The sequence below is a fragment of the Danio aesculapii genome, chromosome 23 (genome assembly GCF_903798145.1).
Source record: "Danio aesculapii chromosome 23, fDanAes4.1, whole genome shotgun sequence".
Classification (NCBI taxonomy): Eukaryota; Metazoa; Chordata; class Actinopteri; order Cypriniformes; family Danionidae; genus Danio; species Danio aesculapii.
Genome location: NC_079457.1, coordinates 14,686,545 through 14,830,723, shown reverse-complemented (window position 1 = coordinate 14,830,723; position 144,179 = coordinate 14,686,545). Strand labels below are relative to the sequence as shown.

Genomic DNA, 144,179 nt, shown 5'->3' with positions numbered 1-144,179 from the left:
AGCCAGAGAACACCAGAAGATCTGGAAGTTATTTACGAAGAACTTCTGCACGTTAAAGCTGTGGCCCACTTGTCTACATCTGTGAGTCGACACACGCTAAAGCACGTCATGTTTGTTTGTGCCACCAATTTTAATTTGCCCCTTATTTGTTTGAATTTTTTTCACTCCTTTTTGTAGGTTCGTAAAGAGCTGGCAGCAGTGCTGGTATTTGAAAGCCATGCCAAGGCGGGAACAGTCTGTGAGTGTGAAAGCAATGATGACATTTCATTTAGCGGTGGGCGTAAAGAAGGAACAGTGCTAATATTGAATTGGTGGTTAGCCAGAGAAAAAACAAAAAACAAACGAGCACCAAATTCCTGTTTAGACACCACAGAATGTGAATGAGATGATTAAATCTTTTTATTGTGTAACTTCTTGGTTGTTTGATGAATTGAATGATTAACATTTTAATGTCAGTCAGCTGAGAGACAATGAAAAGAAATAACTTAAAAACGTCTGGTTTCAAAGCAGCAGTCATTCATGCACTGTGAATAAAACAAGGAAGCAAGCAGATGATTATCTAATTGAGCAGTTTAGTCACTGTTAACATCTGTCAAGATTCAAAGGCTCTTATTAGTGTAGTTTTGTTTATTTAAATATTTTTTTTTATTCTAGGGCCTATTTCATTCTGATATTAAAATGTAATGACTTTTTTAATGGATCAAGCATAGATTAATATCTTCAGTTATTCTCAGCAGACACAGGACATCAACATGACGTCAGACTAACAATGTACCCCAACATCGTGGGGACATTGCATTTTGTTTGGCAATGAAAATCGGGATGACGTCAGAACCCAATGTCAGGCCGACGTCAATGTCCAACCTAAAATCTACCAAATATCTATGTCTTATGATGTTACAGCTTGACGTTGTGTGGAAGTTCCCAATATGACGTCTATTGGATGGATTTTGGTTGCCATACCTGATGAATAAATGTCTGTATTTGACGACAATACGAAATTGGTTTAAGCTGTTGGCTCGACATTGGATTTTGGTCACTTTCCAACACAACCTAAAATCAACCAAATATCAACATCTAATGATGTTACAGCTTGACATTGTGTGGACGTTACCACTATGGCGTTTATCAGACCATGTTGCCATACCTAATGAATAAATGTCAGTATTTGATGTCTTTCCAACGCCTACCTAAAATCAACGTCATTGGACGTCCTTATTGGACTTCAAAATAACATTGCCCTTAGACGCTGACTAGACATCGAATTTTGGTCACTTGATGTCAAGACCTAAATCTAACCTAATATTAACGTCTTATGACTTTGTGTGGCTGCTGGGTTAGTAATTTAGCATTTTTGGTTAATACGCCAACAATAAACTCATTTTTCTTTACAATGCAAGATACTGCAGAGTGCAAATGGAAATTTAACAAGCAAAATACTGTGTGTAGTGTCAGTCTTTGGGAAAGAGGGATTAAAATAACATTAATAATGTATATCATATACAGTAGTCAACATTTAAAGTGACAAAATGTTTTTTTAAATTGTCCTAGGACAAGAATGGGTGTTGTTCAATAGTTTTAGGACAACTTTGATGAAAGGTGATGATCTATTTTTAAATGTTGACTACTAGATTTCATATAGGAGTAATATATAGATTAGAAGGGGGTTCAAATGTAAAAGTCCATATTTATATAGTTTTTAATATTTTAATCATTACTTTAAAAATGTAAATCCTCTTTTTTATGAAACATCTGTACACTCTTAGAAATTAAGGTACGCAAGCTGTCACTGGGGTGGTACCTTTTTCAAAAGGTACACATTTGTACTTGAAGAGTACATATTGGTACCTCAAAAGTATATACTAGTACCTAAAAATTAAGAGGAACACTTTTGTACTTTTTAGGTACTAATATGTACCCTTGAGGTATTAATATTGACCTTTTAGGCACAAATTCGTACCTTTCAAAAGGTACCATCCCAGTGACAGCTCGTGTACCTTTATTTTCGAGAGTGTAGGGTAAAAAAACAACATCTATGTCTGAAAATAGATCAGCCCAGTTTTAGTTGCAATTCTGGCTTTTGGTGCCAAAAATAGTATGTACATGAAGTCTCTAGGCACAAGTTTGTGTTTATTATAAGAATACAATGTGTAATCTGTTTTTATTTATGTCAGTGTTCAGTCAGGGGGACAAAGGGACTTCCTGGTACATCATCTGGAGAGGCTCTGTAAATGTCATCACACACGGCAAGGTAAAGCCATTTACCTTCAGCTGAGTGACCTCGAGTTTAAATATAGATAACTTTCATTGTTGGAAGGTAATTCATAATGTGTGCAATCTATAAAGATAAGATCATCTTGTGTATCTGCATGATAAATGACTGTAAAAGGTGTTAAAAATATCAGTGAGCATATGTTTTTATGGAATTTTGTACTTTTCTGTTTAGAGTCAGGAAAATGATTGCAAAATCTCAACACACTGATGTATTATTTTTGACACTTATACCATTTTTGTTTGGTTTGTGATGTTTGTGAGTCACTTTGACCTGCATAATTTAATTAAGACAACTGTACTGACCCAAATTATTAAATATTATTAGCACAACAATAATAACTATACTATAAAGCTAAAATATAACAGCAAAAATTATTTTGTCATCCTCGGATGGTAAAAATAAGCAATCTATTTCTTGTCTATCTGAAACACTACTAACCCCACGATTCATTGAGTTAAAATACAAATTACATTGTTGGATAATAACTCATATTGTGTGCTTCATCTTAAGTGAAGGTGATCTTGTGTATGTGCGTTGCAGGGCTTGGTGACCACCCTTCATGAAGGAGATGATTTTGGGCAGTTGGCATTGGTGAACGACGCTCCTCGAGCCGCCACCATTATCCTAAGAGAGGACAATTGCCACTTTCTGCGGGTGGACAAGCTGGATTTTATACGCATTCTTAAGGTAGGTTTGTGTTTGGATAGCTTAGCATGAATTTGAATGTGTGTCCATGGTGATCTATAACCTGGATTTAACTGCAGGACGTCGAGGCAAACACTGTCCGTCTGGAAGAGCATGGTAAAGTCGTTCTGGTTCTTGAGAAGAGCACGGCACAGGAATCCCCAAGCTGCAACAAGTAAATCATTTTGTCAGCTTTTACACTATAATTTACTTCTCAATGATTTGAGCTAAAATATGTCATTAACACTGACATAACCTGAAAGAATATTAAGAACTGTGTTTATGAATTAAATTTTTGTACTGTATTTTTAAGCATTTTTAGCAATTAGATACTTCATCTTTAATTTTTATTGGAAATCAGCAAAAGACTTCATTTCTTTAAGCCCAAGCCAATAGAGTGGAGGAACTATGATGTCAATTTGTGCAAAAACCTGGAAGCGAGTTAGCATTTTAGCAGTTCCTGTTCCCTCGTCCAAAAGTCAGTAGTTTTTTTTTTGAATGGGATTTCGGTTAAATCGCTTAAATAAGATTCGTGGTTAACACAAACTCAAGATACTCTCGGGTTTTATTCTACAACATAAAACACATCAGTTACATCGCACTCTTGATTTTTTAAAATTGGATACGCTTCTTAAAAAAGACGGTTGCTATCAAGTTGCTAAATTAGACTACAGGCAGTGTCGGAGACAATATATGTCATCAGGCTGAACTGGTCTGGAATGCAGCTCGCTTGCGTTGGACATTTGGATTTGTCTGTTATTTAAGTATTTTCATAAATATTAGTTTATTATTTGTAGTAGTTTTCTAATTGTGAAATTCATATTGTGTGTAGATAATGCCTTTACTTTTAAAGGCCACCATGACAGATTAATTTGTTGTCCTTTATTTTAATTAAATGATATTATGAAGCTACTGCTTGCCAGTGCAGCCTGTCTCTTACCTGCTCTCAGTAATGCAAATATGTTAATAATAATAAATAATAAATACGTAAAAAAACGTAATAATAAATACGTTAAAAAATACATAAATATTAACTGTCATTTTAACGCGATCAATTGATTTTTCATAGTTTTTTTTTTTCTTTATTTGAACATATTTAACTGTATGTCATAACTGCATTATTTACACTCCTCAAAATTTATAGCATATGTGACTGTATGGGCTGCTTTTCGCTGTACTTTGTGACAAAAAAGAATATTAAATGTTGTTCTGTGTCCATGATGGAACTTGCAGGCATTTGATAGACCTATTAATCACATCTCATCAAGGTAAGCGGGCTGTATGCGAAACACTTATTTAAATATGTCTTATGATAATACTATGTAGGCACATTTATAAAACATACAGTACGTGTTTTAAAACTTTTAGAACAACCGTAAGCAAAACATATGTATTTCCAATGGAAAAAAACTATCCAAAAGCACGTAAGTCTATATAGAGATGTCTTTTTTACGTATTTGTATTTGTCTGTAATATATATGGCGTGGATTAAAATATATAATAAACTGAGAGAGTAAATCTTTGTCATGGACCATTTTTCTAAAAATAAGCTTGAAAAGTTGTCGTTAGCAGGGTGGTGCTGACGTCACAGGCAAGCGCCCCAAAGGCACTGTAGTCCCTTTATTTCCTAATGTTAGCTTTTCAGGTCTTGCGCTTGCATTTAAGATCCCAAAGTGATAAGTTATAGTTTCGTGTGAGGATTATCCGGTTGGACAAAACATGTAAGTGTAATGAACAGTGTTTGAACAGAGAGCTTATTATTTGCAATCTTCAAAAAGCCTATGGGAAAATCATATAGGGATGTTATCGAGTGAACCAGTTTTATGCTAGCAGCCGACTGGCCTACAAGGTGATGTCAGAGTTCCTCCACTCTATACATGTCAACTTAATCATGTTAGATTAAAGTTTCTTATTTAGTGTTGTAGGTCTCATACAATAGGTTTACATGCTCTCAAGGTCAAAAATGTAGCGTTGCAAAGATTTTTTTCAGCCGCCGAAATTTAATAGGCATTTTCAATTTTTGGCCAAAAGAGAAAAAAATATGAGACAAAATAAAAGCTATTTCACCACACTGCCCATCCGTGTTCAGCACAGAGGTTCCACTCTCCATGTCTGAAGTGGTTCACACTAGACACAGAATGTGTTGTGCTATGAAACCCATTCATTTCAATGGCTTGCACCAAGCAAGAGTGGTTATTTGCTTCACCAACCAAAACACAAGAGCAGCCGAGCACACTTTTGACTAGCTTGCACATGCACTGGTCAAAGTTCAAAATAACTCAATATTACCTTTGTTAATATTCTGTTCATGTACCCATATATACATATGCTGGGACATTTATGTAGTATATTTGTTCCTCATGCTTGCAATAATGCTACTGTGTTGTCGTCACAACAATTGTAAAGACAACTTTGGATTCATACACTGTCTAATCCATATAATGTAAGTTTATTCCAAAACTATTAATATAATAATTATATAAATTATTACAATTCTAAAAATATATTATAACCAATAAATAATTATTACAAAGCTTAGGTTTTCGGCCAAGTGCATCCATAATTTCCGATACCGCTACATACCTAAATAAATATACACTATAATTTTCTTATAATATACATTTCGTAGTATCTTATTTCTCAAAGAGTGAATTAAATTGAGCAGAATATTTTTTTATTTTAGACAATAATAATCAAATCACACTTGATCATCCAAAATGAGCAATGATACATTGCTCCAGACCGATATTCTCCATATGACATACTATAACTTAAAGGGGACTCTACTATCTATATTAAGGCAAACTTGCAATAAGGATCTACACACTACAAATGTGTCTTAGTCCAGCTCAACAATCCACATTCACAAGTTTACAACCTCACATTTAATGTATAAACACTAGGAAGGTTATGTATCATGTATTGAAATGGCAAGCAGCATTCCTTTAATAAAAAGATTGCATTTGCTTGTATACACAATGTCTCCTCCTCACAAACACTGGGTCCATTTTAGCATTCCTGTGTGTAAATCAAATCATCCAGCATCTTCATAAACCATTTATATAACATCAGCAAGTGAAACGAACCCTGAATAATGAATATCGAGCATAGATAAAACTGTTCGCATTTAAGAATGTCCGCAGTGAAAGTGCAACCACTAATTCATTCAAGTACTTTACCAACATATGAGTGCTGTTGTACAATGAAATGCAAGCTCAGTCCTTATTAGTCATGTCTATTATTTGATTTCAAGTGCTTTAAGTCAATGATGAAAAACAGAAATGGAGGACGTCTAATTATAGGTATGAATTATCCAGGTACACGGTAATGTCAGGAACGCCGGAGAAGATCCTGGAGCACATGCTGGAGGCCATAAAACTGGAAACCAACGGCGCTGACTTCATAGGTAAGGCAGATGCATGGTTTGTGAGTGACTTGTTTCACAACTTGTTGTTATTTTCAAAAAACGATGAGTTGTGTATCCCAGGAGTCAGAGTGAGGGAGTGACCAAAACATTCCAGCTCATTTAGTGTTGTTTATACAGCCATTCAAAAGCAGCAGTCAGATGATTGAGGTTGTTCTGGGTTTCCCCACACAGCTCAGTGAAAAAAACAAGTCCCTGTTGATGAAGTTTAAGAGCTTGTTTTGTGCTTCTTTAGATCCCTGTGTGACTGACTTCCTCCTAACACATCCCGTCTTCATGCCCTGCAGTCAACTGTGCGCTGCCCTCCAGCATCAATATCCTTACACTATATTAGTCACTTATATTCTGCTTCATATTGATATTTCTCTATCTGTACATTTACATGGACCACAACATTCTCTATTAAGATAATTCTCTCATTACTGGGATAGTTTACCAAAAAAAGACAATTTTGTAATCAATTGCTCACCCTTGACTTGTTCCAAACTTGTTTTTTTTTCTGTTGAAAACAAAAGATATTTTGGAGAATGTTGGGAAATAGTAACCACTGAGATTCAGAGTTGGAAAAGCAAACACTATGGAAGTCAGTGGTTAGTGGTGAACATACCTGCCAACACCCATCTCCCACCACACTCCCATTTTATTTCTCCCAGAAAACTCCCGCAATTCAACCCCCGAGTTCTCATCTTTTTTGATACAGTCTCCAACACCCCCATCCAGAACCAGAAAACTGGTCCATGGTACAGTTACTAACATCACATACACCCCGCCCCCCGTTCCTCACCTTTGTTACTCAGACCCACCACCCCCCCTTCACCCTGGTCTTCCAGAATTTCAGAGACAAATGTTGCCAGAGTATGCTGGGGAACTATTCCTTTAAGAATTAAAGGAACACCCTTAACTACCTGACAAAAGTCGATCCCAGTTGTAAGAGCAACAAATAATAACTTGCCTTCTAGTTGATTATTTGGAAAAGTGGCAGAAGGTGTGTATCACGTAAGATTTTTGATTGATCCAAATTATATAGAGAGTAAACACAAACTGAATGATGTAAAATAAATGAAAAAAAAAAAAGAAAGGCGTATTTCTGGTTTATTATTGACGCGCAGTATACCGGTTTGATCTCATAGGGAAACGCAATTATTTTTTACATTTTGTCAGATCAGGCTAATTCATACGAGTTTAGTCATATGAAAATGTATGATTTTTTAAAAGAAGTGTGTGATACCAAACCCCACGTCTAAACCGAACCATCATTGGGGAATAAGCAAATCGTACTAAACTGTATCTAAATCAAAGTTACTGCAGTGAGATAGCGTTGAGTATACACATGCACACATAAATAACAGTATAACTGTTAAAATTTCAACACCGTCATCAGTTTGACATTAAACAAAACAGTTTTTTGGCTTTGAGCAAGAATATACTGAAAATTGAGTATAACATGACTGATAATAAACTGCATTTGAAGCTTTCATAAAAAAAAAAAATAATAAAAAAAATCAAAATAACACCCAAAACTGTATAAGGTACCCTAATGAAGACAAAAAAATTCTACAAAACCCCCCACCCAGTCAACAACGTGGTATATTATTCGATTGCTGCCACTGCCTGAAAAACAGTCCATGGTACAGTTATTAACATCACATACAACGTATAACATGACCGATAATAAACTGCATTTGAAGCTTTCGGGGAAAAAAAAATTCTAAATAACACCCAAAACTGTATAAGGTCCCATAATGAAGACAAAGAAATGCATGTTGATGCATGTTGGATGGGATCCTGTGCCATTAATTGATCCATGTACTACAACAAATAAAATTGAAACATACAGTTAAAAACTCATATAAACAGTGAGTATATTTACATGGACACCAAAAATGTGATTTTAATACGATTAAGACAATACTCTGATTAACAGCGATTTATGATATTGATGATAAGGTATTGATGATACCTTAGTTTGACTAAAGTCATAATCAAGCTAAACAGAAATCGGATTAAGACATTTTAGTCACATTATTGTACAGACATGTAAACACCTTAATCTAACTATTACCTTCATGTGGGATTTTCTCCACATTTTGTGACAGGATATTCCATACACACACCCCTGTTTGAAACTATTCTCTGCACCTACCGAGTCAGTGAAGGTCTACAGACACCTGCCTCGTGAAATGCAGAGGTTTTTTTCCCTATACGGTGTGCAGTGTCACATTCCATTAAAACTACACTCTTCCAGCAGTTCATACTCGCATACGATATCGCATTTGTCACAGGGGGCTTGCACGAAATATTCCCAAAAGAAAGTGAAAGTGCCAAACTGCAGTTAAAGTCGACAAATTAAAAATGAAAGACCCGAAATTACATGAAACTCTGGAGGAAATGTGGATAGCGTGGTGATGTGATGACATTAATCGAACTATGTGTTATAACATGTTAACACCTTAATCATGTTATTGTCTTATTTGGATTAATGCAATAATTCGATTACTGATGTCCATGTAAACAGGGTCAAGATTGTATTATTCAGACTGGGCTAAATAAGTAGATTACTCATGTTCATGCAAATGTGCCTTGTATGTTTTTTTGCGGTGTTAGCAGTTTTACTTTAGGCCTAAAAGCTCAGAGCTGTTTGTAAGTGTTTTGATGTTCCTTAACTTGCTCTTGCACTTACCAAGCGGAGCCATCTGAAGGCTCAGATCTGGAGAAGGCAGCGTACGCTCTCAACACCAAGCAGAAGGTGGTGAAGCTGGTGTGTCACTGGGTGGCTCTGTTTGCTCTGCTGCTCAGGGACGATCCTGTGGCCTCTGAATTCCTAGAGGTAAAAATGGGTTAAATGATGTAGACCTTGTTTTCTGAAGCACAGAACTCAGAAATGGGGGTGGTACACTATAAGCAAAAATTAGCTAACGGTTACCATTAATAATAAATATGACTGTGCATGAATTAATCCATATATTAATTTTTTTTATAAAAAAATAAACATTTATTTAAAATATAAACTTCAATTCAAAGAATAAAAAAAATTAAAATGACGGTGAAATAAATAATTATAACAACAACAACAGTAATACTACTACTACAACTACTACTATTATTATTATTATTATTATTATATTACATAACGTTTTCTTTTCTAATAATATAATATAATATAATATATTATAGGCATCTGTGGGGCCGTAGGTAGTGCTGTCGCCTCACAGCAAGGTCGCTGGTTTGAGCCTCGGCTGGGTCAGTTGGCATTTCTGTATGGAGTTTGCATGTTCTCCCTGCGTTTGCATGGGTTTCCTCCGGGTGCTCCCGTTTCCCCCACAGTCCAAAGACATGCGGTACAGATGAATTGGCTAGGCTAAATTGTCCGTAGTGTATGAGTGTGAATGAGTGTGTATGGATGTTTCCCAGAGATGGGTTGCAGCTGGAAGGGCATCCGCTGCGTGGAACATGTGCTGGATGGGCTGGTGGTTCATTGCGCTGTGACGACCCCGGATTAATAAAGGGACTTAGTCGAAAAGAAAATGAATGAATGAATGAATAATATAATACAATACATTTTTACAAGGACAATAGTGTTAGAAATTAATACTAATGTAAATAATATAAATATAATAATAATAATAATAATAATAACAATATTACCATATACCAACCATGTTTAATCCAAAAATCAGGTAGATATTTTGCTGAAAATAATCTTTTAAAAACAATGTTAGTTTAAAAGATTTTATAAATGTTTTAATACTTCTTCTATCGTTTAATTCAAAAGAATAAAAAAAAATTGTAAAATAACCAATATTAATATAACCCACTGTTTAATGTAAAATATGTTACTAAAAAGGTTGAAAGGTATGTCAAAAAAAGAGAAAAAGCAATATTATCATAATGTTTAATCCAACCCGATCTTAATCAATAAAGTGCCAGCCTCAATCATTTTTATTTTTATTTTAATAACATTTGTATTTGTCACAAGCTAATCACACAGTCAGTGCTGCTTTAAGTGTAAATATATTTTAATTATTTAACTATAATTTTTGTGATAGAAATTCAGGGAAGGAGTGATGGCTGACTCAAGACTTTCTAGCATGCTTAGAGAACAGCTGAGAGACAGGAGGAAGACAAAAATGTAAGTAATACACACATACAAACACCTGCACTTATATAGTTTCTCAATATATTTGTCCTATAATCCAATCTGTGACAGATGAACATACTGCAAGGGATTCAAAGTGTTCAATGTGTACCTTATATAATTCACACTTTGAAGGATCGTTTAGAGCAAAAAATGATATATAATCAGATATGATGTCATAAAGTAATAACATAAAAAGCTTAATTAATCTTTATCTGACCTGCTATTAAAAAGTCCACAGCTTTACTCTAGAGTTTGCTAAACATGTCATAAAATCTCATTACATAATCCCACATTTAAACCCTATTTATTGCATACTTTACAGAATGGAGAATGGATGTCACACTCTGACAAAGGTAAGAAGCAATGGTTTCTTGGTCTAATAGGAAACTGGCAGCGATAAGAAAGCAGCCAATAAATCCTACTTTACAACACTGAATGATAAACAGACTCTCCGGTGGAAAAGTCAACATCTCTGTGGCCGGAGATCTTTAGACAAATACAGAGAACAAAACAAAAAGTAAATCCCGTAATACACGTACACTACAAAAACATTGAAATGAAAACTAAAAGTAGGTCAGAATCATCCACGGTCACATGAAACCCAGTAATATTATGTAGATATTTACAGTATGATTCAGAACAAATGTTTAAACTATAAGTACATACACTACCTGACAAAAGTCTTGTCGTCGATCTCAGATGTAAGAGCAACAAATAATAACTTGCCTTCTAGTTGATCATTTGTCAGAAGAATTTATCCGATGAATCATCTGTTGAACTGCATCCCAATCATTACAAATACTGCAGAAGACCTGGAACCCGCATGGACCCAAGATTCTCACAGAAATCAGTCAAGTGTGGTGAAGAAAAAAATCATGGTTTGGGGTTATGTTCAGTATGGGGGTGTGCGAGAGATCTGCAGAATGGATAGCAACATCAACAGCCTGAGGTATCAAGACATTTGTGCTGATTACATTACAAACCACAAGAGAGGGCAAATTCTTCAGCAGGATAGCGCTCCTTCTCATACTTCAGCCTCCACATCAAAGTTCCTGAAAGCAAAGAATGTCAAGGTGCTCAAGGATTGACCAGCCCAGTCACCAGATATGAACATTTTTAAGCATGTCTGGGGTAAGATGAAGGAGGAGGCATTAAAGATGAATCCAAAGAATCTTGTTGAACTCTGGGAGTCCTGCAAGAACGCTTTCTTTGCCATTCCTGATGACTTCATTAATGTTGAGTCATTGCAGAGCTAATGAGCAACTAGAAGTCATTATTTGTTGTTCCTAAAACTTGGATAGGCGATAAGACTTTTGTCAGGTAGTGTATACACAATATGATGCATGGATTTAAGGAAAGCCTATATGATGTGAAATAATGACAATAATAATATTTCTCTTTGAGTTGCTGCGCACTGTGGTTTCCATACAATTCCTTTATGTTGTCCCAACACAAATCGATTAAGTTAAAGAAATTTGAGTGGATTGAACATAAAACGAAAAGAATCGAAAAGAACTTTGAGTGGATTGAACATAAAACAATAAGGTTGCCTTAAAAAGAAAAAAAACTAAGAATTGTATTGATTCAGCTTAACAAGCAACAAAAAGTGTGTAAACATTCAACTCATCCTTCATAAGGGATTCAACAATACACAGTGCTAAAGATGTATTTTAATTGACTTTGTACATAGTAAATCCTTAGTAAATCTAGTTCAGTAAAGTGAAAACATTTTTGAATTTATGAATTATTGTCTAAATGACAATATGCTTTTAAAATGTTCATTTTAAATTTAATTTAAATAAGTTATTTTTATGAATTTAATGAATTAATCCTTGTTTTTTAATGAATCAGTTTAATTATTAAAACATCTGCTGCCACCTACTGGTGTAATGTAAACTTCGTAAAACTGTACAAGCTAGCAGCCAAATATATGGGTCAAAGACAATTCGGTGTTTAGTTTTTTGTTTGTTTGGCATACAAAAGTTCCGATAAATGTACAAAAGTGAAAACATTAAATGCAAGCAAACTGTCTAATGTTTCATTGTTATTGAATTTTTTGCAAAATATGGGTTAAATAATGATCCATCTTAAGTAACCATAACGTTATATTAATGCAAAAATGAAACAACATACACTCGTACATGTACCTAATAAGAAATGTAAAAGATTAAGGGAAAATCGTTAAAATTACAATTAATTAGCATATTTGCTCTGCACTGTAATACGATTTTTTAATATGTAATGAAATACCTGACAAGATTAAATTACATTTTAGTGTTTACTTCCTGTAAATAATGATACAAATTTATAATATTCTTTAAAAACATTCTAATGCATAAAAAAACCTAAACTGGAATAAAAATGATTTCTGTAAAATTGTTGCAAACAATTTGTATGGTTGAATTTAAACAAACAAAATTAAATTTAGTAACGCTCAGCTTAATTTGTTTGTTTTTATTCAGCCCAAATAAATAGTTTACAAGCACTTAACCTGAAAAAACATCCAACGAACATATGACTCACATATTCACTGAGTATAATAATGTAGTGCCATAAACCTAAAACACACTGGTAGAAACCTTTTCAGCTATTTTCTAACAGAAAAATCATCCTAACAAATGGTTTTTAAAATGCCATATTGTCCATCCTTCACGGACACCTGATTTTCTCTCAGATTCCTTACATTCTTGGAATTAGACTGAGAAAATCCATCACACCCGAATTCATCAATACGGTCTATTTATTTTTACTCGGTCTGTCTCCACATGTTGAAAACTGCCTTTTAAATCCCTGCAAGCTCTGATATCCAATATACTCATCTATTTGTTTCAGCTGAACCAAAAGTTTGATTGGTTTTCAGCTTACGAAGAGCCGGTGGGGAAACTGAGGTCGATTAAAGCCCAAGATAAAGGTTTGTGTTTTTACTTCTGTAAGACTTCTATACCAATCCGTAACACAAAGACATTAAAGAAAGTCCAGGTAAAACAATGATAAACCTGTGAAATTGCTGTGATTAATCAAAATAGACTAGGTGGAATTTACCTTTATTTAAAAGAGTTCAATTGTTTGTTTTCAGTCTTGTATGAGATCTTTAAACCGGATCACAAGGCTGTCACTGTGATGCTGCCAGTTGATGCGTCAGTGAGCGACATCTTGACTACATTAGTGGATCCTGACAGAAACTACGTGCTGGTCAAGATGAATTCCTCAGGAGGTAAACTAGGAGATTCAGAGGATTTGGGTTCAGAGATAAATATTCTGTCATCATTTGCCCACCCTTGTTCCAAACCTTTATGAATTTTGATAAACACAAAAAAAGATTTTTTGAAAAATGTTGGAAACCTATAACCATTGACTTGTTTTCCTACTATGGAAGTAAATGGTTACAGGTTTTTAGCTTTCTTCAAAATATAAACTATAAGATTGATATGATTTGGGTTCAGAGTTAAAACTTCTGACATCATTTTCCACCCTTTTTCTAAACCTTTATGAATTTCTTTCATCTGTTCAACACAAAATAGGATAATGTGAAAAATGTTGGAAATATGTAACCACTGACTTCCACAGTATTTGTTTTCACTACTATAAAATCAAATGGTTACATGTTTTCATCTTTCTTCAAAATATAAACTGTGAGATTCATATGACATGTGTTCAGAGTTGAAAATTCTGTTATCATTTTACTTGTTCCAAACCCTTATGAATTTCCTTCTTCTGTTGAACACAAAAGAAGATATTTTGAAAAATGTTGGAAACCTGTAACCACTGACTTCCACAGTATTCGTTTTTCCTTTACTTACTCCAAACCCATACAAGTTTCCTTCTTCTCTTAAACACAAAAGAATAATTTTGAAAAATGTTGGAAATCTGTAACTAATGACTTCCACAGTATTTGTTTTCACTACTACAAAAGTAAATGGTTACAGGTTTTCAGCTTTCTTCAAAATACAAACTATGAGATTCATATGATTCGGGTTAAGAGATGAAAATTCTGTCATAATTTGCCAACCTTTTACATGTTCCAACCTTTTATGAGTTTTGTTCTTCTGTTAAACACAAAAGAAGATATTTTTAAAAATGTTGGAAACCTGTAACCATTAACTTCCACAGTATTAGTTTTCCCTACTAAATGGTTACAGGTGTTTAGCATTCTTCAAAATATCTTATAGAAAAAAAGAAACTCAAAGATATGTAACTAGTTGAGGCTGATCTAATATATATTTTTTATTTTTTGGGTAACTATCATTTAGTGTTGACCTAATCAGATGTTTCATGTTATCAAAGTCTGATCTGCTTTGTATGTTACAGACAGAGTCCAGTTGAAGTTGGAGACGACAGCAGTGTCTGCCTGTTTAGGAGTGAATGAAAAGCTTTTTCTCTGCACTTCCAGCCAAGTTGAACAACTGGTGAGAGATGCTAACAGAACTACTGCAGTTTTATAGTAAAAACACTCTAGAAATGAGCTGTAATATGCTTAACTCTGACAAATCTGTTTTACTATGCACAAAAAAACAGCATTAGTAATAAATTGGTTAGGCAAGAGATTGAAGACTAATCAAGAAACAATTAAACTTTTGGGTCATCAAAAAAAAAGGAAAGAAAAAAAGATGACTATATTGGATATGAGTCTCATGACTTGAAGAAATTTGAATAGAATTATTTCATCCAGAAGTAAAAAAAAAAAAATACCTTTTTAATTCTATTGAATACAAAAGAAACATTTTTGTTTTAAGATTTTTTTATACAGTTACATTTAATGGGGACTAATACTTTAAAGGGCACCTATGATGAAAATCATCTTTTGGAAGCTGTTTGGACAGAGCTGTGTGAAGGTATAGCATGTAAACAGTGATACTGGAGTGATATAGAAAAACAAAACTTTTTTTAATTTCCTGGCATTAAAATAGGATCCAAATCCCTCCCATTTTGAGGCCCACCGCAACGTGACATAGGAGTGCGCTTTCCCCACCCACCGAATTGATTGACGGCTACAAATTAACATATCTCCGTAGTAACGTGTATAATCATATCAACAAGACAGGACATGCGAAGAAACTGGGATTAAAAGATCTGTTCGGCTCTCTGTGATCATCAATCATCATCAAATATGATCAAGAATGAGTTTTACAAGTTTAAAACGTTTTTAAAACAGTGCATGCTTGTAATGAATTACAGTGTAAATTACAGTGATTTTACCATCTTTATCACCACAGCCGCATATCAGTACAATTATAAAAGAAGACGCTTCAATCCTGGTTTGTAGACGTTAAATCATGTTAATTTTGTACATTAATATAACGGATATCCATACAGCAGTGGATTAAATGCAGAAAAAGTTAGACGCACATGATGAACTTTGTAATGACACTGTGTGTGACTCATCGAAAGGCTTGAATTAACTCCACAAAATAGATCAAACAAAACCATTGGGAAAGTTCTTACTGTAGTATTTCTCACAAACATTATGTGAGATCTGCTTCTTTCATGTCTGTCCCTGTGCTGTTTATCTGATGCAGCCGGAGACTGAGGCACATTCTGAAAGGCACAAGCAACAAAAACAGCTACATAGTGTTTGGAGCCTGCTAAAGTGATTTATAACAATATGACGTCTAAAGATCCTTGTAACTAATTATTTTGCAATAATTATGCAATACCTTCAAACAATCTCAATTTGTCTGCTTTTCTAAGCAATAATTGGTTTGTTTTTTTTATTTTATTTATTTAATCTGATTAATCAATATATATATACACACACATGTAATTATGGAACCAGACAAAATGACAAATATTAGTCTGTGTGGCTCTCTATCAACTAGCATAGAAGAGTCTAGATGCACCAGCAACCACTCAGAAACCATCCAAAACAAGACATTGACATACTAAACATCCTAGAAACTATCCAGATTGCCATAGCACCTTAATAAAACCCAAGCAACTGCAAAACAATATTTCAGACACCAATCGGATTACCTGAGCAACACAGAAGGCCCTAGAAATCCCACAGCAACCTTGAAGTCTCTAGCAAATCCATTACAATATCCTAGCAATTGCCCAGATTAATTTAGTAACCCCATAGCAACCACGCAGAACACCCTAGCAAATGCATAGCAACAACCTACCTGCCAAATAATACTGAATGCTTATTGTCAGGGAAAGAAGGTTATAGTAGATTATGGACAATACAGCAGACTGTTAACACAGGGTCATCATAAAACCCAATGTGTGTGTGGTTTACCTCTGACAGACACCTGTGAAAGAGCAGCTGGGGCCGGAGAAGAGCACCATGGACACTCTGGAGCAGATTTGCTCCAAGGACATGGCCAGTCAACACACCAGCTACGACTGGGAACTCTTCATGGCCATGCATGAGGTAACAGACGAACCAAAACACACATTTGTCACTGTCATATAACTGTTTCTTTAGACCTGGAATGACGGTTTCCATTTAAGAAGGAACGTGAAGTGTTCAGATGCAAAAAGTGCCATCTGAAATGGTTTTGTTTTTCTCAGAAATTCAGTAATTTCACTTTTATGGGAACAAATAGGTTATTTTCATTGTCCTTAATTTACATTAACTGAAAATAAACATAGGAGACAGAGAAAATATGCTAATTTTAGATGAAAATTAAGTCCTTAAGTGCTCCATTGAGATATTTTAAAATGTTGTTTTTAAAGTCTCTAAAAATTGATTTACGCCATGCAAGATCAAAAAAACAGTTCAATCTTCTCATGTACATCGCAGCACAGTATCTGAAATGGTTTGTTCAGTGATTCAGTCTCTCTGAACTCCTTGTTTTTAGACCATATCTGCTGTGATTTTTCAGATGACCAATTATGTTGTGATTAGTCGACGGCCAGTAGCCCATTACACTGCAAGAAAATGCTTTTCTTACTTAAGTTTTTGTCCTGTTTCTAGTCCAAATATCAAACGATTCTTAAATCAAGAAGCATTTTTAGACAAGCAAAAAATATTTTGTTTTTAGAAATAATAAGTCAAAATTAAGTGACGTTTTTGTCTTGTTTCTAGTCCAAATATCTACAAAATTCTTAAATCAAGATGCATTTTCTAGACAAGCAAAAAATATTGTCTTGTTTTCTGAATGAAGTGAGTTTTTCCTTAAAAATAGCTAAATAATCTGCCAATGGGGCAAGTAATCTTGTTTTCGCTTTGAAATAAGATTATTTTGCTTACATATTCGATTCAATTCAGTTCATCTTTATTTGTATAGTGCTTTTACAATGTAGACTGTGTCAAAGCAGCTTCACATAGAAGATTATATTGAATTGAAATATTCAGTTTAGTTCAGTTCAGTTTTCAGAGTGTAGGTTCAGGTCAGTTCAGTGTGTTTTAATATTCACTGCTGAGAGTCCAAACACTGAAGAGTAATCCATAGATGCGCAGCTCCACAAGTCCCAAACTATGCAAGCCAGTAGCGACAGCGACGAGGAAAAAACTTCACCAATTGGCCAAAGTGAAGGATAAAAACCGAGAGAGAAAGCAGGCTCAGTTGGGCACAAGCATTTCTCGACCATATTTGTCGTTATTTCTGAAAACAAGACAATATTTTTCGCTTGTTTCTTGATTTAAGAATTTTTAGACATTTGGACTAGAAATAAGACAAAATGTCTAAGTAAGAAAATTATTTTTGCAGTGCAATGGGCCAAACTCAGCTGATTAGTCTTCCTCAACACATGAAAACATTAATATAAACAGTGAAAATGGCGTTGATTTTACTGTATCAATTCAAGCCCTTTGTATCCTTTAGAAGTGCATGCAAAGTGGATTTAATATTGCAAAAAAAAAAAAAAAAAAAAACATTTCCTTGACATGAGTACAAGACAAACCAAAATCTGCCATGCCTCAACAACTACAGTGTTCATGGGAAGCAAATGAAAAATATACAATGCAAATATGTTACAAACCCACATAGGTTTGTTTAGAAAGACTGGAATTACTGATAACTTATTTCAGGCAGTTCTCTTTTCTTTTCGGAGACATTTATCATGACCTCTGATCATTTAAAGTTTGCAGATCGTTTACATGCACATTACAGACTGCATGAAAGGTAATATGTGCAAAAGCAACAGACATAATCATTCTTTCATTTTCCTTCAGCTTAGTCCCTTATTTATCAAGGGTCACCACATTGGAATAAACCACCAACTACTCCAGCATATGTTTCACACAGCGGATACCCTTCCAGCTCCAACACAGTACTGGGAAACATCCATACAAGCTTATACACTTCAGCCAATTTGGTTCACCCAATTCATTTATAGTGCATGACTTTGGACTGTGGGGGAAACCCACACGAACACGGAGAGAACATACAAACTCCACACAGAAATGCCAACTGGCCCAGCTGGGACTCAAATCAGAGACCTTCTTGCTGTGAGGTGACAGTGCTAACAACTGAGCCATTTTAATGGAGACGTTTTAATACTAAAATCTAATCATCAGCATAACGATCACAATTAGAGCAGCGTGGCATTATATATATCAGGCTCTGCATCTAAATAGAAATGGTGTCACATGTTCAGGCACACAAATGTCCCACTGATGTGATCAGTCATGTGTACGGTGTATCGGTTCAAGAATCAAACATGACAGAGAGAGTGAGTCACTGAAATAATTTACAGCCGAGCTGTCTGAATCGCACGCCTGGCTCACACCTACTGAGTAAACACTTGAAATATGTGACGTCTGCCGTGCCGCCAGCTCACAAATACACACATATAAGGGCCTATCAGATGTAGGAAGTAACGTGGACACGTGTGTCATTTGGACTACTTGTCCGACAGAACAATTAGATACTTCCAAAGTTCACCCAAAACACATAAAGAGAAGCTCTTATCTTGTAGAAATATACTAGTATAGTATGTTCTTAAAAAAAAAAACATGAACAAATATATTTATTTAGATTTGTTTTAACACTTGAGTATTCATACAAGAAATTACACAAAATATTAAAATATTATAATAAAAAAGTTGGGGTTTTAAGGCTTACAACACCTACATTTATATAGAAAATACACTGTAAACATTAATATTGTGTGTAATATTGTGCAAACTTTTTTCTTTTGTTTAAAAAGAACTTGAATCATTTTAATGAGATTTTTTGTTAGTGAAACTATTCACGTACCTTGAATCAATTGTTTTAAATCTTTTTAATATGAAGTATTTTTTTAAACTTGTATTTGCTGTACTACAGGTGGAGCTTGTCTACTATGTTTTCGGACGGGAAAAGTTCCCTGGATCCACCACAGCGAACCTTGAGCGGTTTGTTCGTCGCTTCAATGAGGTTCAGTACTGGGTTGTGACTGAACTGTGTCTCTGTGAAGACCTGGGCAAGAGAGCCATACTGCTGAAGAAGTTCATCAAGATGGCTGTTGTGTGAGTATTACATCAACTTACAACACTGTTAGTGGCCATATACTTTATACATACAGTAGTAGAGGTTATTCAAAATCTGTCAGTGGTTTAATCATTAATGCTATCATTGAACTAGATTTCTTTTACGTCACATGATTGCATGAGTTCACCTTCACAACTTGGCTCACCGTATATTTACCCAACCCACTAATTCACATAATCTTTAAACAAACTTTGTGCTCAGTTTGTGTCATTGCAACTGTACAGCTGGAGTACATACACACTGGATAATGGAGAATACCACAATAAATGTTAGGAATACATGCTAAAAATGTTTTTGTGTATTTGCATCATATATTACATGGTTGGTTGTGGTTTTTTGTGTATGTTTTTTGTGGAGGGCAGGGTTTTTTTTTGGGGGGGGGGGGGGTGAAAGCAATATAAAAGCTAATGATTTACACATGGAAATACACTAAGATTCCCAAATATCTAGCAGTGACTATTATGCCAAAAGAAAGATTTGTGATATCTTCAAAACTTTTTGCCATGCAATGTTGGTAGAAAAAAAAGTGGTTCCTTTTTAACTCATACTACCAAGTACTGACATACGTCAATCCATTTTATTTTAAAAATTTTATTGTCATTTTAATCCCCTCTACAAAATATGGATATTCATCAATGTTATTTTGGTTTTGACCCATTTTTAGTTTAGCATTTATAAAATGGCCCGGCCTGTATTGTTTTCAAAAATAACACTTTCAATAAATTTAAATATAAATGCCTATATTTTTTATGTTTAAAAAACAAAATACATTTATAAATAAATAAATAGAAATAAAAAAACAAAAATAAATAGATATTTTAAAAAAATCTTCAGCTATTTGCCAAAGATATTTCTCATTTTAATGTACACAAATAGCTAAAACTAAAAATGTAGCATAACTGTCATGAATACACATAAAATGTAAAAGAAAAACCCAAAAATATTATAATATAAAAGAAAATAAAACAAAGAAAAAATTATATAAAAGAAAATATGTTATAAAAACTGTCATTAAATATTTGATATTTCAATAATATTAACATAACTGTTGGTAAATGATTTTATAGATCATATTATTCGTGACCACTAGAGGAAGCCAAATTTTACTTTTTTTACCTCTGTTTATATGTCTTGATCATGAATTATGATTTCTCATGTATGATATATAACAACTACTACCAATTATTTACAACGAAACAAACACATATGACTTGTTTGTATTAGGCAGTATGAGCTCATGGGTGTCTATTCTGATCTGTTTCAGTTTGAAAGAGCAGAAGAACCTCAACTCTTTTTTCGCAGTGATGTTTGGCCTCAGTAACAGTGCAGTGCAGAGGCTCAATAAAACATGGGAGGTAAGGACAAATGCACTTTCTTAGGCTATGTAAATTAGTCTGCTGCTTTATTTTGGTGTACAGGAGCATGAAAATAATGTATTTTTTCTCTCAGAATAATCTCTGCATACATACATACATACATACATACATACATACATAGTACTTGCATAGGGCAATGTATACTCTACCAAATCTCATACTTGATTGTTTGTATCATAAAATGTAAACTACACTTCTCCATTTACATTTAGCAGACACTTTTATTAAAAGCGACTTACGAATTAGGACATTCCCCAGTTTTAATTTGCTAAATGTAATAAGTAAAACTATAAACATTACCTTCATATATTTCTTTTCTGAAACAGCTGTTATTGAAAAAGTGCAATGCAAATTCATTTGACTTTATTAAAAATTACATATATTTTCATGTCATTGAACAGAGACTTCCCAATAAAACCAAGAGGATCTACTGTGCATATGAAAGACTGATGGTAAATGATTTTCCAATATATGTGAATGCTTATATATATATATATATATATATATATATATATATATATATATATATATATATATATATATATATATAAATTTATAATCTGTTTTAGGATCCGTCCCGTAACCACAGGGCCTACAGACTGACTATTGCCAAACTCAGCCCTCCATACATTCCCTTCATGCCACTGCTTCTAAAAGGTACAGTTCACTAGTGAATCTACAGTTTATGTTATGTGTACAGTATATAGTGGATTACAATTTAATCAGCTAAATGCATCACTTATCTACACAGACATGACATTTATTCATGAGGGAAACAAGAACTACACTGATAAACTGGTCAACTGTGAGAAAATGGTGAGTTTGTGGTCGGAGTACTGCACTTAATTAACATTTAGACTCTTTAACTTGGACAAAAACATTTAATGTGTGCCTTTTTTACCTTATTTTTAGCGCATGATTGCCAGAACAGTGAAGACAGTTCGGGATTGTCGAAGCCAACCTTACGGTACGGCTCCCTCCAGTGGTGTGGTTCACAGGACGCCAGTGTTTAAAGAGATAGTTCACTCAAAAATGAAAACTGCCTCATTTACTCTCCCTCGTGTGATTTTAAAGAGCCCCTATTATGCATTAAAAAAGGTCATATTTTGGTTTTGAGGGTTCCAACACCAGGCTGATATGCATGCAAGATCAAAAAACACTTTCATTGTCATATAACATACATTTATTTTTTATCTAATTATCCCAACGACTCACATATGATTTGTTCAGCAATTTTTTTCCCTAACCTCTTTTTTGCGTGAGGCTAATATGCGCTGATTGGTCAGATGACCCAGTCTGTTGTGATCGGTCAACTGGGTTCGGCGCGAAACAGAGAGAAACGCCCACCATGGCTATGAAGTAGCAGAGAGTATGTGAGAGCCCAATGATGCAGGAATGCATTTAAGCAATGCAGTTAAACACCAGCATATACTCTATTCTTAACCACAACCCCAAGTAATAACATCGACACACATTCAGTATTAATCCACACAGTAAAAAGTTGAACAATTTTGAAAATTGACCGTGTGTATGAAGAGCCGATGGTGGCGAAGATATATGGCAGAGGATCGTGAGTTCAAAAACGCATTTAAATTGTTAAAGGAAGAAGCACGCATCGCATTTTCATAGTGGTTTTGGACACGATATGTGAACAGCCCCATAAAGATTTAGCCTGAGAGATACAGTACAAGCACTGATCTATAATAGATAAGTGATTACAAGCCGCGCAGAGCGATTACAACTTACAACTCACAAATAAATACATATTTTGCAACTAAAGAAAATGAGGCAACAATTTGAATTACACTTGTTATGATGCTGGTTCATATGAACTGTAAAAGTTACTGACAAAGTCCCTGTCAAAGTCTGACAAAGTCCCATACATAATAGTTTCTGCTGCTCCTTCAGTAGCAAATGGCCGGCGACTCCCGCTCTCCAGCGTAGGTTATTGTATCAATCATCAGAAAAATGACCGGAACAAACACAGCACAGGGTTGGCTATACTGTACTACTGGTGTTGTTGTGAAAATGAACTTTAATCCTTTACTGATCGTCATCTTTGCATCATGATCAGTCCCGTGATCCCCTGTGCTCAGGCAGTACATATTTGGTGATGTACCGTGTCAACGTCAATGTGTTCAGGCAAAAGAACCCAACACGATTCTGAGTCGAATATTTCGTTAAAGAATCAATAGTTTTAAACACGGTGCACTTTCAGATTTAAACCTCAGCTGGATGTTTTCCTTCACTTAGTGATATGCTAAAACACTGCATGGAAGGTCAGTTTTAAAAACCCAAAATAGAGGCTTTTTAAACCTTTAGGAGTTTCGTTTTTCTGTCGAACACAAAAGATGATGTTTTGGAGAAGGCTGGTTGCTGAGACCCATCAGACAAAAATGACTAGGGAAGTCAATGTGTCCCAGCAACTAGCAATTCTTAAAATATCTTATTTTGTGTTTAACTGAAGAAAGAAATTTAAATAGGTATTTAACAAGTGAAGGGTGAGTAAATGGCAGAATTTTCATTATTGGGTAAACTATCCTTTTAACACTGTTCCATTTAAAGTTGCCTTACAATGAAAGCTGATAGCATTCAATGGCTGTGTTTACACTGCAAGTCTTGAAGTTATAAAATGGAAAATCTAAATCTAAAGTAGTAGTATAATAGTATATAGTAGTATATTATACTAGTATAGTATAATCCATAATAGTATAAATCATATTTTGTTCAAATACTGTAAACTGACAACAAATACTGTGCAAAAACTTCAAAGTTTATAAAATATAATACATTTATATGTGAAAATGGATTTCATGACCCCTAAGATCTTTTTGTCATTTAATATTACACACACATGCAAGTCAGATATGAATATGTGGCTCAGAACAGATTAAAAAAAAGACATGTACATGTGTTTACACAGATGCAACATGTTAATCTCTCTGATGAGAGTAAAAAAACAGATTGTTTTAATGGGAGTGTACACGCAGCCAATTAGAAAAGAAAAAATAGAGATGGACTTGATTTTGTTGTTTGAAAATTGATGGAATGGTTGTGGTTTGCTGTCATTTTGATTTCAGTTGAGTGACGGTGTGTCATGTGCTTGCTCCTGTAAACGTGTCATCTGAGAAGAGATAGAAATTGATGAAGGAGGGAATAAATAGGCTACTTAAGTGCATGCATGCATGGATTAATGATTTATTAGAAATGGTGTCAATTCATTTTTAAAAAAAAAAGACATCAAATTTCATTTCATGGTGACTTTCATTTTTATCTCACTCATTCGTATCTAAATTCAGAGTTATTCTGTGCTTTTGCAGTGCCTTCATCTCCGCAGAAAGGCTTGACGGAGAGAATGTTCTTGGATGCTCAAGCTATCCGAATATCAACATGTACGTCATTTCTTTCTCCTCAGTCCTGATGTAAGGAATGCGGTTTCCAGGTCCAAGCCTCTCACAATAGATGACCAACCCTTTACTTTAAAAAACTACAGTCTCACAGTGTCCTGGTAATATTTCAGTGATTCACAAAAGATGAATCAGTGCCTGGCCATATGAGATGCCAGTATGGATCCAGTAGCATGATTTTACAGCACACAGTGAGCGTTATATCCATTTTTGGTTTTTAAATTTGGTAGATTGCTTGGATCTGGAAACATGACGTCAGACTAAAACCCCTTTTTAACTCTGCATGTAGCATCCCAGACAACAATTACTTTTTCCACCTCCCTACTACTTAAAGTTTGCATGCATCAACAAGAAGTTCCTAAAGACTTCAGTATTGTGACATGTTTTCAGAATGGATAGAGGACAGGGGTTTATTTTTAGCTCATCTTACTTGCAGCAAACTAATTGTTAAAGTAAGTTGGTTAAGTATATTCCACCTCAAGTAGTCAAAATGATTAAATAAGAACTACAGTAGTAGATTGGTCTACTATAAGAATTGTTTATCAACTACTGTATATGACACTAGGTTAACACATTTTACTTGTTAAATAGCTTGTGCAGCTATCTATGTAGAACTGCATCCTATTATATTCGACACCCATGTGTAACCGACAGCTTTAGGCTGGTTTAAGCTGTTTTTCAGCAGGGGTGCTTGTCAAAATAAGGGTTAATCTTTGATTTAGGCACAATTGGCAGGACATGAAGTGTTGTTGTTTAGCGACATCTTGTGGTGAGATTAGTTATAACTAGAGGAAGGCACATTTAGATGTTGTAGCCTACATTTCAACTCAGATTTTCCACTCGGTAACCGATATAAACATTACTTTCATCGTTTGAAGTAAAATGTCAAGGGACAGGTAACGCTTCATTTAAAGTGAAGTAACATTTCATTGTTTCACTCTTACCTTACTGCTCGAAAAGTCCATTCAGGGGAGAAAAACCTGACAGCAGTTTGGGCTTAACGACTATGCACAGCTGATGTGACACGCTCCGTTTTTCCAATCAAAATCAGCAAGCAATCAAACGTTGACAAGTAATGTGAAACGCGTTTTAATCCTGAATAGCATTAGACTTCTTCCGAAATTGCAAACAAAATACGCCATTTAACCCCGAAAAAGCTTAACCCCGACAGCTTCCGAAATCACAAACTAAAAATGTTAGTGGCAAAATATCAAAATTTTAAACGTCAAAAATACTAAAATGACAATATGGCGAGTGTATCAGGGTTACACTGAAATTACACACATTGCCAATGAATTAACCAATAAGCAGGGTGCGAATTACAGGGGGGGTTGATTGAGGTAAAGTTGGTTTTATATTAGCACATTTAGACTTTCACTATGGAAGCCCGTTCCCGCCACTTGATATAAAAAAAATAATTGGAAAAATATATATATAATAATAATAAAATAATAATAATAATAAATTATTGTAAGTCAGAATTCTGAGTTATAAAGTCGCAATTCAGAGATTAAGTCAGAATTCTGAGTTACTAAATTTCCTGAGTTTCCTGTTATGCCGACTGGCCATAAATAGAGTTTTAAAGACGCATGCACATATTAGCTCATAGCCCCAACATAAAGCCTATATGTGACTTTTTAATGTTTATCACGCTTTCAAAAATGAAATATATAGTTGAACTAGGCTGTCTATTTATTCGTATGGATTTGTTCTTTGTTAATTATTACCATTTGGTCTAAATAGCAATTATAAAGCATTTAACAGAGCGCCTGAAACTAGCTATAGGTTGTGGGATTCCTCCAAAAGTCTAAAATTAGGCTTTCTATATTATTTATCTATTATATGTGTAACAATTATATGATTTACATTTTGTCGCAGCTGTTATTTGTTTCATATTGAAAGAGTGCCCTCGTGTGGTGTACTTGGGAGCTGCAGACACATCGTACATTATAAAGGGCTAAAACTAAAAGGGTTAGTTTACATTTCAGTTCAGTAAACGTGTAAACCAAATACTGTGTATTCCTGACCTTTATTGGTAAACTGGGCTGCGAATCTATACCACATCACAAGCAGAGAACCTAAAGAAAGAGTCTTTAACACTTCATTTATGGCCAATCGTCATAACAGGAAACTCCTTTAAAACTCACAATTCTGAATTGCGACTTTATAACTCAGAATTGGGACTTTATAACTCACAATTCTGACTTAATAACTCTCAATTCTGACTTAACTCAGAATTCTGACTTAAATTGTATTTTTTTTAATTATATATATATATATATATATATATATATATATATATATATATATATATATATATATATATATATATATATATATATATATATATATTTACATTTAGTCATTTAGCAGACGCTTTTATCCAAAGCGACTTACAAATGAGGACAAGGAAGCAATTTACACAACTATAAGAGCAGCAGTGAACAAGCGCTATAGACAAGTTTCAGGTGTGTAAAAGTCTAAGAAGCAAAACATTAGTAGAAATTTTTTATTTTTTTTTGAGATATATATATAAATATATATATATATATATATATATATATATATATATATATATATATATATATATATATATATATATATATATATATATAAATTTTGTTTTAAATTTTGTTTTGTTTTTACATTTTTTTTATTCAGTGGCAGGAACGGGCTTCCATAGATCAGAGCACCGATAGACAACCTAAGTGTTCACAAGACACTGTTCTTGTAAAATAGCTATTTGTTTCTTCATTTAGCCTAAAAGTAGTCATATTAGATGCATAGTCTTTATAGTTTGACCTATAATAAACTCTAGAACCGCTAATCAGAGGATACTGTAGGTCTGAATATGCTAAATGTTGCACAAAACACTAAAACTTAAATAGGTTAATTAATAAATCAGATTAATTAAATTCTTTTAAATAAAGACATACACTGTAAAACCCAACAGTCAACTTTATCAAATGAAATGACTGTAGTTAACTCAAAATTGACTGAAAGTTAATTCTACTTATTTGAAAAGAGTTTTGAAGGTAATGAGTTAATTAAATACCTCATTAAATGGAGTAAGTTCACAGTAATCATATAGATTTGTTTTTTTTAACTCAAATGGTTTGTAGCAATCGGTTTCCTCAAACGGTTTGAGTTGCCTTAACTTACTGGGTTTTGCAATTCTCAGTTGGTTTGAATTCTCTTTATTTATCGGGTTTTACTGTGCTCAAATTGCTTTGTTTACTCAAAATAGGCTACAGTGGAAGTCACCGCATGGTTACAGGTTTAGCTTTCTTCAATATCTCTTCCTTTCTGTTCAAAAGAATAAAAAACAAACTGGATCAAGTAAAGGGTGAATAAATAATAATCGAATGTTCATTTTTGGGTGAATTTTCCTTTTGAGATGCAATTTTGGGTGCTGCCTTGGGTTTAATTCAGGGGTGTCAAACTACGCTCCTATGGACAGCTGCCCTGTACAGTTTAGTTCCAACTCTACTTCAACACACTTATCTGCAGGTTTCAAATAAGCCTGAATGACACAGTTAGTTTGATCAAGAGTGTTTACAGCAACTAGGGTTAAAGCTAAACTGTGCAGAGCTGTAGCCCCCCAGGAACTGAGTTTGACACGTGCTTTAAATTGTGTGTTTAACTAGTATGACAATTTCTAAAAAAAAAAAAAAATGATGTGGTTAGTGATATTAAAAAAACAGAGCCGAAACAAACCAGGCTGTCTTTCTAATTCTCACTTTCTCATTTTGTAGATTCAGACCAGTCTCTGAACCTCCGCAGTGCCACTAGTATCAGACAGTACATCCAGAACCTGAAAGTGATCGACAATCAGAAGAAACTAACTCAGCTTTCCAGAGCCTTAGAGCGCTGAGGTCCCGCAAAACTGCTATCTTCAGCCCGTTCCTGCTCCATATTGGAGAAAAGAAAAACTGAACTGATGGAAGCCATGACCACCCTATGTGTGGTTAATTGGTGTAAATTCTCACAATTGTCCACCAGTGCTGCATGAACTGCAAAAAGTTGAGCGCTGGATGACAAATGCTGACAATGGACAATTTTCCTTCTTTTTATTGCCTTATCGGAAGTGTTCTGATGTTTGGGTCTTATCTGACATACCAGCCTACACCGTGAGCAAACAATTCACTTCAGTGCTGCTGGCATTAACTGTTATTTCTAAAAGATTTATATCATGACGATGTTGATTACAGTTCTTTATCCACTCGCCACAGCTTTTCCAACCAGCAATTGATGAATGAAGTTGTTGTTTAGGAGGCAAAACGATATAAAATGTTTAACTTTAACATTATATATTTGGTAGCTATGGTGTAAATGGCATAACAGAGAATGGATTGTTTAATTATTGAAAATTAGTGTACATAAATGCATTGATTTTCAATAGTCATGGTCTCTCTGCACTTTTTATTCAGCAGTGTTCTAGTTCTGTTCTCTTAGGAATATTAATCTTTTAATTTCATTGTTAGCAAGCACTGGAGAACAACTGACAATGCAGATTATTATAAGCTGCTGTATATAAAAGCCAAATACCACTAAGTTAAACAATTTATAGATTATATATATGAAAGTATCTTATGCATTTTTTTCTAATAGAGTGTTTATTTTTTATAAATAAATTATTGAACATTTGTGACGCCGTTTCCTTTGTTACTGAACATATTTTGTGCATTGTCAACATCAAAAGCAGTGTTAAATACAGTGCATCCAGGAAGTATTCATAGCGCTTCACTCTTTCCACAAATTTTTATGTTACAGCTTTATTCCAAAATGGATTATATTCATTTATTTTCTCAAAATTCTACACACAATACCCCATTATGACAATGTGAAAAAAGATTTGTTGATATTGTTGCAAATTCATTATAAATAAAAAACCTGAAAAATTACATGTACATAAGTATTCACAGCCTTTGCGGTGAAGCTCTAAATTGAGCTCAGGTACATTGTTTCTGCAGCTTAATTGGAGTTCACCTGTGGTAAATTCAGTTGATTGGACATGATTTGAAAAGGCATACACCTGTCTATATAAGGTCCCAGGGTTGACAGTGCATGTCAGAGCACAAACCAAGCATGAAGACAAAGGAATTGTCTGTAGACCTCAAAGACAGGATTGTCTCAAGGCACAAGACTGGGGAAGGTTACAGAAAAATTTCTGCTGCTCTGAAAGTTCCAATGAGCATAGTGGCCTCCATCATTCATAAGTGGAAGATGTTTGGAACAACAAGGACTCAGTCAGGGATGTGATCAATAATCCTGTGGTCACTCTGTCTGAGCTCCAGCGTTCTTCTGTGGAGAGAGGAGAACCTAACAGAAGGACAACCATCTGTGCAGCAATTCACCAATCAGGCCTGTATGGTAGTGTGGCCAGGCGAAAGCCACTCTCAGACCATAAGAAACAAAATTCTCTGGTCTGATGAGACTAAAATTAAACTCTTTGGAGTGAGTGCCGTTTGAAGAAAACCAGGCACCGCTCATCACCAGGCTAATACCATCCCTACAGTGAAGCATGGTGGAGGGGCAGCATCATGCTTTGGGGATGTTTATCAGCAGCAGGAACTGGAAGACTAGTCAGGAAAGAGGGAAAGATGAATGCAGCAATGTACAAAGATATCCTGAATGAAAACCTGCTACAGAGTGCTCTTCACCTCAGAGAGGGGCCACGGTTCATCTACCAGCAGGACAATAACCCAAAGCACACTGCCAAAATATCAATGGAGCGGCTTCACAAGAACTCGGTGAATGTCCTTGAGTGACCCAGCCAGAGCCCAGACCTTAATCCTATTCAACATCAGAGATCTGAAAATGGCTGTACACCGTCGCTTCCCATCCAGCCTGATAGAGCTTGAGAGGTACTGCAAAGAGGATTGGGCAAAAATTCCCAAAGACAGATGTGCCAAGCTTGTGGCATCATATTCAAAAAGACTTGAGGCTGTAATTGCTGCCAAAGGGTGCATCAACAAAGTATTGAGCAAAGGCCGTAAATACTTCTGTAAATACTACTTTCTTTTCTCACATTGTCATTATGGTGTGTTGAGTGTAGAATATTGAGGAAATAAAAGAATTTAATCCATTTTGGAATAAGGCTGTAACATAAAAAATGTGGAAAAGTGAAGCGCTATCAATACTTTCTGGATGCACTGTATAATCAATATCACTATTTGCAAATATTTTGTAAAAGTCCAAGCAAAAAATAATTCAACCAGAGGCTGTAAAAAAATGAAAGATTTATTTTAAAATGCAAACTGTAAATACAAATAATAATTACTTGAACATCCCTCTGATTCTCCCCAATATGGGGCGATGAAATACGTCAAATCAGTATCAGCTGAAAAATTAAAATAATCTCCTCACCAAACATATTTACAACTCAATGCAAAAAAAAAAAAAAAAAAAAAAAAGATTTGGGGAAGGTTAAAAAACGCAAAAGAAAATAAACAAAAAAGAAGACATACCCAGTGTTTCCTCCTGCTTAAAATACAACAAAAAATCTCAAGACTAAAATCTAACTTTGGAGGAATAAATATTTGTTTGTAAAAATGTACAAAATACATTAAAAACAATACTAAGGATTCAAGTCGAGTCTGTGTGTCAGCTTCTTTGGTTGTGTACCAATTCAAACAACCCTATTTGTTTGGTAAAACCTGCATTTACAATTTGGCAGACAAAAAAAGTCTAAAATGGCTTTTTTTATGGCATGATCACACTTTACCATTAAAAATAATGAACTTCTTTGACAGATGAAGCCATGTTTCTGTATATTTTAGCCTACAGTATTACATTATTTATTAATTACCTCAAATCTGGGCTAATTTCAACCCACAAACTGGGTGTTGTCTTCAAATAATCCTTATTTCTGAGAACGTCACTAAAATAAAGTATTAATATGCACGTAAAACAAAAGTTGAATATTGCACTTCCATACAGATTTCCTACGCATCCCACAGTTCCAGCTGCTTTCGCCTTCTAGGCAGCTCGCTGAAACAGGAGTTTTCATTTAATTTCCTGTCCCACTCGACCACTTCAGCACCATGATGTATGGAGGCATTTCTACTGACTGTGGCACTCCAAAAAATAAAATAAAAATCACATCCATACACACACAAGCAGAACACAAACACGCATACAAAAGACAAGAAGTATACAGGTGTATTTCAACATTCAGTCCCTGGATGAGGCCTGCTGCCTTGAAAGAGTTTTTGTGTAAATCTCCATCCAAGTCTACAGTGGGTCTCCATTTACCCACAGAAGTTTGGAGGGATGACCTTGTTTTTGCTCTTTTGGCCCGAGGGTCAGTTAGCGTAATGGCAAAGCACAGCTCTGCTTCAAGGCATCGGTGAGGTTTCACAGGCTCGGATCCAGTTTTGTCCCAGATGACTTTTAAGGCAAATGGCTAACATTCAGTAGGGAAGAATGGTCGCCTTCCGCAAAGGATCCTGACAATGTTTTCCACTGAAAGAGGGCCACTTGATCCTTTACGCGGCATCACCTGAGAGTGAAACTTGGCTTGCTATGAGGCGACTGAGCTGAAAACATCTCGCTCGAAGTGAAAATTCTATCCATTAGAAGTCACGTGACAAACAAACATTTTAAATGTCTTCATAAACAAAATAGACAGCAGGAAAATGGAGATGAGGGTCCCTAGTGAGGTCTCCGACTACCTCATTCTCTCTTGCAAGACACAATAAATCAGCAAAACCTGTATCATTAACTTTGGTTGGTTGTGAAATACTGCATAGATGTTCTGTGAGTGTGTGTTTAAGTGAGATAGCACGCTAAAAATATAAAATGCTACACTGCGGATTGTTTAACCTTGAGCAGCTGTGGGCTAAAACCAAGACATGAAACTGTTAAAGATTCAAACATAATAACGTTAGTGCAGATTGAGTCCATCTTGGGCTAAATCCGTTTTTTTTCTGCTTTAGCAGGTTGCCAGTGATCCTGAGCTTTGGTTCAGATCAACCCAAAACTGTTTGTGAGCGGCAGGCTGTAAGTGGTGGTTAAAGTGGAAACCCACATCAAGAAAAAAAAAAAACAAGTTAAAATAAACAAAGTCAACATTCATTTGGCTTTAAGTCCTCAGGGTCTCGTCATCTAGTGCAGTACAGTGAAGATCCAGTGATCTTTCCTCCGTTGTCTACTCTACTGCAGTCTAGTCTTTGTCTTTTTCAACAGCAAGTCAGCTTCTCTTTAGACGGCCTCTGGTTAAGGACGTGAACCATCTTTTCGTTTAGGCCTCGGATGCAGCCTGAGGTTTGAGTTGGGCTTTTTCCATTGCAGTGCCATATGGAGTTCGCTTGAAGAAGCCAAGCTACGGAAATCAAGGAGAGAAGGAGAAAAATGCATTTAAGATTGGTTATGGTCAACTTTTTTAGTACACCTAAAGGCTAATGGCCTGTCAAGTGCAGGCGGTAGGTCCGATGTAGCCTTTGCATACCCATCGTCATACCCTGACATGCACCTCTCCAAAAAAATCTAAATACACATTGTGTGATGCAGAGCGCAATATCTATGATTGGGCAGCTTGGAAGTGATGATGAGTGTTTCCAAGACCAAGAGCCTAGAGAGTGGAGCGAGGATGGTTGCGCGGCATGTCATCAGACGTGCACTTCAAAATCTTGCCAGAAGTAGTAGGTCATTCGGGTACTTCTAGCATACTGATTTTCGATTACTATGAATTTGAACATATTATTCAGTTCGCATACTGTTTTTAGTGTACTACTGTATATAGTACTGAAGCATGCAATTTTGCACGCAGCCTTAGTCTCATGGACGAGCTTTGAATGGATATTTTAGTTTAGTGTTTTATTTATGAACATTCACTGGTTCCCGCCTCTTTCTTCCTTGAATGAGAGTGAGTTTGAGCTACGTCTACAGTAGCTTCATACGCATTTCCAGCATAAATCCAAAACATCAGCAAAGATGCTCAACACAGTGGAACACTGAACCCCCATGGCCTACTAGCTTTTCATAAGTGTTATTGCCAAAGCAGCACAAACAGACTGCAGAAGTATAAATGCTCACTTTAGCATTGGCCAGGGGCGTAGCGAACATTTTAAAAGAGGGGGGACAGCTGAATAAGATCTAAAAGTTTACATTCATATAATTATTAATTACCTGTTTCTAAATGGTCTGTCTCTAAAAGTAAGGGGGATATCCCCCTGTCCCCCCGGTTGCTATGCCCCTGGCATTGGCTACGTGCAAGCTATACACCTTGGGGTACAGCAACCACTATTAACCACAGTTAACTAGAAATTAGAGGATTATCACACTGTCTGCTTAATATCTGCTATCCCTTTATTTTGATGATCATCAACATCTGTTAACTTATCGTACCCTAACCAAGTGTACTTATACTCTAATAGTTGCAGTTACTTTTAGTCAAAAAAAACGTTGAATAATACACTATTTGTAAGTATTTTTCTTAAAGTAATGAACAATATGTAGTTCACTACAAAAGAGAACTATGTAGTCTGAATACAATAGAAAAGTAGTAGATTATCAATTAGCAACATGCTAGTTCAGCTATTTGGGATAGGCTACCATTTTGATATCCCTACTACACGTTGACTGTATTGAATATGAAATTGCTTACAGTTAGCTGCAAGTCTTTCTGATTAGGGAGAATACGCTTCAGGTTGAGATTAAATTTGGGATTTTCTTTATTTAAAGGCTCTATGAAATTAAAATAAACTTTTTAGATGTTAGTATCATATTAAAAGTTTTTAACTTGTGTGCACCGAAATAGTGACAAAATTCACGTTTATAAGATATAAAACTGATATAAACATGTAAAGCTCTAAGTTTGTCACTTGCGTCTGAATGGACCAACAGTTTTATTTACCTCATCTCATACTTCAGTTTCCTCATCAAATCTTGACCAATCAAATGCTCTTTAATATCTGACATGCCCCGCCCTCTTAAAGAGGCTTCATATTTGATGCGCTTGTGCTCAGCCACACTCATAGGGGGGAGGAGCTACTCTATGGCCAAATCCCAATTCTATTTTTGTTAAAGTATAATATTTAGTTTACAATTCCTTACTATCTTGCCTAATGGCCAAGTTTCAAAAAAACAATGGATAAGAATTTGTTTATAATTAGTAACAACCTACTTCTAAGAGCAACTATATGATTTAGTTTTCTAATAACAAGTACATGTGGTTACAAGGCTTTCAGATTAAAAGAAAATGTTTAGCTACATGTAAGTCCAACTAGATGAATTCTTCGACCCCAGCTAAAATGAAATTGGCAGATGCTGACCTTGTAGAGGACGTAAATGAGCAGCGCGAGCAGCAGAAGACCAGCCAGGATCGCCAGAATGATGATCCACAGAGGAACAGCATAGGAACTGTCCGGCTTATTCCACACCACAGGAGTCACCATCTGCAGTTCACACAGACATCAGTGAAGCATTTTTACAACTAAATACATTCTGTCCAATGATGAACAAGAATTATTTGATTAAAAACAGATCAAATGACTGAAGTTTACCTTTTTAGAGCCGCTAGGAGTCACCTTGGGCAAAATGGCATATGGCATCTTTTCCACTTTGTAACTAGCATGGCACTCCAGAATAAAGTTTTTATAAGTGTTCTGTAAAAAAATCATTAAAAAGACCAATTATACACTAAATAAGATCAATAATATGATAATTTATTAATGGCATGTCTGCAGCAAAGATATTATAGAGGCAAAAACATTGACATTTAAAAGAAAAGCATAGCAAACTAAATATAAAATTATAAATGATCTTAAATACATCTAAAACAGTTACTTTGCTCAAACAACACTGTTCAGCATTCATTTCAATCTCAACTAAATTTAACTTCCTTTGTAACAATCCTAGTTGCATCCAGATGGTGGCAGTATTGCTTCACTGGATCCCAGCGTTTCCGTCTGGCTTTGGTTCTCACAAAAGCCCTCTGACATTCCAATGCGCTGAGCTCTCAGGATTTCTCCTAATGTATTTTCAATGCACTCGCTTATAAACTTTGCATTGGCTGGAGCTGCATGTAAGGAGTCTCTCAAAAGAGCTCCTGTTTACACACCATCTGATTCTCTTTAACATGAGTTTAACAGAACAGACACCAGCAAATCTACCTCACTACCTACAAAATAATACACCAGTAAGTAACTGCACTATACATTAAATCTTTAATCTGTACAATCATGAGGTGGACTTGGAAAGGGTTCTTATTTGAGATTTCAGAGTATTAAATTTGACTATGTAAAGCGTCCACCATTTTGTTTCCAGTGCACTATTAGTAATAATTTCAAGAGTCAACGTTTTCTGCTCACCTCCATAAACGTTTCAGCCCAGATTCGTGAGCGAACATGAAGTATGGCACTGGTCCCTCTCTCCAACAGGCCAACATTACACATCAGAGTCCAGCAATCCACACTGGAACAAGACTAAAACAACAAACATGGAGATAAAACAGAGTAACATCAATATCAAAATAGTTTTTTGCAGAATTTATATGGTCAGTCAAAAAAGTTGGAAATATTTTAGGTTAAAGAAAACGAACAGAATCACAGATTTTTACTGCATTTTTACCATATTCAGAATATTTTGTAATATATAATGAATAAAATGAAGTTTTACATGTTATTGCTGCTTGTTTGTAATTTAAAATGAGCTGAAACAAAATAATTCTTTAGTTTTTGGGGGGATAACTTAATCGATTTGTGTTCAATATAAAGGTATTGTGTTGAGCCCAGTTAATTTCATCACACAGCATTTTTAGTTCATGTCAGAACGCGCTATAAACCCCTCATGAGAGCTGTTATTCAAATAAACTAATGCCACTGAAATGTAGCAACAACATAAAAAAGACACTCTGATCATGTAAATCACATTTCCAGGGCCGAAATAAATAAATTGACCATAAAAGCATGCCTGGCTGTCATTTGCGACATAAGCTCTAATTAAAAAACCCAACAATAATTACCAATATAAAGATTCGTATGGAAAGATGGGACCATGAGACAGACATTAGCGTCACGAGCCATCGGCATTGACAAAGAGGCCAATGTTAGTGTCTTGTACATCGACTGCTTTAAATTAGTGGCAATTCACTGGTAGAGTCACAGGACTGTAAAATCCTGACTACAGTCGCCTAAAGACAAATTCCGACCCACCAACGCAATAACATTCAGCTCCCTGGATTTTACAGTCTGTACACTACCACATTCATCATCAGATCCCTGTGACATGACATTAGTTTCATTAGGAGGGGGGGAAAATTATCACTGGGCATGCAAATATATTTATTTATTGGTAAATGGACTTCACCCAATTTTTGGGTCAGCAATGACTTTTGTTTGCCCCAATGATAAAGTGGCTAATATTTAGTTGCTAATACTAATAACATATGTATCAAAAGTGAATGAAAGTGAAAATTAAAGGCCTCTAGATTACACTTATTATACATTAATAAAGTCATCAGGAATGGCAAAGAAAGCAGTCTTGAAGGACTCCCAGAGTTTATCAAGATTCTTTGGATTCATCTTCAATGCCTCCTCCTCCATCTTACCCCAGACATGCTCAATAATGTTCGTGTCTGGTGACTGAGCTGGCCAATCCTGGAGCCTCTTGACCTTCTTTGCTTTCAGGAACTTTGAAGTAAAGGCTGAAGTATGAGAAGGAGCGTTATCCTGCTGATGAATTTGCCTTCTCCTGTGGTTTGTAATATAATGGGCAGCACAAATGTCTTGATACATCAGGCTGTTGATGTTGATATTCCCCTTTTGCAGTTCTCTCGCACACCCCCATACTGAATGTAACCCCAAACCATGATTTTCCTTCACCAAACTTGACTGATTTCTGTCAGAATCTTGGGTATGCGTGGGTTCTAATAGGTCTTCTGCAGTATTTGTGATGATTGGGATGCAGTTCAACAGATGATTCATCTGAAAATCGACCTTCTGCCACTTTTCCAAATGATCAACTAGAAGTCAAGTTATTATTTGTTGCTTTTACAACTGGGATTATATAATTACTGGGATTATATAAACAGTAATATATTAAAATAAACTATTTGCCAATGAGGTACAAAAAACTACATTGCATTATATTATATGTGCAGTTTTCTTCAAGCACATTGCCAAGACTCACAGCTACAAAGACATCAGTCTAGCATAAAACACCCTGGATTTTAATTTACCATCTCCTCATCTCAGCTGACAGCTGACTTCAAAAACACACCTGCACTGTTCAACATCAACAGAAATACACCAAAATGAGCACAAAACAGCCCTAAAGGAGCACGTCATCAAGCAGGAGATGATAAACATGGCCGACTGAGCGCAACAGGCGACAAAGCCCTCTTTCATTTCCTCAGGTAAAGAGTGAGGATGAGACACAATCAGCTGCTGTCTGAGAGCCGAAGCGCTTCATGACGCACAGAAAAATGGCAAATTAGAGGGTAGAGCGAGGACATTTGAGGCAGACCTTCACTTTGCAGAGTAATGAGGTCATTAATGTTTGATCGCATGGTCACGAATGCACACACATATACCTAGACTAACCAAGCAAAACATTTTTAACGGCAGCCAATCAGTCAGAGCAGATCTTTGACCCTGTAGGACCTGACCCGAGCTTCTACGCTGGTGAGAGAAAGTTTTTTTTTGTGAGGTCATGAGAATGAATGCATTTGGATGTGTTTGTACAACATTTGCATTTTTGGCAATGTAAATGAGTTGTGTTGACCTCCCTTTTGACCACAGCTTAGTGGCTGTTCTACAAAAACTGATAAGTGAACCATGTAGACAGTATTTTAAAAGGTACACTTTAAACGTTTTAACATTTTAAAATCCAGTGTTTTTAGCTTAGCTTAGCATAAATCACCGATTTGGATTAGCATTATCGTATACTGCATATATAAAATAATTTTCTTTTAAAGCTTGACTTTTCTGTAGTTACATTCTGTACTAAGACTGACGGAAAATGAAAAAACTGCCATTTTCTAGGCTGATATGCCTAGCACTTGAAAATAGTCCCCAGCTAGGTAACTAGTTGAATTAAAGTATAGTTCCTAGCCATATCGACCTAGCAAAGAGGCCATTTTTTTATTTTCAGTCAGTCTTTGTACACGATGTAACTTAAATAGGAAAAATATCAAAACTCTCTGATCACTTTTGAACAAGATGCTAATAGCCTAATCAGACTCAACGACTTATGCTAAGCTAAGCTAAAAGTGCTAGTGCTAGTCCGAGAGATTGGCTGAATAGATTTTTACAAATGGTAAAACTCAACTAACTTTAGTGAACTCGTAAAATGAGCCTGGTTTCAAACAAAAAAGTAGAGTAAGGCATCATGTTATGATATAAAGCATGTTCCTGTCTCCCTATATTATGTATATAATAAAATCTCAAGCTTTATGGTCACTGCATGATTCGTTGATTCCTTTGTATTGTTGAAGTGTAATAAATAAAAAGCTAAACATTGTGTCCTCCAAACGGACCCACAATGTAATCAGTTCATAAAGAAATTTCCTGTCATATTAGTGAATAGTACATTGGTGAGCATGTCAAGTATAAAAGCTTATCAATCGCAGTCTCGCGCTGCACAAGCAAGCTGTAATGATTCTCAGATGACTACTTTTGATCGGATCACTGAAAATGTATTTTAATATCAGGGCTTGTGACCAGCAAGCCTGTTTATGTCTTTGTTTTGCAGGGGTTTGGATATTAAATGACTTCTCTGAAGTATATAGTAATGCAGTATATAGTTATTTATAGCATATTTAGCATATACACTCAACGGCCACTTTATTAGGTATACCTTACTAGTATCGGATTGGACCCCCTTTTGGCTTTAGAATTGCCTAAATCTTGCCCCTAGTGTGGTTTTCTGTTGCTGTAGTCCATCCGCCTCAGGGTTTGACGTGTTGAGCGTTCAGAGATGCTCTTCTGCGTACCTAGGTTGTAACGAGTGGTTATTTGAGTTACTTTTGCCTTTCTATCAGCTCGAACCAGTCTGACTAATCTCCTCTGACCTCTGGCATCAACAAGGCATTTGCGCCCACAGAACTGCCGCTCACTGGATATTTTCTCTTTTTCGGACCATTCTCTGTAAACCCTAGAGATGGTTCTGCATGAAAATCCCTGTAGATCAACAGTTTCTGAATACTTAGATCAGCCCATCTGGGCTGCAACAACCATGCCATGTTCAAAGTCACTTACATCACCTTTCTTCCCCATTCTGAACTGCAGCAGATCATCTTGACAATGTCTACATGCCTAAATGCATTGCGCTGCTGCCATGTGATTGGCTGATTAGACATTTGCGTTAACGTGCAGTTGGACAGCTGTACCTAATAAAGTGGCCAGTGAGTGTATAAGCAAGTGGTGTGATAATATTTTTGTAACTGATGAGTTTTTCTCAGGGATTCAACTTTATTAGGTCGTTTTAAAACGTGTAGCTTTACTTAAGTTTTTTTACTCCACTTTTTTCCTTCAACATGCAGTCACTATTTTGTCTTGTCTATGGTTATTGGCCAAGCAGAATAATCAGTCCCATAGAAAATTTGCATGAGGCAGAGCAACCTCAAGACATGGACGCTTTATAATTGCAGCAAGCGTGTACATCTGGAAGCATTAAAAGTTCCCAAAATGCAGCAAAATCATTACACACATACTCTGTAGCGTTAACTATCATGAACTCATATTCTGTAACAAATAATCTTGTGTTTACTACAGTAAACTGTGGTGTATTGTAGTATAAATCATAAAGTTGTCAAAATTTAGTACAGTATTTGTGTGTATTACTATACTTGTTGGATAACCAGCTATAAAATTACCACAACAGATGAATTTAAGTATTTTAGTATTTACTATAGTATTTGTTTGTGTAGGATGATAGGACACTAAAAATAAAGCTGCAAAACAGGACTGTCATTCGATCACCCTATCCTGTATATTTTCTGAATAGAGATAATGTTTTATTCATGTTTTGCTGTGCTGGGTCACTTTTCATTCATAACTCCAGAAATCTCACCAGATTGGTCAGTTGCGAGAGCTCTCCCTTGTGCGTGTCCCTCTTCTCGATGTGGTGTTCGTGCGCTGAATCTCGTACAGGAGGCTGCTCTGTTGAGACTGCTGGAGCTGAAGAGAGAGACAGAGAAGGGAAAATTAAGTGGAAATTCACCACACTTCTGGACACTGTGTGACATCACGGTTCAGTCTGTACTAACGCCCTCTGACTCAACACTAACATTGAGCTGGGAGGGACACGTTGAGCTGGACGCAAGGGGCATTTTGCAACAGATGTCAGATTTTACTCAACTTCTCCATTGTGCAGAGCCATGCACTCCTCCAAACCGAGAAGCACGCCTTTAATGGCATGAGAAACCGAACAAACAACTAATTCGAGGAAGAATTCTGCACAGTCCCAGATGCAACAGCAGTTTTGCGTTACCAATCCACCAGACTTGGTCAGGACGTTCTCAAGATGGACCGAAAGGCTTTTAAAATGTCTATAGCTGATTCCTGAAACCACATACTGCTTGAGTGGGTACTACATTTAAATTTAATTTTACTTCACGACCATTAGAAAAGCACATTCTATATCAAGGGTTACCAAACTTTTCAGCTTGCGACCCCCAAAATAACAGTGCCAGTGACTTGCGTCCCCCAATATCCTCTGAGGTGGTTATAAATATATAAACCTTGCACACAACGGCACACATATACCAATAGGCTCAAGTCTATTCATTGTTTAATTTTAACAACCACCACTCGAAGACCATCCTCTATGTTATTTTATTATGTACATTATTTTAATGTATGTGTGTGCCTGTAAAGGATATCAGAAATTTTAACCCTGGTGCCATAAAAGTAAATGTGCTGCATCTGACGCTATTGCCGTGTCTTTAAATACAATTAATCACCCCAGGGGTCGCAAAAAAAAATGGAAAGGCTGATGGCTTTTTATTTGCATGTTGTTGTTTTTAATTAATCTATTCTAATAGTTTATTAAAATGAATTAGATTTTTGGAAATCACCAAGCGACCCCCGCTCATTGTCCTGCAACTTCCCTGGGCGTCCTGACCCCCACTTTGGGAACCACTGCTTTACATATTATGAATATGAGTAATATATTTCAGATGTACTACATCCACCATTTGTCATTATCACATAACATACATACGTCATATGCATCTCTAGTTCACTCCCATCCATACATTCTCTCCAGTGGCCTGATGGATAATAAGTGTCCATTTATGCAAACTGTAGTAGGTCATCAGGGTACTGAGCTCAATTACTGTGTTTCAACATATTAAATAGCAGGGAACTATAGAAGTAGCTCCGCTATTTTTTTCCACTATATAAATGATAGGGCAAGCGGACTGTTCCTCTTAGTGACCCGAGCTGAGCTCTGCTCTGGTCCTGGTGCTGTGCCTCTTTTAAAAAGTCAACTCTTGACAGCTGCCTTCGCTTACAGCCATTCCACTCTGGGCATGCCCGATCTCAGCTGATCTCGGAAGTTGGGACTGGTTTGTACTTGGATGGGAGACCGCCTGGGAATACCAGGTGCTTGAAGCTTATGGGATTCCTTCATTGGCAGCTAATACACTTCCCCGTGTCTTAGCTCTGGTGCTAGTTTTGTTTATCGTTTTCACTTTATTTGGGATGGGTTGGATAAAATAAAAAACACAGGTAAACTATTTGAAGGGACAAGGCCGTTGTTTCTGTTGGTGCTGTGGTAATGCGTGCTGAGCTGTGCTCGGGTCCTGCTGCTGTGCCTGCTTTACATATAGCCTGGCATTTACTAAATATAGTAAATATAATGGCATTCAGCCATTCCACCCTGAGCATGCTTCATCTTGTCCAATCTCAGTAGCTTAGCAAGGTCTTGCCCAATTAGTAACTGGATGGAAGACCGCCTGTAAATACCAGCTGCTGTAAGTTTTTGGTTTTCCTTCATCTGTCAGCAAATTCACTTCCCTATTGCTTTCAGTGCTAGAATATGTGCTTTACATTCAATTGCTTCATTTCATTTCTTTCTCTGTTTTCTCTTTCTCAAATGTTTCAGATGAACTGGACACCTATTATATGATGACCTCATATGACACCAACTCAAGGCTCATGGGAAATATGTGCTTCAGCCTACTTTTTTTTGTTTAACTGCAAAAACATACTTCTTCATACATTTTGACTGCAGTTTCTAGGTAAAATGAACGTGATGGAGCAGTGTGACACCAACAACTTTTGTTCCTTTTCACACTAATGATATTTTTAGGGACATTTTATCATTAAATAAATTAATTACCTAATTAATACCACAAAACAACTTAAAAGGTGCGTACGATTTGTAATTAAATACGTTTGTCTCAGCTATCAATCTAGACAACTTTTCTTTGCTCGGTAGCTCATTTTGTACGATGCTGTGCTTGTGATGCAGAGCACTTGGGGTTGAGTCTGGTGAAAGACAGTTCAAATAAAGACAAGTAAAAGCATGTCAAATCATGGTAAAATCGAGGTAAAATCATGGAAAATCACTTCTGCCGGAAGTGGTGTTAGTGAGGTCAACAGGGGCGCTCAACCTGCGGTCTGTATGAGTCCTAACACCCCAGTATATTGATGGGGACTCTATACTGCTCAGTGAGCGCCGTCTTTCGGGTGAGACAAACCGAGGTCCTTACTCTCTGTGGTCATTGAAAATCCTAGGATGTCCTTCCAAAAAGAGTAGGGGTTTAACCCCGGCATCCTGGCCAAATTTGCCCACTGTTTATCATGGCCTCCTAACTAGCCCCATATCATAATTGGCTTCATCATTCTGTCTCCTCTCCACCAATCAGCTGGTGTGTGGTGTGTGGTCTGGCGCAATATGGTTGCCGTCGCGTCATCCAGGGGGATGCTGCTCACTGGTGGTGGATGAGGAGATTCCCCCCATTGTGTAAAGCACTTTGAGTGTCTGGAAAAGAGCTATATAAATTCTATATAAATAAAAATTCTTATTATTAAAACTTTGGTATGTGGTCACAGTGCACTTTGCTTTTATGTTTGCTTTTGAAGACCAGAAGTATTGGTTGAGATGTTGAGATTTAGGAAAGGGTTTAGGTCAGTGGTTCACTAGCGAATCTATACAACAAGCCCTGCCATCTCATAGACATGCACAAGAAGGATGTGTATGTAAAATATACAAAAAAAAAATGTACCCCAAGTAATTCATTTGTTTTCAGATTCGCAAAAATGTAGATAGCGCCCACTAGTGGATTTGTCATCTAAAACGTGCATCAAACATACCCGGAGCTATGTATTATAGCCTACATTTTTTAAAAAGTCATGTATTTCTGATGAGCCTGAGCTGAAATCAACTTATAAAACTTAACTTTTCTTACATTGCAATCCTGAGAACATAATCATCTCTTCACTGATATACATCTTGTTTGAATGATTGTATCATCCCAGAACGGTGTCATTCTGCAATATAATCATTACTTTTGACACAGTAACGACTGATAACAACATCACTCTTCATATGTAAAGTAGAATTATGCTTTCTTATTGAAAAGCCGCTTTGAAATTATACATATTATGAAAAGCGCTTTACAAAGTAACTAGAATTGAATAGAAATTGTTATAAATTTGAGAAAATAGAAATATATACCTCAAATCTTGCTAAATAACACCTGAAATAAATATTATTATTGATCCAGGGGTGAGGTAGAGCACAATCTTTCAGTGGGAGCTGTGATTGAGCTGATGGCTGTGTTTATACAGACAGCAGTGGGACATGAAGCATGATGGGAGTTCAGATTGAGATGAGAGTTCGGCAGGAGGATCAAAGTCCTGGTTTAATGTCTTTGGGTGGAGCTGTATGAGGGACAGGGTGGGCTCAAGAAACGACATATTAGGAAATATGGACGGATGTGTGCTGTGTGCATGTGTTTGGCATATGCATTTGTGTGTATGAGAGAGAAACTGGGTGTAACTGACAGCGGATGTTACTTAAATTAAAATTGAGTCTGTCATCAACAAGCTTCGTCCATTTTCAAGAACTTCTGACAGACACCATTTCTCTCATCACACCGCATGCGAGTCTCCCATCTCTAATGTGTTGTACTTAAAGCATAAATTTGAACTCGCCTCCCTTTAAGAATCATATATATGTTCACTTGCATAAAAAAAATCGATTATGATCAGTTGTAAAAAGTGGTTATGTGTTTCATATGTATATATTTCTTTCATGACAACTGTAGGAGAGATTTAGCATGGTAATAAATATGTATATGGCAATTTTAAAATGTTTTGGTCTTGGAGGAATAGATCTGCTACGCTGCTGCTGCTTTGAATATTATGGCAGAGCAAATCTGTATACTGAAATTTCTTTCTGTATTTCTATATTCCATGATGAAAATTAAGCATGTTTCAGTTCAATTAAGGTTATTTTAACTTTATTATACATTAAAAAGAAACAAGTTATTTAAATATATTATTATCTTAATGTGCAATGACATTTTCATGCAATTGTCAGTTATATATACATCAGTAGTTTTTCATGGACCCTTTTTACATTTTCCAGATTTTCAGCAGAAAGTCATCATAGTGAGGTAAACTTAGACCACAGTTAATGGGAGAGTACAAACAAATATTTTTTTTACATAGAAAAACTCGACGATGTTTATTAAGACTTTCAGGAAAAGGAAAAAAAATTGTTTGTGACTGATTACGGCAGCCAGAAGAGAAAGCAACGTCAAATGAACTGTCCTGCAGTGGTAACTAGTTTTTGTAATTTTATGCAAAGATGATATAATACATACATAAATACATGTAAATATACATTCATTCATTCATTTTCTTTTTGGCTTAGTCCCATTATTAATCTAGGGTCGCCACAGTGGAATGAACCGCCAACATATCCAGCATTTGTTGACGCAGTGGGTACCATCCAGCTGCAACCCATCACTGGGAAACATCCATACACACTCATTCAACACGCATACACTACAGACAATTTGGCTTACCCAATTCACCTATACCACAGTCTTTGGAAAACTGGAGCACCCGGAGGAAACCCACGCAGACAAGGGGAGAAACATGCAAACTCCACACAAAAAAGCCAACTGGATCCAGCCGAGGTTCGAACCAGTCACTTTCTTGCTTTGAAGCGAACGTGCTACCCATTGCACCACCATGCAGCCCGTAAACAGACATACATTTTGTTTTTTTAAATATAAACATTTAAACTTCCAACGATTTAAGATACTGATTACCGTTAAACGCATCATACCAGTCTTGTAAAAAAGGGTCCATTACACGAATGACACTAAAATACCCAATTTAACTTCAAGCAAAACTTATTATATTAATGATAATTATAATTATGTTGGAGATGTTTATATATCAATGCCAATATGACCAATACAGTGTCAATTATCTTTTTACATACAGTATAATGTTAATAGAAATGATGTCCAATATATTATCATGTAATATACAACTAATTAATTAAAAAAATACATTCTGTGAATGAATAAATAAATAATCACGACTCTTCATTTCTCTTCTTTTACTTAGTAAATCCCTGTGCAAAACATGTTTCCACACTAGCTGCCACATGGGAAAGATAGGTTGCTGCTGGAAGTGATGTTAGTGAGGCCAGTAGGGGGCGCTCAGCCTGCAGTCTGTGTTGGGTCCTAACACCCCAGTATAGTGAAGGGAACTCTACTGCTCAGTGAAGTGCCATCTTTTGGATGAGACATTGAACTGAGGTCATGACTCTCTGTGGTCGTTAAAAATCTATGATGTCCTTCGAAAAAGAGTAGGGGTTTAACCGCGGCATCCTGGCCAAATTTGACCACTGGCAAAACCGTCCCCATATCATAATTGGCTTCATTCTAATAGTTGGCTTGATTCTAATCTTCATTCTTATTCTCCTCTCCACCAATCAGCTGGTGTGCAGTCTGGCGCAATATGGCTGGATGCTGCACACTGGTGGTGGATGAGGAGATTCCCCTCAATGTGTAAGTGCTTTGAGTGTCTAGAAAAGCATTATATAAATGTAAGGAATTATTATTATTAGCTTAGCATAATAAAAATTCATATGATCAATAAGTTATAACAACATATAATTTGACAGTTTTTAGTCAATTGTAACTTATTAAATTAAGTTAATCATGTTCCAACTTAATTTTATGAGTAACGCAGCTGATTTAGGTCAGTTTAATATAATAGTTCAAATGACTCATAAGGTTAATTTGAGCCAGCATAAAAATTTAAAGCAACCAGTATTATTTTACAGTGCATAAACATACTTATTACATTTCAATATATTTCATAAGAATAAGGTCACAATAACTAAGCCTAATTACACCAAAAGTAGGTCTCATTTAATTACATTTTTTATTTGAAGCAATTTTTTTAGATTCAATTTTGGGTGCAATGCAACTCATGCACATTCTTGATAGGCTTCGTGAGGTTTACCCATAAACACTGCTGTAAAGGCTGACAGATCAAGTCGTGCCACATAATGACAGAAAGCACCCCAGTCTTAATGACTCCGTCAGGTCCAAACCCTGATAAAAATCTCTGTCCTGTGGTTAACCCTGAACGTCTCTTACCTTCAGGTTGAGTGGGTTGATGATGTGTGGGGTGGTGCAGTTAACCGGGCCCTCCGTGGTGACCTCCAGCGGGTAAATGAACCGGTTACTTCTGAAGCCTCATGGGGCATTTGAGCTGCAGTAAAGGGTGACTGATGCGACTCGGCCCATTGTTCACCAGCTGAGAGTGAAAGAGAGAGAGAATAGAGTTTGGTAAAGTTTTTACAAATAAAAAAAACTATTCATTCCATAACTACACAACTATTAACCTATTACAAATGCATCTTAAAGAAAACACTAAGAAATATTAGTTATATTAGAACTATTGGTACAATTAGTACAATTAGTACAATTAGTACAATTAGATAGATTAAATTAGATTAGAGTACAAATTATACATTGGACAATGGCGGGGGGGGGGGGGGGGGGGGGGGGGGGGGGGGGGTTCAAGTATTTCGATTATGTTCTGTAATTTGCCTCAGTGAATCGATTTTAAATATTTAATTCAATTACATCTAATTTTTAAGATGCACATATTTTTTTATTGTACTGTTTAACTTCCATGTCCAAGCAAGTGTAATAATAAAATACAAACTTTGCATCTAGTTTAACGGACACCTACAGTACAATGCCTATTTACAAGAAACATGTTTTGTGAACACTTACGGTGTCTGTTGGTGCTCTAGATAATTAAATGTTTTTGGCACAAACATGCATTCACAATGGTATGAACATTATATGGGTGGTCAAATGTATATTTAAGTTATTCATTATTTTAATCATTATTATATTTAAGATACCAGATCAGAGCAACACTATTCTTAACTATTAACGGGCAGACCTCCCCCATACATTCTTGTTTTGATGTCCATCAGGGGATCAAGCGTAATGGGGGGGGCGGGGGGGGTGGGGGGGCCTTTATTGTCATGTACAAGTCAATGAAATGCAGTTTAGGTCTAACCAGAATACAGATGTTGTACTATGACATAAGTACAACTTGTATTAACTATAATCCAGAGATTTACAAATATACTGAACGGTGCTATTAATAATCAGGAATATGCAAATAGATATGAGGATATTCTACAGGTTGTTGGTACTACAATGTTGTGTGATGTCTGTCTTATGTGCGTGGTGAATAGTGTAAATCTATTACACGCAGTACAAAAATCACAAAAGGCCACAATAAAGTTTACAGTAACCGTAAAGAAAGAGAGGGAGACAAAAGTAGTCAGTTATTACAAAACCATCTTAGTGAAGGTACAGTTGTGTATTTTATTTTTATTTTATTTTGTTTATACTTTCCCCATAATATTAGTCTTTTTTCTTCTCGGTGTAAGCATTTATAGAATTTCTAATTGTTTCATTTTAAGTATGCATATTATAATAATCACTATCATATTTTATTCTTCATGTAATGTGCAATGCTTTGGCCAGTTACATTAACCAATTGCCAATAAAGGTCATTTGAATTTTTTATACACTTTTATTTTATAATTTTAATGTATCATAAGTCAAAAATTCACTTCTCAAAACATTTTTACAAGAAAAAAAATTATATAAATCATAAAAATATAAATAAAAGTAAATAAACTGACTAATTGAAAAATGACCAATTAAAAACATAGTTTCCATACTGAGCATTATAATAGGTATAATACTATATATATATATATATAATAGAAGAGAGAGAGAGAGAGAGAGAGAGAGAGAGAGAGAGAGAGAGAGAGAGAGAGGAGAGAGAGAGAGAGAGAGAGAAAAGAGTTAAGTGTGTGTTATGGCATAATAAACCCTCTTACTACAGTGGTTAAACATCAAGGTTACGGCTTTGTTCATTTTCATGATTACATCGTGTGCCATCATTACCACAGGATTAAGCGGTGCTGCTAAAGTAAGTTCACAGGTGTTTTTGGACTCTCTGCTCATCATAAAGGGATGAGTTTGAAGCCCTTGTGCTATTTTAAGATTTATCCATGACAACCTCTGCATGTGTTTGCGTGACTAATCTGCAAAAATTGGACTTCATTAAAAAAACGTCATGCAAAGAAAACCAAACTGCAAGCAGCAATTAGAAGAACTGACTGAGGAGAAATGGGCTGGGTGACTTCTGTGTTGAATTAAAAAATAAAAATATATATATTTTACAAATTTTAATAAAAACAGACAAAAAAGGAATATATTAATTTAAATAAATATATAAATAAATGTTTATAAAAAATAATAAAATGTTTGCTTTAAAAAAATAATAATATATAATAATATAATATAATATATATAATATAATAATAATAATTTATAAAGTAATATGTAAAAATAATAATAATAATTGTAAAAAATTACAATTTCACTACATTTTTATTTCAGAGCAGCTTATTATAACTGAGTAACCATTTAAATTTTTATTAATAGTTTTTAGTGATTTTGTTGAATGTTTTTTTTATTCATTTTTTAGTCATTTTTTATTCAATTTTGTTTAAATAGTTTAAAATATATATTTTATTTTTCATTTAAAGTAAAATAATATGGATTTTAATAATCTCTTGCCATCAATTTAAAACACTGAGTATATTTTTTTGGGAAAAGAAAAATTGTAATTACAATTAGCATTTATATTATAAACATATAACCAATTATACTTATATTATAATTTATCTAAATATAATAATCCTTCTAATAGAACCATACCAAATCACAACAAACCATTTTCAAAGCAAAAAACATCTGCCAACTTATTATGGTGCTATATATGGTTTACTCATTTTTCCATTAAATATGTTTTTTTCCCAGCAATCAAAACAGTTCACGAATATAAGTTTACACCCTCTAGCTCAAATATAGCAAAGCTGCCATTTTTAAATATCGCTGTTTTAACTGCTAGTTACTAGGCAACCATACATCCCAAAATGACACCATAGGGATTTCCAGCTGTTGCTCTGGATTCCTCCCAGTCCAGCTGAAGGCCCCAGACAAGCTCTTTACCTCATAAGTGTGCTGGACGGAGGGACCCAGTTCTGTTCAACCATCACATTCTTGGTCAGCTTCCAGTTGGGAGGGGGAAAGAAGACCTTGTCCGGTCGAGAGACGCTGTAAAAGGCCAGATAAAGAGCGATGAGTGAGGGAAACAGGGGGAGCTGTGGCCTTGTGAAGCAACTTAGAGATGAACTCACCCCTGCAGAATGACATCAGAGCGAACCACCACCTCCAGCTTATAGGGGACCACTTCACTCTGAGAGTTATTCTCATTCTTACTGTAGATGAGAGATGGTAGATTTGTTTTTTAATTGTTAAATAATCATTTGAAACACATATTATGGCTAATGTAAAGTATATTTTAATATAGAGCAAAGTCAGAATTATTCACCCTCCTGTTTAATTGTATTTTAATTATTTTATTTATTTTTTTAACATAATAGTTTTAATAACACATTTTTAATAACTACATATATTGACTACATGATTAATGACTACATAATATTTTACTAAATATTTTTCCAAGATATACTATTCAGATTAAGTGTCATTTAAGGGGTTAACTACACTGTAAAACCCAACAGTTAACTTTATCAAAGGAAATGAGTGTTGTTAACTCAAAATGTACTGAAAGTTAATTCTACTCATTTGAAAAGAGTTTTGAAGTGTAATGAGTTAATTAAATGCCCTAACATTTGTAATTGCAAGTGACTGTTTACAATTCTGATTGGAGGAAAGTGAAAGTGAATTGTGAGTCGGGAACTGCGAGAACTGTAAAAACTAAATGTATAGTTTAGATAATAAATAAGAATTGACCAAAAATACCAGAATAGTGGAAAAATCTGAATTGTGATTCGCAGATTCTGAAAAAATAAAATAAAATGTAACAGAAAACTACATTATATAATAAACATTATATTTTTGTTCCATAGTGGAAACAGGCTTCAAACTGCATATTCTTTTTACATTACATTACATGACAATATAAAATAACATTATGTTTTTATTGCATGGCAAAAACAGGCTTTATTATTATTTATATTTATTATATTATATTATATTATATTATTATATTATATATTATATTATATTATTATATATATTATATTATATTATATTAATTTATTATATTATATTATTATTTATCTATATATATTATATATACTATATATTATATATATTATATTATATTATATTTATTATATATTATATTATATTATATTAATTATTTATATTATATTATTATATTAATATTATATTATTATTATATTATACTATATTATACTATATTATATTATATTTATATATTATATATATTATATTATATTAATTTATTATATTAATTATAATTATATTATATTATATTATATTATATTATATTATAATATTATTATTTATATTATATTATATATATTATATTATATTATATTTATATTAATTATATTATATTAATTATATTAATTATATTATATTATATTATATTATATTATATTATACTATATTATACTATATTATATTATATTATATTATTTATATTATATATAATTATATTATTATATTAATTATATTAATTATATATTATATTATATTATATTATATTATATTATATTATATTTATTATATTATATTATATTATATTTATTTATATATTGCTTGGTATAAATATGACTTGCGTTCCAAAACCACCGCTAGGAAAAAAAGGAATGTATTTTTTCATTTTGTTGTCTCTTTTAATTTTTATTTTAAATGTTTTGTCTAGTGATATATTAACCAAACTTCTTTTCTGAGCGTGATAGAGTTTGCATACTAATGAAGCATTTTTGCAGAAGTAAAAGTTTCCTGCCCGCTGGCTAAAAAGATCGACATCGATGTATGAAAATAGATTCTCGCTTTCCTGTTGAAGCAAAGATGTGCTGAAGCTAACCACAGAATATTTTCAGTTGAGAAGTCTTATGCTTATGCAAAGAATTGGTAAAAATGAGGAAGTATGTTAGGGTGCGAGCGCCGGAGGACTGGAGAATGATTGACGAATTCCACCAAAACTCAACTTGTTAATATGAATTGTGTGTCTAAATACTGTAGTTAAGGAAATGTAGAATTGTTGCGACCCTTCCGAATGTAATTCGTGTATTGCATTGGGTGTAACATAAAACCGGAGCTCTGTATTCTGTTATCAAATTATTTCATTTGGTATCTATAAATTACTAATATTTTTGGCATTGAAGAAAACCCCTCTCCTGATCTTTTTTTATTAAACACGCTGGAATTGGCTAGAATTTCCAACACCACACATATTATTAGTTTCTTACCTACGAATCTGTCGGTCAAACTGCACAAATTTGTGTGTGTCCTTGAGACGAGGGTACCGTGAACCGCAGACCGGACCCAAGCTGTAACAAAAACACATTTATTAATTAAATCTCATTAACCCTAAGTAGTAAACATTTCTGAAAAGATCTGAAAATAAGACAATGGATTAAATTAATGGATTGATCAAAAAACGTTCCAACACCCTTTTCAATGCCACAATACTCAATTTCATCCATTCGCGAATTACATCAGTGAATTCTCCACAGCAGAGAAATACAGGAAATCACACATAATGCTCTGCCATAGCAACAGTATGAAGGAGAGGATGGTGGAACATTTCTTTCCTGTATTCTATCCAAAAAACACAAGTGGAAACATGCAAACGCATCCTCTCCCATTCATCTGAGTGAGGTCATGTTGAGCTGCACTATCAAAAGCAGGATTTCTGCGGGGCCTTGAAACGTCTACAAAAATGATAAAAATCTATATTTTAGGCCACAAAAAAGTCTTTTGTTCTAAGTTTTAAATAATTTAAAAAGGGGTCTTAGTTTGAACCTGTCATTGTTACTATCTCTATCAATTAAAGGCAGCAAACATGCTTCAGATTCTTTCATTTATTTACTTATTTTTTTTAGATTATGTGATGTTGTAGTTCTTTCTTTTGCTAGTCCTAATTAATTATCTGTACTATGACTACCAACATTGTGATTTATAACCTTTGAATTGAATTCAGAATGGTCACAAATAGAAAGGTTTTACAGTTACTCGTAAATCAAAAGAACGTATTTTAGATGTTAGTATCCGTACGTCAGTCTTAAGGCTGATTTATACTTCTGCGTCGAGTACTTGTGTATGGTCTGGCAAAACCTTCGCGGGGTTACATTCCCCTTGCCGAGGCTGATGCCGATTCTGATACACCTCTCAAAAAAAAAAAGTAAAGTTCCTTTCGCAAGCCATGTGATTGGTCCATTTTGGTAGCGTTGGCGAGTGTTTACAAGTGTTAAGTCCTGTGGAGGAGCTCCATATGGAAACTTTGTTTTGTGCTTACCTATGATTAAAGTTGTTGCATGTCTGCCGGTTACCGCCTCTGAATGAGCAAGTTTTAACTACTTTTAGCTACATTAAGGTAGCGTTCAGAAAAAACAAAACATCCATGAAGAAACTTGACATAGAGGAACATAAAAACCCGCTGCCAGCTATAGCATTTCGCAAGTGTTATTGCAGAGCTACACATACAGCACCACAGAAGTCCATGGCTACGCGTAAGGCAGGCGCCGTGGGTCACTCCGATCACTTCACCAGAAGTATACAGTAAATCAGCCTTTAGAGATATCTTAATCTACTTGTGCACCAAAACAGTGACAAAATTCGCATTAGGAAGACATAATCATTGTAAAACTTGCAGTTTGTCACTTCCACCTTACTGAATCAATGATTATTTTGTGACATCACATCACACTTCAATTTCTCATCAAATCTTCTGACCAATCAAAAGCTCTCTCATTGTCTGACATGCCCCGCCCCCTTTAAGATGCTATTGCTATATGTGCTTGAGCTCAACTACTCTCACTGGCAGAGCTGTGATTAATACAAAACGCTATTGGCTGTGTTTTTAAAAAGAGGGAGGAGCTACTCAGCGTCCCGCTCTGTCTTTATGTTTCAGTTCAAATTACGTCCCACATCGAACAAAAATGCTAATTTCAAAGCATTTCACAGGACATGACTTGGTGAAACCTGCAGAAACCCTGAGTCACACTGGTTACAAGCCTCAGTCCCAAAGTGCTGAAATCTCCTACCAACCACATACTGCATGGGGGATCCAGCACTCATTTTATATTTGTGGTTTTATGTTCACACCACATGCTCAAAAAAAAAAAACCATACCAGCAGCTGTTTCGTGTGAGAGTTTATGTGTGGGTGTTAATAAACGTGTGCTTGTGTGTGATTTCTGAATTTCTCATTAAACAAGATAAGATTACAGATAGAGGCCAGTCGTTACGAGGAACCTCTTTGGTGGTCCAAAATAATGGTCTAAAATTACATTCATAGTAAAACAGCTGAATAAAACACCTAGATAACCTGCCCTAAAGTGACTACAAAAATAAACAGTGGTGTATGGAAACACGTATTGAGCATATTGAACAGTCAACCAATTATACTCCACCTTTACAGACACGTTTAAAAAAAGCCATAAATCGCTCCACCATCACAGAGTGCCATGTTGTAATGGGGAACTCCAGTCTGTAATGGGGCAGAGCCAAAATGACAGTCACTTCCTGCATCGCTGGTGGGAACTTCCTGCCTGTCCAAACATGATCTAACAAGCCCTCCAGACAGCACTATGAGCTGACTAACACACGTTATATGAGTAATAAAGTGTATATGACTAACAAGACAGAGAGGTCTGGTTTTTGTTTGGAAAAAAATGCTAGTTTTCTGCAGTCAGCGGTTCCATGACTTTTCCGGTCATTTGTAATTGGAAAACTGGGTAATTAAATGTTATATACAGATATCGTAAACTCAAAAGGTCATGATCTGCACTTATTGAGTGACTCCACTACACTGTAAAAAAATGCTGGGTTCCACACAATACCTTCATGTTGTCTTAACACAAATCGATTAAGTTAAATTAATTGGTTTTACACATTCAAGTGGATTGAACATAAAACAATTGAATGGTCTCCTAAAAACTGTGAATTGTGTTCATTTTAGATAGGTAGTTATACCTGAATAAGTAGTTTGAACGAGCAGCAAAAAATTATTTGAGTGTATCTTTTTCATTTCACATTCTTTGGGAATTATAACCACAACTGCTTTAGCTCAACGCCTTCCTCGGTGCGTGTCTTTTGAAATGTTATTGTAAATACATAGTGTTGCCAGATATACAGTAGCCCAAAAGCTGTCAAAAAACCCACCCAAATGCACCCAATATAATATATTAATATTAGGGCTGTCAAATGGTTTAAAAAATTAACGTAATTAATCACACTTATTTGTAATTAATCATGATTAATCACGAAACGCTGTATTTATTACAGAAATAAAAACACAGGCATTCAAGGCCCATTTGAATTTCAAAACAATCAATGCCAATAACAAACAAAAATGATTTCCATGTTGGATTCTAAGTGGACTACAAACACACAAACACACACACACGGACAAAGCGCGCAGTACAGCGGACCCGGTGAGCGAGAAATCCCTTCAGATTCATCAACACGCACAATCGCGTTCATCAAATTTGCTTAAACTAAGCGTTCTAAAGTATGGCTGTATTTTACAAGCAAGGATTCTGAAACAGTAACGTCAAGCAGACGCTTTACAAAAGTTGCGTGTAGAGGGGAAACACGTCAATCTTATGAAATGTGAGGGCTCATGGAAGTAGCTTAAAGGCAGGAAATAGGGTTGTCATTGACAGCTTGCGACTTCATTTGCCACTTTCACTACAGTGCGTTTACATGGACACCAATACTCCGCTTTTATGATTAAGATACTCTGATTAAGAGTCTATCATGTAAGAAGCGATTTTTGATTATGTGAGTGCCGAAAAGTGGAGGTTTTTCTTTCCATTCACCAACAAATTCCATTAAAACATCCTGAATGAAAATATGCTGAATGAGAGTGAACTGCTGAACTGCAGGTAAAGTCTAAAGATTAAAAATGAAACACCCGAAATTGCATGAAACTCTGGAGGAAACGCAGGATAGTCTTGTGATGCGACATTAATTGTTTTATACTGAAACTTTCCTTCTAAAAGCACGTCCTTGGTCCTATCCAATTCTTTGCACGTTAACACATGCAGGGCCAGAGCAAGCTGAACTGGCGCTCTAGGCAAACGGCAATCACGCCGCCCTCAACCCGAAAGTGACCGGTTCGCGGATGAAAGTTAGGATCAGGGGGTTCGCTCACTATTCTGTAGCCCAAGGCGGCTGTCTAGGTCGCCTCTATGCACACGCCGTTCCTGATCACACGTCGGCCACAACAGGAAATTAAAAAAACTGCAGCTGCGTTATTTGCGTTATTTTTTTTACGCGTTAAATATTTAAAATTAATCACATGCGTTAACCCGCTAATTTTGACAGCCCTAATTAATATTTAATTTATATTTATATAAATCCAAAATTTGCCTAGTTTCTTCAGCTGTCATAATTTTGTAACCATACACCAACCAACTCCAACAGTCACAGAACCACAATGGTAAAATTACAACATAACAGGATCACATCGAAACACTGCACCCATCTCACCCACACACTGCACTTATTGTTGTGTACTGTAGATTACACCTATTAGAGTATCTTTGACTTTCGAAAATGCGGTATAAATTCATCCCATTTAGCGTTTTAGACTCTTTTGAACACATGTAGGTGCTCCTTGTCAATCAGACAATGCTTCTATGTATGTTCTTGCCGTCAATTGCAGAAAAAAAAAGAATGATAAATGTGTCAAACCGCTGTGAGTTTAACTGCATGCGCTGGTGAAGGGAGTCCGATTTTTCTGGGGAGTCAGATTTTGATACAACTTACCTTTACCCCCTCTTGAGTGTGGGTCTATGTGGTTCACACTATGCACTGGCCACTACTAACTGAATGGAGTAGGAGCAAACAGTTATGTTTTGTTAAATAATTTGCATATAAAATTAACGTTTCAAATTATGTCAACCCACCTATGCCATTATTTACCCGCACAATCAAATTCAGAACTGCCCAATCTGGCAACACTGATTGTAAACAAACAAAAAAATTCTAATCAGGATAAAATGTAAGAGCTCAGCATAACTTAACTGTGCGATCACACCACTGTTGAAGTGAGAGTCAATATTAGCTATCACCTTGATATCAAAATCAAAAAACATGTTAAACACTCTGTGAATCAATTTGATATCAAAACCTTGACGTCCATTTCACATCCACACATTGATGCACCAAATAGCACCAAGACTGCGACACAAAAAGTATTATAATATAAGAAAATAATATGAAAAAATAACCTAAATAATTGTCAGAAACACTGGCAAAGCAGTCAGATGAAAATACCCTTGAAAAAAATTTGTTTTTCCTTCATCCCAATGTGAAAGCTCAAGTCACTCATGCGTGTAAACACAAACAGAAAGCAGAGTAAAAAAAGCTGCTTACGCTGGTGCCCGATTTCATGGGGTTCCCCAGGTCACAGCTGAGGTAACGGGTCTGATTTTCCGTCTCGTAACTGCAGGTCAGCTGGGTCAGGCTCTGTCCAGAGAAATCCAGACAAATGAGAGAAAAAGACGCGTAAATCTTGGGAAACACACACAGAGATAACTCACAGCAACTGACTCGGGTCTTGACCTGCTTAATCTAGTGCTGGTACTACTGCTGAATGATACAATTTTGCAATGAATCATCATTACATGTGGCTTAAAGTTCAAAATAAACAGCACAACAGTTCATTAGGGCAGTGGTTCACTCTTTTTTTTTTTAGTAGACTAAGATGTTATTGTGAGACCAATTTATCTGTAAAGTTATCTGTAAGAACAGCATGTATTATGTTCAAAAGGACTGTTTATGTTCTACATTGTTGCAGTGAAAAAAGGGGAAAAATATTTCATAATTATTTAAGTAATTGATAACTGCACACTATGAATCATTAATTATCATTAGCAAATAATTAGTTCATCATTTCTTAAGCATTAACTCTACATTATTAGTAAGCAGTTCATAAATACAGCTCTATTCTTGGCTTAAAAGCGCATATACAGCAGGGAAAATAAGTATTGAACACATAAGGTTTTTTCCTGGGAATAATATTTCTGAAGGAGCTGTTGACATGGAATTAAACCAGATTTTAGTAAAAACCCAAACAATACAAACATAAAAATAAAACAAAAAAAAAATCTGAAAAAGGAGTTGTGTAATAGCAATGAAATGACACAAGGAGAAAGTACTGAATAAATTAAATTAAATTAAATTAAATTAAATTATATTATATTATGTTATGTTATGTTATGTTATGTTATGTTATGTTATGTTATGTTATGTTATGTATGTTATGTTTATGTTATGTTATGTTATGTTATGTTATGTTATGTTAAGTTAAGTTAAGTTAAGTTAAGTTAAGTTAAGTTAAGTTAAGTTAAATTAAATTAAATTATATTATATTATATTATATTAAATTATATTAAGTAATATTATATTATATTATATTATATTATATTATATTATATTATATTATATTATATTATATTAAATTATATTATATTATATTATATTAAATTATATTATATTAAATTAAATTAAATTTAAATAAATTAAATTAAATTAAATTAAATTAAATTAAATTAAATTAATATTAAATTAAATTATATTAAGTAATATTATATTATTATATATATTATATTATATTATATTATATTATATTATATTATATTATATTATATTAATTATATTATATTATATTATATTATATTAATTATATTAAGTTAAATTAATAATTAATTAAATTAAATTAAATTAAATTAAATTAAATTAAATTAAATTAAATTAAATTAAATTAAATTAAATTAAATTATATTATATTAAATTATATTAAGTTATATTATATTATATTATATTATATTATATTATATTATATTATATTATATTATATTATATTATATTATATTAAATTATATTATATTATATTATATTATATTAAAAATTACATATGATTAATAGTGTGCAGGTATTATGTAAGAGCAACCAAATATTTGATTTTGATTATTATTTAAATTATTATTTAAATGGTATTTTACTGATTTAAATTCTATAATAAAAGAACTAATAAAACAAATTTTTTCACAATATAATTTCTCATCATTTTAAAACTGAACGTTTTTCTTCTCTTCAGGATTCCTCATCACATGTCTCCATTAATAAAAAGCACATCTTCTCCAGAGAATCAAAGCAACAGAACAAAGGTCTTTCTCAGCTGAAATGTTGAACACATGTAGGAGTTAATGGCAGGGGTCTGGCACACGTCTGTGTAATAGGCAGCACCTGGAGGGAGGGTCTCCATCTCTCACCTCATTATTTCGGGCTATTCCGCTGTAGTCGGCCTCTGGTGGCAGGACCACATACAGCTCGGCCTCGTAAGCGCCGCCTCCGTCGTTCTTTGCATTGAAAGTCAGGGTTAGAGAGTTGTCGTCGCCCATGTACACTTCCTTCCTGTCCCTGTGGAACCCAAAAACATGGAGGAAAAAAAACATGAAACTCTTGCATCGGTGGCTAGTTTACCCTCTGGGACAGTTTATTAGGCACAAACTGCAATTTAGGTTTAATAAAACAAACGTTGGGTGAGGAGATACAAGGTAATGTCTAATACTTATATGCTTTTGCATTAACTCTTTAATTAACGCAGTACTAAACCACTATAAGAACAATAAACTAGTTGAAAAAGAATTGGATGAACTAAGTTTGCTGTAGTGTATGTGAATTCTGCTGTGGCGACCCCTGATAAATAAAGAGACTAAGCCAAAGTAAAGGAATGAATGAATGAATGAATTTATTACATTTTATTACACAACAATTCTTTCTTTCTTCCTTTCTTCTTTCGTTCTTTGTCTTGCATCTTACCTTCCTTTCATTCTTTCCTTTTTCCCCTCCTTCCTACTTTTCTTTGTCTTCCATCTTACTTTCTTTCCTCCCTCCCTCTCTCTCTCTTTCCTTCCTTCCTTCCTTCCTTCCTTCCTTCCTTCCACCCTCCCTTCCTTCCTTCCTTCCTTCCTTCCTCCTCCTTCCTTCTTTTTTCTTTCTTTCTTTGTCTTCCTTCCTTCTTTCTTTCCTTCCTTCCTTCCATCTTTCCTTCCTTCATTTCTTTTATTATGTCTTCCTTCCTTCTTTCCTCCCTTTCTTTCTTCTTTTTTTCTATCTTTCCTTTCTTCCTTTCTCTTTTCTTTGTTCCATCCTTCCTTAATTTCTTTCTTTAAGTCTTCTTTCCTTCTTTTCCTTCTTTCTTTTCCTTTCCTTCCTTCTTTCCCTCCTATCCTCCTTTTCTTTTGTCTTTCTTCTTCTTTCTTTCCTTCCTACCTTCCTTCTTTGTCTTCCTTCTTCCTTTCTTCCTTCTTTCCTTCCTTCCCTTTGTCTTCCTTCTAACCTTTTTTACCCTTCTTTCCTTTCTTTGTCTCCTTCCTCCAAATAAAGGAAAGAAAGAAAGAAAACAGGAAGGAAGGATCCTTCCTGTCTTCTTTCCTTTCTTTCCTTTTTTTTTGTCTTCCTTTGTCTTCCTTCCACTCTTTTTCTCCTTTTCTCCTTTCTTCTCTTTCTTTCTCTTCTTCTTTCTTTCTTCTTTCTTCTTTCTCTTTCTTTCTTTCTTTCTTTCTTTCTTCTTTCTTTCTTTCCTTTTTTTGAGTTGTGTTACAATATAAATTGAGTTACAATATAAAATACAAATGTACAACGGTTTACAAATATTCAATACATTTAACTATACAAAATTTTTTAGTATTCAATTTTTATCATTTATGTTTAAATGATAATGTATGGCTACAAATCAACCAGACAATTACCAATACCAGTTGAATGCGTGAATACGTTTTCGAATATATCTGGAATGTTTTACTGGTTTTTAGACCTAATTTTATTTTGTATTCTAATGCAGTCCACTTGTGTTAGGATAAACAAAAACATAGTTTACTACCAGGTGTAAAACAAAGTTGATTAGATATTTGTCCAAACTACTCTCTAAGTTTGTGAGTCCTGCACCTTTTTTCCTATCCTAACAAACCATACATCAGTGAAAAAACTATTTTTTCAATCTAAATCTCTATTAAAATCAATTACCTATGACTTCGTGGTCATGGTGACATACAGTATGTCACATACAGCATGGTGGACATACAGTATATAACTTCTAATAGTGTTCACTGTCATTTGTGATTAATTTTAATGCATCCCTTGCTGAAAAGTACATAAAAATACATGTTTAATCTTTTAAACAGTAGTGCAATTCTGCTATCTTGCAGTGAAATGTCACCCAGATCTTTCCAACAGGAAGCCCTCCTCAAGCATTATACACACATTTCCTATTAAAAAACTCTAATTTCCATTGTAGCTATTAAAGTTCAACATGCAACGACAAAGACTATGAAACGTTCACAACATTCCCTTTTTCCCCAATTCCTGCATGTTTCCTCCCCCCTTTCTCTCTCTCCCCCCCATCTCAGACACAATGAGAAATTCCATGCTAGGGCCACACAGACGCTTCCAATTACCGCCTGGCCTCATAAAGCCATGCTGGGGAAGCCAACTCAAACGCTGGCACTCGGCTGGTGGCGACTCCAACCTACGTGGAAGCTGCATTTTCATAACAAACCCCTCAGGATGACATATACGAGACCAGGGTCGTGTCACAATGAGGTCAAGATGAGCATTCAGTGGCTAAATAGAATTAATATCATGAAACGAACACCCCAATAAGTAATGTTTAAGTGAAATTGCAAATTTGGCTGGGCTTTCTCAACCTGGAGCTGATGAATAGCCATGTTGTCTAGATATAGTTTCACGTTTTCTTCTAAATAATAACCCCTCGGGTGAATTTCCAAGAGGAACTATTTTGTGCGCTTTTTGAATGTCACAGTTTAATAAATATGGGACCTAAAACAAATGCAACAAATCTGTGAGGTTTTAGGGAAGGCGCATTGCTGCAGTCGAAGAATAACAACAGACGCAAACAAATCTGTGTATAGAAGAGAAAGAAAATAGCCCACAGATTTCACAAATCAACTGCAGGGAACTGCCGTTGTAACTGTAGAAGAAAAGAGATTTCCAAGCACTGAATTTTCCAAACTTATCCATTTCATCTATAGTTTTTGTCCCATAAACCAAGTCAGCTAATTGCAGCACCTTTTGCATACACGCACAAAAAACAGCTATGCATGTCACTAATCTCACCTGGATACACTCAGTCCCAAAGCTGTGACTCATCACATTTATTTATCTAAATATCTAATCTGAACAGAAGCTGAAATGGCCATTACTTATTTTTATGTGCCTAAAATAGTTATGCTCAAGTGTAAATTGTTCAACATGTGGACAACCCCGCCCCCTGGGCTTTTTATTCTTTTATTTTGCATTCCCTGCTAATCATCTTACCCGTGCACAGAGAGTTTCAGGTCAGGGACGCAGATGTTGTCCTCTCCGCAGTCCAACAAAATCTGGGCCTAAAACACAAGCAAGAAAAGGTTAAGGTAAGTTAACTGGCGGATTGTAGTCAATGATAACTTGTAACTGAATGAAACAGTAAAGTATTATATGAGTAAAAAGACATTATTGGAGGAAAAGGACATTATTTTATCTTTTAGATAATGATTCAATGGTAGAAAGTGGGCATTCTATAGCAAAAAAAAAAAACAAAAAACCAACAAACCTTGATGTACAACCAAAGCTTTTTGCAGAGCACTCAGATAAGTTTTTAGTAAACACCAGACACTCATTATAAACAGTCCACCAGTTGGGTCAAGTATTAGCGCAGGGCCATGTAATCCCCAGAGGATAGAGTCATTCAGAATGACTATAAACATTAGCATTAGCATCAGTAAACATCAGCCCTCAACCTACCAAATGTGAAGTTTTACATTAGTAAACACCGCTGAATGAATCCCGGCCTGAGGTGCAGATGTGAATGGGTTTCAAAAACGTATAAAGCTCCTTCAAAGGGCATAAAGAGCTATGGGTTACCCATAAGGCTGTTCAATCGGCCACCAACATCCACATCTGAGGCTACCGACCCTGAACCACATGCTAGCTGCACGCGACACCACCCAGCCCTCACCACACACTCAATATATATATAAATTTATATATACATCTACAGTGACCACCATATATGATACACCCTAACAGATTTCTCAGGAAAACATTACTCTTGCTTTTTAATTGAAATTTTATATGGGATGCTATTCAGTGGAAATATGGTTTATTGGTTTTTATGTTAGATTAATCTGTACCAAAGGCAATAAACAAATAAATATAATTAAGATCATGGTGTGGGCGACGTGGTGGCGCAGTGGTTAGCACTGTCACCTTACGGCAAAAAGGTCGCTGGTTCGAGTCCCGGCTGGGCCAGCAAGCATTTCTGTGTGGAGTTTTCATGTTCTCCCCTTTTTTCACGTGGGTTTCCTCTAGGTGCTCCGGTTTCCCCCACATGCACTATAGGTGAATTGGGTAAGCTAAATTGTCCGTAGTGTATGTGTGTGAATGAGAGTACATGGATATTTCCCATTACTGGGTTGCAGCTGGAAGGGCATCCTCTGTGTAAAACATATGCTGGATAAGTTGGCGGTTCATTCAGCTGTGGCAACCTCTGATGAATAAAGGGACTAAGCCGAAGGAAAATGAATGAATGAATGAAAATAACACTGTATAGAGTAGTCAACATTTGAAGTAGACAACTTTGCTGAAAAATTTTATCCAAAGTCTATTTTGAAAAACTTAGTTTGATCCACTTCAAATATTGACTACTGTAAAAATTATAATTTTTATCATTTCTAGTGCCTAAATGATTTAAATTTGCTTGAAATCTTACTTAAAGACTTTCCCATTTAGGATTAAACTTTGTCCTGAACTGTGTTGTCTGATTAATTGTGTTGTCTGCGATATTGATGCTGAAACAATATATTGTGTAGCGATAATTCCAAACAACTGAATTGATTTTTTTTGATAATGAATTTAAATATTTCAAGAATTTGACAGGCTGTCCTGGGAGAAAGCCCTGAGCTCATAAGATCCTCGAGCCTGGGGCTCCCTCCCGTTTTCAGGGCGAGAAGGGAGTTTGAGCTCTCGAGAACTCCCCCCTTATTTAGACCAGATGACAGATTATAAATTCCTATATAGATATACGGCTGCTGGTTAAGAGCTCGACTATAGTGCCAATTTAGATTGATCAATTCACTTATGACACGTTTTTGGACTGTGGGAAGAAACCAGAGAACCCAGGGAAAAACCCACGCGAGCATGGGGAGAACATGTAAACTCTGCACAGAAACGACAACTGGCCTGTTAAGGATTTGGACGACTGACATTCTTGCTGTGAGGCAACAATGCTAACCACTGGGCCACCATGCCACCCTATAAAGGGAAAGGTGAAGGAGTAGGGGTGGAGGGGGGGGGGGGATTCTTCAAGGCGAAGATACCTAAAATAAAAAACTCTGGTTATTTATAGTGAGTTAGGAATCATCTGATTGGTCAATCATGTGTTAGTTAATGCGGGACCAGCCGTGATCAATCATAAGCACGTGCTCCTCTCAAAATAAGTTTATAAATAAACTTCACTTATTAAATCTTTTTTTGTAAAATTTATCAATATATACTCTACTGAAAGTTAAATGTTTGGAATTAGTAATTTTACACATTACAAATAATACACTATGTATATATTAATTTTATTCCATTATATTAATACTAAACCATTACTTGAAAATAATTTGACACTAGGAGTAATAATGCTGAAATTTCCATTTTAAATCAATAGAGTAAATACAATGTTAAACTACAATCAATAAGAATACAGTTATTTGAAAAATTATAATTTATAAAAAGTACAATATCTTACAGTATTTCTTGTTAAAAACAAATGGCAGGTTAGCAGAATAACACTTAAAATATCTCACACACACACCAAAAAAGGTCTCAAACATTTCACCAGTAGCATATGTTATCCAAATAGATAAACAAATCATAATTTTAAAAATCACAATCATTATATAAACACACACACACCAAATAAACTACACACACATTAATGAAAGAGAATATATATACACTATAAATGACTGAAGAATAAAAAACAGGGAACGTCAAATCACGGCTAATTTCTACCACCTGACGCTGAACATCCAACATGTGTGACGATGACGCAACATGACGATGAGGACACAAAAAAAAGAAATAAGAGATTAGAAAGGGCAAATTGTCTTCCCTGTAATCAGCAGTTTCTGAGCTCTAATTAGAGTGGCCACTTTTTCCACAGCTCTGCATCAGGCCTTTCTGAACCTCCTCAAGAGGGTTGTGTGGGTTCACTGCAGCAACCAAACAATTAGAAAGCTCAGATACTAGAGGACAGTCAACATGTGCATATGTCCTTCCTAATCTAGCTTCAAGTGTTTACGGAAGTGTCAACCATGCCTGGGTCAGCAAACCAGAGGATGACACAACATTTGTTAAAAAGAGGCCCAAAAAATGTGTATTTTTATGCAAAGGGAAGCTTCACATTAGTCATAATGTGCAAATATGAAGCATATAAACGCAATTTTCTTCAGATGAATTCGTCAATTCATTAATGATTGAAATAGAAAGGCCTGCATGGTTTGGCATAACCTATTTGCACTAGAAAACAATATATATTTACTATTAAAAAAATTACATCTAGAAACTAAAAAATAATTAGGCTAAAAATGTATTAGTATTATTATTATTAGACAGACAAACAGACAGACAGACAGATATAAAATAATTTCATTTATTATAAAAGCTTTCATTTATCAAAAATAAAGTGCTTCCACTTTGGCCTGAATGAGTGAAAGTTTCAGTCGACTGCTCCATCTGCGATGTTTCCAAGACCTTTGGCTTAAATGTTTTCTGCATATGGAAAGATCGACCCACATGTTCGGCACAGTCTCAATAACTACCGACAGAAAACTGCCACCCAAAACATTAAACCTAAACAGACAGCATATGGTCTGTGAGAGGGTCCACCCGGAAAAAAAAAAACCAACACAAATCTGTTAATCCTCAATACACACAAACGCCTCTCCACAAGGCACAACTAGAGAACTTCTCGGCTTTCGGGCACTGCGTGATAACATTGTGCATGCTTTAGCCATGGTACGGCAGTAAAGTTTCTTGATTATTACGCTACAATGAGAGTAAAGTTCCAAATTGGTGTAGAAAATTTGCTACTTTTTCCTTTTTATGTCAGTCTCAGTAGAATCAAGCTGTGAATAGGAAAATCATCGAAACTCTTTGGTCGTTTTTGAGCTAGATGCTAATGGTCTAATTCGATTCAATGATTTATGCTAAGCTAAGCTAAAATTGTTCCAGTCAGACATTGAGATCATATTCAAAAATATTCAAACTCAAAAGTTTAACTCTAGTTGAATTGTGAAATGAGCCTATTTTCGAAACAAGTGGAGTGATTCTTTAACACTGAAAAGTAAAGATTAGAAATGTTCCTTAATTATTACCTCAGAATAAGAAAGTTTTGTTCTATATTGGCCTAGAAAATTATACATTTTTTGTCAGTCTTAGTACACAACATAACTACAAAAGAGTGAAGCTTTAAATAGGAACATCATTAAAACTCTTTGGTCATTTTTGAGTGGGATGCTAATGGTCTAATGCGATTTAATGCTTTATGCTAAGCTAAGCTAAAATTGCTTCCAACAGACTCTGAGTTCGGCTGAATGCATTAAAAATTGTTAAAACTCAAAAGTTGAACTACAGGTAAGTTGTAAAATGAGCCTATTGTTAAAAAAAGTGGAGTGGTTCTTTAACACTGGATCATGCTTTTGGTTTTACACCAAAAGACAAGCATAAAATGTGTGGTTTTAATTAATGCTGCTGCAATATTTTTCTGTGGTATCGAAAATGGTACAGAATAATATGAGGTTGATTATTTTTTAGTTAGTTAGTACGGTATATTATACTAGTACGGTATACCATGTAATATGACTGTTCATGTAAAGCATTGTGTGATATGTGGAGCCGCAGCGGATGTACATACTTTCTGTTCAATGAGCTCCGCCGTCTGGTAGTTGAGGATGGGCCGCAATCCATGCCTGTCTGCTGCTGCTTTAGGATTCAGGCTGAAGTTCAGTGCAACAAAGATGGGAGACAGTTTATCCCTGAAGTCCTTCTCATCCTACACTCCGGTGGAGAGGAAGACAGAGAGGGAGTTTGTGAGAAAGGTCACAAAGCAGGACGAAATGACACTCTTAATCTCACGCTGCATTTTTGGCATCTGTTGCCACACTCATCTTACTTATCCTCACTTTTAACACTTGTGCTGAATCAAGGAATGGAAAACTCACCTAAAACAGCACAGCTCATTTTTCCACTGCAATTTTCCATTGTTTAGCTTTTAATTCTCTTTGGCTCACAGTACTGTTCCTTATAAAATGTACATTAAAACCACAAAAAACTTTCACAAGTTTAATAATCTAGGGTTGTAACAATGTATCATGGCATAGTTTTATATATATATATATATATATATATATATATATATATATATATATATATATATATATATATATATATACTGTATATATATATATATATATATATATATACTGTATATATATATATATATATATATATATATATATATATATATATATATATATATATATATACACACACACATACATACATACACACACACACACACACACAAATAACCATCCATCTATCTTATCTATCATATCGTATCTATCATATCGTATCTATCATATCGTATCTATCTATCTATCTATCTATCTATCTATCTATCTATCTATCTATCTATCTATCTATCTATCTATCTATCTATCTATCTATCTATCTATCTATCTATCTATCTATCTATACATGCATGTATTTATCATGTATGCATCATCTATCTATCTATTTATATTTTACTTCAAAGAGTCTAATATAATACAACTTAAGAGAGCAAGCAAAACACTTTGAATTTGGTGTCCAGTTCTGATGTAAGGTCAAACTGAGTATTTCATTCAAGAGTACTTTTTGGTAACACTATCAGATGTCTTAGGTGGGAAAAAAGTTCAATTTGCCTTTAAATATTGTATTGTTACATCAGTAGTGTGTCTCAAACCAAACTGTAGCAAGAGATCATTGCAATAAGCTACTAATACCTTTATATAGTGAAAGCTCACCAAAACAATAAACAATAACATTTTTTAAGCTTGGTTATTTAGAAAATGCAAGTTGGCAGCATTAAGAATCAAAAAAAAAAAAAACTATACATGAATGAATATCCATTTGCACAAACTCACACGTGAACTGAAGCAGTTTAATTACCTTCATAAGATCTCAATGTTTCCTAAGAAGCCACTGGTATAAGTTTACCTTTGCCTATATATGATTTTTTGGATTCTCAAAATGCCAATCGTTACTAACTTGCATTATAAATCAACAAGCACTACAGTTTCAGCTAGAAATCTTATATACTTCTGAAAACAGTATTATAGGTAACTAATGAAATGTTACTTAAAACTTAAATGGCTTTAGGTTGTGTAGTTGTTTTATATTTTAGATGAACTTTTTGCCTACAATAGGACAGTAAGAAGACATGAATCAAAATTGGAGAGAGAGGTGGAGTGTATCAGGAAAGGTCTGTTAGCTGGGACTCAAACTTGGGACACCCGAAGCAAAGTGTTTAAACGAACAGCAAACTTTCATTTTGTGTAAACCATTCGTTTAATGACCAAAAAAAGTCTCAAATTACAATGCTCAGTCTGTTGTTAATCTTGGGTCAAACTCACCCGCAGGTAGATCTTGGTATCGCTGCAGACTCTGGCTCCATTCGGCACAGTCAGCGTTCGATGCAAAGCAGGGAGCTGCGTATCTAAAAACAGAGCTCTCCGTACAGCCCCTTTCTGCTGTTGCTTTAGACGGTCCAGCTGAACTTCCACATTAAACTCTACAACACACACACAGGTATATTTAGAAATATGCCTTCAAGTTGGCTCTGCATTCAGGTGCAAGACTGCGCCATGCTGACACAGCACTAAATCTAATGCCTATTGGTTAGATCTGACATTTATGCTTTGGCATTGAGTGGAAGGTCCGTCCAAACATTCAGGATTTATCATCATCCACCACCTGAAGAGAAGGACTGTTAGAAAGGCTTTTGATGGAAAGGGCATGAAGGAATTTGCATGCGTGTTGGGCACCTGTGCTCTGTTATCGGAGCGAGTGCAGTAGGTGTTATTTTTTGCACATAGTCAAGGCCTCTAATGGCAGGGCATATGGTGGTATCATTAGCCCAGAGGGGAATAGAGGGAAGTAGTTACTGAATAAATACATTCTTAAGGTTGTGGATGCAAAAACAAGGGCTTAAAGATTGGGGTAGCAGAGAATGCTCTGTTAGATGCCAAACAACTGGTTTATTTTAAGATTGACTGGTCAGCTTTGAGATTGACTTTAGGGATTTTCTGAAGTGCTTTTTAGTCTAATAGAAAGGAAACATCCTATTTACACTGTTAAGAGTTTTTTTATAGCATTTTATTGATTTGTGACAATTTTTAAGGTCGTTTTCTTTATTCAATTATGTACTGAACTTTTTCAATCAATTATGGACTGAACCATATGTCTCCTTCGGAAGCACTTACACACACCAAATGTTATGATTAAAGTCATATCCTAATTCTAAATATGAACACTGACTATTTTGCCTATTTAGAGTACTTTATTAATTATGCAGTTAACAAAATCCCCTCTGTAAAAACCTGACTACACTGTAAAAAGCGATTAGTTGACTTTAATTGATTTTAAAAATAGAGAGTAAACTCGTTGCCTTATAACTATTAAGTAAATGCATGATTATATAAATCATGGGTTTACTGACTTTTTTCAACTTGTTGCTTTAAGGCAACGGGTTTACTCACTTTTTTAAAGTAACATAAATTTTTAAAGTGTAATAAATTAATTTGTTAAAAAAAATGAATTAATCAAGAATTTTGAAAGGATGCAAATTAGTGTTAATTTAATTCATATTAATTAATCTGACCGTTTAATAAGATTTAGGAAAATACCAATAAATGCTGATAATACAAAAGACATTCCACAACATCCTTGGTTGTTTATATCTCGACATATCCATGTCACTACGATCAGAATCTTTCTTTACTTCTTTTCAATGCTCATCAATTTGTTATTGAGAGGAAAGAGTCCAGCACATTTTACACATCCGTCTAAATATTGCTGGATGGTGTTTTCTTGTTAATTAATATACTGTCACGATCACCAGCAATCTAGCCTGTTCAGATCGCTGGAGAACTACACATCGGCCACTATATGAAATACAACTCCCGGAAGTCTTTCCACTCACACCAGTTCCTGATTTCCCCTGATTAATGGAAGCTCACGATGTACTGATTATTCATTCATTCATTTATTTATTTTCCTTCGGCTAAGTGCCTTTATTTATAAGGGATCGCCACAGCAGAATGAACTGCCAACTTATCCAGCATATGTTTTAAACAGCGGATGCCCTTCCAGCTGCATCCCAGTACTGGGAAACATCCATACACACTCATTCGCACACATACACTACGGCCAATTAATTTTTTTCAATTCACCTATAGTGCATGTCTTTGGACTGTGATTGAAACCGGAGCACCCGGAGGAAAACCACACCAACATGGGGAGAACTTGCAAACTCTACACAGAAATGCCAACTAGCCCAGCCGGGACTCGAACCAGCGACCTTCTTGCTGTGAGGCGACAGTGCTAACCACTGAGCCACCGTGTCGCTCCCTGGACTAATTACTAGGACTATAAATATACCTCTCACACACACACATTGCTGAGTCTTGTTTACCTGTAACAGTACAAAGCGTTATCATTGTCTAGTCTTGCCATGCCTTTTGATCCTTGCCTTGTTTCTTGTTTATCCTGTTTGCCGCCTGCAACGACCTCTTTAGATTACCCTTCATATTTGACCATTGCCTGCCTGACTAAGCTGTAAATAAACTGCTACAAGTTACAAGTACATCAATGCAAAGAGTTTTCAGACTTCTTTTTACTTCTACTAATAAAACAAAACTGAACTTTGAAATAAGAACATATTTGGACACTGAATCACATTGAGTCTCCTGTACATGTCGCTAATAATGTTTTCCAAATTCAACATATTCTTTAAAAAGCTATTCTATTTGGGATAACCCTGGAAACAGACTCCTATAGCTGGGTAAACAGGAGCAGATGTGGCTTACCGAGATGATTTGGCAGGTGCTTGCCATTGGCTGAAAGGCAGAAGCTCAAGTTGACACTGTAAGCAGAAGAGGAGACAAACAATGAGAGATGAAGTGGATTTATTACAGAGTGGCATTAGAAACACATTGCTTGCATCTCTTCGGCTATGGAATATTTGGTTTTATTGTTTCCTCTGGCTTTACGACTTGACGGCTGGAAGGAAATAAGACTAGAGTGCAATGGATCACACAACATGTAAAGGTGTTTTCAGACAGGAGAGTTAAAGGTCATGTCTGTGGCGGAAACTCTTGTAATAACTACTGTTCAATAGTTTGGGGGCAGTAAGATATTTTAATTCTATTTTTTAAATAAGTTTTTTTCAACAAATATGGCAATATAAAATTAAGGTTTTCTCCATTATTATATTGTAATATATATATATATATATACAGTGGTTCCTCGTTATAATTCGGTTCACCTTTCGTGGCCTGGCAGTATTTCTGATTTATTTTAGTGCAATTTGACATGCCTTTTTTACATCGCATTGTGTTCTGCCTACTGATTAGCTGTAGTACAGAATGCGTTTAGCTTGCCAAATTAACATTAAATCTTTGATCGCTTGCAGTGTGTTACTTCCTACTGTCGTGTGCGGCACATCCGGTGTGCGACCCCCTTAAAGATGGAGTGTGCTTTAGCTTTGTGGATCAGTGACTGCAGGAAAAAAAAAGCTAAAAAGGTTTACGAACTTATTGTTGACAGCGATGAATATTTGCGTCGGACAACAGGTTTTGATCTTTGGTCTCATTCTATAATACTGGAATTATTTTCCTACGAAGTTTTGAACTTGGAGAGTGTTTAAACAAAAGAGAAAAGTGTGAAAATGTTAATCCCTGTCTGAGAAAAGTGTATATAGTGTGTAGTGCGGGGTTTTACAGCCTTAAAACATCTACAATAATAAAAATTTAAAATAAAGTGCATTCCTTTGCAGATTTCACTTATTGCGGGTTATTTTAAGAATGTAACTCCCGCGAATAATGAGGAAATTATTTTTAGGGGGTTTTCACCTTTTATTTGAATAGGATAGTGGAGGTCAGGAAAGTATTGGGAGCAGAGAGAGGGGAAGGTTTAGCATAGGACCTCGAGCTGGGAATCAAACTCAGGTCACAGTGTGCACCATGGTGCTTTATGTTAGTGCGATTAACCACTCGGCTATTGGCGCCGACATTATATAGTATCATACATCATATATAGATCTGATGCTCAAGAAACATTTCTTATTTTTATGACATTATGTTTTTGTTATTGAACATGTAACATATTCAACAGGATTCTTTGATGAAAAAAGATAAAAGTCTTATTTGTTGCTTTTGATACATTTAATGCATACGTGCTGAATGAAAGTATTAATTTATATTATTTTTAAAAATCTAAAAATAATAAAATAAATCTTAAGCAACAGTTTAATCTAAAAGTATTATAATCCAAACCTTACAAACTAAACCAACTATTTAGATATCTAACTGTATTTTTTATCAGTGTAGTTATCTATTTGATTGAACTAAATCAGGATCCAACTCAAATCAATTGAGAAAGAAATTAATATGATTAAAAAAACAATGACAGTTACAAAAACAGAACAAAAACACTGCAGAAAAGGGATTAACAGTATGAAAGTCTGAAAGAAAGTGTTATAATCTGATCTTTACAATCTAAACCAACTATTTAGCTATCTAACTGTATTTTTATCAATGTCGTTATCTATTTGATTGAACTAAATCAGGATCCAACTCAAATCAAGAAAGAAAAAAGTTTGATAAAATAAAACAAGGACAGTTTCAAAAAAATGAAAACACTGCAGAAAAAGGATTGACAGTATGAAAGTTGAAAGAGGGATTCAACAAGTTCAAACAACTGTGTCCAATAAAAAGAAAAACAAAAAAAGGAAATAAATAAAGAATGAGAGGCTGAAAAAAAGAGAAAAATCACAATCCAGGCTGCTTCTGACCTGCGCAATAAATGCAGTGTTCCCCATGTGTGTTTCTAAGCTTCAGTATACATCTGTGCGTGTGAGTGTGTGTAGCTCAGTGCGTCCTGATGTTTCCCAGCTGTGTTCCACCACCAAACAATATCTCATTCAAAGCCACTGCTACACACACTCTCTCTCTCTCTCTAATTTCTCCACAAAGTCTCTGTGTCTAGGCAACGACGTGTAATCAAGACATACGTATACAAACTTTCCTTGTATAAAACAGAACAGGCGGAGACAGAGACACTGCACATCAGACAGAGACCAGCCCTTCAGAGTTTCCTTTGCCTCTGCCGATAGGATGAATATTTCAAAAACATGCGTCATAGAAGTGGGAAAAGTCCATTTCATGCTTTTCGCCACCTTCTTGGCTCACTCTCAACCAGCACAGCGTGTCCAAACCATTTGAAAAACCTTTGCTGACAGCATATCTACACCCTTTTAGTGTTGTCGTGATACTGGAATTTCCAACTTTGATATAATACCTTTAAAAAATATTGATATTCGATTCCATGTTAGATACCACTGAGAAAAACTGTAGTTAAATTAAAAATTAAAGTTTTTACTTACATTGTTTTGAGCCATTAAACATCACAAAAATTATGCCACATAGTGTTCTAATACATTTCAGAATTCTTAATTTCCGTTTCAGCATTGGAGAAGTAACCACCAGCCTAACTTATAAGGTGGAAAAGGGATAGTTCACCCAAAAATAAGAATTCTGCCATCATTTACTCACCCTTCACTTGTTCAAAACCTATTTAAGTTAATTTTTTCTGTTGAACACTAGAGAAGATATATAGAAAAACGCTGGTTGCTGGCTTCCATTGACTTCCATAGTAGGAAAAATATGACTATGGATGTCAGTGGGTCCCAGACACCAGCATTCTTTAAAATATCTTACACTGTGTTCAAAAGAAGAAAGAAACTCATAAAAGATTTAAACCACATGAGGAAGAGTAATTTTTTTTTAAACATTAAACATTACAAGTGAACAGTAAGTCATAAAGAAATAAACAAATTACAACCTATGACACAAATATACAGCAGAACAAGTATACAGATAAATACATTCTTTTTTAGGTCTATCAGTGATTTTGTTCCTGGATTTTTAACTTGTTTCAATGTTTACTTTTATTGACGTTTTCTTTTTCCTGTTTTCCAGTTTTCTTTTATTGTAAAGCACTTTGTGACTTTATGTCTGTGAAAAATGCCATACACATAAAATTTACTTCAAATTATGTCCCCAATGCAAAACTTTTGACAAAAAGCATTTCTAAGTTTGTTTATTTGATCTGAATTTTATTGCTGCAGTGCAAGAATGGAATTGTCAAGCACCAAAACATTTCATAAACATTAGGTGCGTCCCAAATCGCATACTTATGCACTATTCTACGCCATTTTGTAGTGTAAATAGCATAAGTAGTGTGCTCACACCGATAACTCACACTGATATGAATAAGTGCACTTTAATTACCTGGATGATGCACTTATTCAACCGATAAAACGCACTTAACTTCACACACTCAACTACTGCTGCTTTGCTCGCGTAGCGGAAGGGGCGGAGCTATCGGGCGCACATGTTGGATTACTATAGCAAAATTCTCCTATAAGAGTGATTATACCGCCTCCTGATGGTGAATCCGGTTATACTATGGCAGGTATTATTTGGTAGTTTGGTCAACTGTCAAACGTCATCTGGGAAACTGTTTGAATTTTCCGCTTAGTAAAAAAACCATTAGGGTTCCATTTGGGATGACACTAACGTTACATACATATACTACACTGTTAAGTGCGCAAGTGCTTAAGGACATAGTGCATAAGTGGATAGTGTAAAGCGTGCCATTTGGGATGCAGTTTTGAATGCCTAAACTTTACTAACTCGCTTTGATGCTGAAAATGACCCCGCTCACAAGAAATTAAATTCATTTTAACATTCAACCAAATAGTAGAATAAAATATTGGTGAAGTGTTGATATGGGTGTCAATGATTGATATATATTATTGTCGCAAAAAAATATTGTGATATTATGGTGAATCAATGTTTTCCATCATCCCTAATATTTAGCCTGTTGAAGAGCAACAAATACACTCTTTCATATTTCCAATCCTGACATACAAAGCGTGACTGCTGATGTTATGAACTAACCCTTAATTCACTAAATTAGATTTTTGTTTGTATTCTTATATAAGTGGACTTAAATGTGGCATTTAAATGTGAACAAAAATGATGATCTTGACTCAAATTATCGCTTCTTGAAAGCTCAGGATTTGGACAAACTTCTAACTGTCAAGTCTAAATAAAGACTATTTACTGCTTTGAACAAGAAATGCAACAAATTAAAGACAAGACGGCAGACATACCAGGACACATGCAGCGTCTCATTCCCACGGCTTATGGCGCAGACTTTCTCCTCAGGATTGATCATAATAGGATAGACAGTTAAGGTGGCACTGGTGTTCACAATAGGACGAGACCTGAAAATGACATAACACAAAGTATTTAGCCTGCAAATTTTTAAATAGAATTAGGATTAAAAGATCAATATAACTAAACTATTCTAAGAGATTGGGTTGGTAGGATTTGTAATGGATTTATTTGATCAACAATACAATATGGCAACAAATATTATAAACTAATATTTACACTAGTGCTGGGCAGAGATTAATCATGATTTATCGCATCCAAAATAGTTTAGACATTATATATACGTGAGTGTGTTATATGTATTTATTATGTATATGTGATATACACACACATACAAAAAAACTATACAATCTATCTATCTATCTATCTATCTATCTATCTATCTATCTATCTATCTATCTATCTATCTATCTATCTATCTATCTATCTATACACACACATGTACAGTTGAAGTCAGAATTATTAACCCCTCTGAATTATTAGCCCCCTGTTTAATTTTTCCCCAATTTCTGTTTAATGAAGACAAGATTTATTTATTTTTCATCTGTGAAAAGTACAGTGCAAAAGAACAACATTGATTTGAAATCTAAAATATATATTTTTAAATGTCCAACTTACCTGTAAAGTACAGCTTTGTCTGCACCAAATGCACCAACAATGAGATCTGCAGTAACAACAAAAATAAACATGGTATCAGATATAATTTTAATGGTTATAGATTACCGTAGCTTAACACACAATGCTTTCTCACCTGGGTAGCCATTGTTATCCAGGTCTTTGCCTCCACGAAGTGCGTAACCAAAACTAGCAGGTATCGCTGAGAGTCCGGCAGAAGCCCATTGGCCAGAGATCACCTGAGAGGGCTTTTCCCTGAGTCCTCCAGCATGCCCATTATAGATGAGCACCAGCCCTTGCTTGTCTTCACCACCAAACGGACTGCTGATGGCCACATCTGTGAACAGGACATTGCAGAATTAAGGGCGAACTGATTGGGTTATAAAAGTTTATTATTACAAAAAGTTATTATTATTATTATAAAATGACTTTACTTTAGTATTTACTTACTAAACAAATTAAAAATGAAACGCGTATAAACATATAAAACATTATATTAACCAATAAACATCAGATGGTTTTTATATGGTATTTTTTAAAGAAAAGAAACAAAACAGAATAAAAAGAATGAAATAAGTGGATTCACTTGTCAGTACCAGGGTTATTAATAGCTAAATAAAAATAAAACCAAAAACAAAGCACAAAATAGAAACTAAAATATATATATTTTTTTACTTGAAACAAAATACAATTTATTTCAGCTAGTTTTATTTGTCATTTTCATTTTGTGAAAAATAAAAACATATATATCAATAGTATAGAAATTACTAATATAAATGGCTAAATAAAAAGGCAAAATTTACAAAAACAGAAAAAAATGATACAATTATTAATAAATACATAGTTACTTGATTATTAGTGCTTAAAAAATTTACTTTAAGTGACCTGTTAAATGACTATTTGAATAAACAAATGAAGTGCATACATCTAATCATTAATAAAATAAAATAAAATAAAATAAAATAAAATAAAATAAAATAAAATAAAATAAAATAAAATAAAATAAAATAAAATAAAATAAAATAAAATAAAATAAAATAAAATAAAAAATTTTCACCATTGTATCCATCTTGGTTGAGGTCTCCGAGTGGTGTAATGGAGCTCCCAAATCGGGCAAACATTTGTGTGCCGGTGAGGTGAGGTAGCTGAGGAATGAGATCCAGAGGACCGTTCTGCATATACACATAAACTCGACCCAACTCCTCCAACCTCCCATCAGAGTCACGAACCATGAACATGGGAGCGCCAACCAGCAGGTCCATCATCCTGGAGGTGATGCAAACCACAAACTTAAACAGTGAACACATTCTTGCACGGTGCACATTCTTGTGGTACCTGGTTGTGGACCTACCCGTCATTGTTTATGTCAGTGGCAGCCACAGAATAGCCATAGTAGGAACCCATCTGAAAAATTTGAAAAAAGTCATAAAAATGTAGAGAGAAAATAAAATGAACACTTCATTTTTTACAAAAATTTATTTCATTTTCATTAGTCAAAATTGGATGGAATTTTTATAGTGCTTTTAGAACAATATTTTACAAAATAATCAAGGCAGTTCAACAACAACAACAAACCCAGAGAACCGCAATGATTGTAATATTAAAAACAATCACAGCTAAATCTTCTGAGGGTTACAGCAGTCAGAAATGCTTACAGACATCACTAGTCTCGCACACTGCACTGTTCCCATAAAGAAATCTGATAATATACGCAAATTACATATAGAACATGCAAGGTCATATTTTGATATCCGTATAATATCTAATATTATTGGAACATATAGAAACATATTAGTAATTCCAATCATTGAATAGAAGAACTTTTATGTCATGCATGTCATTTGCATATACTTCCTATATGCAAATAGATGATATGCAGATTGCTATAGATTTATATTTGGGTTGCGATCTTGAGCAGCTCTTTTACAGTCTCTTCCACAGTTTGATTGATTGATTGATTGATTGATTAATTTCCCTTTATCAAACCCAGAGGCAAATTAATTTGTATAAGCAGCAAAGAACATCACATAAATACAATAGTTCAATGACTTTAGTAAAATTCTTAGCCATAAATTAGTCTACAAAGATTTTCAATCAGGTTTAGATCAGGACTCTGGGTCTGCCTTTTTTATGTATCAGGCTTTAAGCAACTACTTAACCCATTTTGCTGTGTGGCAAAGCTTGGAAATGGAAATTGCTGTCTGATTGAGGGATGAAGCGAGGGAAGCAACCACATGTTAACTCTGCCATCTAACTGTATAGACCATTTCAGTGTGGTCATGTCATTGGCCCATGAACATTTCCTGCTTATCATCAAACTATTTCATAACTGTAACAAGTTATGATGATTTAATCATAACTTAATGTTAAAACAGCTATAATAATGTAATTTATCAATATTTTTGGTTCTCGGAAGCTAAAAAAATTAAAAATGTAAATCAGGGAATACGTTGGGACCATTGTTTTTGTTTACATCCCTCAAATTAATCTATAAGAGTCCCAACTCTCTGCTGTACAAAACACCCATGGCACAGCCACCTCAACCTTTCACCTCTTTACACACTTCGGGTTCAATCTTTGCCCATTTTGACAAAGAATTCTCAAAACTGGACAATCAAAATAAAGGAAATGGGTTGATCATTAATTTTCATCCCCACTGTAGATAGAAGCTTCCCATTTTTACCTTTTACATGGAACCTGTATTTCACTTGAGCAGCAACTTTACGCCTTAAGGCACACAGTACCATTTACTCCACTTTGCTATGGTGCGAGTACATGAAAAGAGCTCTTTGATGATTCAGATGTGGCTCTGCTCTGAAGCCCCCTGAGGTGGGCACACAAATGCTTTTTGATTGTATTTACTCAGCTGAAGCAATCAGAGCAGTTTAAGTCTTCCAACTATTTCCATTTGCAGAAACTGTGGCGCTCATTTAGGAAAATTGCCCGTAAGCTCTTGCCTCACATAATCCATCCTTTACTGCTTACCACAGAGCAGTCCAGCCCGGTTTAAAGAGTCTTGTAAAGGAAATGATTTTTTGCTTGTTGTGCAAAAGAACAGCACGGTGGGATGAAGCTTTGCAAAGGAGTAAAAATAACTTGCATTTCTCATCCTAAAATAGCTTCAGCATAATAATAATAATATTTGATTTGATTTATTTCAAACAGAAATATCATACATAAAAATTCTTTAACAAAAAATACATTTCAACATGGTCAAAATGGAGTGGGACGAAGCACAAGCCTATTATTTTTCCCACTCATTACCATACACATCATTAGTCTATTACTTCTTCTTTTATCTCTTCTTTCTACATGAGACATTTGAGCTTTACATGAGACATATATGATCCTTTTGGCATCTTTGACACATTATATTTTTGATTCCATTTGTGCCTTTACATTTTATAACATAGATTGAAAAAATACATAGAATTGCAAAGAGCCATTAATTGAAATTTCATCATACCTTTCTCATTTTATTCTTTTTCAATCACCTCTATTCATCATTATACTCCTTTAATAATATATATTTATACAACTTTTTAAATTGATTAATATCATGACATTGTTTGAGAATCTGTTCTAGACTGTTCTATGATTTCACACCACATACAGACATACACAAACTTTTTAAAGTTGTCCTTGTTTTCAACCTAATAAAATCTTGTTCTTCTCTTAGATTACATCCCCCTTGTCTTTCATCAAAACACTTTTGTAAGCATTTCGGAAGTAATTTAATTCTAGCTTTAAACATAAATTGTGCTGTTTTAAATTTAACCAAATCATTGAACTTAAGTATCTTCAATCTAAAAAATAAAGGATTTGTATGCTCCAAATACCCCACATTTTCTATCAATCTAATTACTTTTTTCTGCATTGTACATAAGGATCGTAAGTTAGATTTATATGTACTCCCCCAATCTGACACTATAAAAGCCAAAAAAACACAGATAATGAGTGTGCTAATTATGAAATATAATCTTAGCTCTAATTCAAAATGTTATGGTCAATAAGACTTTAATATTTTTAAGTCTTATACGCTGTAAAATATTTTACTGTTCAAAATGAATGTTTTCTGTTTTATTTTCAGAAAGTATATTTTTCTAATTCGCTGATTTTGTGCTTCTATTATATAAATATTAACTTTGTGGAAATCAAATTAAATGTTTTTACAAGATTCTTTCATGATTACACAGTTCCAAAATACAGCCTTTACTTGAAATGGAAATCATTTGTAGGATTATAAACCAATTTATTGCATTTTAGCTGAATAGAGGAAATAATTTCATGTAAAGTCAAACTGTTTATTTACTACACAAGTGGAACTAGTATTAATACTAATATAATACCAAAATGATGACTTCGATATGATACCAGACTAAAATATTGCAATACTGATCATTGAATAACAAATAATTAATCATTCTTACACACATATTTTTGCTATTTCTGTGCAGATGTTTTTTTAATGAATGATTTTGAGAGCATATGAACTAAAAACTTGACTTTAAAAATTATAACTGTACAATGCAAGTTAGAACTTGTCTGGTAATAAAGCTACAGTACAAATCTCTCATATAACATATCTACAAAAAGACTGATAATATTACTTTACAAACTGTACTGTACACAGATCATCTAAATGTTAGCATGTTTCATTATCTTATTGAAATTAATATAAAAACCTAATAAATACAGTATAAATGTACACACATTTACATAAGAAAGCAAATGGACTTAACAATGAGCTCAAAAAACTGTATTTCCGTGAGCAAAGATTTTATTTGGGCCTAGTTATAGCACTAAATAAACGATTAAACATCTCCAGTAATCACTCATTCTTGGAAAAGCATCAATAAAAAAGCCATCAAACTTGCCTGTTCACCAGTGAACATCTTCAGCACATCCAGAGAGCTATTGAGAATGGAAACCTGAGTTAAAAAAAAAGAGAACATATGATACATTTTGCTCATCAAGTACCATCATAACCATTAAACAACAAACTAACTAGTAGTCACTTTAGACAACATTAAAGAAATTGTATCGTATTTTTTTATATAGATAAGCTGTGAATACACAAGTCCATATTTTGCGTGGAAATGTTTCTGGCTAAATGTCAGAGTTGATGGCTGTGACTGTTTTCTCTCACCTGTCCATGCAGTCTGACTCCCCTGGGAACTCCAGTCACAAAGTCTGAACGCAGGCGAGCCAAACAAAGAGAGGGGAAAAGAGAAAGATTTAGTAGTGGAAACATGGAAATGAGTGGGTTCCTCAGGAACTCAGAGAATTCTGGCGATCACAGGCGCACTAAGTCACTCTTAAGGGCTCTATTTGGAAATTTGTTTAAGTGAAATGGATTCATAAAGAGGGTATAATAATAACACATCCTTTCAAAGGTTTTTGAAAGTTCCGTGTATAGCTTTTTAAACCGCAAACGGTGATATTAAAGCATTAGCTGTGGTATAGACAGTCACCATCACTCTTTTTTATATATTTGTAAGTATAATAAAAATAATCTAGTGAAACGGTAACCTAAAAAACCTCCTTTAATCAGTGTTGGGCATAATTATTTACAAAGTAAATTATTTATTAAAATGTATTATTTACAAGGTAAATAATTACTGTAATTATCCTCTCAATCAATCCTCTCACAAAGTCACATGAGCAACTGCTAATGGCGACTGTCTTGTTCCAAAGTGTGAGACCTCTTTTGGTCAGTATGTTTTCTCTTGAACTTAAACACTACAAACTGAACTACACTGTTCCAATTTACTATGACCTTTTATGTGAAGCTGCTTTGACACAATCTACATTGTATAAGCGCTATACAAATAAAGGTGAATTGAATTGAATTGAATCTCTGTTAAGGGAACCAGATTGTGGAATGATTTACCTGTCAGCCTAAAATTAGAAAGTAATATAAATGTTTTTAGTAGTGTACTTAAAAAGTGGTTAAAAACAAAACCGCAGTATTTACACAAGCAATGTACTATTGGTTTGTTGATCATGCTGCCTTTGCTTTTGCCTTATAGCAATTTTATGTAAAGAATTATAATGTTTATGTTTTTTATAATGTGTTTTAATGTTTATAATAGTGTACTGTATATGCATTTTATTTTCATTTTAGGCCAAGCCTCCCGTGGACAGGTGTTGAGAATTAGCAAGTCTGCTAAAACAGTGTAATTGTGTCCAGTGTAATTGTGTTGTCTGTCAAAATAAATAAAGAAATTAAATAAAAATAAAATTGACAATATATGGTATAAATTCAGAGGCAAGAAAAAAAAAGAAAATAAAATTTATAAAGCTAAAAGGCCCATGTTTGACACAAATTTGAATAATTAAAAATGTAATTTATAATGACTATGAATTATATCGATAATTATATGGATTTTGTGTACTCAAGTGATCAAATTACTCATTAAGTAATTAAATCACTTTTAAGACAGAGTAAATTATTTAAAAACTATTTTAATTATGAAATAATTAGTAATTTCTTACTTTTCAAGTAACCTCCCTCATTGCATATGATGTTGAGGTTGAATTTTTTAAGTTCATAACACTCACCTTCATCATCATCACCGGTAAACTCGCCCACAGCCACTGAATAACCTGTTCAACATGAAAAAATGCAGGCGGTGACAACAGAGAAAAGTTCCTGTGATAAGAAAACAACAGGTAGTTTTTGACTTGACGTACCCATGTAGGTGTCATCGAATCTGATCTCTTTTCTCTGTTTGGTCTGGATCTGACCACCCACTGAGGTCAAGAAGTATCCTGGGTAATAGGCCTTGACAATTTCTTGTTTGAACGCAGTGATTACTTGGCCTAGAGATGGTAAGAAAATATTGATCTTTAATTGCGTTTACATTGAGCTGAAGGTCACAGTCAATGCAAATAATGAATGGCATTTCTATAAGAACTGATGGACAACTGGTCAAATTATGAAACTCGTATACATCTACCATTCGATATTTCATGGTCAATATTTTGAAGTCTCAAATGCTGTAAAATATGTTTGACTATTTAACCCTTGTGTATTGTTTAAATTGACTACCCTTTCGTTATGTTGGTGGCTGTTCTTGTCCCATTGACTTCCATTATAACCACATTTTTTTAATCCAAAGCCATGACCGCATATAATCCTGCATTTTTGATTGTTGGTGCTTTTCCCTGTTGGGAAGAGCTAAAATGTGTAGTTTTTGCCATTTATCATCAGTTGGCACCATTAACCCTTTAGATAAGCCTGTGCAAAAAAAGTTTTTAGCTTTTATATGGAGTTCTATAGAGTATGACAAAATTACAGTGTACTTACATAAATACACTTACTAAGTTTACTGTTCTGAGAGCTAAGGTGCTTATTTTGATTTTCTCAGGCATATCAAGGCAAGTGCGCATAGGTCTCTCTCAGACTTTCACAGACTCTCTCACACAAAAAAAATTGACAAATTTGACCTTTGACCCAACAGGCAAAACCACTAACAATCAAGAATCCATGACTATATGATGTCTTGGCTTTACAATCAAAACATGTCATTATAATGGAAGTCAATGGGTAAAAACAGCCCCAAACATAACAAAGGGGTAGTACAATTGCCCATTCGGTGTATTGTTGAATTTTTTTACATTTACAAAGCGCTTTGCCAAAATATGTGTCAAAATATGATTTGTCACCAAAAATCATACCATTTGCTGAAACACAGAGAAAGCTGTGGCCAAATTGAGACAAAATCACCCCAGAGTGGATGGAAACATCCCCAACAGCACACAACGGTAAAAATAATCATTTCATATTTTAATAAATGAAGTAAATTTGTTCTAGCATGCATGTATTTTGTGGAAATCACGTTACTTTTTTCCCTAAAGGTTATTTGCTAAATAGAAATGTACAATAACAGCATTTATATGAAATGGAAAGTTTTGTAGCATTATAAACTGTCCATTTTAATCAACTGAATTTACTGAATGGGGGTATTTATTTCATGTATAATCTTCGTACGACACTTCTTGTAAAATATTTACATGTATACACACACACACACACACACATATATATACACATGCATAATCACACAGTAGAAAGTCAAACCTTGCCAGAAGTAACTGCCAGGTCCTCCCAACACCACCTTTCCTTCCTGTAAAAAGCAACAGTCTTTAGGTGAGACCAGGAATATACAGCAGATGTGCATTGCATTTACGATCTAACGTTATTCATTTCCAAAAGCCTCTCACCTGAGTAAAGTCAGCACTGAATCCACCTTGACAGTAGCCTTGCCCTTTCCTTCCACGAAATTCTGCAACAGACAAACACTGTTACTTTAAACTTAATTTCTTATTTATTTAAAGCCTATTCTGTGCACCAAGGCTGCATTTATTTCATTAAAAATACAGTAAAATTGTGAAATAATTTATAATAATTTTATAAGATATTTTAGGATACTTTGAAAAAAAAATTGCATTTATTTGAAATAAAATGTTACATTACAGATTTATTTTACTCTTGAAAAGTTTAATGTGTTCATGATAAATAAAAATGGTTAAAAAATAATAATGAATGGCACTGTATCATAATTTATTATTAAAAAATAAACATTTAGTCATATTATAATGTTTTCTAAATTGAGAGTGAAAAATTTTAGGATCAATCCGATTTCTTAATTTTATTTCTTATTTTTTAGAGCCTGTTCTGAACATCAAGGCTGCATTTATATGATCAAAAATAAAGTAAACACTATTGTACAGTGAAATTGTTAATAATAAGATCATTTTACTTTTTACGATTCTTTGATTAAAAAGAAAATAACAGCATTTATTTGAAATTAAATATTTTTTTTACATTATAAAATTGAAAAAAAAAGAATAATGATACATTTGAATGGCATTAAATCACAGTAAATTATAATAAATAAATATTTCATCATAAGATCCTGTGACACTGAAGTAATGGTAATGAAAATTTAGCTTTAAATCAAAGGAATAAATAAAACAAACAAACTAAATTATTTAAGAAAATGACAACAAAAAATATGTAAGTAATAATAAGTAAAGAAAGCAATAATATTTCACAATGTTACCATTTTTATTATATTCTTGATCAAATAAATTCAGCCTTTGTGAGCGGAATTTTTTTTAAACTTAAACTTTAAAACTTTTATTGTACAAATTTCACATTTTGATCAATAGTGTAGACTAAAAAATTAAATTAAATTAAATATAATTAAAATTAAATATTGTTAATAAAATAAAAGATTGTCAAGAAAATAAGATAAATATATTCTTAATAAAAACATAGTAAAATTAAATTACAATTAAATTACAATTAAATAAAAAGAATTTAAAATTAAATAAAATTAAACAAAACAAAATTAAAACAAATTTAAATATTGATAATAAAATAAAAGATTGTCACTAAAATAAAATAAATATAGTGTTAATAAAAACATAAAATAAATAAAATAATTAAATTAAATTAAACATGGTTAATAAAATAAGACTGTTAATAAAGTAAAATAAATATAAAATAAATATAAAATTCCAAAATTCCATAAATTTAATTTAGAATAAAATAAAACAAAACAAAATTAAATATTGTTAACAATATAAAATATAATTAATAAAATAAAATAAAAATATTGTTAATAAAACATAAAATTCAATTAAATGAAATCAAATTAAATCTAATTAAATTACATTAAAAAATTTGTACAATTTTAAACAAATTTTTTTGGTGAGTTAATCTTGTCAATAATATTATTCAGAAGGTAATGATTTGCACCCATCAAATAATTGCTTTGTATAGTTTTTATTTTACATTCTTCAGGTGATACAAAACACTTCAGTTTCGGCACAATGCCCTCCTCTCCGTGTGTCTAAATAAATATATTGTTAATAAAGAAAATAAAAAAATTTGATTTAATTAAATTTCATTGCATTTAAATAAAATAAAATAAAATGTAATTTAATAAAAAATTTATTTAAATTAAATAAAGTAAAACAAACAAAACGAAATAAAATTTTGTTAATAAAATATGAATACATTGTTTTAATTGTTAATAAAAAATAATAAAGTAAAATACAATTTAATAACATTTAATTTAATACAATTCACCAAGTAACTTCAAGCCCACCTGTGCGGCACGGAGCATATTCCACAAACTTGGTGAAGTTTTTGACAGACATAAAACAAGAGCCAGTTGTATCAGCATGCGGTGTGTCCTCCTTGGTTCTCCACGAGTAAAGAGGAGCACAAGCCTATGGAAAGGATCATGCATGAGGTTAAAGTTCACCTCCATCTATATGGACTCCCATATGCTATGGAGCCTAAGAGAGGTCAACGCTACATCTGGAGTAAAGTAAGCATGACGATGAATCCAGGTCACAGCTTGATCATCCATAAAGTAAAGCACCTAGGCTTTGATGTAATAGATCCAGCATTATCCACAGAGAGTTCATATTCAGAAAGACAATAAAGGAACTATATGACTTATGAATAGAGCTGGATTTGATCTTATTGCTCATAATCTGAGACTTACACAGTTTAAGAGCATAAAATTAGATTTGAGTCACAAATGCTGTACAGCTTATTTTAAACATATTGTTGCACAAGAAAGATCTCACCAGCACACTGTCTTGATGCACTCGTACTGTTGCTCCAAACCACTGATGGGATTTGAACTCTCCTTGATGGTCTGTGTCATTCACGGACACGTTAAGATCCCCTATAGCCAGAGAAAAAGATATATATTTATATGTTGATGACGATTATAACACTTGTGAACATTCGCCAACCTGATTTCACCAAGTAGGATATGTTCCTGGATTAGCATCTATGTTAATCCTGGAAGAATATTCCAATCGGCCAATCAGAATTAAGGGATACGTTTACAGTTTAAGTTAAGTTTAGGCTTACGGTTAGGTTTATGCAATTCTACATTATTTTTATCCAACTCTTATTCCCCTCTGATTTTGGGAATAATTTAGAATTATGGTTGGATTTAGGAGTAGGGAATGGGTATGGATTACATTTTCGAACAAAAATTAAGTTTGAGGACCAACATGAATGTTAATCCAGGATCGCATAGTACTTGGCAAAATCATGACGTGCTATCAACACTAGAAGAAATGGTTATAGTAACAAAATAAAACAAAAAAATAATATATAGAATATATAACACTACACTAAAATAAAATAATTAAACATACAAAATAAACAAAACAAAATAAAAAATAATAAACAAAAAAAAAATAAACAAACAAAAAAACAACAAAAGACTAAAATAAAATAATTATACATAAATATAAACAAAACAAATAAAATAAAATAATAAACAAAACAAAAAACAAAAACAAAACAGAAAAACTAGTATAAAATAAAATAATTATACATAAAAATAAACACAACAAAATAAAATAATGAAAACTAAACAAAAAGACAACAAAAAATAAAATAAAAATAAATAAAATAAACAAAATAAAAATAATCAACAAAACAAAATAAACAAAATACAATAATAAACAAAACAAAAAACAAAAACAAACTACCACAAAACTGTACAAAAAACAAAACTAAATAAATAAAAAAATAAATAAAACAAAAAACAAAACAAAACAAAATAAAATAAAACAAAAACAAAAACAAAAACAAAAACAAAAACAAAACAAAACGATGCACAAAACAAAAATAACATTAAACAATAACTAAACGAATTAAATAACCTAACATAAAATTTAATTACTAAACTAAAATGCCACAAACCATGACAAACAAACAAACATAGGTTGCTTTAGAATTTTTTTAGTCAGTTCATATTTAAAACCTAATGCAATACGTCATTGAGCAATCTTTTTCCATTGAAGTTGTCTATGAGGGGAAAAACTATGAAGTATAATTATCAGCGTATATCACAAGTGAATCAAACCACAATAGATAAAATCAGTTCAGATTAATGACACTTCCCCATAAAAATGCTGGTGCACTCAGAAAAGTTTTATTACAAAAAAAAACAGGAAGAAAAGAACAGACTGCACAACACAAGCTCAGGTGTCCACTGAGGTTAAAGGTCAATTCATGAAGTGCCCACATAAGAAAGGGAAAAGACAGATGGTCACATACGGCCTGAAACAAGATTCATAATCAAAACAAAGGTAACATTTCCTGACCAATGAGAGAAGTGGAGACTCAACAATAAAACCACCAGACCAAGACCATCAGAGCTCATGTTCATCTGTAGGAACGTTCACAATAAATCACTTAAAAGCCTCCAAAAAACTTTAACACATTCAAGATAAATGAATTACTCATTATAATGTGGGCTCTGTAAATTAATTCAATGTTTTACTACACAAGTCTGCGTATATTTGATGAAAAAATACAGGAAAAAAACAGTAAAATATATTATTATTATTAATATTTTTAAGTTTTATACTCGAGTATGTTCCTCATTCTGGGCGTCACGGTGGCACAGTGAGTAGCACGATCGCCTCAAAGCAAGAAGGCCGCTGGTTCGACTCTCAGCTGGGTCAGTTCTCCCCATGTTCGCATATTTCCTCCTGGTGTTCCGGTTTCCCACACCGTCCAAACACTTGTGGTATAAGTGAATTGGCTAGGCTAAATTGTCTATAGTGTAAGTGTGTGAATGGGAGTGTATGGGTGTTACTCAGTGATGGGTTTCAGCAGGAAGGACATCCGCTGTATAAAACATATGCTGAATAAGTTGGTGGTTCATTCCACTGTGGCGACCCCAGATTAATAAAGGGACTAAGCCGAAAAGAAAACGAATGAATGAATATTCCTCATTCCTTCGGCTTAGTCCCTTATTTATCAGAGGTCACCGCAGCGGAATGAACCGGCAACTATTTCAGCATATGTTTTACACAGTGGATGCTCTTCCAGCCACAACCCAGGACTAGGAAACACCCATACACTCTCACATGCACACACTACGGCTAATTTAGTTCAGTTTATAGTACATGTCTTTGGACTGTGGGGGAAACACGGGGAGAACCTGCAAACTCCACAAAGAAATGCCAAGGACTCGAACCAGCGCCCTTATTGTTGTGAGGCAACAGTGCTAACCATTGAGCCACTGTGCCATTCTACTTTAATATGTATTTTATTCCTATGATACCAGGGCGGATTTTTAGCGGTCTTCAATTTAACAACACACTGATGTTCATATTTGTTGCTCAAGAATGGTTGCAGGTTTCCAGCTTTCTTCAAAATATCTACTTTTGTGTTCAACAGAAGCAAGAAAGTCAAACAGGTTTGGAACAAGTGAAGAGTGAGCAAATTATGACAGAATTTTAAGTTTGGGGTGAACTGGCCCTTTAACTGATATATTATATATTGATATATATATCGAATAAAAGGTTAAAAAATAACCCAACAAAGCACCAAATATCTTTAACTCAACCATTGGGTTAAATAAATAACTCAACGTTTTTTAGAGTGTACACTTTATTTATGATCAATAAAGCACAGACATCAGTAACATGGATAGTCTTGAGGTAACTGTTGTTTACCTGTAAAACATGAAGAGCAGATGTGAGGAAAAATGAAGAGAGATCATTAAAATTCCATTAACATGCATGCTGAAACCGGACACACATCAGTCTGTGGTTGTTGGTGTTGTGTCTGTGCTTGTGTGTTGTAGCTGTTTTATGACTGTCTGTTTGTCTGTGTCTATGAGTAATGTCTGTATCTGTCTGTGTTGTTTCTGTGACACTGCCTGCTTTTGGTGTTGTTTTGTCTGTCTGTGTGTCTGTGGTACTGTCTGTTATTGTTTGTGGTGTCTGTGTGTTTTTGTCTGTTTGTCTGTGTTTTGTGTTTGTGCGTTGTATCTGTGTATTGTCTGTATCTGTGGTTGGCTTTGTTGTGCCTGAGGTTCTCGGTATTGTGTCCGTGTATGTTTCTGTTTGTCAGTGTCTGTGTGTTGTCTCTGTGTTGTCAGTGTTGTGGCTGTGTATGTCTGTAGTTGTTGTGTCTGTGTCTTCTTGTGTTTGTGTGTTGTGTCTGTGTCTGACGGTGTTGAGTCTGGGGTTCTCTGCGTTGAGTCTGAATGTTTCTGTTTGTTGTGTTGGTGTTTGTGTGTTGTGTTTGTCTGTTTGTCTGTGTCTGTCAGTGTAGTGTCTGTCTATGTCTGGGGTACTGTCTGTTGTTGTTGGTGCTGGTGGTGTGTCTGTGTCTGTGAGTTATGTCTAGATCTGTCTGTGTTGTTTCTGTGATACTGCCTGCTGTTGGTGGTGTAGTGTCTGTCTGTGTGTCTGTGGTTCTGTCTGTTATTGTTTGTGGTGTCTGTGTGTTTTTGTCTGTCTGTGTTTTGTGTTTGTGCATTGTGTCTGTGTATTGTCTGTGTCTGTGGTTGGTTGTGTTGTGCCTGAGGTTCTTGATATTGTGTCAGTGTACGTTTCTGTTTGTCAGTGTCTGTGTTTGGGTGTTGTCAGTGTTGTGGTTGTGTATGTCTGTAGTTGTTGTGTCTGTGTCTTCTTGTGTTTGTGTGTTGTGTCAGTCTGTTTGTCTGTGTCTGTCAGTGTAGTGGTCTGTCCATGTCTGGGGTACTGTCTGTTGTTGTTGGTGCTGGTGGTGTGTCTGTACCTGTCAGTTATGTCTGTATCGGTCTGTGTTAATTCTGTGATACTGCCTGCTGTTGATGGTGTTGTGTCTGTCTGTTTGTCTGTGGTACTGTCTGTTATTGTTTGTGATGTCTGTGTGTTTTTGTCTGTCTGTGTTTTGTGTTTGTGCGTTGTGTCTGTGTATTGTCTGTGGTTGGCTGTTTGTGTGTTGTGTCAGTCTGTTTGTCGGTGTCTGTGAGTGTTGTGTCTGTCTATGTCTGGGGTACTGTCTGTTGTTGTTGGTGGTCTGTCTGTGTTTATGTGTTACCTCTGTTTGTCTGCGTTTGTGTGTTGTGTCTGAGGTTCTCTGTGTTGTGTCTGTTAATGTTTATGTATGTCTGTGTCTTTATTTGTGTGTTGTGTCTGTGTTTTTGTCTGTATCTGTCAGTGTTGTGTCTGGTACTGTCTGTGGTTGTTGGTGTTGTGTTTGTGAGTGTTGTGTCCAGGATTTTCTGCATTGTGTGTGTGAAGGTTTCTGTTTGTCGTGTCCATGTTTACGTGTTGTGTCTGTCACCTTTGTGTACGTGTATGACTGTGTGTTGGGTCTGTGGTACTGTCTGTTGTTGGTGGTGTTGTGTCTGTGTATGTCAGTGTTGTGTCTGTGTTTGTGTGTTGTGTCTTTGTCTGCGGTTGTCAATGTTTTGTCTGTGGTTGGTGTGTGTCATTTTCCAGAATGTCCTTAAAATATCCTACACACATTGAGAGCACACAGTAACAAAAATGAATTGCTCACAAGAACTGCACCAGTTGCCATGTGAAAGCCTCCAAAGCACACAGTTCCCGGCTGCCAAACTCAACTCTGCCACAGACATTTCTCCAGTTGCAGCATAATTACAAGCATGATGCAATGAGGGGAAGGGGAACGAGACATTGAGGAAGAAGAGAAATGAGTGAAAGGTACAACTGGCGGCAACACAACTCTCAGCCGGCTCTGAAGAGGGCCTGGTCTCATTCGGAGAGATGAAACGGTGCCACAGAGTCTCATCCAAACCAAACAGGAGCTCAAGTTATGTGGGTTAATATTACGAAAGCTGTCAAGAAACGTCTGGATCACACTGCGGCCTCCAAATCAACAGAAGAAGAATAGGAAATTTGTTTTGTATGAAGGAAACCTAGTCTGTAATTAAATTAGCCAACCCCTTATTTTCCTAATTAAGAACCATCAATCAGTTCTGTCCATATTAAAATATAATGCTAATGCCATTACTTATTTATTTATTATTTATTTATTGCCACATAAGCAACTTATGGCTATTTCATGGCAAAATGAATATACATAAAAATATTACATGATAAAAACAAATTCGTATTACAATAAAAAGTTCCTCAGACAAATATATCAAATATAAATAAATTAAACTCATAAAAAATATATATTCAATGTTATATACGCTTTTTCAGTTCAATTTCTGATAATTAATTTAAGAATAATTTAATTCTTCCTGGTGGTACTTTTTTAAAACCCTCCATCAAAGTACTCTCCTTATAAAAAATTTGTCTAATGGTATTCAAACTTCCACATTCCAACAAAATATGTTTCATGGTAAGAGCAGCCTGGCAGTAATTACAATTAGGTGGTGCTTCGTTTTTCAGTAAATACAAATGAGTCAACCTAGAATGTCCATTCGACATCTAGTATAGACAGTTTGATCATGCTTGGTCTTAAAATTATAATTTGCTATTTGTCTCATTAATTTAATGCCAATTAATTAATAAACTATTTAAAGTTAACATTAGGGATGTCCAGGTGCAATCATGCAGTTTCAAACTCGATCGGAATTGGATGTTACCTCCTGATCAGGAGTGGTGGGGATATTGATAGCCTTTTACTGCAGAGGGAAGCGCTTTACATTTACACATTGAATACTTTGACTCTGAGAGGGTCAAATTTGGATTTTGATTTGAAATCTTTTTCGCAATTGTGTGTATGTATCTCATTTTGTCATATATATATATTTCCCTTATTTTCTGGCCTGTTTGGTTGATCGATGTGATTATTTGTTGCAGGTGTGATGCGTTATATTTATACACTGAACACTTTGTCTCTGAGGAAGTTTAAATTGGATTTTTAATCGAAATCTTTTTGGTAATTGTATGTAAGCATCTAAGCATCTCATATTGCCATATGTATTCTGTTGCGTGTGTGTGTGTGTGTGTGTGTGTTTGTTTACTGGCTTGTTGGTTGATTGGGATGATTATTGTTTGCAGGTGTGATGTGTAGAGCTGCACTGCTATCTCTTGAGTTCTCCAACTGTCTTGTTTAACCTTATGAAGACCATCTAGGTGGAAACGTTGTTATATTTTTTTAAAATTGAGAGTTAAAGTGGCAGTGTGCCGATTTTGTTTTGATCTTGTTTATTTTTGATCGAGCACCTGCCTTTGAGAATCGTAGTTGTGCGCACATTTCTGTTTCCTGGTTACCTCCCGATCAGGACTCATGATTTTTTAACACATCTATAGTTATGCGGTGGCACTGAGAGTTAAACCTCTTTCATGACTTCACACAGAAACAGCAACGTGTGCGGCATGACGTCACTTTGTTGCAGAGATGCTATTGGTTAAATGCTGGCAAAGTAGAACACGGAAGCAGCTAAAAGAAGAAAGAGCGAGTATGTCTGCAGTCTGGGGGTATAGTAAAGTTGATTATGACAACATTGTCATAGCAAACGGTGAGATATGAAAATTTGGGATTGCCGTCTGGGTATTTTAAGATGAGGTGCTTTTGGTTTATATACTAGATTTTTTTATATTTACTGTTGCTCTAAAGTCCAAAAGTGAAGAGTTGATGTTATTTATTTCTTGATTGTTCAAGCTACCTCACAGAAGTGCTCTGTTTGTTAACAGAGTTGTTGAATGTTAAAATAAGGAGAATTGGGGGAAAAAAAGGAACACCCTGGATCTGTTTCCTCGCTCGCTTTTTTTTTATTTTTTTTTTTTTATGTATTATAGAAGTATGGGATCAGGTTTCGGTATTGGCAGATACTCAAAATCAAATCATCTAGACTCGGACTCAAGGGCAAAAAAATCCTTAGTTAACATGTCATATTTGAAACACTGTAGAAGTATTAAGAGAAATACATAAATTAATAATAAAAAATTATGAAACACATTTTTAATACATTACAAATATATTTAAAATATATTAATTATTACAAACTACTGGGATCTTTTTTCAAATATGAACGCAATATATAATAATAATAATATTAATAATAATAATAATAATAATAATAATAATAATTATTATTATTATTATTATTATTATTATTATTATTATTATATATCATTATTATTATTATTATATTTCATTATTATTATTATTATTATTATTATTATTATTATTATATAATTAATATTATTATTGTTATTATTATTGTTATTGTGTATAGCTGCTCTCCCAGGTTTATCTGTTTTACTTTTCACTTTTCAACCAATCCTGTCACTGCTTCATCCTGATTGGTTACTGCTTTGCAACTCAGATCCAGTTTCAACCAATCCCCTCATGCCACCGCTCCTCTAAAACATCTTCAGTCCAGCAGTTTGACAGTCTTTTGATTCGCTTTGATGGTTTGCATTTGTGCTTTTTGCTCGTATTTTCGATAGTTTTGATATCCCCGTTTGTTGATATTGTTCGACCTTATTTAATTTTCACTGTGTTGTTGTTGTTTGAATTTTGTTGCTGTCTGTTCTTACCCTTGTGCTGCCATTCCTTCCCTACCCTCGTGTTTTGTAACTGAAGTTAGAAAGTCTGGTAGCGAAGTAAGTCACGTGGCATACATCTCAACACGTAGGTTTACAACTGTCTAGAGATACACTAGGTAAGAGAGTGTGTGCCAACCATTGTATTTTTATAACAGTAATGACATATTTGTGTGTGTGTGTGGGGGGGGTGCATATTGTTCTTTAACAGTGCTGTATAATTGTGTTTTTGTAGGAAAAGTGTGCATAACTGACATTAAAATGTTTCATATTTTATAAGATTCATTAGGCTATAAATCTGTTTTTATTTTTTAATGCAAGCACTGATCATTACTTATGTTTGCTTACTATTTAAACTATTAAAATGAAGGAAAACGAATTAATTAAATTAGTAACATTTAACTAGATTTATTTATTTATTAGCATTAAATAAGAATGAGCAACAAAAACGGTATTTATTAATCTTAAATATTCTAGTTTATGTCCGCTCAGCTCACTAAAAATTACTAAAAGTTACTCAAAAACTAAAAGTTGTAGCCTATATATTAATAAAATAATTACTTATTGCATCAAGGACAGATAAATGTTGGCTTTTTACACAACCCTTTTGTTATTTTTGTTCAATAATTTCACTAAAATAAACCGAATGGCCCTAAATTACCCAATGACAATATCATTGCAAAACATAATTTCTGATATTATGGTAAAAGTATGACCCAAACATTGCTTCATTTGATTTGCCCAATTGTCTATAAAGCCTCACTATGATGAGTGAGGACACAGCACCGGGTTCCCTCGTCCAAGCAAAACAGGAGCTCGAGCTATCTGTCAGATACACTCCTACAGATACAAACACACTCTCTCTTTCTCTCAGTCTTTCAGTTCACAGCACCCTTCACCTTCCTCTTCCCTTTCACAAACTCAGTCATTCCTTTCTAGGAATTCCACTTCATTATTTTCCCTGTTTAGGTCACCATCTCCCACTCATTCTTTCACTATCTTGTATGTTTTTTTTATCTTCTCTACTTGTCATCTTTATTCCATTCCATGCCTCTGTTTAAATGGATAGACGGTTCATCCAATGATGTTAATTTACTCTTCCAAAATATAGGTGACTTTTTTATTTGGTAGAACATAAAGATTTTTAGGTGTAACTGTGATCCTTGATTCATAAAATGCAGCACTTTGAGAGTCAGGAGAAATAATGAATACCTGTGATGGACTGAGCTTTCATAAAGAGGAATAATTGCTACTGTAACTGTTATTTAGTGTTAAATTATTATAGTTGGACTAGGTGGCTTGGGTTAGGGTTAGGGTTAGGGTTAGGGTTAGGGTTAGGGGTTAGGGGTTAGGGGTTAGGGCTTGGGTAAATTGGTAACACTTGAAGGGGTGTTCATAAGGGGTGTTCATAAGACTGCCATATGAAATCTTTATAATCATAATTTTGTCATGAATATTTTTCTGATCTCTTTTTCAGACAAATTGTTAAAAGAAAAATTAAGGGCGTCATTAATATTTAATGACATTTTGATGACAAATTTACCTTGAACCACTATAGTTGAGGCAAAAATAATAATAATTAATGATGCTGTTATAAAATTCATGACATATTTAAAATGGTTTCATGTCAGTCATGTTTATGACAGATTTATGACAGATTTAAGTTTTGTTGTCTTGGTAATCTCGAGCTGTCATAACAAACAATGTCATCTTTCCATTCAAAATGACATAACTGAACAAATGCCCCTAATAACAATTGTCATAAAGTAAAGTGATACCGGTAACCTTGTTATATAAAAGTATTTAATATAGTTTTTATATTGATGTAGATTAATTTGTAACATATCATTCAACTGAAAGATTTTGTGAAGTATTGGTACCCAAATAATCTCTGTCCAACTTTGCTTCCTGTCCAACTAGAACACCCTATAACAATAGAAATAAAAAAAATATCAAAAATTTATTTATTTATTTATATATATATATATATATATATATATATATATATATATATATATATATATATATATATATATATATATAAACATTAGTGGTGACCATAGTAACTCAGTGACAGTTTCTAGAGACAACATACGTGTGTGTTCACCAGGGAGTCAATGTGATTAAAATTAGAGGCAGCTAATGCATGTTACTATGAGCTATTAGATATGCCAGTTTCATTAATAAGCACACGCAATCCGATAACATGCATATACCGCACACATAATCTAATGTTCTAATGTTTAGTTTCCAGATTGAACATGGCATTTTAAGCACTATGAAAGTGTTATGATAAAAACATACATAATTAAATTTAAACGTGGTATCAAACAATAAATGTAAAACACATAAAATGTATTAATTATTACTAGCCACTGGGAAATGTACTTAATAAATTAACAAACTTCATTGTTATTCTCTATAGTATAGGTAGGATAAGTTTAATTACAATAATCTATCTATCTCTCTCTCTCAAAGCAGGGAGATCTCATTTGTCATAACTGAAAAAAATCAAGTCAAAATTGCACTGAAAAGAGCAATATTAGTTGTAACTAGTTGTAATATTAGTTGTGCCAATATTAGTTGTAATCTATACCTTTGCAAACGATCATGGAATAGGTGAGATAAACAATTTTAACCATTTTAAATCTTTAAACACACAGCAATCAGTGTATTATACTTTACTAATGCTATAAATAATGTTTAGTTTCCTGTCTTTCTCTTTATAAGACTTCAATGTTTCAACAGGAGCTACAAATATTCATTTCATTCATTTTTGTTTTACTCTCAAAGTGCTCAAAGCTGCTGACTTGCATTGTATGAAATAATCGAGGATCGCAGTTTTCAGCTAGAAATCCTCTTTAATGTTCTACTAAAGAAGCAGACCACCTTAACATTATATGACCTACTGGTGAGCAAACTAACAGCAAATTTTTCATTTTTGAGAGAACGATCCCTTTAACACAGACATGCATGTTTCCTTTCCCCCCAGACGTCTTTTGTTTCCTTCTCTCAAGGATGTTTGGTGCCCCAGTAGGAAAGCTGTGGGGATTAGAGCCCTCTAATAACATTAGAGGATATATGCCTTATGGTCACCTCCAGGGTGATGGTTTTCTCTTTCTTCTCCTCGCCGTCTTTCCCTCACTCTCTGCCAAAGTAAAGAGGCCTAAAGAATCACGCAAGAAAACCAGCAGCCCTGAAACTGAGCTGAAAACAGCGAGTATGAAACACTGTATATGGAAGATGCCGGTTAGCGTAAAACGTGGTCAGATCGGACAGTGTGTGGGATGCGAATCAGTCAATGTCGATGGATGTGGGCTGTTAAAAACCAACAATCATCTCACTTTCCACATAACGGGTGAAGCATACAGCTGGGAGGATAAAGCTCGACTGGGAACGTGGGGAAAATGGTGTTGTTTGGCTACGGTTAGGAGAGAGCTACCCAAAACTGGATGAGATCTGTCTTTGTGTCAAAACAACGGCTATGATTATTTAGGACTCTGATGTAAGATAATGTGGCTTACAGCAGATGGAGATTCAATCTGTGCATTTATTCACACGCTATTACACATGTAAAATAAATGCCAAGCGCTAATCTGATTGGAAGGCTTAATGTTACTTTTGAGCAGTTTTATTGCTGTTAAACAAACACACATTGTAAACTAAATTGAAATGTGCAACATTATGGCTGCCATTCTTCTTCTTCTTTTTTACAGAGAGAAAGATTTTTAATGATTTTATAAAATAAATAGGAAGTAAATATAGAAGGGGTGACATTCATTTTGCCAGAAATTGATTTTAATGATATACAGGTCACACTATAAGGTTTCATTAGTTATTGTATTTACTAACATGAACTTATTATGAACGATACTTCAGCTAGAGCATTTATTAATAATAGTTCAACATTCACTAATGCATTATTAAGATCTAAATCCATGCTAGTTATTATTAGTCAACATGAACTAACACTGAACAACTGTATCAACTAACATTAGCTAACATGTACAAATACTGTAATACGTATTGTTCATTGTTTCTTCATGTTAGTAAATGCATTAAATAACATTAACTAAAACAAACTTATTGTAAAGCAATGGTCTCAAACTCAATTTCGGAGGCCACAGCTCTGCATAGTTTAGCTCCAACCACCTCCAAATCACACCTGATTAATAAGCTGCGTCTCAAATGGCACACTATACACTATGCAAAGTTAGGTTATGACAATCCTGCATTATTTAAAGTGTGACTTCTGAAACTAGAAAGATCTAAACTGAGCTCTTAAAGCCAAACCAACCCAACCCAACCCAGCACAAACAAAACAAAACAATAAACTAATAAAATAATACTTATTTTTTAAACAATTTTAAACTTAATGGAAACATAATGGGGGGAAAAGCTGGCTATACATGCTTTATTTATTTATTTATTTATTTATTTATTATTAACTTTAAAAAGCCACTGATTATTTTATAATTATAATTTCTTTTTTTGTAAATTACACTAGAGAACAACAACACTAGACTCTAAAACTACAAAAAAAAAACAGCAATAAACTAAACTAAAATATAATACAAGTAGAAAAATCGATAAATGACAACAACTACTCTGAATCTGACACTGAATGCAGTCCAAATAAAAACAGACAAAACCCCAGACTTCATTGAGCACTGAAAGAATCAGTAACTCAATCAGATTCATAATTCACTGAAATGAATCCCTGACAGATAATCAACCATCTTGTTATTAATAGCAAACAAACTACCAATTCTGCTTGGCCCAAATCTACACCTTATGTCTAAGTGTGTGGCTCTGGCCCTGAAGAAAACCATAACCTGCAATGTGCACCAGACCTTCCTCAAATAATGCGAAACTAATGCTAAAGGATTTGAGAGGAAGTATTCAAACAATTAAGTCACCTCTGCACTGATATACAGCCATTCTAATCAAAATTCCCTCTCCGTCTAATCCTAAGAGTGCTCTCAGTTCTTCTCTCGCGGGACGCGTGAGGTGAGGAGGTCACAAACACACCTCTCTCTTTCAGCGAGGACTGAAGAGCCCCATTAGTGGAGCATCTAGATCTGTGCGAGAGAAAGGGAAGGTCAGGAAGGCACGAGCAACATGGCTAAATTCAGTCATCACATCAAGAGTCCCCGGAGAGAAGCAGCGAGACGGGGAAATGAGGAATCGTTTCTCGCTCTCTCATCATTCTCCGTTATTTTCTTATCACGGAGGAAGAGGAAAGAGGTCAGATCTGTGGATTAGCTAATGCTCACTCTGACTAAAGGATGTCGGGCTGGAGGAAGTGATGCGGGCCACTTAGATGAACCAATGGGACATCAGATGCCACAGGGTCCAGACCAGATCATCAGCGGTCAGGGCTTTATTTAAAATATTTAATGCGACTAAATGGGGAAGTGAAAATAGGAGGGGTGACATTCATTTTTAGCCATAGAGAAATAGATTTTTAATGATAAAACGAAATTCGTGTGACGACAAGCCAGCATTTTTTATAGTGTAGTATAAATAATAAATTAAGTAATACGTAATTAGAGGAAAAACATTTGTTAAAACTAACCCAGCATTATTTAACCCAGCATTATTTAGTGTGTGACTTAAATGAGATCAGACCTAAACTAAGCTCTTTAGCCTCTTAGGATTTGTTTAAAATAAAATAAAATAAAATAAAATAAAATAAAATAAAATAAAATAAAATAAAATAAAATAAAATAAAATAAAATAAAATAAAATAAAATAAAATAAAATAAAATAAAATAAAATAAAATAAAATAAAATAAAATAAAAATAAACACAATTAAATTAAATAACAATAAATAAAAAAATAAAATAAATATAATTATAAAAATAAATATAAAAATAAATAGCTGAAAAATGTTTTTGTTATCTTTTTTAGATAATCTTCTCACTTGAGACTCGAAAGATCTAAACTGAGCTCTTTAAACAAAGATTTGTTTAAAATAAAACACAAAAAAACCTAATAAAAATAAAATAAATAAAATAAAATACAAATAAAAAAATACAAATACAAATAAAAATAAAATTCAAATAAAATAAAATAGCTGAAAAAACTTTGTTGTTTTTAGATAATCTCCCGATGCTTGAGATTAGAAAGACCTAAACTGACCTTAAACAAGGATTTGTTTAAAACAAAATAAAATAAAATAAAAAAATGAAAAATAAAATTAAATAAATAAAAATAAATAAATAAAAAAATATTAATAAATAAAATTAAATAAAAATGCAAATAAAATAAAAATAATAAAATTTAAAATAAGTTAAAATTACAAATTAAATTAAAATGAAATTGATAAAACAGCTAAAAAAGTGTGTTATCTTTTTTAGATAATCTCATGACTAGAAAGACCTAAATTGAGCTCCTAAATGATGTATGCTTTAAATTAAATAATGATATATAAATAAACTAGAACAAAAGCAAAAAAAAAAACTATAACTTTGAGAACAAATAATGCTTAAAACTTAAAACTTTTTTTTACCATATCACCCCCATTTTGGAAAATCTGCACTGGTTCCAATCAAACCCAGAGTCGAATATATAAAATCCTCCTGCATACATTAAAGGCCTCCAAAACCTTGCACCACCTTATTTATCAGATCTCCTCCATATCACCACTCCCTTAGATCCTCTTCCTCCATCCACCTCTCTGTACCCTCTGCCTGTCTCAGCACAATGGGGAGCAGAGCTTTCAGTGACTCTGCTCCCAAACTCTGGAATTCTCTTCCTCCTGATATCCGCAACATTGATTCTCTCCCTCTGTTCAAATCCATACTTTAACCTCATCTGTTCAAAGTAATGTAGTGTTTATAACTGCACTTCTACATCTTGTATTTTGTAAGGCGCTTTAAATAAAATGTATTATTATTATTATTATTATTAATATTATTATTAAAAAATGGTTATTGTCATGCTAACGTCAGATCATCGTCTGACTGCTGAAACAAAAGGTAAACTAAAGTGCATGCTGAAAAACGACTAGTCAAAATATCAACCACACTGCATCAACTATCATGAAGTATTGACTTCAAATTGAATGATCGTCGCACGAGCATTAACCTCCAGGGCCGAACGTGCCCCTGCAATGCATCACACATCACGGGATATTAGCTTAATTCAATAAAGATCTTCTGCCTGCCTATTGAGTTAAACCAAAATAACATTAGGTTTTAATTGAAGTCAAACGTAATAAAAAGAAGAGCATGACATTTACATGACTCATAAACCCAGCCCTGCGTAGCAAAGCTCTCCTTTATGATGTATTTGACTGTTTTCTAGAACAAGCAGATGTGCGTCACTAGTTTCAAAAGATAATACTGAAATAAATGCATCTGAATAAGGTTTAGTGACAGATTTTCTGGAATATTCCTCGCTTTGGTTGAGTAATGAGCAGTAAATCACAGCTTGGATTTTCAGAGGAGACTTTGAATCTTCAGGAAGGAAGCCAAAAGTCTCTCATTGAGATTGTGAACACTTCATTGTCCCCCGACATGTGTTCTACATACTCAGCAACTTGGATCAGTTTTTAGGATTCAAATCTGCTTCGAGAAAAGAGACAGTACACAATTGATAGAGCGCACGTTGCGGTCTGGTGATTGTAGTCCACAGAAATCTGCTCTATCATCATTCTAATGAAATGCATATTTTATGCTGTACGTCACCGCCACATCTGAAATTATTCTGGCATGCTAAGCAGATCAGCAACCAACAATGCTAGCAATGTTAGCAAGCAGGCGCTAACAAGTCAACCAAAAAACAGAAAGCTATGAGATTTTACTCATATTTGATAGTGAAAATAGAGTTCTGGTATTAAAAATAGACAAATCTAATATAAAATAGCATTGCACAGTTATCAATGTATAGATTAAATACAAATAATTGTTAAAGATACAAACATTATAGTTTCCTAAAGGTCTTAAACTTCAAAACCGAAAGCAACATAATCTCCGTTCACATCAAGACTGAATATTTGTCTTGAACTTAAAATTCCTCCATTTTGTTTACATATTTCTCTCTTCTTGTATAGGCTTTTTTCTCACTGACCAATCAGATATGATGTTTAGGTCAGCGAGAAGAACCCTATCCAAAAAGGCTAAGTAACTAGCATTTAGAAGTAACTAGCATTCCGTTAAAGCCTGGTTTATACTTCCGATCAGCGTGACGGCATTTGCCTTCCGCGTTGCCGTGCATTTGTACTTCTGCGCGCTGCTAGTTTTGCTCTGCAGTAACACTTGCGAAGCGCTAGTTGGCAGTGAGGTTTTTATGTTTCTCTGTGTCGAGTTTCTTAACTTAGCCAAAAATAAAATGAATGAATGAATGAACGAATGACTGAATGATTTGAAAAAAGTAAACTAAACGACAAAATGTTCATTTTACTACCCATTGTGTGACAAATTACATAAAAGCATCTTAAATTTACCTATTTTGACCATTGTTTAGTGGTTGCTAGTCATCACGCTCTGCCTTCTCTACTATGAAACATGGCTAATTTAAGAAAATCTGAGCCTGCATGTTCATCAGGAAGTCTGTTTGAGCATTTGTCTGCCTTCACTTCCTTTAAATCCCATCTTCCATCACCCTCTCAGAGCTCCGTCTACACAATGAAAGGCGAAGGGCTGTGCGACTGAAAGGTGCTAGCTTTGAGGAAGCCACATAATGGAAGGAGCAGGTATCTATCAACACTGGGATTGTTTTGGAGAGGATGTAGAAACCAAAGTCAAAATACTGGAGCCACTTTAAGAGCTGGCAAACAAATCGCAGTGCGTATGGTCTTGAGAGTAAAATTGGTTAAACAAGCTTGACAAACTTGATTTATTTGGCAACTGCAAATATTTGTCAGAACCATTGTTTTGGTTTACTAAAATAGTTTAAGAGCTGAAATATTTGACAGAAACAGCAATGTTTTGACTTCTACTTTTGAAAATTAGAATTAGGGAAAATTTTTGAAAAATGCATTACATGTACAGTTCATGTTAAAATGTAGTTAACTGGACAAAGTGACTGCCAACTATTGACCCAGCATGCATAATACTTTGGTTTTAGTGAATTTCACATATCTGTGTGAACAGGATTGAATTAATAACTCGATAATCTGTACAAAAATAACAAATCACCAGCAGATCTCATCCACATGTTATGGAAATGCCCTAAATTATTTGATTATTGGACTAAAATATTTAAAACTTTGATGGATGCATTCGACATAGATTTGCATACAAATCCACTTTTGGCTATTTTTGGGTTGGTAGTACACTCTCAGAAAAAAATGGTACAATGTTGTACCAAAGAAGGTACAAACCTTTGTCACTGGGGCAGTAGCTTTTTATGGAATAGAATTGTACCTTAAGACAAAGAAACTAATTTGTACCAGTGCAGTTTGTACCTTTAAGGACTTGATTCGTACCATGGGAAACCAAAAACTCCCTTTGCTTTTTAAAACCTGCAGATGTAATATTGTACCTTCATCAAATGATCCAAATCCAAACCAAATCTGATCCATGAAGGTACCACTACTGTGACAAGACACTTTGTACCTTAACAGTGTCAAATGTGTTCCTTTAAGAACTATTTAAAAGGTACATAGTGATATCCAAAATGCGTCAATTTATTTTTAGTAAATATAAAATATCAAATACATTTATTAAACAATGAAAAATACTTTCACGTAAATCAAAAGATCTATTTTTTCTATACATTTCACAACACTTTTCACAAAAATGTTACAGAAATACGTTCTCCCATGTACAATATAAAACTTTTTTCTCTAATTGTCACACAATACCTTTGTAATCACTTGAAAGTTTCTTTAAACAAATGCTTTTAAATAATGATTCATGTTTTAGTATGATATGGAAATTATTCATAAAATCACTTTGCCTTTCAAGTAATATATATTTTCATATATTTTGTAATAAAAGGAGTTGCCCAACACTTATGTACCTTTTTAATGAGAACAGTACCTTCATTTCAGTTGTACCATAAAAGGAACAGAACAGTATCATAAGAGATTTTTTTTTTTTTTTTTTGTACTATATTAGATACAATTTTTACAAAGGTACAAAACTGTTCCTTAAACATATTTTGTACCACCATGCACCTTTTTTCTGAGAGTGAAGATGCTAACCTTTCAACTTTAGCTTTTACTACTTTACTAGCAAGATATGTCTCTCCACCCTCTTTTGATGCATGGATAAAAGAAGTGTTTACTTGCATTAAATTGGAAAAATTTGACTATCACTTACTGGACTTTATTTATTTACCTTTATTATTTATTTATATTTTTTATTTTTTTACTTATGTTTATTTAGTTTCTGTTGAGGCTGTTGAGGGAGGGCTTATTTGGGGTAGTGTTAACAACAACATAGAAGGATATTTATAAACTTCATTCATTAATTTTCCGCCAATTTATCCAGCATATGTTTTCCGCAGCGGATGCCCTTCCAGCTGCAACCCAGTACTGGGAAACACCAATACACTTTTGATAATTAAAAGATTAATGCTGTAATTAATATTCCATGTAAAAACCTAATAAAAGAATTTTGAAAAAAACAACAACAAAAAAACATTTTACCATGCAAAAGAATTTTTTTCCGTTTTTGGCTTTTCACTGTTGCATAATGTAGCTTTATATATATATATATATATATATATATATATATATATATATATATATATATATATATATATATATATATATATATATATATATATATATATATATATATATATATATATATATAAACATCACATTTTGTTGCAGCTAGTGGCAAACGCAGCTTTTTTTATTTTAAGATACAATTCTCACTGTTAACAAACCATTAACTATGACCTTTAGTAAATAATATCCTAATTTGCTGCTTATTGATAGTTATTAAAGTAGTAGCTGAGTTTAGCAATTTAGTAGGATTAGGAATGTAGAATATGGTCATGCAGAATATGTACTTTATATGTTCAAATAAACAGGCAATACCTTAATAATAGTCAGGTAAAAAAGCAACTACTTGATAGTAAGAATTGGTACTAAATCTAAAGTGTTGCCTTTAACAAAACAAAATCTCAAAAAACTGACAAAAATACAAAATTTGCATTTCAAACTGTAATAGAATAATTAATTACCCCAAAAAACATTATTGAAAGGAAAATACAACCAATCTTACTCAAACGTTGCTTTGAAAAATGTGTTGTGAATAAACTAGTTATGCACACATTTTTTAGTCACCACCACCCACATAACATTTGAAACAGCATCTTATTAGTGAGACTCACCAAGTCTATCGAACGCTATGCTGCTGCATTGTGATTGGCTGAGACTCCATGGACAGTAGAAGACTGATCCTCCTTCTGTGATCTTGGGCTGACTGGTGTTGGCTTTGGGTGCTCCAACTATAATACTCACACTGTTCAAGGAGGGAAAAAAAAAGATGAATGAGGATTTTAGCATACTAATAAGACTATGAGGAATAATAAGAGAGCAGGACAAGTACAACAGTGTTCAGATTCACAAAAAGTGTACATGGAATTATTAATAAAGAATCTGGGTTTGAATATCAGAGCTTGAAACCAACAACAATACATCTATGTTGACGTCAAATAAAAATAAATGAATTAGAAGCCATTTTGAAAGACTAGCATGTCAGGCTATAAGTTAATGAACTCTGCGGAATAGCAAGACAATAGCTAGATTTTCATAACCCTGTGTTTATGAGCATTTTAAAAGTAACGCATGAAAAACAAGTGATGAAAATGCCAAATTTTAAATATAGATCTCAACCTATGTCTTACCCTAACAAGCTGCTCTAATGCAACACATTTTATTTATTTATTTTTGCAAACTTTGAAAGATTTGCTTCATGTAAGGATAGAAACCCTTTATGCACTGAAAATTATACTTTATGCAATGAAAATTTGCTTAGTTACTAATTACTAGTAAATCTAAACATACTAGTATGAATATTGACTTTTTTTTGTTAATTTCCCATGAACTCAAATATTGCTTTACATTACACTCATTTTCAGATTTCATTAAGATTAAAGAACCCCAGACAATTTAACGTCTTTTAGGAAATTGACGGTCTCATAATCTACTGTACAAAAGTGAGTTATGTAACAGCGTGGCCATGTGCAATGGTTAGTAACTTGGTTGTAAAGTGTATACGGAAGCATTGTTAAAGAGTTTGAACATCAGAGCTTGAAATCAACAACAATACATCTATGTTGACGTCAAATAAAAAGAAATTCATTAGAAGCCATTGTGAAATACTAGCATGTTAGGCTATAAGCTAATGAACTTGACAGAATAGCAAGACGATAGCTAGGTTTCCATAAGCTGGTGTTTATGCACATTTTGAAGTATCGCATGAGAAACAAGTGATGAAAGAGCCAAATTTCGAATACAGAGCTCATTATTAGTAAAAAAAAAACATTTTACTTGAGGTTGTTTTGAAATTGTGCACAAAAGAGCTAATGCAAACAATAGGAGATGAAAATCCGCAAAGTGAACATTACATCATGTGTCTCCATTATGCTTGCCTTGTTTACAGTTGGTTACTAGGTTACCAATACTACAGTCGGCTGCTCTAACAAGTTGCTCTAACGCAACTAAATTGTTTTTGTTTTGTTTTCTTGCGAACTTTGAAAGATTTGCTTCATGTTGGGATGGTAACCCAGCTAATAAAAATATACTTCATGCCATGTAAATTAGTTTAGTTAATATTTACTAGTAATTATAAACACAACTAATCAAAGAGCTATGTTGACTTTTTAGTTAATTTCCCATAAACTCAAATAATGCTTTATATTACTCTCATTTTTAGATTTCATTAAGATTGAAGAACCCCAGACAATTTATGGTCTATGAGGAAATGGACTGTCTTATAATCTACCATACAGAAGTGAATTATGTAACAGTGTGGCCATGTGCAATGGTTAGTAACTTGGTTGGCAACATGTGACCGCCAACACACAGCCACAGACACACACCAGGTCCCGCTGGGTAATAAGTCAATGGGAAAACAAGAGCTGAGACTGCTGAAGGGGAGGTAACTCTGCATCTACAGTTGTTGTTCCCTCTGGGTTATCAAAAACCCATGAGCTGCAAATATTCACGCAAATACTGACAAACACAGCCGTTTAGAAGCATGCTCGCCAAGTAATGCATATGTCAAAGTTTGACAAATCAATCAAACTTCTCAACCCTTCTCTTGACTAAATAACTGTGCTTTGGCAAAATGAGAGACCGAAGGAAGATCAGTGGTTTAAAATGGCATTTGTACATTCTCTGAAAATGATTAATAGGTGGTTTCTATGGCCAGTATGAACATGCATTCAAATCTAAATACAAATGTGGCCACTTGTGTTTAGATTTGTCAAGAGAAAAAAAGACAAGACAATGAACTGTGACCGCAAAAATAAAATCGTAAAGTACTAAAAGATTCCCACCACTAACATTTAGTGCCAAGTGAACGAACTAATAAAAAAGCATCTTAATATCAGATTGATTACATTTGAAAAGCTCAATCAGTTAATCTTTTAACAAGAAATATTGGTAACACTTTACTTTAAGGCAGGGGTGCCCAAACTCAGTCATGGAGGGCCAGTGTCCTGCATGTTTTAGTTCCAACCCCAATTAAACACACCTGAACCAGCTAACCAAGCTCTTTCTAGGCATACTAAGAAGTTGGAGCTAAACTTTGCAGGACACCGGCTCTCCAAGACTACGTTTGGACACCCCTGCTTTAAGATTTCTTTGTTGTTATTGTTCCAGCCCTGTAGTACAATTAATTATGCATAATTACATATAACTAACCCTAACGCTAAACCTTACCCCACAACCCTAACCATAGAATAAGTACATGTTATTAATTAATATTACTTAGTAGTGGTGTAACAGATCACAAATATCATGGTTCGGATCACATAATGGTTTTTTTAGTCACAGATCAGCCAAAAAGGGGAGGAGACAAATGTAATTTGCTTTCCATTTATTACAAAAAGAGTACTGCAAGACACTTTTGGCTTTAACAAACAGAACCTGTAATTTTATTAAGAATAAAATGAAGAAATAATCAGCTGAATTAAAAAAAATAGCAAAATATTCAGTTCTGTGAAAAATTCACTGTTACTGATTACACTAAATGTATAAATCTAACATTATAATTTGCACAGTTCATATTTATTTTTAGTCTCATTTTCAATAAATGGTTCAGTTATTCCCTCATAAATCTCCATGTTTTATTGAGATGTATCATATTTGTAGAATTTTTCAGTGGCATATTTTTGATGGCCACCTATTGATTAAATAATGTAATTGCAACTTTCATTTTTGAGCATCGTTAAATGCATATGATAGTGATTTTAATATTAGCCATAAACATCAGTGATTACTGATATCCCAGTTCTTCTGTTTTATTTGACTGTTTGTAACTTCATAACTAACTCAAGACTAAAGACTGAATCTCTTAGGATTATTAAACATATGCAAATCACCATAATTTATAATTGATGTTGCGTGATTGTTGAGATCCCGACCTTTTAATGATTAATCGTGCAGCTTACACTGAATGCATTAATGCATACTCAACAAGCAGTGACAGAAAACACCTTAAATGAAACCCACCACATCCTAAACAACTTACCACAACTTCTTCCGTCATCATTATATTTTTATATTAAAGCCCAAATGCATTCATATATGTGAATTGAATGACGTGAGAGGCAATCTTTCTGTGATCGTTACAAATTTAGGATTAATCTACCAGTAAAATAATCAACCATGATCCGTTAACACCCCTATTACTTAGTAATTAAATGTAATAAGTTAGCAATTCTGATTTCCGTCCGACACTGCATTGTGTGTTTCTAATTTTCAATTTTTTTTTTATTTGTTTGTGACTAAGCAGATTTTTCAGAGCCATTACAGGAACCTAACTTTTTAATTGTACCAATATTTCACAAAATTACTACATCTTTGATCACACATAAATGCAGCAGCCTAACAGACTTCTTTCAAAATTCCTTTAACAATCCCAAACTTTTAAATGGCAGTCCACATCAACAGTATTATTTGCCCATTTTATCATTTGATTGATGGCCATTTAGAAAGTTAATACCACAGATTTGACATTTTAAAACAAGCTCTCCGAAAAAGTACCCAACAGTTAGACGGCCACTCCTACAGTCCCTGCTCTTCTAATCTGTGTCTAATTTTCCGAGAGCCGGCCTGGATTGGTGCAGCGCCGCCATGACCTCATTGTCTGTAAACTTACTATCATCTTTCCTGTCATTAAGGCCGGTCCATTGAGAGACTGGGGACGGGGGTGTGGAGGTGTTCATGAAAGGGCACTGAGGGCATCTCCAGGGGGGGTCAAGGTACAGGAAGAAACACCCTTTCCTGCCCTAGGGCTGGTCTCAGTGACGCGTAACAGAGGGCTTCCTTACAAAGGCAGCTTTCAGAAAACCCTCCGGTCAGCCGTGGAGATTCAAGCCCACTTTAGATGGACTGAAGAGATAGAGTGGTATACGTAGATGACCATTTAAGTTGAAAAAAAAAAACTCAAAGAGACAGAGTGGATGACATCCTTAAATGAGAAGGGTGGATTCTCTATGTTGTTATTTTTAAAAAATAGTGTTATCAAAGCACTAGAAATTAACATTAGAGTTATCAAAGCTTAATCAACATCTTGAAGTAGGAAAGTACATGGTTTTTTGTACCGTAAACCCGTGTTATTAGTGACATTAGTGACCATTACATGATCTGCAACTGGCTGCGTGCGAATGCACAAGATGCAAATGTGGTTCAATTCCATGATTCACTTACATCGAACATCCCAAAGTGGTTGCTGAGAAGTGGGATTTAGATAAACATGTAAATATTTGGTGTGAGCCTTCCTCTTAAAGCGACAGTTCACCCAAAAATGAAAATGTCCTCACCATGTGGTTTTATACGGTTTCTTCCTTCTGTTGAACACTAAAGAAGATAGTTTGAATAATGCTGGTTGGCGGTACCCATTGACTTTCATAGTAGAAAAAAATAATCACTATTGAAGTCAATAGGTGCCTGCAAACAGAATTTTTCTAAATATCTTCAACAGAAGAAATAAACTCAAATAGGTTTTGAAAAAGAGAAGAGAGCATAAATGATGACATTTAATTTTTGGGTGAACTTTCCCTTTAATCACAAAATAAACAACATCGCAAATATATCAAATAGCTTGATCATGCGGAAGGTCTTGTTTTTTTTGTTTTTTATTTGTGCAAAGTGCAATTGCCAATAGGTTGTTTTCAATCATGTGGTACTGATGACGTGATAAATTCAGATGGAGGGAAGGAAGTAAAAATCTGAATGGGACACAGAGGAAAGTTTGTGCTTTTGCAATTTATACCATATTTCAAAGAAGATATAACTAGAAAACAGTTGTGTGTCCTTATATTATGCAGAGGGCAGAGTTTTCTATTGAATTTAAAAATATTTGCCTGTCAGAGGCGGTAGATACTGTATAATTATGTTACATGAAAAAATACTATAGTAAATACTATAGTATTTGGTATTACATGGTAGGGTACGTTATTAATATTCTCCTGGATTTTTTGTAAGTTTAGTGGTGTTTGTATCTGATTTTTATATAACACATTAACATATTTATACACATAGCTAGACCTGTAATCTTTGATGGTGTTAAACAAATGATTACGTTTAAAAAAATTTTACACATGGATGTATTGAATAAATGTTTATTACATGCCACCTCTTCTTCTGTTTTTCAGCCAGTTTCTTGGACTTTCTCCCTATTAAGAGCAAAAACATTTGGAAGTCTATAAAAGCTGTTCGGTATTTCTTATTTTGGCCAACTTAAACAATTTTAAACAACATAAAACAGAAACATTTAATGTTCTGATAGCAATTCCTATGTAGAGGAATCACTTCCTGCCCTCCATCTGCATTTTGCGTCAATGACGTCATGTAAAAAACTTATTAAAAGTAAAAAGATTAAAGCATGTACTTTCACACTTGCAGCACCTTTAAGCAAACAAACAGTAGCAATTGGGGAAACCTGTTGCAAAACTATTTCAAATAATCTGTGTAATACAGAAAAAACTAAATCTACAAAACTAAATTATATTTTATTACTACAAATAAAAAAACTAAATGTCAAAATTGGAAATGTTGGCAAACTAGGTGAAATAAACTATTAAATACAAAAATATTAAGAAAATAACCCAATATTAAAATAAAAAAACACAAAAAGTGTTTAAATCTTAAAAAAAAAAAATATCTGCTCTTTGCTCAAAGTTTTCTATTTGATATTGGAAGTTACGCAACACATTTTCATGTACAATGACAACAACAACAACGGAAATGAATTGAACATATGCGCAGCTTCCAGATTTCACACTGGGACGAATGCCAGACAAAAAGGAAAAGGCATGAACAATGGATCAACCTATTTAAAAAAAGCATAATAAACATGCAGATTTGTTATGGCCACCAGATTTCAAGGCCACTCGCCAGTGGAGCATAATCCAGACCAAAAAAAAAAGAGCAAGCAGACAATCCATTTGTTTTTATAAGGGAGGGGAAACCAAAACAAGGCCTTCTTCCGGCTTACAGAGAGAGTATCCCATTTTTCCGCCATATGTGTGTATGGACAGAGGGAGTGTCCCAGAGGTGTCACAGAGCACCAGCTGAAGTGTAATGTCAATACCAGATTACCACTACAGCTTTCTCTTGGGAGTCAGGAATGAATTAGGGCATCTTGCAAAACTCCCACTCCCATTGGTAACACCTTCAGGTTATGTATAAAACCGAACAAGCCGGACCACCTCATCTGAACCCCAACACACTACCAATGAACTCAAATGCTCTACACTGATGAAATGTTCTCTTGCTATGATGCATGCGAAATGCGTCGAACAGCTGCAAATTCAACTAACTTTCCCAAGCACTTTTCCTGGAATGCTGTACGTTTATACTACTGCTTTGGCCGACTCCTCACAAGTGTACAGTTACATTACAGCTACAAGCCTTGCACTTTTGCTATCATACTCCAATTTCATTCACATTATAGTTTAGCAATGCACAACCAAATATATGCAAAACCACAAGGTTGACATTTAGGCATGATAAAAAAATAACTGTGTGTTTATTAGCAAAACAAAAGCTAAATTAGCTTCACACGCCTAGTCTAAATTGTTTGGTATATTAGATAATACCAAAATATGCATTCAAATTTAATTGGTGTACAAATTATAATGTAACCCACAGAGATATATAACAGGAAACTTGCTTTCATCAACAAGTGGCAATAACTGTGTCTTCCGCCTAACACTCGAAGCAAGTGTAGCCTAAACTGCACCATTTGATAATAATCTGAAAGAACTGTAAATAAGAAACAATTAGCATGTAATGGGGCTTTATCTTATGGGAGGGATCTCATTGCTCTTAAATTTCCTTCTTTTCTCCGCTAAACACTAAAACGTTGAGCTAACATTAGCATAATGATAAGAGCCAGATTGCTCTTGGCTTCGATGCTAGCTTTTGTAATAAAATGAAAAAGACTTCAGGAGGCTTTCCAGAAAAAAAGGAATGCCAAAGTGAAGCTTACTTTAATTAAAACAATATGGCCTTGTAAGAGAACAACAGAATGTTGTTTCAATCTTGTTATATGGAGAACAAATTTCACTTTGACTTTTATTAGCATCTGTTAGCAGTTGGTGATCAGAATTATTGCGAAGGTCAGAGGTCGCTGAATTTGGAAGCTGGAAATTTCTGGCGTCATTAAGTTTTGAGCTCCATTTACTTTGTATTATCTTAAACTTTAAACTCTCAAAATATCCTCATTTTGAAAATCATTAAAGAAATAAATGAACAAATCATCCACAGTAGTACCAGTATCAGATAAGAAGCAACCCAGCTAACAGTGAAAGTTCTCGTAACTTTGGCTAACGTTCTCTAAAGGTTGTCTCAAACTTATAAAAAAAAATGTTCTTGCCTATTGTTAGTAGAACATTTCCTTAAAGTTATTTGTAATTGATAAAAGTTCTAAAAACATTAGCAAAACAACCTTATTATTGTGTTACCATTAAAGTTTTGAATAGAACGTTCCAAAAATGTTAGGATGAAAATGTTATCATTGTATTTTTGTTGGAACGTTTTAAAAATGTTAGCATTAAAAACGTTACCATTAAATTGTTATTGGAACGTTCTAAAATTGTTAGCATTAAAACGTTTTCATTGTGTTTTTGTTGGAATATTCTAAAAAAATGATCATTAGAAACGTTACCATTACGTTATGAATGGAATGTTTCAAAAGCCTTGGAATAAAAATGATCACTGTATTTATGTTGGAACGTTTTAAAAAATTTAGGATTAGAATATAACCATTGAGTTGTTAATGGAACATTCTAAAAATGTTAGGATAAAAATGTTATCATTGTGTTTTATTGGAACTTTTAAAAAACATTTTGCATTAGAAATGTTACCATTAAGTTATGAATGGAACATTCTAAAGAGTTAGGATAAAAATGTTATCATTGTGTTTTTACTGGAATGTTTTAAAAACTTTACATTAAAAGCATTACCCTTTAGTTATGAATGGAATTTTAAAAACGTTACCATTGTGTTATTTTGTTGGAACAATTGTAAAAAAAACTAGCCTTAAAAATATTACCATTAAGTTGTGAATGAAACGTTTTAAAAACGTTCCATTGAGTTGTTAATGGAATGCTCTAAAGCGTTAGGATAAAAACGTTATCATTGTGTTTTTGTTGGAACGTTTTTAAAATGTTAGCATTAGCAAAGTTACCAATGAGTTGTTAATGGAACGTTCTAAAAACGTTAGAATAAAACGTTTTCATTGGAACGTTTTTTTTTTTTTTAAACACTAATCTTAAATCCTTACCATTAATTTGTGAATGAAACATTCTAAAAATGCTAGGATAAAACATTACCATTGAGTTTTTAATAGAACATTCTAAAAACATCAGGACAAAAACATTATCACTGTGTTGTTGGTGGACTGTTTTAAAAACACTTGCATTAGAACCATGACCATTGAGTTGTGAACGAAACATTAAAAAAAATGTTAGGATAAAAAAGTTAGCATTGTGTTTTTGTTGGAACATTTTAAAGATGTTAGCATTAGAAACGTTACCATTAAGTTGTTATTAGAACATTCTAAAAACATCATCACTATGTTGTTGATGGAATGTTTTAAAAACACTATCATTAAAAACATTACTGTTAAGTTGTGAAATGTTCTAAAATATTTTAATAATGTTCTAAACATTATTAAAAATATCTAAACAATACATTCTTTAATGTTCTAATAACTTTCAAACTAAATATTTATATAACTTAAATGGAAAAGTTACTGGAACATATTTATAATGAGAAATTGTTAGCTGGGAAAAACAACATTAGCACTCTTTGTGATATCTCAGAGAGACATCCACCTACTCCAACCAAGACACAAAACCATTCTCAGTATGGCTCTAATTAAGCTAATTGAGTTAGTCTGAAAGTCAGGCTTGAATATCTTACCACTAAAATGCTAAGCTTGCTAGATACTTCACCACTGAGCGTGAAGGACGTCCTAACAGTTAACCCATCGCTTCTGAGGTTTGCTAATCAGACCAGAATTAAAGCTATAAAAATTAACTGGCGCACCACATGTGTCATCGGCTTAAGCTGTGGTACGAAAACGTCAAGAGAAAGACGCTGATAGCGCAAAACTAATGGCACTAATGGTTAGAGGCCACCATTAGATGGCAAATGCCTTCATTTCCAGCAACTTCTGCTAAAAACATTCTCCCACCCATTGCACACTTCATTATAGTCCAGCTGTTTAACTTATGTCACTTGAGTGCTGTTAGAAATGCTTAAGCTTGCCAAGAAACCACACCGCTTGCAAATGAAGGTGCAAGAAAATCAGACACAACACACAAAACCTCAGTCTGCCTCCATCACATTGTAAATGGCACAGACAACTGCTCATGTCAAAAGCTAAATAAATAAATAAATCTCAGGTCTTTTCTAGGAAGCTTTACGCACTGGGCCGGAGCAAGCTGAACTGCCACTCTAGGCAAAGGACTATCACGCTGCCCTCAACCAGTGTTGCCAGATGTAGCAGTCCAAAAACTATCCAAAACACTCTGAAATGCAAAAAGACCTACCCAGTGATCTGAACAGGGGGGTGAGGGGGGGTTAAATCTGGCAACACTGCCCCTCAACCCAAATGTGAAAACAAAGGTGACCGCCCTCAATCTTCGATCGTTCATTTCAATGTAGAGTAACCGACTTCCGGTGATATCTATCTACGCGAGCGACAGCAATCATTAGGGACAAGGTGAAAAATTCCTTCAACTTTATGCAAATGAAGAGCGACTTTCATAAACAACAGCCAATAGGAGCACCGGTAGAGCTCACATGATCCTCTCTCAGCTTGTTCAGAGGCCGGTTGTATTCATGGTGTATATACCCACACAGAGCGACAGGCAGCTACAAAGATGATCATACATACAAACATGGGTATGGATAATTTCGGGCTACATTGTATATAAATCTATGATTTCCATCTCAAATTCTGACAGCACTGCGAACCAAAGACAATCGGTAAACTGTTCTTAATGCTCGCTTTTCGTAATGCTAACTGTTTTTCAGCAATAAACTGAATAAAGATGGCAGATCTTGGTAGTAAACTTTCTTATATTCCTCAAAGAAAAGAATTAGCACAACACCAGTAAAATATTAAGCAGAAAAAGTGTTTTAACAACCAGAGAATTATCATTTTGAGGTGGGAACCGGTGGACATGTAACAACTTTAATCGTAAGGTAAACACAAAACAAAAAGTTTCCAACTGGAGCTCCTTCACAGACTCGATACTTGTAAATACTTGCTCCAACGGGTTCACAGGCTGACCAATCACAGAGCTTGTGCTACGCATTGTTGTGACGTGTAGTTACATTTTTTGAAAAGTGCACGTCAGAGTCTGCGTCAGCCACGGCGAGGGCTATGCAACCGTGCGAAGGCTGTGCTGGAGCATATATGTGCGCTTGACGCAGAAGTATAAATCAGCCTTAATTGTATACAAGACTACAGTTAAACTGTATATACATCAATGATTCCAGATGATTTACAGAAAACAAGCAGCATGACGCCAACTAAATTTTAAGCAGAGCAAGCGTTTCAACAACCAGAAAATTAGAATGATTCTGAAGGATCATGTGACTAAAGGCTAGTTTATACTTCTGTGTTCAGCAATCTGCTGTGCTGCTCTGCAACAACACTTACGAAACGTTCGTAACTTCACGGGTGTTTTGTTTTTCTGAACGCTACTTTATATGTACAAATAGCTAAAACTCGCTCATTCTGAGACAGGAACCGGTGAACGTGCATTTTTAATCATAAGGTAGACACAAAACAAAAGTTTCCAACTGGAGCTCCTTCACGGACTTCACACTTGTAAACACTCACTCCAATGGGTTCATGCTGCTCTCAGCCCTGCCCACACTCGTCAATGCTACCAAGACGACCAATCACAGAGGTTGCGCTACGGGTCGACGCGAAGTGTAGTTACATTTTTTGAGAGGTGCGCGTCAGCCACGGTGAGGGGTATGCATCAGACCATACTTTGCGCTTGATGCAGAAGTATAAATCAGCCTTAATTGTATATAAGACTACAGCTAGACTGTATATACATCTATGATTCCATCTAAAATTCAGACAGCACCGCGTACAAAAAAACAATTGGTAAACTTTCCCTAATGCTCACTTTCCTTCCCTAGCTATTTTTTAAACCTACTTTTAAGTAGTTATACAGCAATACAATTATTAAAGATGGCACATCATGGCAGTAAACTCTTATTTATGTATATTTTTATGTATATTTTTTACTTATATTTGTGTTCACAGATGTTTTGAAAATCTTGCTATTTTAGCACAGTTCTATTGTAGCATACTGCTAACGTTTCTTACATTTTAGCATTAAGTTAGTAAACTTTCTTATATTCCTCAAAGAAAAGAATTAGCACAACCCCAACAAAATATTAAGCAAAACAAGCAAACAACCAGACAATTTGAATAACTCTGAAGAATCACGTGACACTAAAGATTGAAATAATGATAATGAAGAAAAAAAAAAGTACAAAAAAATCTATTTATAATATTTAAAGAGTTGCAAAAACCTTTAAGTGCCATTTAAAGTTAAAGTTGTCTTCTAAAAAGAGTACTTTCAGCAGACTCACTTCAGCAGTAATTTAACTTTAAGGTTGAGAAAAATGTTCATACTAGAAGGAAAATTCAGATGGAACCTAGAAGTTTTTGCATCTGAACTCTTCATATACACCAACCCCAAACTTATGAATGGTAGTGAATTTCCTAATTTGTGCATCACAAAAACAACAAATGAATCAAGCTAACGACATTTCAATATGAGCGCCAAGAACACTTCTGTAAGTAGCATTGGTTATTACTGGTGATTATCCATTTTCCCATGCACACCAGATGTATATAAAGCTTTTAAGATTGATTGCAGTTTGAGGCCTTTTTTAAAAACTCTGCACAAACAAAGCCAAACAATTATCAAGCTATTCCAATACAAAAAACAAAACTAAATGTTGTTTTTAGCAAAGAAATGGTAACAATGATAGCACACTACATCCTCTCCTGGAAATGGTGGAAAGCATCCAAAACAAAGTGTGCACTGTTGCAACTCCTCAACATCAAGAAAAATGCAATGACCTCAATGAACCGACTTCAAAATCAAAACAAAGCCAACGTGAAATTTAAGTTTGGTTAATTTTTTTGGGGTGCTTTCTTTAGTGCGACGCCAGTGAGCATTAACTCGGATGCCAGTCTGTCTCTGCATCGCTAAACAGTGAAGTGGTTGCGATGGAAGCAGCTAATAATGAGATTTATAAAAGTGGACAGAAGAAGCTCAGTCTGCGGGCCCCGTCTGCTCGGTAGACCTGATCCGCACGTGCTCTGTTCTGCTGTCTGGAAGCTGCGGCCCGAAGATGATGAGCAAAGCAGTGACCGCTGGGTCAGCTGGCACTCGAAGACCACAGCTCACTCACAGAGCTGGCACGCCAATAGAACTGCATAGTAATGGAGGAAGACGAGGGAAAACTATCACCAAGTATCTCCATATTAATAGAAAAATGAAACCTCCTCATATGATGGAAGTGAGTGAGTTTGCAAAACACATTTAAGTCTTACAAGATCTGACAATCATCAACAGTAAAACATCAAAGTCCTGTCAAAAAAAATATCATCACTTACTAAATTGAACTACTGATCATGCACTGTAAACAAATTCATGCTGACTTAACTTTTTAGATAAATAAAACTTTAAGTCATCTCAACTTACAAACCAACTTAAAATATGAAGATAACTTGTGTAACAAACAATATTCAACATTGTTTAATTGTTAAACATTGAAACCTGATTATCTTATTAAATTAAGTTATAGTAAAATTGCTTCATTGCAATATTTGTTCTCTTGACTTTTTGTCATTACATTTTTTAGAGTGTGGAAACTCTCACTATTTAACATAATATTTATTTAATTCTAGACTGTGTACATCGTGTGCAGTGGTGGAAAGAGTACTGAAAAATCATACTTAAGTAAAAGTACCATTACTTGCCTGAAAATGTAGTGCAAGTAGAATAAAAGTCTCTGTAGTAAATATTACTCAAAGTATGAGTAAGAAGTAGCCCTTTCAAAAGTACTCAAGAGTAGTGAGTAGTGAGTATTATGCTGTAAAAAGTTGATGTACATGTAATTTGTGAATGTGTTTAAACGTAACATTTTGTAGTGCATTTAGTTATTGCCCAGCAGGCACACAACGTCATAAGACGTAAATATTAGGTTAGATTTAGGTTGTGACGTCAGGTGACCAAAATTCAATGTCTAGCCAGCATCTAAGGACAACGTTATTTTGACGTCCAATAATGACATCAAATGATGTTGATATTTGGTTGATCTTGGTTGTGTTGGAAAGTGACCAAAATCCAACGTCGAGAAAACATCTTAAACCAATGTCATATTGACGTCAAATACTGACATTTATTTGTAAGGTGTGTAAGGTATGGCAACTAAAATCCCATCTCTGATAGATGTGTTTAAGGCCATTTTAGTCATCATACAGTAAACATCCATCACCTTCTCTTCAGTGATATGAATCTAAACAGTCTCTAGGTCAATGGGTGTGAAGATTTAAAACATCGGGTTTTGGACACTTTTAACACTTCCAAACAGTTTGCTGCAATTATAAAGCACCCATGTCTTGAGGTTCATCATGATGCGATTTACCTTCTATGTGCGATTTGATTGGACAGAAACAGGACTGATTTTTCTAACCCCCATAGACAATAAAAAAAAGTAAAGTAGTGACTGCAGATTGAAGGAAAGTTCCAATACTGCACTAAAAATGTACTCAAGGGAAAGTAAAAGTTCACATTTTTAAAACTACTTAGCAAATTACAATTCCTGAGAAAAACTATTCAATTACAGTAGTTTAAGTATTTATAATTTGTCACTTTACACCACTGATTATGTCATATCCTTATCTGCATGATTGAACAGTCATTTTATTTACTAAATTCACAAAATTCACTTTCTTTATTCTGTATTTATATTTCATATTGGTGTACAATCAAAAAAAGATTTTTGCTGCTTCTTCAAACTAATTTAAAATGAGTTGAATCAACACAATTCTTGAGATTTCATTGGGACAACTTAATTGTTTTATGTTCAATCCACATAAATTTGTCAAAACAATTAAGTTAACTTAATCGATTTGAGATATATAAACTTGTAGAGATTGTATGGAACCCACTATTTTTTATATTGTACACGAAGTTCCACACAATAGATTTGTGTTAGGACAACATGCACATTTTTACAAATTTAAGTTCATTGAACATAAAACAATTAAGTTGCCCCAACAAAATCTCAAGAATTGTGTTGTTTCAGCTCATTTTAAATAAGTAATTTGAACAAGCAACAAGACTTTTTTTTTTGAGTTTGCATGTTTTTGTGTTTTGTTCGCACCCGACTCCAATGAAAAACTTTCACCTGTGCAAATCTAATTTCCTAAGGGATAAGGAAACTAAACTTAAAGTGATTTTACCAACTCTTAGCTGTGCCTGGCAAGTTTTTTCTGACTCTGATTTTGAAATGAAGTGTTGTGCTGGTCTGGAGTAGCTGTTAAAACTGCACACATGCCCTCGACTGTTGATCTGATAAACGCCCCCACCCCGTTTTGCACAGGCAGATTTTAAAATGTCACCACAAAAACATTTCCTCCCAGAGGATATGGTTCAAATCAACATCACTACACCAGGTGCTGAGAGGTCAGCCGATCTGGAGCACTTGGCTCGACTCGAAAAGATCCAGATCTGCATGACCTGCTATGCCAATTAATGTGCTAACTATCAAACCAGAGGGAAGCTGAAGTGAAACATAAGAACATGCTAAAAGTTGCATTTAAAGAGGTGAAAAGTGAGTGTGGTGTTTATTTTTCTTTGATGTGCTTCTATTTAGGACTAACACTCTAAATGCAGTTTGAAGAGCTCTTTTTCTTTCACTAATTCAGCTTTGGTGTAAATCAGTTTAAACCCATCTACTTCTTTATGACATGAAGAGATTCAAGTGGTCAGCAAAAACATGTTTTATGTTGAAATAGTGTCAGTTATGTCAAATTAATATCTGATTAATACTCTCTTCATTAAATCACTACACACCCTAACATTTTTTGTTTGTGGAATAAATCAATCTTCTCAGGTATCCAACAATGGCATTTTAAGCAAAAACCTTGTATTTGATAATACATCTGCGCCACAAGGTGCCAGTATTAAATGTTAAAATACAGTCGTATCCACAGCTGTAAAACTTCACATCAGATGATGAACATCAAAGAACCCCTAGCATTCAGTACGTAAAATAGAAAACAGTGACAAAAAGTGTGAAAGAATTCACAGAACTCTTAAAGTAGAGTAGGCAAAAAAATACCATGTGGTGTTTTTTGGATGTACTACATGGGGTGAGATACTGAAGGGTGCATATAATACTAACCAATTAGTAGGCCCACATGGAATCTGCATGCGCAGAACTTCCACAGATTTCTGCAGATTTTTAGCCCATCATTAATTCTGTTTATTTACTTGAGTAAATGTGTGTAATTCTATATGTCTGTATGTAAATCTATATTTAATCCGGTTTTAAATTAATTACAGTAATATTATTGACTAATATGAAAATGTTCATCTGATTTATGTACAATGCAGTTTGTACAGTAATATTTTCTGTCTTTTAGTAGATATATTATATGAGAGACTTGCTTTGTTTACCAAATGAAATGAATCTAAATGGATTTGCATTTTAAAAAGTTAAAAGATATTTTTATTTCACATATTAAGGTTTTAGTTATGATACTTCCAAAATAATTCCGCAGAAATCAGCAGATTTACCAAAATTCTCCGCAGAAATAGCAAAAAACATTCGCAAATTTCGTCTGGCCCTGCCTATTAGGTCAGGGGAAATTATTAGTGTGGCAGTGACACAACTAGTCACACAACAACTACAACATTACCAGTTGTTTGCCCAGATTACATTCATACTATACACAACCTTTATTCATCACATATAACTTATGCAAAATTGCATACTTAAGTAGGTTTTCCTCTAATATCATGCACTCGCCAAACTTTTTAATTAACCCAATTCACCTGTACCGCATGCCTTCGGACTGTGGGGGAAACCGGAGCACTCAGAGGAAACCCACGCGACCACAGGGAGAACATGCAAACTCCACACAGAAACCCCAACTGACCCAGCCGAGGCTAAAACCAGCGACCTTCTTGCTGTGAGGCAACAGCACTACCTACTGCACCTCTGCGTCACCCAAAATCACCTTTAAATTATCTAAATGAATTGCTTTGCAATGCAAATTAATAATTAAAAAATGAATTTTTATATACATACACACTAGAACATTCACAAAATGTCCTCGTTATCTTTACTTAATATTCTAAGGATTTTTGGCATATAGGTATTATGATCCATTATTTTGAGCCATGCAATGCATTTTTGGCTATTGACAAAAAAATACCTGTGCCACATACAGTAAGACTGGTTTTGTGGTCAAGGGTCACAAATTCTCTAGCCTGGCCTCATGCAACTGAATACAACTAAAGAAAGCATAAGCAATGACATTCAACTGCAGGTCATATTTTCATATTTAGAGCACCCTGTGACATTTACATAAACACAGAGTGTGGGTTTATCTTTTAAATCTCTCGATACCAAATTGCAACCCCAACCCCCAATGAGATATAATTAACACATTCGCCAAGACCAGAAAACAACCCATAGTGAGTTGCAACTGTTGGCTGTTGACACCTCAGAGGGAACTTTCCCAGCATGGAGTCCCATCTTCACACTTGCAAAGAGTAAGAAGAGCCATCAACCGCAAACAATTAGCATCAATCGCTCACCTTTGCATGCTATGCCTTGCATCCTTTGTTTCTAATCCTGCAGGCAATAAACAGGCCATCTAAATGTTGGGTGATTGTCGTTGCCAGCCCAGCAGGGGCCTGATAAACCAGAACAGAACAGATCAAGATGATAATGATCCACCCAAAATGTACAATCAAGAACAATGGAGATCTCCAATCATGCTTGCATCAACCTCACTCCGTTGTGGAGCCCAAGGGCTAAACGTCTGCAAAGCTGACTGGGCCATTTGTTCTACTGTGATCGAACACATGCCTGATTTTCCACAATGGCACATGTACACCCTTGCACAAAAGAGCCTATTATATGAGTCTGCCAGGTCCAGCAAGGTCATAAAAAGCAGACAACTCGTCAACGGTAAAGACAATCTAACCTACATTACCAATCAGTCTAAAGGTGGTACACATTTATGGAGCCAGTTCAGTTTGAAAAATAATATTCATTCATTCATTCATTCATTCATTTATTCATTCTCTTTTCGGCTTAGTCTCTTTATTAATCAGGTGTCACCACAGCAGAATGAACAGCCAACTTATTCAGCATATGTTTTACACAGCGGACGCCCTTCCAGCCACAACCCATCACTGGGAAACACCCATACACTCTCATTTACACACATACACAGCGGACAATTTAACTTACCCAATTCACCCATAGCACATGTCTTTGGACTTGTAGGGGAAACCGGAGCACCCGAAAGAAAACCCATGCAAACGCGGGGAGAACATGCAAACTCTACATAGAAATGCCAACTGACCCAGCGACCTTCTTGCTATGAGGAAACAGCGCTACCAACTGCGCCACCCCACCACCCTCAAAAATAATACATTTACAAAATAGAATTCATACAAGCACAGTGCATTTCACATTTACAAAATCCAATTTGTAAATTCAAAACACAATTCCTAAATACAACACACAATTTGTGAATTCACAAGTACAAATTATACATATTTTCGCCAAGTGAATTGGATTTGTGTATAATATGAATGTTTTGAAACGTACAAATTTTATTTATGTATTTTTTTATCTTGTTTTGAATTCACAAATTGGATTTGTAGTTATAAATCGTCCTTTAAAATGTACAAATTGGATATGTGCTTTTACTAATTGTGTTTTGAAGATACGCATTGGATTTTGTAAATGTGAATTGCACTGTGGATAAATGAATTATATTTCGTAAATGTATTATTTTTGAGACTGATCTAGCTCCATACACATTACCCTAGCAATTTTACAACAAGCCAATCTAACGGACGCCACCATCAGAGCCCAACAAGGGTTTATCAAGAAGCAAAAGAGCCAAAACATGAAAAAAATAAACACAGATTCAAATCACATGGAAACGTTTCGCTTCTGAAAACAGCAAATATATCTAACAACGCACAAAGGCCTCTATTGTACACACTCCATGAAAAACACTAGTCGTTGTAGGGAGAACATGGGTGAAGAATAGCTTGGCAGCCAACTTCCACACACCCATCTCCAGCTGGATGCAAGACTACAGACAACAGACAGCCTCTTCTATTGGAGGAAGAGTAGAAATGACAAATAGCAAATGAAACCCTGGCCGAGCTAAAGTATGTCCCTCTATTTAGCAAAAGCAAACCGAGCTCAAGGTCTGGGGTAAATATTGATCTAGCAATGACCCTCTTAACATGGATAAATTTTGTGTGAATGATGACCACAGCTCAGGTTGACCTCATGTACACTTAATCAGGCCAAACCAACTATGATGTAATTTCAGTGTGCTACAATATATCATGTTTAGGAACAAAATTAATCTTAAAGGGTTAGTTCACACAAAAATGATAAATGTCATTGATTACTCACCCTCATGCCGTTTCAAAGCCCTGAGAAGTTTGTTTCATCATGACAATACAAATTAAGATACTTTGGATGAAATCTGAGAGCTCTCTTACCACCCACTTGCAGCAAGTTTCCAGACTCATTCAAATTCCAGATAGGTACTATAAAACATTCACATAACAGACCATATCCCTACAGTGTTTCTTACGCTTTATTCTTAATGCGCTTAATTTTTGTGTCATGTGCAGACAAAAGTATTCTTGTAGCTTCATAATATTCTGATTGAACCATGGAGGGCACATGGTCTGTTTTGAGGATGTTATTTTAGTATTTCCTAGACTTTAAATGAGGCCAGAACCTTGCTGTCTATGAAGGATGAGCAGACTCTCAGATTTCACCTGATACATCCTAACTTGTATTCCAAAAATGATCTCATGGGACTTGAAACAACATGAGGGGGTCTGTGATTAAGAACATATTTGTGTTTTTGCGTGAACTAACCCTTTAATTTGATTTAACTTTAACTTGAAAAGCTACAACATGAATCTTGAATCTTCAAAGCTAAGATAATGAATTGGCTGCATTTTCCCATATTACGAATTGCAGTGTATCGTGAGCTCTAAATCATATTGCTACTGCAAAAATAAATTGTGTGCTTGACAGAGAGCTTGATAGATTAAAGGTGCAGTGGGTGATTGGCTTCAGAAACATTTTTTGTTGTGCTGGTTGAAAGCCTCTTCACATTCCAAGAGTAATGAAAAAAGTAAATGATCTAAATGTATTTATATGTATTTTTATATTCTGGGTAAGGCATAAGACTAAAAAATGTTCATTCAATTAAACAGTGTCGGGCCGATAAGTCACATAAATCTGATAAGTAGCTCAAACTGTCTCAGCAAACGTAGATTTGAACAACTGCGCACCCGTTTACGCAGATCGTCTGTTTGTGCGTACATGTGCATGTGACTATTTTCATGTTTCATAAGGGACCTTTTACAGCATCGATAATGTAGATTTTAATTTAGTTTAAATACAAAACATCAATAAATAGTGCTATTCCACCTAGCCTGCTTTACTGAGGTGACGTTGGTTTTATATTCACTTTGGTTCATTTTTGAACAATGACATCCTGTGACGCACTACCTATATTATTTATCATGCTAATCTGAATATTCGGTCTAAAATAGCATGTAAGTATGGCTTAGGAATAAGCATAATTCCTGCATGCCACCGGACAAGCACAAGTCACTTAAGCTCAAAACATGAGAGAGGGTTCTGCTGTCATCTTTAAGGTGCACGCACTCATTGTTTCAGGAGGCATGGCTTTGGACGGCAGGAGAGGGACTGTGTTTCAGAGATTTAACAGGTAAGCATTGTGGCAGATCACCTACTGTACCTTTAACAAAAAATACTGTTAAAATTAGCCACAGTAAACTTTTGGATGTGTTGTATAAATTGCGTTGTTGTATTAATGAGGATGCACATCCAGAAAACAATGATTCTGAACATTGTTCGTGAGAAATATTTGAGAACATACAAATATTCTTATGAACTTATTATAATTGATGTCAAGACAAGACTTTTCCTGAATGATTTTTGGGCCCAAGGAGGTTATTATCAGAGAAGAGCCTTTGTGTTTGATAGCCAACGTAACTTGGTAAACCTCAACTTAGTGAATCTTTGTGCAATAAAACACACGGAGGCAGGTGAGAACGTTTTTTTTTTATGTTTTTACAGTAATATTCCTGCCATTGTGGCTGTAAATTTGTTGCCTTTGGCTGCTAATGCAGACAGTCCAGCTCCTCAGATTCAACCACAAGCTTCAAACGGTCGCCAACAATCATCAAACACCAAAAACCATCTTTTGAACATCATAAACACAAAAGGAATTTATGCATAGTAACACATTATTCTCTGAAAACAACACTTATCATCCGGAGTCATGCAAATCCCAGCAGGAACAGAGACGGCGGTGTTCGGTTTCTATTGTTTCTGCAATCCAAACATTTCAAATACAGCCATTTTCTGACATTCAACCCAAGATCCAGACCATCACCTTTGCCCTTTCACAATGCAGAGGATCATCTGAGAATTAAGAATGTGGTGCACATCTCCATTTGTAGATGTAGAAGCGTTTTACCTTGACTGGCATAAACGAACCCTGATGAGAACATACAAGGAGACGATTGTTCCAATAATCAACCAGAAGACATTGCAATTCAGCTCAAGTCAAGTGAACAAGTGGGGCTTTCAACATACAGCCACAATTCTTCAGAACAAATTAGGTTTAATGTATCAGACCATCCGGAGGAGGCCCCAACATAGGATCTGCGCTGTTCTTCTCTCATGATTCAAGAACCATAAATTTCTTTTCCATGTACACAGCTGTGAAGCCCCCTGACACAGAGATCTTGAACCCTGTCCTCGGGGCAGTTCTCTGTGGTGGTCTGCACACTAGCTAATTCTATTAATGCGTGCCAAGGAGTGCTATTCTCCTCAGACCTGCGTGCCCTTTTGGGGCCAGACTATCAGGCAGTCTGTGGACCTGGCGAGGAGCGTACGCTTTGTAAGGAATAAGATTTAGAGAGCGAGAGATTGAGACAGAACAGGCAGGACAGTGTGTTTATACCTGACAGCAGATTCCTCGCTCTGAGAGAAAGAACATTGAGTCTTCAGACAGCTGGCTGACGCTGTTTAAGTGAAGTTTGAAAGACAGGCTTTTTTTCTTCCAATTTGATCATGATTTCACTGAAACGACTTTTGGAAACCCACAATGATATGGAGACACTCCAGAAGATCTTAAGCTAAAATGCGTGGAAAGCATGTTACTATATAGAATGACATACTAAGCATTTCCAAAATAATTGTTTGGTTTTCAGAGCTTTTTGTCAGCAAGTCAGTCTTAAGCCTGAAAATTGTAGTGTCCTCCAGAAACCAGTCAAGTCTGCATTCTTCAAAATTTATTTCATATCAATTCGTTTATTAATTTAGGTCTTTACAATGTAGATTGTGTCAAAGCAGTTTATCATAGTTCTAGTAAAGTCCAGTTTTCAGAGTTGAAGTTCAGTTTAGTTCAGTTCAGTGGGGTTTAAATTTCACTGCTGAAAGTTCAAACACTGTAGAGCAAATCCATCGATTGCTGATCCGAGCAAGCCAGTGGCAACAGTGGTGAGGAAAAAAACCTTCACCAATTAACAAAGCAAAGGGGAAAAAACTCGAGAGAAACCAGGCTTTGTTGGGCACGACCATTATTTTTCTGGCCAAACTTCCTGTGTGGAGCTGCAGTCTAGGCGCAGGAGGCTGGAGAAGCTGTACGTCCATGGGGGAGAACTGCAGGTGTGAGTAGGGCACCGGCGGGTGGTCAGGCTGGCCCACATGATCAATGCGGGGACTCAATTGTCATTGTGGTCTTTCAGCAATCAGTCTCATACACTCCATTCCTTGATGACCACCACAGCATCAGCTCAGGATACGGCCTGGTCCAGGATTATGGATACCATGGTATCATTTCTCCACAGGTCTTGCATTGCATTATGTCAAAAGCATTGTAAATAAAAGTAGATAGTAGAAGTACTTGCTCTAATGGTCTCTACAATATTTTTAGTGATTCAATGCTTTCGGGAAACTCAACACAGACCCGTTTCTAACGGGCTTTACTTTTAAAAAAGGAAGATCTGATTACATACACAGTTTTTTTTTTAATTCAGCCATTTAAAAGGGTAACTGTTGCAACAAATGAACATAAAATAGACCAAATAACATGCTATGTAACAGTATAGTTGGCTAATTTGTTACAAAATAAAGCATTTGATTACCGTGTTAAGTGAATTATGTGAATTCATTATTATTTTAATAAAATATCACCTTTTTAAACCTTTTATAGAGCACTCACTGATATTTTCATCTGAAAAAAAGTTAAAAATTGTAAACCTTTGTAATCAAAGAATTTACATTGTAACCAATGGCAATGAAGTTAAAGGGATCGTTCACCCAAAAATGAAAATGTACCCTCACATAGGAGTTTCTGTCTTCTGTTGAACACAAAATAAGCTATTTTGAAGAAAGCTAAAAACCTGTAACCATTGACATCCATAGTAGGAAAAACAAATACTATGGAAGTCAACTTTGACAGGTTTCTTCAAAAGATCTTCTTTTGTGTTCTAAAGAAGAAAGTCAACCAGGTTTGGAACCAATGAAAGGTTAATAAATAATGACAGAAGTTCCATTTTTGCGTAAACGATCTCTTTCACATATGTGATTCCTTGTCCAATACAGGGTTAAACCAAAAATGTGGCAAATTTCAATACCCCATAAACATCTGCTGATCAACATACAGCATAGAAAAACTAAAAACACACACATTCTATTAAACGCCTGGGAAGAAAACTCTTGATATTGTGCATTCTTTCACCCTTTCACTCAGCCTCTAGTTTGAGGCTCATCCGTCCTCCTCCACGACGACATCTCGGGAGTGAAAAGTTCAGATGAAGTCATCATAGAGAGCGAGAGGGAGAGAGAGTTGCCTCTTGCCATGACTTCACAATTCAGAAGAATCAGGCCAAGATACCGTGTAGGAGTCGGGGGGCGTACGGTCTAGAGTATTAGACTGGAAGTACAGTGTGAGGAGTTTAAACACCACGCCGGATTACATCATCAGAGACTCAGAATGGACAAGGACACTACTAGCAGTGCACGCACATACTCTTCTGACTCAGTCAGCCATGAGTCATGTTCTTAATCATCCACTACACTGAAAAAGAAAATCTAATGGTAAAATATTATCACTTTGTACATTGTAATATTAAATGTCAAGAATGACTAGAATTTTCCAAGTAAAACTTCAAATATTTACACATTTAAGTACTGTAATAAATAAACGAAGTGGAAAGAGTTAAATATTAGCATTAATTTACTTACTAACTGCTTTGCAATTAATATGAATTTAACTTAGCAATATCAAGTCAAAATAACCTAGCAATTTAACCTAGCAATATCAAGACAAATATTGAATTGGTTAGCATAGCCAAAAATGCATCCCTTTATTAATTATTATTTATTATAAAGTAACAAGCGAAAATATTACATAAAAGGATTATCTACTAACTTCTTTTTGATAAAAAAGAACTTGACTTTACTTGATTAATTTAAATAAACCTAGATTTAATATTAAAGATAATCAGTTGTGTTTTACTTCATTTATTTAGGACCGTTAGGTTCAAAATGAGTAGATTTTACATGATGTTGATTGTACTTATTAAAAATAGTACAGGGTTCCCACGCTTCTTGAAAGTACTTAAATTTCATATGGACATATGGATTCAAGGCCTGGAAAAAAATTTAAAACAAGCATAGGTCCTTGAAAGTGCTTGAATTAAATGTGAAAAAACAATTGTACTCAATAGTCAACAACAGAACAGAAAACTAAGAAATTCTCAAAATAAAAATCTTACATTTAAATATTATACAATAACATTGACAAATAATGCACATTTGATCAATATTTTTTAGAATTTTACGCATTTGAATATTACCAGTATAGAAATTCAACAAATTTTATTAAAGTAGTTTGAACAAATTTTTGACACTCAATGACACTCAAATCCCCTGTCAGAAAAGTCTAGTGGCTGGGAATTAGCTTTTTACAGTGTCTGGTATAATGCTAATGTTGTTCTTGTGTGTTTACATTGATGAATATGGCCAAGGTGTAAATATACAGTACAGTTATGATCTTATTGCCACATTATATCGTTATGATAACATGATATCGCTGCCTTCACTGAATTCCTGAAGATAAATACAAAAAAATAACGCAACTGAAATAACTACAGCAGTCCTGATCGTCTGATCTCATATGAAGCAAGATATTGCGATGACATATGATGACGTGTTGTAGTGATGTCCTATTTCTTAGGGGTAAATTTTGAAGGCCTTCCCCTTCACACTCTGTTTCAAGGGCCAAGGGGAAGGGGTAGTGGAACAAAAATAGAATTGGGATTGAGCCTAAGTGTAAGTGAAAGTATTGACTTTTACGATGCTACATATGCTGAGGTATGAATTACAAAAGTGCGTGATTTAAAATTAATGGTGTTTTAAAAACTACTTGAAAGTCCTTGAATCTGTTGTTCATCAAAGTGTGGGAAACCTGATAATAAAACTGACTTAAATTTTACTTGTGAATCAAATCTTAAGAGTCATTTTTATTCAGTGCACTTCTGATGGTTTATCTTTGCTAGACCTGAGTAATGAGCAGGCCCACACGGAATCTATGTGTGCAAAAAATTCACAGATTTTTAGCCCATCACTGTGTCTATTTATTTACTTGTGTAAATTTATATTTATTCAGTTTTTCAATTAATTTCTGTAATGTTTGTGACTAATATGAAAGTGTTCGTTTGATTTATTTACAATACAGTTTGTAAAGTAATACTTTCTGTCTTTGAGTAGATATTTAATGATAGACTTGTTTTGTTTACCAAATAAGAGGATCTAGTTAGATTTGCATTGTACACATTCAATAAAAGTTATTAAGGTATTATTTTTTATTTCATATATTAAATTTAGTTATGATACTCCCTAAATAATTGCACATAAATCCACAGATCTTTACAAAATTCTCAGCAGAAATAGCAAAAAATGTCTGCAGATTCTGTCTGGCCCTAGGAATGAGAAATGAATAAATTAAGAGAATAAGAGGCTAAAGCATAAGCAAAGGAGAGCCTCCCTGAAAATAACGCCCCCAAGAAACCAGAGCCAGCATGAGCCCACTCTGACTAAAGCCCCTCTACAGCTGTGCACGGCTAGACACAGTCCTGCAGACAAACACAGATGGAGATGGCTGATTGTGGCGTGTTCTAGTCAGGACATGAGTGAGTTGATTATTACTGCAATCATACCTCCAGAACAGTGCCACACAGCTGTCTGCAGCTTGAAAATAGAGTAACGCAGCCAAAGGGCAAGGGAAACCCTACAGATCAGCCTTGAGATTGAATGGCATGCCTCATACTTTGTGATTTCCCTTTGGATTTATCACCTCATATGGCCACAAAGATACTATCTAAGGGCTGAAGGTGATCATGTGGTCTAGCAATCACAGTTAGATTGCATTTACGATCGCTGCTGCTCCATTCAACAACATTTTTCCATTCAAAGGCAAACTGCTGGTACCTTTAAAAACACTTTATGTCTCATAGTAACTTTTGGGGAAGCAGATAAAGGGATTGCTCACCCAAAAAAATGCAACTCCCCCACCATTTACACATCATTATGCATGTCTGTTAAACACAAAATAAAAATGTTATGAAGAATGTAGGGAAAATGCAACCATTGAATTCACTGTATGAACAAAAACACTATGGAAATCAATGGATGCTTTTTCTAGCATTCTTAAGAATGTCTTCCTTTGTGTTCAACAGAAGAAAGAAACTCAAACAGGTTTGGTACTAGTGGAGTGCGGGAGACGATGACATTTTGGGGTGTACTATCCCTTTAACAGATATTCTATTTCAGATTATCATTTGCCTTTTTTATTTCATAGATATAATGCTCCGCATATACAAGTACACCCCATAGTTCATATTTTTAATAGGAAGTTATACAATATTATATTTATGCATATACATTAGATTAGTCAGTACTGAAGCCAAATCTGGAGCTTATCTAACAAAATATGATAACGGTCCAAAAACTAGTACACCCACATTTATATGTTATAGAAAAAAAATCAGAGAAGCAAAAAAAAAAAAAAAATAGGTTGTAATTTATTTTTGCAATATTTTGCTTGAATTATTTGTATTATTTTTTAATTTCTAAATATGTTTGGTGACTAAAATATTATTTTAATAAATATATCTGATTAATAAATCTGTTTTGTTTAAATGCACTAAAATACATTGCCTATATTCACTGAGAAATGGAGAAAAGTATTCATTTTCAAAGTGGTTTGTTTGTTTGTTTGTATACTTTATTGTCCCTCAAGAGGAAATTTTCTGTGGACTCACAGAGCACTTCTCTGACACAATAAAAATTATAAAAACAAACACGCAAAAGAGTTACATACACAAAGAAAAACATATGCACACTATCGATCAGTGTTCAACAGTCTGATTGAGACTGGGATAAAAGAGTCCTTTAGTCTATTCCACTTACAGCAGAAGGTTCTGTATCTTCTACCAGAAGTTAAAAGATCATAACATGGGAAGAGTACATGGGATGGATTGTTCAGAATTCTTTTCACATCATTCAGAGTGCATTGCTTGTAGAGTGTTTGAATACTGGCAAAGATTTCTGATCCAATTAGTCTCATACCAATTCTGATAATATTTTTAAAAATTTTATTTCAGATTTGGAGAAAGATTACCATACCATGTGGATAGACCATACTAGGCATGGTGGTTTTCAGGGTACACCACGCTTGGAAAAATCAAGGTTTTAAAACCGCCAAAAGCAGTTTGCAGAAAAGATCTCCGAAGATGTCATTTAAATGGTGAAGAATTCTGTGTTTTTTTAAACAAATGAAGACAGCAGAAGTCAACGATTTATTTGAATTATTTAGCCTCACATATATACAGCTCCAAAACATTATAAATGTTTCTCAAAATAAAATATATTGTGTTCAAAGGGGAAAAAGCTTTTGCTTTTTTACCCAGACATCTAAAAAGAATATATTTTAGAGCAGTAATCACAATACAGTGGTACCGTGATATTTTTATCCAAGGTTATCATACCGTCAAAATCTTATACCGGCCCATGCCTAGACCACCTGATGATACTCTCAAATACAGCTTGATAAAATAAGGACATGATTTTCTTGACAATACCATAGAACCATAACCTTCGTAGAAAAGGTCTTTGGTGTGCTCAATTATACTGAGCACAGTACATTTTTTTTGAGACATTCAGCTTTGATTTTATGGATGACTGCAGTTACGACATCATTTAAAATCGTCACAGGTTTTCACCAATATGAGTGAGTGACATTTATATATTAATGTATAGTTAAATAACAACTATACATTTAACATAAAATCCAAAATCAGCATTTAAACTTTAGACATAAAACTATTTGCCAAGCAAATGAAGTATCACATAAAATGTCATTTCAGGCAAACTGAATGACTTTTTATAGCACTGAAAAGGCCCCAAACACATAGAAGATAACTGCAAGATCCAAAAACAGACCAAAGATGTCTAACGTTTGCTTTTTTCCCCCATGGGTTACTCATAATCTAGCAAAGGTCATCTCTGAATGGTTGGAGATTGTCCTGCTAGATTTTGCAGAAGGCTCTAAGTGACCGTAACACATGTAATCAGGGAAAATTATGGGGGCAATCTTCATTCCTCATGAGGAGAGCTGGTACCTACTATGACATCACCATTACCTCTTGTGAAGTTCTATATATGGAAAAGCCACCAGCGATGCTACTGACAGAGACGCAAGTGTTGTCATCCGCTAACATATAAACATGCACACACACTTCAGGCATCCGCTAAACAAACACTAAACCACACTTTTAGCACCGTTACTCCCCAGCTGTGGTGTTACGCTTTGATCTGATTGGCAGTGCACAGACTGGGTTGGGATTGTAAACAACAGTTGGGGGATACCCTTGGATTCATTGCCCCCCTAGACTGGTGAGTGTGTGATAACACTGAGCTCAGACTTTAGTACATAATCAGTCTCTTAGAATGAAAGGGAAACACAGCAAATCAATGAATGAATTAAGTTAGTCAAGTGGATCAAAAAGGTTTTTCAAAATTGTCCGAAGACAAGATTGGGTGTTGTTCAATAGTTTTAGGACAACTTTGATGACAAGTTTTAAACCACTTTAAAAGTTGTATACTGTAGGTTAAACACATTTAGAACAGTGGTTTTCAACGTTTCAACCACCAACCCAGGCTCTTAACCCTGACCACTTGAGCACTAAATTCTATTTTCTTCTTCAGAAAGATTAGCCAATATAATACATACATTTATAAAAAAAAAAAAGAAAAAAAGCTTCAGAAAGCTAGAAATCAGTTATAAATGCAGTGAAGTAAAGTTGGTTTTAATTTCGTACATTCGTTCAGTGACAGCTCCATACATTGTTTACCATGGTACTGTGAATATTTGGACTGAAATCATATGTAAATATGACTTTAAAACAATATTAGCACTGTTTAATTTACTGTAAACAATGTTGTACTCTACTTGTTGGCTGCTAATAGAATTTCACTATTTAGAATTTGCAATGAATACTTTTCTGAAATTATATTATTAAGGAGAAAGTCTGAATGTGCGAATATAAAAACTTTCCCCTCAATTAAAAATGCCAATCTATGTCATCCTCTCCATGAAGTATAAAAACTTCTTATCAGACTGATACAGCCTTTTTTTAAATTAAATTGGCAATAAGCTATGGTAATGATGGTAAAGCACTGCTTTAAAACCACAAAGGAGTGATACTACAATAGTCTGGTGAATAATAGGGTGAATAAAACAGTAATGCTAAATAGCATTTGCAAGGAACATTTCCCACAATTAACAACTATTTGTAAGGCAACGATCAGTAAACTTGATCTAGTTGTAGTTTTTCTTGAATCCTCGCCAAGCTTCTACAATTTCAGTGCGTAAAAGCAAATGAAAGAAACCTACCTTGAGTCTGTCATGTAAAAGTCCACCGAGTACCCGAAGTAGCTACCGCTGGGTCCGTTATACACCGCTGGATTCTCCACATCCAAGTTGAAGGCAACAGACAAAGGTAGAAGAATCAACAGCGAAAGTCCCATTGGAGAGCAGCTTGTAGACGCTGAAGTCTTTGAACGGTGCCGTTTGCAGCCCATAGTAACCGATGTATCAAAATCCACTGCTTTATTAAACTTCTTTCACAAGAAAAGGGATGCACTTAAGCGGAATCCTGCTGAAGCTGCTGTCTTACGCAAATCTCATGCCTTGGTGAAGTGAATCAGTCAGATCCTTATTTTTCCAAGCGCTCTGTTACCGCGCCTCCGTCTATCTGTCCCGTTCTCTCCTTTCTGCGTCCTCCCTCCAGCTTAATTGAAGGGGTATTAGGAGGAGGTTCAGTTCTTCCACTCGTGACAATCCTCCATAGAGGTGGAGCTAACAGCACAATTCACAAAGTGGGGCAACAGAGCGGTACACAGAGAGAAATAACTCTATTAATTAAAGGCAATTCAAAAACATAATTCAAAGAGACACTAAATTATAGCCCCAAAGTATGCCTAGGTAAACTTATAAGATAAAAATAAACATAATTTTACTGCTTATTATGAATGCATTTGTAATAAATATAAAATATAAAATAAATAGAATGCATATATTAATATAAATGCAGAGCTAAGTATGTTTTAATTAATTTAACATTTTAATAACTTCACAGTTGTTCCAGGGAAGAATCACTAGCCCTTACAGTTCATATTCTGAAAGTGTGGATGCCATCATGAGTTTTGTCATTTTAGGGAAGAATTGGAAGTTGACCTGGATAATAGTGACATTAATGAAGATCATCTGAAAAATAAAATCTTAAAATAAAAACTATCACTAATACTAGTTTGGAAGTAGAATACATGATGTGACCCCGTCTTGTTTATCTGTCCACTTGAAGGACTCTTTGCATAGCTGTCAGTGATACCTGAATGAATGATTAACCCTTTAAACAAAGAAAGAGCTCTTTATAAAGTCCGTTATCCTCCGAAAAACGATCTCCAAACATGCTGCCCTCAACATAGACCGTCTCAATTCTGATAAAGCTGGTCAGAAAAGTCATCGTACAGGCATTTGAAGCAACGCTCGAAATTCCGCGTGGAGTTATTAGGCTACAATGAGTCCCTGTTTATTTAGAGAAGTGTTGTTTATGATACACAAGCCTGCGAAATCTCCATTTATAGATCTGACACCGTCAAGACACACACGGGGCTGGGAAATTGCGCGTCTCTGAGCTGTAAAAAGCCACTTCGCCGACTGGAATTAGAGCGTGTTGTTTTAGTTGATTCAGCCTCTGCCCAAGGGATTGAAATGGAGCCAAATTTGGCTGTACGGCTAACAGGGAACTCGCCGTGAGAAGAAGGCTTCTCTTTGGAAAAGTATGGTGTGAAGGGGGAGCTCACAGCTGTCGGACCACAGACACACCAATCTCTTCCTAAATCAGATTGACGTAAATCACTCAAGTGACGTGTGCCTAAATGGTTCATATTCTCCCAAATACACCATTAACAATAGCATTAAAGAAATTCATTTTAAAATACTACATAGCATGAAATTTACCCAGTACACTTTATTTCATTAAGTACATTAAACTGGGGGACATTGCAGGCCTAGTTTCTGTAAAGCAGATAAAGAGAGCCTTTGTCATTTATTTTTTGAATGCCATGTTGTAAACATGTACAAACGTGGAAAATATATTTTTAAAATGACAAAACTTAGTTATCATTTTACATTAAAATATATAATTTTTTATTATGAAAACAAATCCAACAAAACTATTGAATATATTGTTATTCTCTTTATTTTAGTGGCAAAATTTCACATACACAAACAAAAACTTGCTTCAAGAGTTCACACTTAGCTGATGATTAATTATAAGCTTGTTTGGCATGCTGTCCCGGGAGAGAGTCCTGAGCTCATAAGATCCTCGAGCCCGGGGCTCCCTCCCGTTGCAAGGCAAGAGGGGAGTTTGAGTTCAGATAGATCTCGAGAACTCCCCTGCTGTAATAACCAATGAACAGCCAGTGATTGCTCCTGAGAGATAACCATTTACTAGGAGCATGTCTATAGTGCCGGTTTGGATTAGTCAATTAACTTATGTTGCATGTTTTTTGGACGGTGGGAGGAAATCGGGGAACCCGGGGGAAACCCACGTGAGCACGGGGAGAAAATGCAAACTCCGCACAGAAATGTCTGCTGGTTTGGTAAAGCCTGGAACCAGAGACATTCTTGCTGTGAGCTAACAGTGCTAAGCACTGGGCCACCGTGTTACCCATCTAGAAAGAAGGAGGAGTAGGGGTGGATGGGGGGATTCTTCAAAACGAAGATAGTGGTGGTACGTAACCCAGGGTATTTGTAGTAGCTTAGGAGTTGTCTGATTGGTGCATTGAGAATTGGATAATGCGGATCCAGCCGCTTGCAATCATAAGCACGTGATCCTCTCGAAATTAGTTTATAAATAAACTTCACTAAGTCATCTCCCACATTTTCACCAGCATGGACCACGCCACACTTTGAGCTAGACTTTATTGTAGGGATGAAGGGGACTGTAAGAGAATAGTGGGATGACGCGAAAGGGAAGTAAGAGGATAAACAGTGAACAGGTAGGTAGGTAGATCGCATGTTCTACGATGATGCCCAGAAACTCAGAGTGGGGGTACCGTGTCTGTAATATTTTTATAGGGTGATTGGACCCCAATTCAACCTAGGAGTAAAAGAAAGGGTTCTAGGATTGTGAAAGGGAAGCGAGGAAATAGAGGGAGGGAGGGTGGGTTCAAAAGAACGAGTAGAACAGTGTTAGAGGCTGGTCTGCCTTAAATAAGTTTTAGGAAGTAGGTGATTGGTTAAGGTGGGGCGTGGTTCAGTCGCCAAACCTTTAACAAGTTAACTCCATAAAATTTTTTGTATCGATTTTGATTTTTTTATTTCTAAATTGTTGAAAAGCAAACAATCTGAGACATGTCAATATATATTTCACTCTCAGAAATAAAGATACACGAGCTGTCACTGGGGTGGTACCTTTTCAAAGGGTAAAAATTTGTACCTTAAAGGTCCATATTAATGCCTCAAGGGTACATATTAGTACTTAAAAAGTACAAAAGTGTTCCTCTTCAAATCTTTAGGTACTAATATATGCTTTTGAGGTATCAATAGGGACCCTTTAAGTACAAACGTGTACCTTTTGAAAAAGTACCACCCCAGTGACAGCTCGCATACCTTTATTTCTGAGAGTGTAAATTAGTTTTTTGATTACCCAGTTAATTCTTAAAATTACATTATGCTTTGTGGATTTTATTTTTTACCATTATTAGATTCAGGTTTTTTTATGTTCACCTTTTATAATATGTTGTTGTATGTATGTTCCTGATGGTTTGTGCAAAAAAACAAACAAAAAAAAAGGTTCATATTAGTGATTGAATCTTTTTGTGAATCAGATATTTCAACGATTCGGTTTACAAAATGAACGTCAATGATTCACTAAATCAAAGAACCAATCATCTCATTCAAACTGATGCGATTAAATGAATAGTTCACCCAAAATGTACTTTTACTCACCATTTACCCTCAAATGGCTCCAAAACTTCATGATTTTCTTTCTATTGTTGATAAAACATGATAGGCCTATTTGAAGAATGCTGGAAGCTGTTAGTCATTGACAAAAAGAGGCATGAAAGTCAATGGATCGGCCTACTGCTTTACACAATTTTTCAAAATATCTATATTTTTGTAATCAATAGAATTAAGAAACTCAAACATGTTTGGAATGAGTCAGAAAAAGTAAATAATGACAGAATATTCATTTTTGGATCAATAATTCATTTAAACACAGTTAATACCTTTCTTATTTTGCCATAATAAACAAGTGCAGCATCCAAAACCCTACAAGGAGAAAAAACATTATGTGACAAAAATGTGTCTATATTTAAAAAGTTGGCAGCTGTTACATCATTTTTAGTTTAAAACAAGTAGGAGAGGATGCAATTTCTTATGTAGCCACATTGCCTACACTGTAAAAAATCTATGATCAATTAGTCATGATAGCATATGTTTTTAGTTCATTGTAACATCTAAAACTAAGTTAATCATGTTCTAACTTAATTTTATAAGTTATGCAAGCTTTTTAAGTCAACATAAGTTCAATGGACTCATAGTGGTAATTTGGTTCAGCTTAAAAAATTAGGGCAACCAGGATTTTTTATAGTGTAGTAAAACAGCAGTAAAATGGCTAATTTTATTACCATGCAAGAAGCCCATACTCTAGTTACCATTTGTAAGTGTAAGCAATATTACATCCCTCTCAATGATACACTAAATATCTTCCTCTTTTACACTGTATTACATCATACATAAACTGAAACCCCAACAGTCAACTTTAAATAAATGAGTGTGGTTAACTCAAAATGTACTGAAAGTTAATGCTACTCATTTAAAAAGAGTTTTGAACTCAGTGTTTAAGGTAATGAGTTAATTGAGTTACCTCATTACTTCAACTTAAATGGAGTAAGTTCACAGTACTCATATAGATTAGTTTTTTTAACTCAAATGATATATTGCAATTGGTTTCCTCAAACAGTTTGAGTTGCCTTAACTTATTGGGTTTTACAGTACTCAGTTGATTTGAGTTCTCTTCATTTATTGGGTTTTACTGTGCTTAAATTGCTTCATTTACTTAAATGGAGTAAGTTCACAGTACTAATCAGGATTAATTTTTGAACTTAAATGGTTGTTGCAATCGATTTCCTCAAATGGATTGAGTTACCTTAACTTTTTGAGTTTTACAGTGAATAAAACATGTGCAAATACAGTTGGATTCTTATGTGTGTCTTAATACAAGGGTCAAAAGTTTGTGCACCTCAGAGAGACTTCAGGATACATAGTTTAGAGAGAAAGATAAATGGTTACATGATCAGCCTCTCTGCTGCTGTGAGGTAGAAGGATATTCTCCCTATTACGTGAGAGACAGTAAATTCTCAACACAAAACACATTATGTCTGCTGTGCACCTCAACATCTGGCACCTTGAAGAGAACGAACAGTGAACATTTCACAAATCAAAGCGTAAAATAGAAACAAGGAAAGTCTTATACAGTGGGTAATGTTAGAGAGGCATTTTAAATCCACAGAACGAGAGGCCTTTGTCCAGATCTAGTATTGCAAATGTTGAGTTAGAATAACAGGAAAAGATTAGGTAATGTGGCTGGATTTCTGCTCTGCAAAGGGGCGTTGTGTCTGTAGGATATTGCTTGGATGTTGTCATACATGAAGCAGCATTAACAAGTGGTGCTGGTAGCCAAAAAATGTCTTAACTAGAGGAGCTACAGTGCTGGTATGCTGCTTTTTTTTCAAAGCCCTCCAGCATATGTAGCTATAAATGTGTGAGAAGGCACATACTTTGAACACATGGGATCTTTTCTCAGAGGGTTTGATTACTTAAAGGGATAGTTCAAAATGCAAATTGCTGCAATCCATATGGATTACTTTCTTTCATGGAGCAGAAAATTAGATATTTGTAACAGAATGTCCAAGCTCAATAGACTGAAAGTTAAGAGTGACCACAGCCCACAACCATCTTAAATTCTAATTTCTGTCTGTTCCTCATACAAAGCTATCAATGGTGGTGGATGAGGAGATGCCCCCAAAAATATGTAAAGCGCTTTGAGTGTCCAGAAAAGCTCTATATAAATGTAAGGAATTATTATTATTATTATTAGTATTATTATTATTATTATTATTATTATACATAAAGAATGAAAACATTTTTTTACAACACACCATTAAACTCTAATATATGAAAAATAGTAGCTCCTTGCCGTCCTTTCATGTTTCTAAATGAGAACATAAACTTGCTAATTTAGAACATGAAGTAAACTATGCCTTTAAGTTTTCACCCACATTAGTATGGGTTAAAAAATTTGTCTACATAAAAAGTGATAGCTCACTATATGTTAGCTAAGAGACTTGTGGAAATCTGCTGTCCTTGGTTCTTCCACTCTGAGTCAAGCTCTGGTCATGCATGACTGGAGTCTAGAGAACATTAAAGGGGTCTTTGAGTTTAGACACTACAGATGATCTACAGGATGAGTCTTCCGTCTGTGTCTCACTAGACCATCTCTTGAGGTTTGTCACATTAGAAAAAAAAAAAATATTGTTAAAACTGACAGGATGTCACATGCTCTGAATGCTATCTGCCAAGTTTCCAGCCAAACAACATTAAGAGAAACAAACAAAAAAAGGTTAACTGATTTCCTATTTGACTTCCACATTTGCTATACAGCACAGTTTCCCTGTGATCTATTGTATAATCTGTTGCACTTACTTAGATAATTTAGGTGGAGTTTCATACTTGTATTGTGACTTCATAAATGTCGCCATAGCAACGAATAGTTAGGGCAACAAAGAAAGTGTAAGAGGCACATTTACGCCAAACAGATGTTGAGCAGTTTAAGAATTAATATTATTGATACTCATAGTCATTTGCATTTATATATGTATTTATACATATATATGCATTTATACACCCACTGGCCACTTTATTAGGTACACCTTACTAGTATGGGATTGGACCCTCATTTGCCTTCAGAAGTGCCATAATCCTTTGTGGCATAGATTCAACAAGGTACTGGAAATATTCCTCCGAGATTTGGCTCATATTTACGTGATAGCCTCACGGCATCACGTAGTTGCTGCAGATTTGTCAGCTGCACATCCATGATGCGAATCTCCCGTTGCACCACATCCCAAAGGTGCTCTATTGGATTGAGCTCTGGTGACTGTGGAGGCCATTTGATTACAGTGAACTCATTGTCATGTTAAAGAAACCAGTCTGAGATGATTTGCGCTTTATGGCATGGTGCGTTATCCTGCTGGAAGTAGCCATCAAAAGATGGGTACACTGTGGCCATAAAGGGATGGAAATGGTTAGCAACAATACTCAGGTAGACTGTGGCGTTGACTTAATACTTAATTGGTACTAATGGGCCCAAAGTGTGCCAAGAAAATATCCCCCACACCAATACACCACCACCAGCAGTCTGAACTGTTGATACAAGGCAGAATGGATCCATGCTTTAATGTTGTTGATACCAAATTCTGACCCTACCATCCGAATGTTGCAGCAGAAATCGAGACTCATCAGAACAGGCAACGTTCTTCTATTGTCCAATTTTGGTGAGCCTGTGTGAATTGTAGCCTCAGGTTTCTGTTCTTAGCTGACAGAAGTGGCACCCGGTGTGGTCTTCTGCTGCTGTAGCCCATTCGCCTCAAGATTGGATGTGTTGTGCATTTAGAGATGCTCTTCTGCATACCTCGGTTGTAACGAGTGGTTATTTGAGTTACTGTTGCCTTTCTATCGGCTGGAACTAGTCTGGCCATTCTCCCCTGACCTCTGGCATCAACAAGTTATTTGCGCCCACAGAACTGCCGCTCACTGGATATTTTCTCTTTTTCAGACCGTTCTCTGTAAACCCTAGAGATGGTTGTGCGTGAAAATCCTAGTAGATCAGCAGTTTCTGAAATACTCAGACCAGCCCGTCTGGCACCAACAACCATGCCACGTTCAGTCACTTAAATCACCTTTCTTCCCCATTCTGAACTGCAGCAGATCGTCTTGCACGTCATTCATTTCAAGGCCTCCATGCATAACCGCTTCCAATGTCACATAACATTGATTTTATCTATCTATCTATCTATCTATCTATCTATCTATCTATCTATCTATCTATCTATCTATCTATCTATCTATCTATCTATCTATCTATCTATCTATCTATCTATCTATCTATCTATCTATCTATCTATATATATATCTATCTATCTATCTATCTATCTATCTATCTATCTATGTTTCTATGGATGCAACCAGAATTTTCTCCCTCATGACTTGTGTTAAACCTTGAACATTTCATAAATTAATTATTTGATTCCTTATTAGAGATCTTAGTAAACACAAAGTAAAAGAACAAAGCAAATGTGGAAAAAGACAGCAAACCTCCTTCCTTCAGATGTTTTGAACTTCAAAAGCAAGAACAAGAATCGGAGACCCTTTCATACCTGATTAGTCTTATACACGGTAGTAATTTGATTTTAAAAACACTAAAAGGCTGTTTCTTTGTTTTCCGAGAGAGTAAAGTTATGTTCAAATTTGTTCTGGCACAAAAATAATCACTCGATCTCTTATCAAGATTTAAATACCCAATCAAGAGTGCTCTGTATTTTTCTCTTCATCTTTTCTGTCACACACCCCTTCACCTCAGAAAACTGA

At 34.8% G+C, this 144,179-nt stretch overlaps 2 protein-coding genes across 5 annotated transcripts in view; one reads left to right on the top strand and one right to left on the bottom strand.

Moving 5' to 3' along the window:
- Positions 1 to 29,366, top strand: part of rapgef3 (Rap guanine nucleotide exchange factor (GEF) 3) — a 77,466-nt gene extending 48,100 nt beyond the window's left edge. For 3 of the 4 annotated variants that reach the window (XM_056449267.1, XM_056449264.1, XM_056449265.1), the window contains 22 exons: positions 1 to 81; positions 178 to 238; positions 2,175 to 2,251; positions 2,816 to 2,962; positions 3,040 to 3,134; positions 6,277 to 6,365; positions 6,619 to 6,697; positions 9,060 to 9,210; positions 10,430 to 10,512; positions 10,844 to 10,874; positions 13,354 to 13,432; positions 13,598 to 13,735; positions 14,830 to 14,927; positions 16,766 to 16,891; positions 19,734 to 19,915; positions 21,202 to 21,292; positions 21,715 to 21,765; positions 21,883 to 21,970; positions 22,065 to 22,129; positions 22,226 to 22,280; positions 24,634 to 24,705; positions 28,476 to 29,366. The exon at positions 1 to 81 is cut by the window's left edge and continues 4 nt beyond it. In XM_056449267.1, the coding sequence (XP_056305242.1) occupies positions 1 to 81; positions 178 to 238; positions 2,175 to 2,251; positions 2,816 to 2,962; positions 3,040 to 3,134; positions 6,277 to 6,365; positions 6,619 to 6,697; positions 9,060 to 9,210; positions 10,430 to 10,512; positions 10,844 to 10,874; positions 13,354 to 13,432; positions 13,598 to 13,735; positions 14,830 to 14,927; positions 16,766 to 16,891; positions 19,734 to 19,915; positions 21,202 to 21,292; positions 21,715 to 21,765; positions 21,883 to 21,970; positions 22,065 to 22,129; positions 22,226 to 22,280; positions 24,634 to 24,705; positions 28,476 to 28,594 (2,058 nt within the window). In that variant the 3' untranslated portion in view covers positions 28,595 to 29,366. The remainder of the gene's footprint in view (positions 82 to 177; positions 239 to 2,174; positions 2,252 to 2,815; positions 2,963 to 3,039; positions 3,135 to 6,276; positions 6,366 to 6,618; positions 6,698 to 9,059; positions 9,211 to 10,429; positions 10,513 to 10,843; positions 10,875 to 13,353; positions 13,433 to 13,597; positions 13,736 to 14,829; positions 14,928 to 16,765; positions 16,892 to 19,733; positions 19,916 to 21,201; positions 21,293 to 21,714; positions 21,766 to 21,882; positions 21,971 to 22,064; positions 22,130 to 22,225; positions 22,281 to 24,633; positions 24,706 to 28,475) is intronic. The other variant, XM_056449266.1, reaches the window with a different exon arrangement.
- Positions 29,367 to 30,945: 1,579 nt separating this feature from the next.
- On the bottom strand, positions 30,946 to 136,261 carry itga5 (integrin, alpha 5 (fibronectin receptor, alpha polypeptide)). The gene is given in 33 exon segments (XM_056449268.1): positions 30,946 to 33,046; positions 34,998 to 35,120; positions 35,229 to 35,330; positions 36,036 to 36,149; positions 40,738 to 40,835; positions 47,290 to 47,398; positions 47,400 to 47,465; positions 50,264 to 50,292; positions 50,295 to 50,368; positions 50,452 to 50,532; positions 52,564 to 52,616; positions 52,618 to 52,644; positions 57,700 to 57,792; positions 59,601 to 59,748; positions 62,668 to 62,735; positions 67,295 to 67,432; positions 69,057 to 69,214; positions 71,511 to 71,566; positions 75,881 to 75,994; positions 76,563 to 76,608; positions 76,696 to 76,896; positions 77,617 to 77,825; positions 77,911 to 77,963; positions 81,437 to 81,490; positions 81,709 to 81,752; positions 83,124 to 83,168; positions 83,256 to 83,384; positions 84,646 to 84,691; positions 84,789 to 84,850; positions 86,684 to 86,807; positions 87,174 to 87,274; positions 106,165 to 106,295; positions 135,852 to 136,261. Coding segments are annotated over 33 exon segments (3,165 nt in total). The 5' UTR covers positions 136,040 to 136,261; the 3' UTR covers positions 30,946 to 32,965.
- Between the last annotated feature and the right edge of the window lie 7,918 nt (positions 136,262 to 144,179).